General features: G+C 41.5%; 10 protein-coding genes and 1 non-coding gene across 26 annotated transcripts in view; 6 read left to right on the top strand and 5 right to left on the bottom strand.

The window, feature by feature from the left end:
* Positions 1–7,324: 7,324 nt before the first annotated feature.
* On the top strand, positions 7,325–29,440 carry nr4a3 (nuclear receptor subfamily 4, group A, member 3). Of its 3 annotated transcripts, none has more exons than XM_042424310.1 (8): positions 7,325–7,511; positions 10,751–10,921; positions 15,365–16,197; positions 21,000–21,129; positions 21,865–22,028; positions 22,142–22,341; positions 25,507–25,685; positions 27,500–29,440. In XM_042424310.1, the coding sequence occupies exons 3-8, from the start codon at positions 15,367–15,369 to the stop codon at positions 27,760–27,762; spliced, it is 1,767 nt and encodes a 588-aa protein (XP_042280244.1). In that variant the 5' UTR covers positions 7,325–7,511; positions 10,751–10,921; positions 15,365–15,366; the 3' UTR covers positions 27,763–29,440. The 3 variants fall into 3 exon arrangements, with proteins under 3 accessions (XP_042280244.1, XP_042280243.1, XP_042280245.1); XM_042424309.1 differs by lacking the exon at positions 7,325–7,511 and adding an exon at positions 9,764–10,027; XM_042424311.1 differs by lacking the exon at positions 7,325–7,511 and adding an exon at positions 11,911–11,992 and having other exon boundaries at positions 10,827–10,921.
* A 5,178-nt stretch (positions 29,441–34,618) lies between these two features.
* stx17 (syntaxin 17) lies at positions 34,619–48,135 on the top strand. The gene is made up of 7 exons (XM_042423377.1): positions 34,619–34,800; positions 36,232–36,440; positions 36,545–36,610; positions 39,162–39,488; positions 42,072–42,122; positions 44,337–44,423; positions 47,112–48,135. The coding sequence occupies exons 2-7, from the start codon at positions 36,318–36,320 to the stop codon at positions 47,364–47,366; spliced, it is 909 nt and encodes a 302-aa protein (XP_042279311.1). The 5' UTR covers positions 34,619–34,800; positions 36,232–36,317; the 3' UTR covers positions 47,367–48,135.
* A 64-nt stretch (positions 48,136–48,199) lies between these two features.
* erp44 (endoplasmic reticulum protein 44) lies at positions 48,200–59,966 on the bottom strand. Its single transcript, XM_042423376.1, has 11 exons — positions 59,822–59,966; positions 55,367–55,439; positions 54,684–54,723; positions 54,285–54,400; positions 53,235–53,419; positions 53,025–53,140; positions 52,734–52,908; positions 52,404–52,515; positions 52,141–52,282; positions 50,913–51,015; positions 48,200–50,450 (listed from the first exon to the last, which is right to left on the bottom strand). Exons 1-11 carry the CDS (start codon positions 59,879–59,881, stop codon positions 50,343–50,345), a joined length of 1,230 nt encoding a protein of 409 aa, XP_042279310.1. The 5' UTR covers positions 59,882–59,966; the 3' UTR covers positions 48,200–50,342.
* Positions 59,967–60,112: 146 nt separating this feature from the next.
* invs (inversin) lies at positions 60,113–81,901 on the top strand. Of its 3 annotated transcripts, none has more exons than XM_042423375.1 (19): positions 60,113–60,214; positions 60,789–60,898; positions 68,712–68,811; positions 69,647–69,810; positions 71,194–71,367; positions 71,999–72,166; positions 72,292–72,472; positions 72,947–73,056; positions 73,501–73,672; positions 74,457–74,612; positions 74,737–74,858; positions 75,507–75,614; positions 75,715–75,821; positions 75,902–76,111; positions 76,883–77,094; positions 77,298–77,865; positions 78,475–78,626; positions 81,134–81,220; positions 81,295–81,901. In XM_042423375.1, exons 2-19 carry the CDS (start codon positions 60,896–60,898, stop codon positions 81,408–81,410), a joined length of 2,910 nt encoding a protein of 969 aa, XP_042279309.1. In that variant the 5' UTR covers positions 60,113–60,214; positions 60,789–60,895; the 3' UTR covers positions 81,411–81,901. The 3 variants fall into 3 exon arrangements, with proteins under 3 accessions (XP_042279309.1, XP_042279307.1, XP_042279308.1); XM_042423373.1 differs by having other exon boundaries at positions 69,644–69,810; XM_042423374.1 differs by lacking the exon at positions 60,113–60,214 and adding an exon at positions 60,264–60,489 and having other exon boundaries at positions 69,644–69,810.
* On the bottom strand, positions 80,853–80,925 carry trnat-ugu. The gene has a single exon. It is a non-coding gene; the product is annotated as a tRNA-Thr (tRNA).
* A 93-nt stretch (positions 81,902–81,994) lies between the features above and the next one.
* tex10 (testis expressed 10) lies at positions 81,995–95,735 on the bottom strand. 4 transcript variants are annotated; one of them, XM_042423129.1, is made up of 17 exons: positions 95,633–95,735; positions 95,320–95,379; positions 94,784–94,993; positions 94,488–94,675; positions 94,059–94,385; positions 93,769–93,981; positions 93,395–93,647; positions 93,189–93,301; positions 92,649–92,896; positions 92,269–92,404; positions 88,189–88,358; positions 86,782–86,959; positions 84,973–85,195; positions 83,331–83,411; positions 83,016–83,200; positions 82,652–82,862; positions 81,995–82,509 (listed from the first exon to the last, which is right to left on the bottom strand). In XM_042423129.1, exons 3-17 carry the CDS (start codon positions 94,964–94,966, stop codon positions 82,387–82,389), a joined length of 2,832 nt encoding a protein of 943 aa, XP_042279063.1. In that variant the 5' UTR covers positions 94,967–94,993; positions 95,320–95,379; positions 95,633–95,735; the 3' UTR covers positions 81,995–82,386. The 4 variants fall into 4 exon arrangements, with proteins under 4 accessions (XP_042279063.1, XP_042279065.1, XP_042279061.1 ...); XM_042423131.1 differs by having other exon boundaries at positions 94,784–94,988; XM_042423127.1 differs by having other exon boundaries at positions 95,320–95,402; positions 95,633–95,730.
* Positions 95,736–95,860: 125 nt separating this feature from the next.
* Positions 95,861–102,944, top strand: si:ch211-197h24.6. Of its 2 annotated transcripts, XM_042423133.1 has the most exons (12): positions 95,861–96,009; positions 96,263–96,368; positions 98,558–98,588; positions 99,745–99,822; positions 99,912–100,051; positions 100,589–100,714; positions 101,019–101,064; positions 101,155–101,220; positions 101,321–101,721; positions 101,832–101,936; positions 102,357–102,468; positions 102,588–102,944. In XM_042423133.1, the coding sequence occupies exons 2-12, from the start codon at positions 96,270–96,272 to the stop codon at positions 102,629–102,631; spliced, it is 1,248 nt and encodes a 415-aa protein (XP_042279067.1). In that variant the 5' UTR covers positions 95,861–96,009; positions 96,263–96,269; the 3' UTR covers positions 102,632–102,944. The 2 variants fall into 2 exon arrangements, with proteins under 2 accessions (XP_042279067.1, XP_042279068.1); XM_042423134.1 differs by lacking the exons at positions 95,861–96,009; positions 98,558–98,588 and having other exon boundaries at positions 96,284–96,368.
* A 1,719-nt stretch (positions 102,945–104,663) lies between these two features.
* LOC121905132 (RNA-binding protein 12B-like) lies at positions 104,664–107,784 on the bottom strand. Its single transcript, XM_042423132.1, has 2 exons — positions 107,630–107,784; positions 104,664–107,440 (listed from the first exon to the last, which is right to left on the bottom strand). Exon 2 carries the CDS (start codon positions 107,413–107,415, stop codon positions 105,604–105,606), a length of 1,812 nt encoding a protein of 603 aa, XP_042279066.1. The 5' UTR covers positions 107,416–107,440; positions 107,630–107,784; the 3' UTR covers positions 104,664–105,603.
* Positions 107,785–119,556: 11,772 nt separating this feature from the next.
* rbm12ba (RNA binding motif protein 12Ba) lies at positions 119,557–129,659 on the bottom strand. 7 transcript variants are annotated; one of them, XM_042424686.1, is made up of 2 exons: positions 129,358–129,659; positions 119,557–122,216 (listed from the first exon to the last, which is right to left on the bottom strand). In XM_042424686.1, exon 2 carries the CDS (start codon positions 122,189–122,191, stop codon positions 120,443–120,445), a length of 1,749 nt encoding a protein of 582 aa, XP_042280620.1. In that variant the 5' UTR covers positions 122,192–122,216; positions 129,358–129,659; the 3' UTR covers positions 119,557–120,442. The 7 variants fall into 7 exon arrangements, with proteins under 7 accessions (XP_042280620.1, XP_042280621.1, XP_042280617.1 ...); XM_042424687.1 differs by lacking the exon at positions 129,358–129,659 and adding an exon at positions 125,678–125,810; XM_042424683.1 differs by lacking the exon at positions 129,358–129,659 and adding an exon at positions 125,705–125,810.
* Positions 126,872–138,027, top strand: tmem67 (transmembrane protein 67). Its single transcript, XM_042424682.1, has 28 exons — positions 126,872–127,114; positions 130,380–130,468; positions 130,559–130,649; positions 130,799–130,898; positions 131,557–131,620; positions 131,730–131,801; positions 131,894–131,956; positions 132,378–132,532; positions 132,674–132,782; positions 132,961–133,047; positions 133,261–133,326; positions 133,422–133,575; positions 134,236–134,356; positions 134,443–134,548; positions 134,753–134,809; positions 134,947–135,045; positions 135,152–135,250; positions 135,553–135,639; positions 135,758–135,857; positions 135,941–136,077; positions 136,188–136,328; positions 136,447–136,527; positions 136,623–136,739; positions 136,848–136,964; positions 137,081–137,188; positions 137,365–137,467; positions 137,561–137,703; positions 137,794–138,027. Exons 1-28 carry the CDS (start codon positions 126,910–126,912, stop codon positions 137,872–137,874), a joined length of 2,952 nt encoding a protein of 983 aa, XP_042280616.1. The 5' UTR covers positions 126,872–126,909; the 3' UTR covers positions 137,875–138,027.
* Positions 138,028–139,134: 1,107 nt separating this feature from the next.
* The window catches only part of pdp1 (pyruvate dehydrogenase phosphatase catalytic subunit 1), a 7,639-nt gene continuing 5,213 nt past the window's right edge, over positions 139,135–141,560 (top strand). Inside the window, exons 1-3 of one of the 2 annotated variants that reach the window (XM_042424889.1) lie at positions 139,135–139,233; positions 141,129–141,393; positions 141,504–141,560. The exon at positions 141,504–141,560 is cut by the window's right edge and continues 111 nt beyond it. In XM_042424889.1, coding sequence (XP_042280823.1) covers positions 141,142–141,393; positions 141,504–141,560 — 309 coding nt within the window. In that variant the 5' untranslated portion in view covers positions 139,135–139,233; positions 141,129–141,141. Of the gene's footprint in view, positions 139,234–139,271; positions 139,454–141,128; positions 141,394–141,503 lie in introns of those variants that run through there. The other variant, XM_042424888.1, reaches the window with a different exon arrangement.

The following is a 141,560-nucleotide window of genomic DNA, read 5'->3' as shown; positions in this document are numbered from 1 at the left end:
AAAATATTGTCTGTGTGTCCAAAGCCTGATGTATGTTATTTCTCTGTGCCGTAGACCTCCATTATTGCCCAAAAACTGTTAAAAACACGTCAATGAACCACACTGTTGCAATTGGTGACACGTTCCTTTGTACCTGAAGTTTGTTTGGAAACGGCTCCACATGATACTTATAAGTAGGATCAGTTCATTAGGAAAAGAGATGACTGGTTGCTCTATATAATCAAACATAGATCAAAAATGTGTGGGGTACTCTTGGAAAATGGGGAAAAACGGGATGCTTCAAACAAGTAGGCAAGCCAGGCAGTCCAAATATTAGAAAATGTAACAGTGAGGAAGGAAGTGTTAAAAATTTATTGTTGTGGCTAAATCATTATAAAACATGTTTCGACCACCATAGTCGTGAGGCAGTCACATGACCCAGAGAATAACATGACAGGTGAAAGAAATTGAAAATAATGACAAATCGAAAAAAAAAAAGAGATGAGATTACATAGAAATATATACATGTACATCATAAATGGAAAATAGGTATCCATATATAGGTTTTACGTGGGCTGTGAGGAAAAAATGAGAGCCTATACAGAAACATTTCTTTACAGAAAACATGTGACGTCTATATCCTCATTGAGACCAGGATACTTTAACGCATCCAGTCGATAGATCCAGCCCCCAACCCCCCCTGAACAAAGGTTTAATGTTTAATGTTTAATGTGGAATAATGTTATCGCGATTCCTAATTCTAATGACATATTTATGCTCAGCAAGAAAAAGCCTTTCACACATGGACAAGACAGATGGTATGTAACAAAAGTAGTGTTACAGTTGATGAAATTGCTTTGTTTATAAGATCTGTTTGTGTTAACATCAACAAAACATTTAGTTTGCACATCATTATCACAGCGAGGGCAATGCATACATTTGAAAATGCCAAACAGTAAAGTACTTTTTTTACCTACTGGAAGATGTGAACGAATGAGCCTGTCACTAAGAGAGGGGGCTAAAACAAATAAAAGGGGGGCGAGGGGGGTCAGGGAAACTTCACTCAAGAGGGAGTCACTCTCAAGAATGACCCAGTTTTAATGTTTTCTTTTAACATTCTTGAGAGTGACAGTGAACTGAAGAAGCTCTACAGTGGTCAAAACACGTTGGGTTTTTTTTAATGATTTAGGTGTTTTTTTTAATACTTCCTTCCTCGCTGTTACATCTTATATTTGGAGTGTCTGGCCTTCTTGTTTGAAGTATCAGTTCATTGTTGGTTTGCCTCTGCACCTGATTTGTCGACAATAAGAAAAATACAGAAAATCAATACAGCCTTAAACTTGAAACTTCTTGACCTGTGCACATACATAAATATGTTCACATATATAAACCCATGCAAAATGAAAGCAGATAACTGCAGACCCACAGACAAACAAAGGAAACAAACACATGACTGGCTTGTACTCTCGCTGTCATACACCCACCAAAAATGTACACAAAGTGGTGAATCACACTGTTAAATTTCATTGTAGGGTAATAATGAAAGAGGTGATAAATCTGCTACCAAGGCAGCGAGGGAAACTACAGAACATTACGCACAAGCTGCTCCACATTACGCTTCCCGCCCTCTATAGAGACACACAAACACCAAAAAAAAAAAAATAAAGTGTAAAAACACATCATGATAACATCGTATAACGGCCCAGAATCCCTGAGTGATGCACAGAATACCTCCTGTGCCGCTGTTCATGGAAACACTTCTCTACACTCCTCTCTCCTGTCTTTGAGCACTGGTGTGATAAGGCAGTGATGGGTTGTATTACTTCACTTGGGTACTCCCGGGGGAATCCCCCTGGTGTATGTGTGTGTGTGTATGTGTGTGTGTGTGTTTGTGTGTGTTGTCTGTGTTTGTGTGTCCCCACAGAAAAGGGAAGAATGCCACCATTGAGCACCCTGCCATTGCGCCAGCAATCCTCTGCCCCCGCACTGCCACCCCTTCCCGTCCTTGCTTGCACTCTGACGTACAGTTGGAGCAGATTTGGTGACACTGAGATAAAAGCCTTCCTCTGTTTCTCTCTTTCTCTGCTTTCCTCTCTCTCCAGTGTCACCAGAGCGCTGAGTGCCGGTGCCTTGGCCGTAGACATAGAGAGCTCATTCAAACTGACACAATCACTTTTCACTTCTGCTCTGTGATAAGCCAGAGTTCAGTGCATCTCGGTGCAATATGTCCACCATATAGTCGACAGCTTTGTGCAGAAGCCTGAAGATGCTGAACCACTGTATATATACTACAACTGTGCACTAACAACTGTGGCAGGCGGCGCCTCCAAAGCACTCTTTATGCAAAGTACCTAACTTCTTCTGTCGTAAATCAGACAACACTGGCAAGCGTGCACAGATTGAACAGTTCTATACAATGGCAGCAGACATTCAATCTGTCTTTACTGCCAGATTAGTTTTAGATGCAGGAAAAAGAAGAGCAAGAAGAATTGATTCGATTCATAAAATTAAAAAATATACTGCCCCAGTGGTGTTAAAATTCATTCACTTGTTTTTGCTGTTTGTCACAAATCAATCCTGCAATGTTCACTTCGCGCAGAGCTCCATCTGAATGAACTTCAACCAACGTCCATCAAATTTCAGACAGAAGATGGTACTGACCACGCCTTCAAAAAGTTATGATTGCTGTCTTCTCTTTTTTTGTATGACTACATGGTGGACACACAAGCAGCGGATTACAAAAAGTATGACATGAGAGGCAGTGAGTGCAAGGACAGACACGGATGGTAAAGACAACAAAGTGATAAATAGATGTGTCTTTTTTTTTAGCTAGCAAAACTGCACATCTGATGTCCTGCTCCACCTGCTTTCTGCCACAGCATATAATGAAAATATGGACTTTCAAACTCTGGTCTGACTGTAGCATGAGGCACAATGAAGTAAGGCAGTTTGTGATGCAGAGTTATCCACAACCTGAAGAGCTGAACTCCCATTTGGAGATAAAAAGCTGGTCACAAACATGTTTTGACAAATGTTTTTCTTGGTGTAATCATTCCTCCTGTTCACACTGGCCATTAAGAGATCCTTTCATGATGCACTTTCAATGTAACTGATGGGGGACAAAATCCACAGTCCTTGTTCCGTGCCAAAATGTATTTAAAAGTTTATCTGAAGCAAATATTAGGCTTCAGCTGTGCAAATTAGTCAAATCAATTCAATATCTTTCAAAGTTACTGTCGTTGTAGTGCCAAGTTCCCTCTTTTTGTTACTTTACTTCCACCAGTTGAACAGGAACACTGTCTGTCGAGACACAAAGAGGGAATTTATACAAAAAAGACTGTAACTGTGGAAGATATCCTCTTTATTTGACTAATTCAGACTGCTGAGGCCCCATATTAGCTTCAAATAAACTGTTAAATACACTTTTACTCAAAACGAGGACTGTAGATTTTGTCCCCCATTACTGACATTAAAAGCACATCAGGAATGGATCTTCTGATGGTCAGTATGAACAGGAGAAATGATTACAGCGAGCTAAACCTGGTTCCATGTTCTAATGAACTATACTATAATATACTATTGTTTTATGACAGACTTGGAAATTTGGGAACTTGTCCTTTAAGCATGTAAAGGTCATGGTTTTTGTGAGGGTGAGTTTCCAAGAATATTTATGCATATAAACGCAATGTCATCATAAGTGACAAAAACAAGGGTTTTTCTGTGTGCATATGTGTGTAACACTACGAGTATGTGAGTGAGTCACCTGTCACGCGACACCAGTGGACGTAGTTGATTAACCACACGTCCAATTCTATTAAAAGGACACGGTCATAATCTCTAATCACTTCCACGTCTGGCGGAATAAGAGAGCAGGTTAATCTGGATTACACGTCACCGCAGTGAGGTCACAGCCGAGGCAGCCGATACCCTGACCGGTCAGGGAGAGCGGGAGAGAGCGAGACCAGGTGAAACACAAAGACAAGGAGCAGAAAGGAGACAAACGATGATGATGATGATGATAAGCAATGAAGACAATTATAAATGGCTCATTTTAAAGATAAATGACCCACTTACCAAAGCTCACCCTACATGACCTAGACATGCCTGTAGATGCTGACAGAGAACATGAACAACAGAAGTATTGACGTGCAGTGGGACGTATGCTGATAAGCAATATTTCACAATAATAATGCAATGATGAAAGACCCTTTTATAAAAAAAAATAAATGATTCATTTATAAGAGTTTACCCTGGACGACCCAGAAGTTGCTTTACAATTCTGACAGGGGGGAGAACAGCACAGGACGCGCAGAAGAACTTGTGATCTATGCCTATAGGATATATTTTGTTCTAAAAACACAGGGATGAAATTAGGTCAAGTCATATTTTCTCTTGATAAGATGGCACATGAGAAACTGATGAGAAAGATATAAAAAAAAAAGATATGATGATCCATGATGCTCTGCAGTTTGTGCACCTGCATTGTCAAGACACTTGATCGTCCCCAGAAGATGGAAGACTGTGAGGCTGTGATTATTGTGCAACTGTTGAAACAAACAAATTTGTGTGAAGTTTTTTTTAAAAAGAGGGATTTTTTTTTAATTCTGCTACAAATGTATGCACTGTAAATCCTGGAGTTTACTGAGCCCTGGTAGTCTGAGGCCTGGTGGCATGTGATCTGCATGCCTTGCAGCTGATCCTGGCACTTGTGGGACAGACCGCAGTGCCCCCCTCCCACCCTAGTATTAATCACCATTCACACATCAAGCATGTTACAAACAAACTTGGCAAATGACTGGCAATCTGGGATTTCCTGCACATTTTACTGCATACTTGAACACTCCAGATTTAAACTGAGTGAACTGGGGGCATTGTGTGTCTACAGGCGCACACAAATAAGCACATGTGTGGTTCCCTTATCTTCCAATTCAGAGTGTGTCTGTTTCAAGGTGCAACACAGGAGGAGGGATTTCCCTCACATCCATTATTAGCCTACCAAGTGTGCACACTCATCTTATTAAAATCCCTTTAGCCCACAACTTTTTGCCCTGACAAAACTTTCCCTGCAGCAGCGGTGAAGCCTGACTACGGTGCTTTTTTTCCAGACCCGTCCTGTGCGCAGCTGGTGTGGAAGAAGAGCTACCGTGCGGAGCTGCAAGCGACCATATTCACAAACCTGTGTCTGTCTGTCGCACCGAAAAGCCTACTTATCTTCGGGTCTATACGGGTCTGAATGTAAAACTATCCCCCTCTCTACTAAAAAACAGGGAAACGCTGATTTTGGAGCTCACTTCAAACTGTATCCTGTATCGCCCAGGTCGCCTTTGCCGAAATGAAAACGGGAACACGCTTTACGGCTAAAAATACCTGTCTACGACTATATTTGGCTTGGCTGGATCACAATTGCAACGCTAAAATAGTCGGGCCCGCCCCGGTGCAATGAATGGGCTCACTGCTATCTCACTCACCCTCCGTCGGCCAGTTGCTAAAATTAGTAACAAAGCTTGCGTCAATCACGAGCCTCAGTGCGTCAAGGCTTTCCCCGCCCACCGGAGCTCATCATTGGTCAGAATTAGGACGTTGACTGAAAAATACGCGCCTCGTGATTGGCTGCCGTGAATTATTGTTCTCAGTGGCTCCGGAGGCAATTTTTAATTCTGTGGTTGCCGAGCGCTCCAGAGAAGCAGCTCCTCCTCATATCCTGTCAACTGTCAAAGTCTGCCTCACCCTTAACCAAATTTATTTACCGTCGTAAAAGATTAACCACAATTTTAAGCGAGTTATAATGTCGCCAAGTAGGTCAAATTAACTTTATGTTGTAGAACATTTGCTACAGACACGCCTGTATACATATATATATATATATATATTTTTTTTTTTTTACAAAAGCACTCATTTGAACAAGTGTGGTAGTTTCATTATCAGCCTTCAAGATGTATTTTCATAGATTAAAAATAATTCTGCTAATTGGACGAGATCATCTCATTTGTTCACTGCAATTAGCTTTGTTCCAGGACTCCACATAAGTGTCAATGTCTTGACACACAACAAGTCTGGTCACTGTAATCTGATTCTACATTATTTCAATAATTTGATTTGTATTGGAAAAACGGTGAAATAATCCAGTTGGATCATTTCACTTAACAAAATTCTGTTTTTATTATTGATTATAGACTGGATGACTTGAATGATGGTGATCTTTTTAATGGTTTGAGTTTAACTTTTAACTTAAAAGTTAACAGTTCAGCCTTCTAAGTTACATGGCCGATGCTGCTCAATGGTTTGTGTCATGACAAGATAATACGACACAGACTTATTGTGGCCTTAAGGCAGAGAGCATATATGGAACATTATCATACATCACAACGGCAGACTTGTGTCTTCCAGGAAGCCAGAGTTGATTGAGGGTAGCAGTCTGTTCAGGACACCGACTGACATCATGCAGACGATTACATTCTCCCCTGTTGACCCCTCAGAAAGCACACAAGGCAGGACAAAATATTGAGTCACATGGACAGGTCGGTAGGTCAGAGAAGAGTCAGCAGTCTCTGCTCTTTCACTCTGAGTTATATGAATAATATAATGTGATATTATTGAATCTGTAAAGTAGTGACTATAGTGTCCAGTTGTGGAATAGTTTTCTCTGAAACTATGTGCAGTTCTTGGGTAGATGTACCTACATTCCATCACTGACACTTATTGATTGGCCATTTATTTATCTGTTTGGTTTAATTTAAAATTTTTATTTTTTTCTTTTTTTTTTAATTTACCACCAATTATTAGACTCAAACTTGAAGCCTGACAAATGCACATAAATGTAGGCCAATCTGCCACACTATGTGCAAGCTCGCCCGCCGGATCCCCCCCCGCTTCCTCACCCGCAAACATCAGACCAATCCGTTCTCTTTCTCGCTCTCTCTGGTTCCCTCTGTCTCTCTCTCTGTCTCTGGCACGGCGCTCGGAGCTTATGTGTCTGGTAGTACTGTACGGAGGGAGAGAGAGAGAGAGAGAGAGAGAAAGACGGAGAGAGAGAAAGAGAGAGAGAGAGAGCGAGAGAGCTCTACTTTGAGTGACGTCACCTCTCCCATGGCGTCACATTGACGTAGCGCATACCAGCCGCTCTATGTGGAGGCAGAGCCCACATAAATGCACTATTTGACTTTCTCCCCTCAGACGGCGCACATAAACAAACCCGCATTACAACTCCACACTTTGCAAAGCACCCATCACCACTGACACAAGTCAGCTCACGGGAACGGACGCAGACGCACTCCTTGGGAGTTTTTCAATTTTTTTTTTAATTTTCTATTTCATTTTTTTATACTTTGTGTACTTTAGATAAAAAGTAAGAAGGAAGCAAGAAACTTTTTTTCTTTGCCTCTGCCTCTACAATAATACTAAGAGGTTGTTTTTTTTATATATATATTTTTTCTTTTCATTACCTCGACTATTGGTGATTATTCTGGATGGAACTAGGATACTTCATACGAGGTTATTATCACATGTAAAGACGGAACCGCTACAGCAAACCAGTAAGTAAATTGTGAATGAATGAGTCTGCCATTCGGTCATATACCGCGCTTGTTAGATTGACAGACTAAGACCAAACACAGACTAGTAACGCACAGCTGTATGCATACTTTATCGTATATTACCTAAAATCCAATGTCATGTTGATTTCATACTCTAACACCATCATCCGTGTCTAGTCCGTCGAACTTTGTGCGGGTAACCTGTTGATATATCAAGCTTCCTCTACGCTTACAGTTGGTCATATTGTCTCTGTGTGTCTGTGGTGTCTCCAGGAACAAATGAAGCTGAATTCGGCTTTAATTTGCGCCGGGAAAGGTATCATGTCCTTTCTGTGGTTGTCATGGAAATTGGATGCCTCTCACTCACACAATGTATAGTGGAGTTAGACGCACTAATGGTCTGAGTGGAGAATAGTCTAACCTACATTCAGGCAGGAGCTGAGAGAAGAGAGTTAAAGCTCTTTGATTTCATGCCATGTGGGGTTTTTTTCTTTTAATGCTTCATGTTATGAGGAGGTTGTCCTGCTATTGAGTGATTTATAAGTGAGACACGGTGTGTGTGTGTGTGTGTGTGTGTGTGTATGTGTGTGTGTGTGTGTGTGTGTGTGTGTGTGTGTGTGTGTGTGTGTGTGTGTGTATTTGTATAAGTCTATGACAGTAAACTATATTGTTTGACAAGTCCACCCCATGCAACAATAGCCAGGATTGTTTCCCCTATAAGTTTAAATCCACACACACACACACACACACACACACACACACACACACACACACACACACACACACACACACACACACACACAAAAAGGTGATAGTTGTTTCCGAACAGTTTTAATTCATAGACTGTCACCCGACTGGTAGTCAAATCACAAATGTCAGCAGTTACACTGTCTACTGTCTCCGTGAGGACACGGCCTCTCCTCCCATTGATTGCTGGAAAACACCCTTAGCCATTCACCATAAAGCCACATCAAATTTGAGAAGCCCTCTGTGAAATGTTTCCTAGAGACATCTGATAACAACACAGGCCCTGTATTCTATAGCAGCTGCCAAGGCTGTAGGCTATAGATTAACCACGATATTAAACTATCACTGCTGACTCAAGGCATTTCGCTGATTTTACCTTTTCTTTCTTCCACACACTCAGGTTTACGCACGCAGCCGCGCACACAGGCACTACTGACAGACTCCCCCTCAGGGCTGATTTACAGTACTCACATATTTCTCTGGTCTCTCCTTTATGTCTTCTCTTTTCTCTGTCTCTGTTTGCTGGAAGCCTCGCGCTGTCCGGGGTTATTGGTGCGAGGGGCTACCGGGGGCTACCGGCGCTCCGGGGCGCGTGCTTTGCAGCTCTTATGTCGTTCTCTTGGTTACCGGTGTGCCCAGGGCCAGAGCCCCACCGACCGGCTCGGCCTGGGAAGAAAGCAAAGGGGGGGTGGGGTGTGGGGGGGACTCGTTTACTCATTAAAAAACAGACTGAATGTCTCACTTTGCAGATATAGTATGTTTGTTTTTTTGTGTTTACAACAAGGCACTTTATTTCCACTCTTAACCCTAAACAGAAGTTGTAACAAGAGCGCATTTACGCACAGTTACGCTCTTAACTTCATAGTTTTGCGTAAGAATTTGGCTATTTTGACTCCAAAGAATAACTTATTTCTTCTGGTGCAATAACCAACTGTTTTTTTAGGCACCAAAGTTTTTTTTTCTGCACTCCAATGGCTCCACACAGAATAGAAGAATGTCTTTACTGTTCCAAATCAGCCCTAATCAAATAAATGTTTTACAGACTCACTTGTTTGTTTACGCTGGTTTGTCTTTTTTTTCTTTATTCAGCATATTTGAAGTTTCTGTGAGAGATTAAATGTGAGTTAACGCCATATATTGACCGAATAACCATCAAGGGAGTTCAAAGAGGCTCAGTTTTCTCTCGTGATTGGTCTGCAAGTTGAGCATTTGGAGAAAAGTGGCCAGTCTGTCAAACACTAAGTGGTGGACGAGTTTCATCTGTTGACACAAAGACAGCCGGCTGCAGGTGCCATGGTGCCTGGAGAGTCGGTTATGAGGGTTGTGGCTTGTCAGCAGACAGTATTGAGATGCATATTGGGAGATCGAGTGGTCTCTCTCAACTTGACCGTATCTCTCCGTAGGGAGAGAGAGAGAGAGAGAGAGAGAGAGAGAGAGAGAGAGAGAGAGAGAGAGAGAGAGAGAGAGAGAGAGAGAGAGAGAGAGAGAGAGAGAGTCTATATAAGGGAGTGTGTGACAGAAAGGGGGCGCTCTGGGCCTTGAAATCCGCCGTCCACCGTGCGCCTTGCTGCAGTAAGAGAGAGTTGGAGGCGCACGGCGCACAGGAGTCCGCTGGTTTGGTTTCGGGTCCGACTCTCCACATTTCAAGATTTCTTTCTCCCTCTGGATGAACCCTGAGCAGACAAATACGGTGGTGATTAGAGGCAAGCAAAGGGATGGCCTGGAGGCACTGGCACAGACTGCTTTTATAAAAGTTGTCACTTTTCTAGGTCTGTATTTGTGGAAGTTTCTATAGTTTTTAGCCCGATCGAAATCGACATTTGCAGCGCAAAATTAAAATTGTAATTACGGAGCAAAGCTTAAGTGTTAGAATGAAACTTGTCGCCCACGTAAGTGTCTTGAAATGAGCTCAGTTGTGGTTCTTATTTTTCTCTTTGTAGCATGAATTCAGTGACATATTTATTGCCAAAATTGGGCTATGTTTGATTTAAATGTGTGACTTCTGTGGATTTGCATTGATAGTTGCAATGATTTATATACTGTTTCGGCCACTGGCACATTGCTCTGATTTGCGCACAGTAGTTTGCATGCCTCTTGCTGCTTCTTTCAATCCGATTTACTGACTTTATCGGTCAGATTAGACTTTTTGCAAATGAATATCTGTTTTTGGTGTAAAATTTGATCGTTGCTCGTTACCTTGAAATTGTGGCATCATCATTTCTGCGGGCAAAAATGTTTAGGTTGTAAAAAAGGGTGTAGTAAAGTCGAACCTCACCTAGAATTTGCTAAGTAAAGTTTGGGAAAGCAATGTAAAGATGTGGTTTCATATCGGAAAAATAGTAAAACATGAATACATGCTTATCTGTAAGTCTCTGAGTTTTATATTGCTGGATTAAAATGCTCGCTGACTGGAAGCGACGGTACCCAGAACCATCTCTTTTATTCAGCCTGCCGGTCCATCACTGGCTCTAACCCAGACACCTCTCCTCCAGACACAGGTTCGGAAGAGCGCGCCCAGCCGAGCTCGGAGCCCCGGCGATTGGACACTTCCTCCGTGACGCCCGCCGAATCCTCCCCGCTCCAAGAGCCCTGTCCCGGCCGCAGCCACGCCACCCCTCAATCCCGGACACCCAGCACCATTCAGCGCGAAGCTCTTTCACCAGGTACAGACCGAGACCCGAGTGCTCACTTTCATACTTTCTTTTACTTTCAATTCTGTACTTTCCATCATGCTCTCTTTCTTTCTTTCTTTCTACACTTTAATCTCCTTTCTCAGCTGATGCTTAGGAGCGACTGTTGTGGCGCAGGCCTCTTTTTGTGCATTTACTGTGGTGTGATAGGTGTTGGTCATGTTTTCTTGCAGGAAAAACACGCATAATATATATTATATATAAGACAAGTTTGTGTGAAATGGGCAGGGTGGCTTGCCTAAAATAATTTGCCAGCTATTAAGATTAAAAACACAATTTAACTTATAATATATTTTGTCTCATTTCTCCTGTTTATTCCAATAAAAATTTCTATGATTAAGTTTCATGAAGATCCTGGTGAGCTTTTACTGTGCGCGTGAATTTCAGCTCATGTGTCTGTGTGTTTGTGTCGGCTGGTGACTGCGGACTGAGTTGACATTTCAATCATTAGACAAACTGGCAGAAATAAGAGACTTCTGAGACCAGGCACACCTAAATCCAGAAGCTGGGGGCGAATAGGTCATAGAGATCGATCCTCCTATGACTCAACAAGCTCTTCAAAAGCTTTTATGACTAAAATAGACCAAATTGTCGCAGTAATTTTGTATTTTCCCAGTGTTTTTTTTTTTTTTTTTTTTAATATTTGTTATTTTAGCTTGATCTCAAATGAAGGATCCACTTAATTTAATTTCTCTTTATTAAATTAAGCAGATTATAAATTCCTCAAATAACAGGCTTAAGAAGATTTTTAAACATTGTCACTAGTAGTGTAATTATGTGTATGTGCTTTGTGTGTGTGTGTGTGTATGTGTGTGTGTGTGTTCATATGTGTGAAAATCAGCTTATACCCATTGTGTAAAAGGCCATTGAATTCAAACATATTTATCTCATAATTCACTAACAGAAAATACCAGAATGTGTTTTTGTATTTATGTCTGCAACTTCATGTTTTTATTTGTTAGATCTATGGCATTCTGACAATGAACAAGCGCGCTCAATTATTGGAACAGCTGCAGTTTGTCCAGTTGAAATGCACACCTCGAGGTTAGAGACTGTTTCCCTTCACCTCACTATGCTGCACCACCTGTGTCTGACTCTGCTTGGGTTGTCTGTCCTCTTGCTTGCACACATAAACACACACATACAATTACAGACACACACACACTCACATACACACACACACCTGCTTGCATGCAAGTGTTTAAAAGCAATCTGATGGTGGTGTTGGAGTGTAGAAGGTTTTCCTACAGATTTGCTTCAGTGACATAAAAAAGATTCAGCTAATACAACAATATTTGTGGTGGTGAGTGAGGTTGCACGCTTGTGAGCATGGGCGTGTGTGTGTGTGTGTATTAGTGTTGTGTGAGTGAAGACAAGACACACCGCCAAATGTAAAGCACCGAAGAGGATGAGGTGTTTGCAAACACAAGTGGTTTTACAGGTTCTTCTCAGGATACGGGCGCATGTTATTGGCAGAATGAGCGTACACAGGTTCATGTTTACATCTTGAACATCATTAGTGTGGGAAATGTGTGTGTGTGTGTGTGTGTGTGTGTGTGTGTGTGTGTGTGTGTGTGTGTGTGTGTGTGTGTGGTTACTTATATGTGTGTATGAAAAAACAACTGATCAAAAGCTTCTTTCCTCATCTGACACACAGACAAAAATAATAATCCTACATGTAATTCTCAGCTGTCAGGGGTATTTTTTTTTAACATTTCTTTGCCCCTTTAATTCTTTCAGCTCTTCTCAGACATATGAATCATCTCAAAACCTATTGTATGTAGTAAGCTTTCTGTGCATACAGCTGCGGTAAGACACTGTATATGACAGGTGCAATAAGTCCTAAACATACATATATATATATACACACACACATACACACACACACACTCATGCTCAACGCTTACCTAAAGCTTGACCTACTGACACAACACAGAAAGCCACAAAGTTCACCACTGTGCTCTCCTCCTTTCACAGTTCATTTTTTCTCTCGTGTCTCTCTCTCTTTTTCTTCTGATGCCTAATCAGTAGTACACACGCGCGCGCGCGCGCGCGCACACACACTCACACACACACACACACACACACACACACACACACACACACACACACACACACAAAAGTCCTGGTATAGCCCAGAAAGGCCCCATGACGCCCATAATGCTGCATGTGTGTTTTTCCACGTGGGCTGAAGTAGCTGGTCACTTGCAGAAGAAGAAAAAAAACCTTGATGACGTCAAGCCCACGTAGTCCTACAGCTTGACTCACATCCTCAATTTAAAAAAAAAAAAAAAAAAAGCAGCACAATATTACAACTGAGACATAAATCTGTGTCTGATATTCTTAGTGGAGAATTTTGAGGGGGAAAAAAGATCAAACATAAAAGTATTTTAAATTTACTCATGGAAATTTTAGTTCTAAGATGGGATTCTTCTAAAAATTAATTGTAGGATTATTTTTTTGGTTTTTTTTTCCTACCAGGTCCAGAGGTCAGCTCTCTTCTGATCTTTTGTCTCTCACCAAACAGCTACAGGAATATTATAAATAAATAAATGATGTAGCCAGATGAGTGTCCGTCATTTTGATTTTCTTTTTCACTTAATTAACGCTTTGAGTCACCCTTTTGTTTTTTCGAGTCCTCGCGGCCACGCCGCGTGCTGCGCCTCAGGTAGAATTTAATTGTGTTAGAGCAACATAAATTAATGTGTCACTCCGCCTGCTTTCGCCATGACTGACATTCATGTAGTATTAAACATATTTGACCGCAAACTAAAATGTGCAGGCTATTTTCAAAATGTATTGTTATTTGCCTATTAGCTGAAGTTAATATTTTAAAAAAACGAAAAAAGGTGACGTTATGAAGTTATAAGATTTTTCTTTTGCTGAAAAACGATTGGTGCCGCTATTTCTGAATGTTTTTTTTAAAATAACAAATAAGAGCCTTTGATTCCATGGCTGAGCTCGAGCGAGTCAGTTTGGATGGAGGTATTTGTGTGTTTTACCAAGAGCAGGACCGATATGTCTCGTATTTGACTAGACAAACATGACGCGCGGGGAACGGGGGCGATTACGGCAGAGAGCGCGCATGCTGGGCGTCAATGGGAGCAGCGCTGTGTTGACAGTTCCCTGCTCGGGAGCGGCGAGCAAACACCACAAACCCTGGCTGTGCTGACACTCACGACTGATTAAGCCCGCACACACTCATTGTGCGCGCGCGCACACACACACACACACACACATCGTGCACACACACGCGTACACGTGCACGCTCAAACGCAGGTGGAGTATATTACGTCAGGAGTTTGATAAGGCAAGACCATATAGTCCACACACACACACACACACACACACACACACACACACACACACACACACACACACACATATGATGATGAGGTGGCCTGCTGCTTTGACTGTCAGAATCAAATCAGGGAGAAAACTCAAGACATCCGACTGGCGTCTGCAGCACTTAAAGGAAATATCTGTGTCTGTGTGTGCGTGTGTGTTGCATTTGTCAGTGTGTGTGTGTGTGTGTGTGTGTGTGTGTGTGTGTGTGTGTGTGTGTGTGTGTGTGTGTGTGTGTGTGTGTGTGTGTGTGGTTTGTTCAGTAAACATCTAGCACCACCATGGGGTTCCATTATTATTTAATGCTATCTCATCTGCTTTGCCATCTGACTAACCGGAGTGCACACACACACACACACACACACACACACACACACACACACACACACACACACACACACACACACACGCACACATACATGCACACACACAGACACACATACTAGTCACACATACTTGGTTGTTGCTTTGACTGCTTTGCCTCCAAATTGTGCACCTTCTTTAACTGAACTAACTGTGGGAGAATCAGCAGTGTTTGAGGCTGTGTGTGTAGGCTCCAAATATCTCTACTACGCCTCCTTGATGAAGCGCAAGAAGTGAAAAAGATTTATTCAAATCTTCACATTTCTTACTCAATGTAAACAGAAAGGTGCGTTCAGAAAAGTTTCAGAACATCGCAAAAATCTCTGACACCTCAAGAGCTGAATCAACTGCCTGTTCCAATAGAGCTGTGCAGAGTTTTTTTTACATCATCACTGTTTAATTGTTGAGCCTGTTCAGCACTGCCCTTGTGTGCATGCGCCTCCATTAGTCCCTTTATCCCATAGATTCATCGTAGGGTCGGACCTGTACTGTGCTTCTGTGGCCAATCTCCTTCTTGAAGTCCTGCTTCTCTGTTCAAATCAGGGATTAACTTCTATGTCAAGTTTCCTTTACTGACTAATGATTGCTGGTGTACAGCTGTACTCTACTAACATTAAAAATGCTTTTTGAGTGAAAGGTTTTTGGAACAGATGTGGTCTGATGTGCCACGCGGCTCTAACCTACGTGTGTGCTCTGTTTCCCTGGCAGACATGCCCTGTGTGCAGGCTCAGTACGGGCCCGCCCCACCAGGCTCAGCCTACTCCGGCCAGTCCTTCAGTTACCAGGGCGACAGCTACAGCTCTGATCTCATGACCCCTGACTACACCAAGTTGGACCTGGGCGGCGGTGAGATCTCCGCTGCCGCCACCACCTCCCTACCCAGTTTCAACGTCTTTGTGGAGGGGAGCTACGAGCCCAAGTCCTCCTGCCTCTACCAGATGCCCGCACACAGGCCCACCATCAAAAAAGAGGAGGAGAGCTACCCGACTGCTCCGCCGCTGGAGGCCATGTCCTCCTCCACTATGTACTTTAAACAGTCTCCCCCCTCCACCCCCACAACCCCATCCCTGCCGCCCCAGCCTGGCACCTCCTTCCTGTGGGAGGAGCACTCCCTGGCCCCTCCGTCACACCCCCACTCTCTGGGCTCCAGCCTGGAGACGGGCCTCAAGTCGCCCCGCTTTCCACACTTCTACCAGCACTCACCGCCCCACAGCGGCGGCAGCGGCGGTGGCTATGAGAGTCTGGGAGGAGGACTGGTTCGCACCTCATCCTCTTCCTCATCCTCATCCTCCACTGTCTCCCATCCTCATGGTCCACCTCTGGAGCAGCCAATGTACCAGCTGCACTGCGGGGCCGGCAGCAGCAGCCTCGCCTTCCGCTCCCTGGCTCTCAGGCCCTGTGGCCCCCTACTAGGGGACAGCCTGCCCTCGCCTCCCCCTCGTGGCCCCCAAGGAGAGGGCACCTGCGCAGTGTGTGGGGACAACGCGGCCTGCCAGCACTACGGCGTACGCACTTGTGAGGGCTGCAAGGGCTTCTTCAAGGTAAGAAACCCTTAAACCAATAAGTGACAGTCAACCCCTCAACCTCCTCTTCTTTATATTCCTAAAAGTCTCTTAATGTCTCCTGTTGTTTCTGAACTAAATCCCACCAACAGACGCACTCAATCACGTTCATAACTGATATTCCACCTTAACATATCACTCCATTAGCTGTGAACAAGCAGAAAACTGACTGACGTATTTCATTTGAAACAATTTTCTTGCATTTGTCTCGCTCCCACTCTGCACCCCACTCTGCATGCTCTAAATCGTCTTTAGAGTCATTATGAAAGCACAACACACCCACAGGGGTCGTCTCTCCCAGCAACCAAGTGGCCAAAGTGTGCGTATGAACGGTCTGTGTGTATGTGTGTAGACTGCTTGTGTTACGTGAGAACACAGGATGATAAAAAAAAAAAAATACTTTCTCTGAAACATCCAGGGAAAATTGCCCTCCACGCTTGATGCTCAGCCACTCAGAAATAAAGTGCCATGAGAGAGCAGTGGAAAAGGAATCCACCTTGAAATCAAAGTTTCCTTTGAGCGTGTTTCTTGTGAATCAGCGGCCACGAAATTGACCACAATTCTCTGACATAATACTTGGGACGATATGAGTCAGTTTGAGATTTGGTCCGTCAGATGATTCAATCTATCACTTCTCAACCCATTGTCTCACATCCCATGTTACCACACACGTGCTCACACACACTAATTCATAGTTAAATATCACCAAAAGCCAGTTTTTAGTCAGACAGATTTTCATTTTCCTTGTATAAGTCAAAACATAATATATAGTGGTTATATCAAACCAATTTCTCTGAAATATGTGAGCTATTTGAAGCTTTTTTTCTTTTTTTTTTTTTTACATTCGGTGACATCGGAGTAGTTTTTGTGCAAAGTTTTTTTGGATTACAACATTTCCTTGTATACTTGTTAAGCATTCTATTGGTTGCACGAGACAAGAGAGAGAAATTAAGAGACAGAGCAAGAAGGAGGGTGCAAACACAGAGGTAATTGAATAATGCCTCTGGTAGGTGGAAATGAATTATCCTTCTTTTCAATTAGTTTCACGATTTGTTTTTATTTAGTAATTAATGAAAGCAGCGTCTGGTGGCAGGAGGCCGCGGGCTGTCTGCCTGCTGCAGCTACACAGCTTGTCAAACCTCACTATGTTTCCTTTGCACAAACATGCAGATGCAACCAACCATATGCACACACACACACACACACACACACACACATATACAAATGTGCACACAAAGACACACACAGAAAAACATATTTTTTCAGACAGTAGCATGTACATATTTTTCAGTCTGCTACACGCAGGAATCCAGGATGCAACCGCAAAAACTAAAACATGCATTTCACACAGCTGCTCTTTTTCATATTCATATTATCAGGCACACTTCCCTCCATTATCCTGATGGTTTTATTGTCCCCTAAAAATACTTTCCTGATTATATTTAATTATACCTGAATAGTTATTACACATTAAACCACAGCAGAGGCTTGCTGTAAATTATTGTTATTTCATTAGTGCAATTTGAAACACATTTTCACTATTAATTAATTTTAGCTCTTAAGCAAGTTGTTATTTTCCCGTGTGTTTATTATTTTGGCAGAATAATGTGGTCCATTCACTGGTTTCCATTAATTCAGTGAATCTATTCAGAATTTTAAAATTAAATACTAGATCTCAGCTGTTAGTATAATACAAGCATTATGCGAGAAACAAAAACAAATATTTAAAATTTATCTGTTTTTATGGAGCCAGAGTCCTAACCAGTGTGTTACTTTAGCTGTGATTTTATCAGCGAAGATACACGTTCAGCTCAGTTTAATGCACGCGTTTTTTATTTTCCATGCTTGCATTCCATGTCAGTCATAAAGAGATTGAGGTGGCATTTCAGTGGTGAAAGAAGACTGGAAAAAAAGGCAGGTTGGCAGCATAAAGATGTCCTTATCACTTAAATGCAAACATGATACATATAAGTTAATTAAATTAGCCCATTTGAGGGGGAAAAAAAGACAACTAGATCAATACACTCATGCACATACTGTACACAAACATATGTTAAAGCTCCATGAGGACTTCACATGACAAAAGTTATTTCTGTATTAGAAACAATAACCTCAGCTCACAGATACCAACATAAGTCCACTTTTATTATAAAACCTTTCTTGCACATTCATGCAGAGAAATACCAGCGCAGAGGCAGTCATATAAACTTGACAGGCAGAGAGAAGAGAGGTCTGATTGCCCCTGATTAAGAAGCAGAGGAGAGGAGGGGATAGAGGAGACAGAGGGAGGAGGAGGGGGAACAAAGTCCCTAAAGGGTTTTAATTTAAGCCAAGGCTATTAGCACATGTTACATGTCAGGAATCTGCCTCTGCATGCCTCCATCAAGCCCCCACAACACCTACAGCGCGTGGGCTTCAGTATGCTCTTCATTTGTGAATGCTCTTTTAGTGCCTATAACTCATTCCTTAACATTTATAGCGACTTTTTTCCACTTAAATCAAGTCTTTTCCCATAAAAACTGTCACCCAAAAATTTCAGTTAATAATAGTGATCAGATTCAGAACAAATTTAAAACTTGTCTTTTTATATACTGACACACACACTTAGCCTGGCCTCAAATAGGCAGGCAATGCACAGAGCACAAGAGGGATCTACAGATTTGATAATCACATTGAGATAATTTGATCTGTGTGTGTGTGTGTGTGTGTGTGTGTGTGTGTGTGTGTGTGTGTGTGTGTGTGTGTGTATGTATGTATGTGTGTCCACCTGCATACATATGGAGGTATCCCATTGATGAGTATCAGAGACTAGTTAGTTACACAGTATTAGCTCTGATATGTAGTGTCTCTGCTGAGACGCAAAGTCACAAGAGTCCCAATCTCTCTCTCTCTCTCTCTCACACACACACACACACACACACACACACACACACACAGAGCAGGAGTAGGAGAAACAGGAGACAGTAGGAGACAGCGGCACTCACTCATGAGAGCTTAATTTATCAGACCTTTAACTGATTTCAAACTCAGGCTTTTCTTGGAAGCCGCTATCTTATAAATTAGACCCTGAGGTCACTGAAGGGAAGAACTTCCCCCTCAGCCAACCACCAGGGTCAGCTCAGCTTACACCCGTTTAACCTCCACTTCCAATATACTGCAGGAAAACATGAACTCATCCTGCAAACGATTTAGTTTGAAGAAAATGAATCACAGATATCCTTAACTCCATAATAAAGCATTAACAAATCAATTTTCCAAAGCTGACAGACCTGTTGTACAACATAGACGTGCTTATTAAAACATGGTTAACATGTGTGTAAACTTTATGCTGGTCTTGCTGCAGTGTTGTTGAGTCTAAATGTTGACATGTAGAGGTTTGATTTGAGCGTCGTTTCAGCCTCTCATGCAGTTTTATGTTCAGGTCGGACTCCCACTAAACGGATGCTATTTTCCCTCAACTACATTAATGACCATAACTAACTTATCCCCGCGCGCACGGGTCACTGACCATTGAAAGGATGAGAGGGAGACATTCACAGCGATCTGCGGTGCCATGGCAACGACTCTCATCCTGCGCTGGCACCCATTACGCGCCAGTTCCGCACTCGCGCCGGAGCATATGGAATAATTGGTGTGTTATTGGTCTCCCGGGGGCACGGGCATGTGTGGCGCGAGGGGTTCCTAATTGGAGTTATTTGTTTTGATGTGTTTTAGAGGCGTTAAAGAAGAGGGGAAGCCGCGACACTTTCTCTGTGTTCCGTTTGTTTTAATTTACAGTTTGTTCTTGTGCTGTCTTACTGGAGTCACGGCTTGACAGCTTATAAAACGCTTGACATTTATTATAGCGTCGCTGTAATTTTTTGCAAATGTAATAGTTTTGGTGTACCAGATTTGCACCCCAGGCAAGGGCTTTCCCAAGAGTTTTAATGACGCCTGGAAAGATTGGCAACAGGCCCCACTCAGTTACACAAAAGTAATAATATAGATCTGTGGTTTGTTTATTTTGAGAATAATAACTGCTTACTTTAAGTAGACATATCTGCATTCTCACAAAGACTGCACTATATTGAATGAATAAACTGCAGCTAATGTCTAACTGTGGGAATTTCTCTAATTCTGCTTTCATTGAATCATTGGATCACTTTTCCATCTAGAGAGCAATTGACTTTATACACAACTTTACATAGATCCAAACGTGCAAGATTGGCCCTTTGTTGCGCGCGCGCGCGCACGCGAAGGGGGATAGGCATTTGCTACCATTTCTGTTATTATTGTCTTTCATCCGCGCGGGGAGCGCACCCGGCCCCCACGTGGCCCGTTCCTGATTTCATTTTAATAAGGTCAGTAATAATCGCGCGAGCCAGCCGAGGAGAAAACAGCTCCCGCGGGGCCCATTGAGAGAGGCGCGATGCGCGAGGCCCCGGAGGTGCCACGAGCTGACCCGCGAGCTTCACAAACAATCTGATCACGCAGCTCTTGCGGCCGCTGTCCCCAGCTGTCTCGCGGGACCCTCCTCAGCACGCCACGCGCTCGGTCTCCATTGTCAGCTCCGGCGCTAATAAAATTGTCCCTCCTGCAGGCGAGGCTTGTTGGAAAATTAATTTTATCTAATTATACTGATGTCACCGCCGCCTTTCAGCGCGTAATTAAAATCTGACCGGCGAGCTTCTGCTTTCATTCTTTGATGGGGAAGAAAAAAATTGAATTAAACAAATCAAATATTAGGTGGTTGATTGTGTTTGGAGGCTGATTATCGGTATGCTTGTTTCTTCTCTCTGCAGCGCACCGTGCAGAAAAACGCCAAGTATGTGTGTCTGGCCAGTAAGAACTGTCCTGTGGACAAGAGGAGACGCAACCGCTGCCAGTACTGCCGCTTCCAGAAGTGTCTGAGCGTCGGGATGGTAAAGGAAGGTAAGACTCAAGCACCCAAGAACATACACACGGTCACACATCTGACCTACAGCCCATAATGGTAAAGTTTGTCTCCGCAATCAGGGGTTTAATTGGCCGGTAATGACCTGGCCTGTGGCAGCATCACACACATCTACAAAACAGTGACTCTTCTCTCAGGTGGAGGAAGAAATGTAGAAAGTACAGCTCGCCAGTTAGTAGCCTTCAGCTTTTAAACCTCTAAAACTGGGATGGTTTGAAAGAGACTCAAAGGTGATCGTCCTCTTCTCATTTTCTCACACTTTGCATCTCTCCGTTTGTGTCATCAGGTGTGACAGCAATGACGTTTTGCTGATGTGTAGAATCAAGCGTGGTACTCATACTGCCCTAATTTCCTTGTGGTTTCTCACCTGTCTCACTAGTGTCATGTAATATCCCCACCCACACTAAATGCAAACAACCCCCCACACCACACACACACAGACACACACACAATTACGCTTCAATATCCCCGTTAACACTTCTACAGCTCCTAGAACAACTCCACTGCCATCTGCTGGCTAGTGGCCTCCTGTGTAAGGGATTGTGGGATTGTTCCTGTGCAAAATGCCTCCTTTCAGTCTTATTCCCACCGCTGTAAAATACTGATAACAAGCTTATCAGTTAGAGAATAGAAGTTCTTTATGCATGCTGCGTAAATACTACCAGATTCGGCTGAACAACCTCTTCATTATTGTCTCTTTCTCTGGTTTACAGTGGTGCGTACTGATAGCTTGAAGGGGCGCCGAGGACGTCTGCCTTCCAAACCAAAGAGCCCCCTGCAGACAGAGGCGTCTCCTCCTTCTCCACCCCTCAGCCTGCTCTCTGCTCTGCTCAGGGCTTATTCCCACTGCACGCCCCGTGACCTCGACTACAGCCAGGTAAACCCCCCCACGCCCCCTCCCCACACACACACCCCAACTAATTGTATTTTAGTCCAGTGAGAAACATGAGTTTAATCTCTCTTTCTGCGCCTTTCTCTCTGACGCCACAGTTCAGCGCTGCCGACCCTCCCACCTCCTCTTCGGATGCCGAGCACATCCAGCTCTTCTACAGGCTGCTCACTGTCTCGATGGAGACCACGCGGTGCTGGGCTGACCGGCTGCCTGGGTTCTCCGAGCTCCAGCGCGATGATCAGAACCTGCTCATAGACTCTGCCTTCCTGGAGCTGTTTGTCTTGCGATTGGCTCACAGGTGAGAAGGAGATGCAGATCAAACTAATGGCGAAGGAAAAGTTTGATTAATAATTGGCATGCAGGATAAGAACTTTAACACTTTTAATTTAAAAAGTCTCCACCTCTAAAATGTTATGGATTTCTTCTTCCACACCTTTGACTTTATCAGCAGCGTAACTTAATTTGGCATCATAGCAACAGTACAGTACAGCGTGTAACTGTGCTGGCAAAGCTGTGTGCTGCTGTGTTGGTGTATCTCCAGAGTAGGAGGAGTGGAGCTGAGTAATCGCCATACGAACCAAATTATGAATGGAGTCTGTAGCTATGACAGCAGCTACACCCACAGAGTTCCGCTCCGTTCGCCTGATATCTGACGCACAGAGAGCTCTGTGTGTGTTCTGCGGGGCTAAAACTGTGCTAACATTGTGAACTGTGTGATTTGACAGGATCAATTCCATCTGAAAGCTCAGCTGAGAAACTGAAAAAAGGGCTGTTAGGGAAAGGAATACATATTTAATTCAGTCGACTGAAATAAAAAGGGAATTGACTTTATTTACCTCTCATGCGCCCACGCCCAGTGTATGTGTGTGTGTGTGTGAGCATGTGTGTGTGTGTGCCTCGCTCGTGGATACCTGTGGTGCCATTATGACTGCCCCGGCCCATCTTTGCCTCAGAATTGCCCTGGGTTACCGGCCTGCTCTTGTAAGGCATGTGGCTGGTTAAATTTATGGGGAAAGGGGGGGGAGGAGGGCTACAAGCTCATCCTTTTGTCTGGGCTGTCGTCTAGGGCAGAAAACCAACACAGTCACACACACACACACACACAAGCGCACTTACTCACCCAAACACACACACACACTGATGATGTAGAATCCCAACTTTCTCTCCTCCGCCCAATGTAAGTCCAGGTGCAGGGTGGGTAGAGGATGGGTGGTGGCATCACAGTCCCAGCAGGAGAGGGATCAGGATGGGACTCTGACTCACGCTAAACAGTGGACTCATAGGGCCCTCTATCAAACACACACACATGCTCACGCACACTGCTCATCCTCCCATCAGCCAAACTCCCACGGCACAGAGGAAAACACACACAAACACAGCACTGTCTTACTTTCTCTTCTCTTCCGTGAGAGCGAGGGATGCGGTCCACGCTTCCATCTCATTGTCGACGCGGCCCTGCATTGACCCGGTGTTGAACTCAGATGCCTTGCAGACCCCTGTGCAAGCGTACGTCTGTATGCTTATGAGTGTGTGTGTGTGTGTGTTGTGTTTGTGTGTGCTCAGTGTGTGTAGAGTAAATTTGCTCTGCTCTTCTGGGCCGGCATTGCTGTAAGCACCCGCGTTACCAAACAGTTTCTGTGGTTATTGGTTGATTACCGTGGTGACAGTGTAGTCAGGGGTGAGTGGAATGTGTGGCAGACATCCAGCTGTGTATAACTGTGTGTATGTGTGTGTGGATCTGCCTGGCTGCTTGTCTGCCAGCCTGTCTGTGTAGTTTCGCTCATGTCTTACTATCCGACATAGATCAAATAGTATTTTGAAATAACTCTTAGCATTGATTTTAACCTGCTTATTGTACCAGATGGATATGATTAACCTAATCTGGACAACGCAGACCCTGTCAGCTAAGAATCACAGACATTGCATTACACTCATGGTTTAATTTTTTATTCTATAACAAGGTTTGCGGTACTTAATATATTCTACTTTTTTGACAACTCCAGAATTTTGTTTAGAAGATTAAATCTATTCTACCTTCCTGCATTAACCTGTCACATCATCTTACCAAGCAAAACTTCGTTTGTTTTTTTAGAAATTTCAAATATACTGAATATTTAATACTAGATTTCATAGAAATTTATAAAAGATGCAAGAGACATTAAGGCTTTTTACACTGATAAAGACTAATGCAGCCATAAAAACAATGGCACTAGAGTAACAGGCAGATCAAGAATATATGTAGTAGTATACAACCTTTAAGAGTTTCAGGGTTTAAATCATTACTGTAAAAAACTATATGAGAAGTCAAGGAATCAGGTTTCTAAAGGTGTCCGAAGTGAGCAAGAAATTCAGTCTCCTTCCTCACCAACAGGTGATGACCCCCTCCACCCTCCCCCAACACCTGCGTCTCTTCCCGCCCCTACTCCTGCATCTTTGTCCCTTCTCTCCAGCTCATGGTTGACCGTTCTGGAGAGGTGGAAGGTGTTTTTTATGTATGATTGATGATGTGCAAGCATCTGTGTGCATGTGTTCTGCTGAGAGTGGGTGGAGCACTTCTTTTAAACTGCAGCGAGGATAATTAGACACAAATGGTATTTCATCTTCTCCTCATAACTGCTAAACCAATGTTTGTGCAGGGTGTAATTTGAGGCTTCCCATTTTTTCCCTCATCCCCCACCCTCAACCCCCCCCCCCTCTCTGTTTCTATAGGCTACTCACCATCAGCTGTTTTCCCAGCACTTACTGCTCTTGTCCTGCTTTGCCCATCTTTGTCTTGGCTTCCTTTGTTGTCTTCTTGAGATCTTCCCACCAGCACTGAACCAGCTCTCTGTTTCAGGATTTACTTACAAAGGCACTTAATATGAAGGAAGCCATGCTCTTCTGTCAGGCACTAATAAAGACCAGTCATAGCTCTCCCTCATTCACTGCTCTGTCTCTCCCACTCTGCTTGATGGTAAAGGAGTGGGATGGTTTATGTGTCGTGAGTAACTGATGGTTAAATACATCTGAGAAGCCTTTTCATTTCCTCATTAAGGCTTTGTGTTTCCACTGCACACCGCAGCCTGGGCACATTAAAGCTATAACAGTTTACCCATCTGCAAATGCACACAACACACAGCAGCCCTCTGCCCTAACCCTTCACCCCACCCTGCCAAAAGGAAATGCAGGAATGTTTTAAAATGCTATAATTTGGAAAACACAACCTTAATCAGCTGCATGCCTGTGTTTGATGTGTGTCCTGTTTGTGTGTGAGCGCACATACAGTACTGCCAGGTTTTCTCATTGTTTTTATTGTAATTGTTTCCTTACCCCAGTATCCCAAGCCATATTTACAATACATGAGGGAAAATGCAGCATTTCATTGCAAGAGAGATCTAAATGAAAATAGAGATTTCAAAGAGATTCATAAAACTAACCCTTCTCTTTTCCCCCCTCTCTCTGTCTCTCTCGCTGTCTCTCTCAGGTCGATGCTGTCAGAGGATAAACTAGTGTTCTGCAACGGTTTGGTGCTGCACAGGTTCCAGTGCCTTCGTGGGTTTGGAGAGTGGCTGGACTCCATTCGGGACTTCTCCACCCACCTCCAGAGCCTAAACCTGGATGCCTCTGCTTTCGCCTGCCTGGCTGCCCTGGTGTTGCTCACAGGTAAAAACACAAGCAAATAACATCAGATTTAAGATATCAAAATTACTGTAATGAGAAAATAAACTTAGAAGATGTTAATGTATTTTATGAACAAAACTAGCAGCTGGTTTTCATAGTCTTCATACTGTCTTTCGACACACAGCTGCCCCTCTCTGCTACACACAAACATTGTCTATCATGCAAGCGGCTTTTACGTAAATATAAGAATACAAATCCTCCTTTCACCACCTCCTCCTCTTTGTCCAGAGATTTGCCTGCTGGTAATTCAGTGTGACAGTGATCAGGTGGATACATCCACTAACGTCACATATACGCTCAAAGACACACATGTGCACGCCTGCTCTCACACATCTCTGCCTGAAAGAAGAACCCAATACCCAGAAGCACCTGCTGCACCTGCCACACACCTGGCCCTCTAATCAGTGTGCATGTGTGAAAAATGGAGGAGAGTCACAGCTTTCTCTGTGCGCACACGTCCAAGACACATCAGAAGAGACAGGGAATTAGCTGTCTGTACATTGTCAAGTACATTGGAAATGCATTAGAAGTAGTAAATTACAAATGTGGCCTAAGCTAACAGAGGACGTCCGTGCAATTAAGTGTTCACATTTCATTTTATTAATACCTTCACGTCAGAGTCTGAATCTGTACATAAATGTGTAGCGGATAAAACACCCCTCCCCCTACACTTAGCTTCCTTACCTCACCCTGCCCCCGCCACCAACTCCTCCTCCTCTTCCTCCACCTCCTCTTCCTCTGTCTAAGCCCTCCAACCCCATCCTCACTCTCTGGGGGAGCACTTAACTCTGTGCCTGATCGACCAACCCACCATGGAGCACAGCTCTGGAATGGCGTCTGCGCTGTTCTCAGTGGCGCTCTGCCACCTCGGCAAAGCACACAGCACACTGCCACGACAGAGCTGCCAGAGCCACCAGGCGATCGACCACTTCAGAGTGGCCTGTGTAGAAAGGCAGCCATCGATCCCTCCCCAGGAGCTCGCGCACATAGAGAAAGTAGGGACAGGGAGAGCGGGGAGAGAGGGAGGCAAGAGTGTGTAAGAGGTCTGAAAGCCGCGGTGAAAGGAGGGCTGGAGTGACTGCAGCAGTCTGCAGCAGCAAACACAGAACAAACAAAAGAGTCACATAAACAAACAATAAATAAGCTTCAGATAATGGATACCTCAAAGTGAGACTGGTCTTTGTGACAGCTTCCCTGCAGCACGGACTGGCTTGTGTGCGTGTGTGTGTGTGTGTGTGTGTGTGTTTGAGGGGGGGGGGGGGGGGGGGGTGGACACCCTGTTCTCTGCAGAATGAGTTAGTGTCACATTAAGCCTAGTACGGGTGCCACTGGAGTTGCTATGGGCAGCAGTGTGTGTGTGTGTGTGCATGTGCGTGTGTGTTTCTAATTTCATTTGGCTGCTCACAGGGCCGAATAATCAGCTAATTGTTGAGCACTTTTGTTTCTGTCAATGTCTTAAATTGTAGGGAGTGTGTGTGTCCGTGTGTGTGTGTGCTCTCAAATGTTTATATGTATACATTGTGTGTGTGTGTGTTTGTACACAGTGTGCAGCGGGCTTATTAGGTTAGACTGTGTATTGATCTGTAGTGAGTGAGACAGGTTAAGGCCTGTTAAGAACATGAGCCATACAGGCTAATGAGGTGGAATTCAATATAAAAGAAGATGTAGCTAATGCTCTTTCAGCTGAATGAGCTCTGATGTATGTGTGTGTGTGTATTTCTTTTTTTCCACTGACTTAATTTTTGCCGTTTAATGAATTATTCTCCTAACGTCTCTGTCTGTCTGTCTATCTACAGAGCAAGTCCCAGGTCTGAAGGACTCAAAGCGGGTGGAAGAGCTGCAGAATAAAGTGATTTGTTGTCTCAGAGACCACCTGGGCTGCGGCCCTTCTTCCTCCTCGTCCAAGGCTGCGCCCCCTCTGAGTCGTATTCTGGGTTTAAGGGCAGAACTCCGTTCCCAGAGGACCCAGGGCCTTCAACGAATCTTCTACCTGAAGCTGGAGGACCTGGTACCACCCCCACCGTTGATTGATAGGTTCCTGGACACTCTGCCCTACTGATGGCCCGGGCTGACCGCACTGAGAGAAACCCGCGTCACGTCCTGTTCAGGCCTCCCCCCCCCATCCCAGGAGCATGCACACACATTCAGAAGAGAGACTCACTCCCTTCTGACTGATGCAGAGCAGAGAGAGCCAATCAAATGCTTTTCACTCAATGGGACAACCAATTGAAAAACGCCTTTCACTCAAACGGACAACCAACTAAACGCTTTTCACCAGTATAAAAGACAATTACTCAAACGCTTTACCACTTTTTATTTGATCCTCCTGTTTTTCTCCTGTAGGGGGAGGATGATGAGGCTGAGATGGACGACGGGGAAAAAAATGACTTTTTTACTGTCCTCTCTCCGTCTGGGTGGCATCTCATCCAGCAAAAAAAAGATTTATGATACTGTTTATCTGTGTTTTGGCCTGACTCATCCAGTGTGAGGACTTCTTTTTAGTAAGAGGGAAGGGGAGGTGTCAGTGTAGGCGAATGTTTTCAAAAAACCCGATGATGTCCCACTGAAACACAAGTGGCTGTGTATTCTAGTTCCTCCTACCGAAAGGAGGAAGGGGGCATTTTCATACTGAAATGTCAGAGGTCAGACAGCTTGCGCACATGTAAGCATTGATGCGCAGAAACGTCACAAAGCAGATATTTCATAAACACATGGAAGTGGCTGTTGAGTTGGGCTCTTGATTCCAAGTGCAATTTCTTAAGTGCTATCTCATCACAAAAGGACGAGACGGAGAAGGAACAGTTTAATTTCAAACTCTAAATTATTTTAATACAAAGACTTGATCTGTACTGTCAGTAGTTAAAAGAGAGAAAGAGGCAGTCTCCGTCTGGTTTTAGACAGCAGAGGAGATACTGTGCACTAACGATTGATGACTGAGTCACCCAGACTTGAACTTTTCTCTAGAATGTTTGTTTTTTTAGTAACTCCTTTTGAAATTATAGGTCGAGTAGGAGTATGGAGGAATGAACATTGGGCAGAATTTGGCTTTTGAAGCACTTACACCCTGAGAAGGGCTAGAAGCACAGACACACACCCTACCTGCTCCCCCCCGGGGGATGGCGGGGAGTCAGGGGAGAGGAGGGTGCTCGACAGATAGCTGTACGTCCAGGGGTGAAACATTCCGCAGTCATGCTCTTTTTTCTATTTGTTTCTTTTATGGAGGCTGCGTGATACTGGGCTGGTGAGAGTGTGACGGATAACGGTTGCATACTGTTTTTGTGTGTACGCTTAGAGAAGCCAGGATCATATGCATGGTGTGTTATAAGCTGTCAAGAGCTGCCATAGCCTGTCAAAACAGCTCGACCTGTGTTTGTGTCTCAGACTGCGGCTCTACGGGGATCTCCCTGGGCCTCCACCACCCACTCACACACTCATGGCAGCAGTTTGAAATATGAAAAAAGCAAATTATATAGATATAAATATAAATATAAATATATATATATATATATATATACAAAACTAATATTTTGAAGTGTTTTTAGCTTTTTCAAATATTGTGGTACAAGTTGTGCATTGTTTTTTGAAGAAGAGAAACAAAAAAGAAAAAAAGTTGCTGTTTTTTCAATGTTCTTCTTTGGTTTGAGTTTCCTGTTCGATTATTTTTTTTCTTCCTCTTTGGTTCACTGGATTTTTCTGTTCAGCACTTTGAAATCATAAACTAGTTCTGATTATTCTGACTGACTGTGTCCTGTGTTTTAATTGTTGTAGGAATTTGTGCACTCAAATAGTTTTATTATTTTATGGGGGAATTATGAATTATTATTGTACATGACTCAAATATGAAATTATTTGTCCGGTGACATAACCCATATGAGAGTAGGTATAATAATAGGGAAATAGTCCTCTTTGTTGGCCACACAATAGAGGTCAATTAGAATTATGATTGTTATTCATCTTAATCATGATTTTGAAAGGGTATAAGTTCTTTTAAGGTTAAGTGACTGAGATGCAACACAAGAAAACACCAAGTTCAGTTTTAGTACACATTTATTATTATTATGACAACTGCAATTACTGAACACTACAACATATAACCAACGAGACACAAGAGTGAAAGAGGAAACTGGTACACAAGGGTATGGTTAGTGAATGATTCGAGTGCATAATGCAGTTATCTATTGTGTCGCTGGTATGAGAGCCCTGATAAACAGATGAGATGACTGTTACCTTAGAAGGAACAAATCAAATCAACGGTACAACAGCTTAGCTCTGAAGTGCCAATTGAAGCTACAAATTATGAAAGCACCAGGGTTTAAGCAAGTTGATGAAGGTTTTGTAGAAATACTTGCTTGTTCCCTGGGGTGGCTTCTCTTTGAGAATGGAGTTTGATGTGCTGGGTTGAGAAGTTGGAGTCTGGATCTTGTAATGATGAGTAAGTCAGCCAGTCCGGATTTGAAAAGCTCCCAGTGAAAGAGAGCTCCTGGTTTATGCTCTCCTAGTTTAGATTCTTAACTCATGACTCTAGATTTTGAGGTTTCACCTCCTATTGCTCTGAATCACATCTTTGATGAGCAAAAAGCAAGCATTCAACCGGCATGGCAAAAAGCAAGGGCAAGAAGCAAGGGCAAGAAAACTGATTTCTCAGACAAGAAATTATTTCAAAGTTTCAGTTTGCCCGCCCAGAAGATGCATCCTGGCCAATCACAGGGGTTGCAGAGTTCTGGGGGGGCAGAGTCAGTCCCCTCCTGTCCATAGACAGGCGGGTTCAACTCCTGAATGCTGAATCATTTAATCAAAATTGTTACAATTTAACTATTGCATGATTTCTAATTTTGCATTTTTGATAGTAGCTTTAGCATGTGAGAGAGTGGTACTAAACATGTTATTAGTGTTATCAAAGGTGATGGAATAAATGTTAGTGGTACACTTCTTAGCTTAAAGGCAGTGGCATAAAAGTCTAACTAAAGCAAACACCTATTGTTATATACACACACATACTAATACACTATATTAATTATCTTTATACAAAATACAGTGATCAGTTCTTTGGTTATTCAAGTCCTGAAAATCAGAGTTCACTGTGGGATTCAAGTTGATGCCAGTTAGTCTCTGTGGGTGACTGTCTCTTAGAGGTGAATTATAATAGCCAGTGGTGGGGGATGTTTATCCAAGTTGTGCTAACACCTCACATTGAGGTGTGAATTGGTCTTGCCATCTTGCTGGTTCTTGCAGACCTTGAAGGATCAAAGGTGGTTTGGGTCAGTGGTCTGGTTTAGTGGTTATGTTGGAAAGAAGGGGTCTTCTTATCTCGATCGCTGCAGTTTGCAGGATGTTGTAAATCTCACTGCTGTCGCATTGGCCAGCATTCCTGGGGGTTGAAAAAATAGTTGGTCCTGTTGTTTGAGGGTTGTACTATCTGCATTCGAAACTTGCAGGGACTTTCCCCTACACTGTTTCAATTAATCTACTCTTTCACACATAATGCAAAAAAACATCTCAGTGTTTTCAAGACTTCTGAAAGTAAACAGACCAAATTTGAGCTGATATACAGAATGTATGCACTCTCTGTCCACACATGTGTGTGTGTTTAGTCAGACACATAAGCCTCTTGACAGGTAAAAGGCTTCGTCTTCCTCCCGAGGGACCCTAGGGCTCTCACAGAGAGTAAAGGGGGATTAGGAGAGTGAGGAGGGGAGGAAGAGGGAGGAGAGGAGAGCTTCATGTTAGCATGAGGTCCAGATCAGCCTCCAGCCTCGTTAAACACCATCGATCGCCGCAGTGACATTTCACAGCACATGCCGTCTATACTGTCACTGCCATCACTCACACACTCACACACACATACACTCTCTCTCTCTCTCTCTCTCTCTCTCAGACAGCCAGGTGATTGATAGTAACTGTGGTAGTGAAATTGTGAACAGCTCTCTCTTTCTGTTTGAGAAGGACCACAGTAAAGTTTTTATACAAGTTTCAAATACACAATTCTGTATATACTCCATAAAAGATCTGAATAGACCTTTTTAACAACAGACTTTCTGACACGTCAAAGCAGGAAAAGCACAGGTGCAACTGATAACAATAATGATGGAAGAGTCCCATTTAGTTTTTCCAAATTCATGACTTTGTTGTAGTGCATGATGGTTCAGCAGTATGGCTTCCTAGGATACTTGGATGGAATTGAATCATTAATGTTATCAGTATCACCTGTGCTTTTCCTGCTATGACAATTCAAAATGCTGTGGAAAAGGTCTAATGTGAAAACACAAAATGTTCTATCCCAAGATATTTACATTTGGCCCTTTCTAATGAGACAGAAATTTGAAGGAACTGAAACAAAAAAAAGTCTCATTGAAATTAAAATCTCTTTCACGAGAGACCTGGCCAACCGAACACCATAAAAACACTGTTTTCGTCTGCATGTAAGTCTGTGTGTGCATGACGGGGGGGGGGGGGGGGGGTATTATGTGCATGTGATGACAGACAAAAATCTGTCTAACACCTTCTCTTCTGCTCCTGTCAGGGATTGTGATGTCTCTTTGTTTGATCAGCATGCAGGAAAAGAGCATTCAAACCATTTTTGTAGCAGTTGTGAGTGTGTGTGTGTGTGTGTGTGCGTGCGCGCGCATGTGTGTGCAAATGAATATGTGATAATCCTTGTTCTACGACAGCAACATTTCTGAGTGACAGGAAAATTAACATGACCACGACGCAGATAGCTCAGCTTGAAGACTTAAACACACGCGCACACACACACACACACGCACACACACAGTGAGCTGTCAGTCTCCCGGCCAATCGATCAGTGCTGACAGATAGATACCCACAGAGTCTTAATTAGAGGTCCCATTAGAAGAAACACACACACACACACACACTCATATATATGCACACACACACATTCAAAGCAGCTATTTTCCTATCTGGGGATTCATAATTTATCCTAATCCAATCAGAATTGTAAAATGGCCACTTTAAGGCTCCAAATATATTCTTTAAAAACAAAATATATAGTAAATAATGTGAGATAAACTCTTGCTGACAGTATATAGTCATCATTATTGACTTGTGACATGACAAAGTGTTTGGCACAGAGACCAGTAGGCTCACAACAACATACAGAAGGCTATGATTTGAATGGGCCTTTTTTACAGAAGACATTTTGACATTTCACAGTAGGAAAAGCACAGATGTAAATTAATGTTAGCTAATTTACATTTAGCTGCTTCACTTTCAGAGTCCTGTTATTGTGCACACTGCCCTGGCTTACTGGGACACTTAAATAGAACTGAGCTATTGTTCATGTTATTAGTAACACCTGTTCCCACTTTGACAAGTCAAGATGTCTGTAATGAAAATGTCTTATCCACTGAGCCATCAGGATGTGCTGATCACACCTGCTTTAAAAACAGTAAGATGCAGGAGGTAAGAAGTGAACGGAGCTCCCTGCTGGCTTCCTCTCCTGCTGACAAACTTCCTGGATTAGACTGAAACGGATGGCACCTGAGTCATGCGCCTGACGCACACACACACTCACACACACACACACACACAAACCCAAACATTTTTGATGATTTGCTGTTCAGACTTTCACTGTCAGCTTTGTTCTTCCTCCTCCGTCTGTAACTCTGGGAGTCCCCTAGAAGTGGACAGACAGACAAACAGACACATACACAAACAGAAGCATACATACACTCACACGCACAACATGTGTACAGCACCAGGGGAAATCCCCTGTTGCTGGGGACTGTGTGTTTCACTGTGGCCCCTCGGTTGGAGCATCCGCTGAGGGAAGAGTGTGTGGGGGGTTGGTCTAAATGTCAAAGGTAAAAGGTGCCAAAGAAGAGAAGTGGAAACATGCAATAGACCCACTCACACAGACTGATCTCAGAGTAGAGGAGGGGGAACCCCGATTTTCTCTCCCTCTTACATCCAAACTCAACACAGGCAAAGATGTAATATCACACATAATGTTTCTTTCCACAGGTTTGATGCTGTTTATACTTGCTGCAATCACTCAACTCTTTGCAGCAACCTTTATTGGGTAATAATAACCATTAATGAGCTGCTCTGTGTTATTTATTGACACTGAGTTTTCAGTTCCCCTTGTGAAAAACTGTGAGTAACAGATCCTGTAATCTGATAAAGAAGTTCAGATGTTTTGCAACTGCATTTAATTTAGCAAGTACTTGTGTACTGTGGTTATCACAAATCATGACTCCAAAGAATTTTGAAAGGCCATACATTTTGAGAGATGTCACCACAAATGATAAAAAAAATACCCCGACAGTATTCATCAAGAGTCACACATGCCTGTTATGGAAAATTATGACCCCATGCAGGGCTGTAGACAGGATTTTGGAAATATTGAGGTTTTAAAAGTCCAAACATCCTTGACAGTATATTCTTGAGTGTTAAAAAAACACAACAATTCCCAGTGTTTATTTGTGTAACTGTTCAATTATGTTTTCTGTAACCTTTATCTCCTTTCATGATGCAGAATGGTAAATCCCCCTTATTACAATTTTGTTTGGTTTCATTGTTTTGCCTAAAAAGGTCAGATTTTAAGATTTCGGTGTGAAAAAAAATCCCTCTCAACTCTAAACAAACATGAATAGAATGTCAACACCTCGTGTGATTAAATTTCCATATGATGTAAACATAATTTTTAATGATATAAAATTAAATGTTGATAACTGTGATAGCAGAGACTGGTGACCAGCGGTAAGTCTGCTTTGTTTTGTATGATCCACTTTTCTGGGTATAATACACACGATTAAATAGAGTCAATACGGGAAATGAACACCTTGAATACGTGTAAGATTATTTCAGGAATATCACAGTGACTTTTCCCGTAAGATACTATGCTTGGGACACATAATGAGGAACAGAAAGTGGTTCGAGTCGCTGGTTGAGGTCGGAGACTTTTCGCGGACGCACTCGGAAGAGAAATGTTTACAAACAACAAACTGTCAGAAACAACCCGAAAGCGTTGCTGCAAATTAGCAAATATATGTCATGGTTGATTTTCTCAACAGTATGGACGCTCACACCAGGTTTTAGCGGATATAAATTAAATCCTTGAATTGTATTTTAACTGGTAAGTGTCGCCAAATGTCCATTAAGTTTGGTTTACTTGAGCGGTGATCGACAGACTGCTGTTTGTTTCACTGTTTTCTGGCTCCATGAACAAGTTAGCTGACGTCGTCTAACGAGTTAGCAACAAGCTGTTAGCTATCGTGGCTAAAAACATACCAGTCGATTCATTTAGCGACTAATATAACCAGCAGCTGTATGTCACTTAACATTCAAGTGTCAAAAGGCAGCACAGGAGTTGTGAACACGACTCTGCTAAAACTGGACCGAAAATCAAATATAAGTTTTTCTTTCAGGATTCATAACTAGTTTTAGTTTTAGTTAACATAAAATCAGTTTACCTGTTTCCTGTCATAGGTTAGAGCTGTTCATAAGGGACCTCATTCTGTCTAATATCGCCCAGGTTTACTTCACTGGTAATATTGGCTTTAAAGGGATAACATTGGTAAAATATTACATATGCTGCAAGTATTTGTCCACATTATTGAACTGGCATTATGTTATCCTTTTCATTTATACAACTGTGAAATCACGAAAACATAAAAGTATAATGGTCTTTAAAAAACCCTTGGCTTGTCTGGAAAGCGTTACCTATTTTGTATTCAGTAAATATTTGTATTGGCTCCATATAACCATTTAAATGTATCATATCGCACTTGTGCTGAAATGTAATGGTTTTAGAGCTACAGCTAACGATTATTTTCCATCATTGATTAGTCTGCTGATAACTTTCTTGACTAATCCATTAATCTTTTGGTTCTCTCTTTCTCTTTCTCTATAAGATGTTAAAAATGGTGTTCACAATTTCTCAGAGACCACAGTGATGTCTTCAAATTGCTTGCTTTGTTTAACAGTCTGAAATGTTAAGATATTAAATTAACTGTCATATATTAAAAGAAAAGACATTAAATCCTCACATTTGAGAAGAGGGAAACATCAAATGTTTGGCATTTTTCTGACGATCAACTAATAGATTAATCGACTAATCGTTTCAGCTCTAGACAGTTTATTGAGTAGTTGGCCAACAAAAAATGATTCCTGAACTATTTTCATAATTGATTACTCATTTTAAGCAAAATTACCAAAGTGTTCACTAATTTTCGCCTAATTTGCAGCTTTTCTCTATTTTATATCAGTGTTAATGGAATACCTGTGGGTTTTAAACTGTTGGTCAGACAATACTAGACAAGACAACCCTCGTCTTATAAAAATAACCCCACTTTTCTAAACAACTTCTTGTTACACTCTTGCATACTGTCAGTATATAATACTTAAGCTACTCTTTTCACAGAGAGGAAGGATTTTGGCAAGAAAAAATATTTGTTCATGTTATGGAGATGCCAATTTTAGATGTGTGGGCAGACTCCAATGTGTCACAGAGTTTATTAATTTGATTTATGTATTTAACAAAATCATACTCTGCTGATATTTACAGTGTCTGTGGGGGCAGAGAGATAAGGCTGAGCAGGTGCGGTGTCTAAGTTACACAGAGGTGTTGGCTGTTGGCAGTCAGCAGGACACATGGCAGAGGAAGGCCACAAGCTGACACTGAGGCGCCTGGAGGCACCGATCCACAAGTTCATTAAAGTGGCTCTACCCACGGACCTGGAGAGACTGCAGAAACACCACGATAACATACTGAAGGTGACGGCTGAAATCTGGCCGAACACATGATCACACCCTCGCGTCCACGCTCTTACTTCCAGTCCGCAGATAGATATCTGATGCTTTTTCCTTCATGTTTGCAGTACCAACATAACCAGCAATGGGACCGCCTTCATCAGGAGCATATCAATGCCAGCCGAACTGTTCAGGTATAACATGATACTCTATACACTTCATCTATGAGTGTGTGTCAGTATGACAGAGATATCAATACAATATAGTAGGCCAGTAACTGATATTCTCCTCTAATTTTGGAAAACATGACGTGAGCCACAATGTCATGTTGCTATACGATGAATTCCAGTTTCTTCATAACACTAAATTTCACATCCATAACAATCAGCCTTTATGTCATCACAGAGGCATTTGGTATACTATTCAAGTTTGAGCTTGGCGGATATGTGAATGTGAGGATTGTTTAGATGAGTATGTGACTCATCAGCCCCTAAAAATTCCTGAACCAGCATGACTCTGCAACTGCGTAGCATATTTTTCATCCAGATTCTTAGGAACTCAGTTTAGAAGGAACTTGATGTGGTGACCAAGTTGTTTCCAGTTTGAAAATCAAAAGTGAAGACCTGTGATGTCTCTCAAAAAGGAAAACAGCCACTTGACAAAGAAATTCTCAACAGAAGGTCCAACTTACTTGTTGTTCCAACATCTAGTGGCCAACATTAGAGACCATTCTTGGTACAAGGGGTTACAATATGAACACACACTGTTGTCACATATCCATAATTTCATGCTTATTTCACATGATAGCAACTAAACCATCTCCATGACAACTAAGCGACTCCATCCACTGAGAAAGACCACGAGATGTAATTGAATAAATGTGTCTAATCCATTAAGTTAGTATCCACTTCCTGTATAGATATTCACTGTCCTTCAAAAAATCAGGGCAAGAAAAGAGCTGCTGCCAAACCTCAAATGGTCCATCTCCTCTGTGTGTGTGTGTGTGTGTGTAAGCACTCGCATACTTGTTCACATGGTGGGTGTGAAATGCCTCAGGGGATGTTGTTGCCTGGAAGCCACCATGTCTCTAAAGGTGAAATAGCTCCAAACAGGCACACACCTATCCTCTCACCATTACCCTACAAACCCCAGAGACACACACAGAGTGCTTTCTCATGTCTGCAAGGTGTTAATCCTGAGTAGGGGTTAGTCTGCTACTCTGCTGTAGATGTGTGTGTGTGTGTGTGTGTGTGTGTGTGTGTGTGTGTGTGTGTGTGTGTGTGTGTGTATAGTAGGGCTTAACAATTAATCGAAATATTATTGAAATCACAATATGGCCAAGTGCAGTATCCAAATCGCAGGAGCTGCAATTTTTTTTTGATAAAGGTAAAATGTGTCACAACATACTGCATTGTGGTGCTACAGTGATGCCCCGACCCAAAAATCATATTCTCCAGATGTGAGGGAACATGCTTGCTCGGTACAGACCCCAACAAAAATCACATCATCATCATTTTTATATTTTTTTCAGTGAAAGTTAAATGCAAAAACTACCATTTCCACAAAAATCGTGACTCAAAATATCTGTCAAAATAAAAGCAATATGATTTTTTTTGTGTTATCATTTGCCCTAATGTATAGATAGATGTGGCCTATGTCCTGCATTTCCCTCTTTCAGAAACAGACTGCAGTCTCTCCTACTTGGTGATTTGCATGTACTCCCACTAGCCTAGCACCATGCTTACCCCCAAGAGAAAGGCACAGACAGACTCTGTATCCCCACCTTTACCACAGAAGCCATAGTAAACACTGTGAGACAGGGGAGCGGAGTCAATACTGTTTTATCATGAATATCTGCTATTGAGTATGTGGATCTGTTGGTCTGTGTGTGTGTGTGTGTGTGTGTGTGTGTGTGTGTGTGTGTGTGTGTGTGTGTGTGTGTGTGTGTGTGTGTGTGTATGTGTGTGTGTGTGCGTTTGAGCTACTTACGGTTAATTTGCAGGCTGACAGGTGCCTGACCTGACCGTCTCGGTGTTAATCAGTGTGTTTTTCAGTTTTATGTACAAGCGTGAGGACAAGCGTATGCATATATGTTTATTCATGCTGTGTAATTAGCAAAATGTGTTATCGGCAGCGCACTGACCCTCTGAGCCCCGGTCGTTCTGTGGCCTGGAGGGCTGATGGCTGGGATGTAATCCTCCTGTCACCCTCAGGGCACAGCGGGATGAGGGGGGCTCGTGTTACCCAGCCTCATATTTGAACCTTATTAAGGCCCTCCAACCCCCCCACTCCACACACACACACACACACCCCGCTCAACTTACGCACACACATTTCCATCATCAGAACAGTTCACTGGGATGCTGAGCCTGTCAGCTTTCCCACTGGCACAACAGTCAAACTTAACAAAAATTATTACTTTTAAAGGGATTTAAAGGAGTTATTTGTAGAGTTGTTTGTTAAAATTATAGTTCTGGATCATTTTGTGCCCTGTGTTGATATGTTACCAGGTAACAGCAGTACAGATTTATTTAATTTTTATGCTGTGTATCTTGTCTCATCTTCATTTGTATCTTGTATATTTTTGCTGTGACGGTTTGATTTAACAACAGGTTTGTCTGCTTGTCCTTCTGTCTGTCTTTGTGTACATTAATCAAGCGTCTCAGTCATTGTTAGTCTCTCAGCCCTCTGAAGTGTTTCATACATGACACTCAAACTCACTGCTTCTCGTCCATCTCCCTGCAGCAGTTGAGAGCTAACATAAGAGAGATGGAGAAGCTGTGCACCCGGGTCCGTGCCGAAGACGCTGCCGCTTTAGAGGCGCTTGTCAAGCCAGTTAGAGACCGGGCGTCAGCCGCCACACAAGGCTTCCTGCATTTGCACTCTAACCCCGGCCTTCAGCCTGCGCCATCGTCGCCACCTGCTGCTCAGCCGTCCAGCTGTGTGTCCAGCAGTTACCACGCTGATGACGATGTGGGTGAGGAGCTGGTGTCTGGCAGGCAAATTCAGCTCCACCTTCCAGAAATCCCTGCTGATCAGAGTGCGGCCGAGTCCTGGGACAACCTGGAAGAGGTATGAATGTTGTTTCCTCCACACAAACTTTTGAACATGAAGCCTGGCAATCATAATCTATTTTATACTTATTTTATATTATTGTTTTATTGTTGTAAGAAATACTACGTCTTGGTATTTAAGTTCAAGGTGTACTGTATATGCATGACATTAGTTAGAGGGTTTACAAGTTGCTTTGGTTTTATGAAGCTTCCCTTTCTTTTTCAAATTGCGAAATCAAAAACAGGACCAAACCTCATATTTAACTTGGACAGGCACTGCTCAGATCTCAGCTCTTGTGGTGTAGCATCATCCTACACATTTAGATTTTTCTTTCCATCTAACATCCATTTGATCATGAACAAAGGAGGTGAATATGTTGTTTTTAGTGCACCGCTATTAAACCTGCTTAAACCACAATCAACAACAAATCTATACCTCAATCTGTGCTGAATAAATAAATCTCAACTCTTATTATCTTTGTTAAGATAAATATAATAATGTTAAATGTTATAATAATGTTTTTTTGCTATCCATAGTTGTCCCTATCAAATTAAAACCATATCCATTCTAACTAATAGCTGCCAATGTTGTAGTGTATTTGAAATGAGTGAGCCCCTTATCATTTTTCTCTGTAGTCAGCATGGGAAATTGTGTTCAGGTTAAGAGGTGAGTCAAAAAGAAAATGAAGAAGAAGAACGAAGGGTTTCTTAAAACCTGAGAAATGTACAGAGAGATTTACATAGCAGACATTTGACTTGTCATAGTAGGAAAAGCACATGTGTTACAATGACATTAAAGGGGACCTCATTTCCAGCTCTATATTTTTATATAAGTTCAGAAAAAGTTCAAAAATCTCCTTATTTATCTTATACTGGCCCTTTATGCAGCCCCTCAGTTCAGCCTCTGTCTCTAACAGGCAGTCTTAGCTCCTGTCTCTTTAAGGGGCCCCTCCAATGAGCCCACTCTGTTCAGATTGTCCAGCTTTCTGGAAGCCTGCCAAGGCGCAGCCGTATCAGTCGCGTTAAGTTACCGTCAATGCAAACCCAACATTTTATGCTTTACTGCTTCATATAATAAGCTTTTAAATAACTAAATAACAGGAGACTTTTATTGAGAAGAATTTACAGGAAATTAAACGTGTTCCTCACAGAATTAGCAGAGCTTCATTAGGCGTTTAAAAACAGACCAACACAACAACATACGGAGAAATTTGGAGTTATTTGTTGAGCGGATCAGTTAGAAATAATACAGGGAGGAATAGTACAAGCAGAAATAGCCACAGTGATGATGATGTTTGATGAAGAGCTGCAGACAACCAGTACACCTCCAACAGATAAACTACTTTGCTCTGGTGTGTAATGGAAAAACAGCTTGCCAGCTCGACTCGAGTCATTTCTCGGCATTGACTACCCCCAAAACAATGGAAAAATGCCATAATGTTAGTAAAGCAGAGCAGTGAACTCGTGCGCTGTGCACGGAGCAGATGACCATATAAAGAAATTCATCACAAGTTGACATTGGCTTGGGCTGAAAGTAGAAAAAAACGTTGGAAACTTAGCAATTGGAGCAGTCTGAAGCCGGTGCTTTTTGCTCACCGATTACTTCTACATAATTTTACCCCATTATTTGTCACTTTGGCCACATTAATGTGAACATCCGACATTGTGACATCATATATATATATATATGTAGAAGGAAAACATAATAGTTCCCCTTTAAAGGACCAGTGTGTAGGGTTTAGTGGCATCTAGTGGCGAAGTTGCAGATTGCAACCAACTGAATACCCCTCCCCTTCCAAGTTTGTAGGAGAAACTACAGTATCCATGAAACATGCGAAAAATGTGAAAAGCCCTCTCTAGAGCAAGTGTTTGGTTTGTCCGTTCTGGGCTACTGTAGAAACATGGCGATGCAACATGGCGGGCTTCGTGGAAGAAGATGCGCTCCCTCTGTAGATATAAAGGGCTCATTTTGAGGTAATGAAAATACTATTCTTATTTTCAGGTGATTAAACACTAATTTTATGAATATTATATTCCGTTTCTGCCAAGTCTGTTCTGCTAGATGCCAATAAATTCTACACACTGGACCTTTAACGATGGCTCTGTTCTGTTCTGTTAAGTGTCCCAGTAAGGCATGGCAGTGTGACAGTGGTCACAATACCAGCATGCACAATACCAGGAACCAGAAAGTGAAGCATTTGAATGGAATTCAGCCATCATCAGTGTTCTTATTTACACCTGCACTTTTCCTATCTTGACATCTCAAAATTTCTTGTGAAAAAGACCCACGTTGACTGAAACTTAAAGCACTAAACACAAAGTATAGATAGGAAAGTATTTTCCATCTTTTATCTGTACTAAATGTTGCTATGGTTACATGCATTATTCATAGCTATAGCAAGATCATCTAATGCAATTGACCCCCCCTTCCTCTTACCTGTTCTTGCAGACGCACTTGTCTCACTCTGCTCTACTGTAATACATACAACACATATTAATATTCACTCTCATTAGTTCATGTGATTGTCAGTCGTAGACACTGGCTGTATGGATGGACTGTGGCTGTAGACAATTAAGTAAATACAGTATTTTTTCTTCTCAGGATCTGAAGGAGCTGAGTGGTTTGGTGACGGAGTTCTCACTGCTTGTCCATGTAAGTACGAACACTCAACTTGGCTTTGTGCTTCCTGGCGGCTGCATTCACGTTTCCACAATATATGCATTTCTCTGTCTATCTACATGTGTGCACAGCTACCCCTGTGAGCAAAAACAACGTGAGAGCCTATAGTGTTTCCAGGAAGTGGTGTGTATTTGACCATGTGTGCTCGTGTTGCCGGGTAAGGCTCCTCTGAGAGGAGGTTACGCAGATCGGTTCAGGACTACTGCGGGGGCCCCAGAGGCCCTTCACCGAGGCAAGAGGAGAGATTGAGGAGTAGACGAGGGAGGATTTGTGGAAGGACGGGAGGGTGCCCACAGGGGGGGGGAGAGGTGGGGGAACAAGGGATAAATCGGAGCAGGTGGAGAACAGACGGCTCAGATTATCACTCTATCCTCAGGGATGGAGGGAGAGAGGCAGGGAGGACGAGTGAAGGAGAGATTAACAGTGAAAGAGAAAGAAAGAGAGAGTGAAGATGTAGTTAGGGTTGAAAACAGACTGAGGCAAGAGGAGGGGGGTGGGGGGTGCAGAAAGAGCATAGACATGTTGTTGTGGTGTCTCTAGGGTGAGAGACGCCGTTAGAGGAGTAATATTCCAGCGCTCAGCCACAGTGGAAATACTGACTGAGTGTGTGGTTGTGTCTGTACATGCGTCATGTTAGTGGCTGTTCCGGCTGTTTGTCTGTGTTCCTATCTGTGTTTTTCTTTATTCAAGGGCTACAAATTCATATAAGCATATATGTGATTAACACTGACAATGACAGTATTTTCATTATTCATTACTTTATTCATTCACGTTTAAAAGTATTCCCTCTAGTCTATTATTCAGTTTGACTAAATGCTACAAATTTCAATTTTTCATTATTTGAGACAAGAGCTGCAACGATTTATCAATTAATCAGCAACTATTTTGATAAACGGGTAATCGTATGAGTCATTTCTTAAGAAAGAAAAGCTCAATTCTATGATATCATCTTAAGGAAACTGTATATCTTTAGGATGTAGACTGTTGGTCTGGACAAAAGAAGACATTTGAGGACGTCACTCTGGGCTTTAGGAAACATTTTTCACAATTACTGACATTTCATAGACCAAACGGCCAATCAATCAATCGAGAAAATAATCTTCAGATTAATTGATAATGAAAATAATCATTATTTGCAGCCCTACAACTGCTCTGTATCTCAGCATTTTTTTCTTTTATTTTTACATGATAAATGACTAAAACGGTTTATTTTTTCCCCAAAGTGAAATTCTTTGTAGATGCACTAATTGATTAATCTATTCAACAGATTTTCATTTTAGTGCAAGCTTCCACATTAAATAATAATAGAAAATTAGAGTTTCTCACTGGCCAGCTGTTGCAAACAGTCATGAGGATCATATTCAATAAAAAACAATTTAACAAATTTGACAAAACAGTCTCATTATAATGTCCATTTAGCAGCTGTTCTGGAGCTTTAAATCGTATCACACAATCTTCCTCAGCAGATGGAGTTTGCCCAGTTTTTCAGGATTGGATCCCGAATAGTGCAGCTTTGTTCGTCTGGGTCTTGATGAAACTGTTTGCTTTTGCAGGAGAGAAAACAGCACAGAAAATAAGAGAGGTGATGTTTTTCTGATCTAAGAAGACGTGATCCGTGAATGTGAGTGGCGAGATTCATCTGTGATCTGTCAGAGCAGGTTTTAAAAACTTTGAAACCATCACAAAATAACAGGAAGCTTTTACACTGGTATGTGTGAGAGAAGTGCAAAAACAGGGCTGAATCTGTGAAATAGCTGAGAGTGAGAGGGAACAACAGGGAGAGGCAACACAGGTGAGGAGAGGGAGAAGAAAAAAAGTGCTCTGGTTGTTGTTTGGTCACTGTGTCCATCTAGCCCTCATGTGGAGAGAGACAGCTGCCACTCTGAATATTTCATGAGATCTACACAATGCCACACGCACACACACACACACACACACACACACACACACACACACAATCTGACCCCACGCCCAGTGTAATCTCCCTTTGAATATACCTATAGCCTCCACACACACTCATGCACACCCTTATCATGTCAACTTGTGGCATGGAGCAGAATTTGGAGGGGACGTAGTACATGACAGGTGGTTGCTCTTTCACACATGTGTGTATGCATCTGTGAATATTCTTGCTTGAATGTGTGTGTGTGTGTTTATGTTTGTGTGTGTCTAACCCCTATGCATCAGTCCCAGCAGGAGAAGATTGACAGCATAGAGGACAACGTCAACACAGCCGCTGCCAACGTGGAGGAGGGGACCAAGAGCCTGGGGAAGGTGTGTATGTGCTTGTGTGCCCTGACGATCTGATCCGTGCCTGTGTATGTGTGTGTGTGTATGTGTGTGTGTGTGTGTGTGTGTGTGTGGTGTTTGGGAGCTGGGGAGATCGATGGCACTTTGCCTCCCAGCCATTCCACAGCGTTTGTTCCTATTGATCCGTTCGAATACGGAGGAAAGCTGCAATTAAGGAAATAGAGAGAGGAGAGGGATAGAGAGGAGTGGAGGGGTGGAAGAGTGATAGAGAGGTAGGATGAGAGCGGCGACAAGATGTGTGTATATGTGTGTGTGTGTGTAGTATTAAGGAGAGGTTTGAATGACTGTTTAATAGTTTTTCAGGCGCAGCATTCAGGCTTCCATCATCAATTCAACACACTCTTACACTGATCTGCACCGAGTGTAACTCAGAGGGACAACTCAGTACCCTTCACACATATTACACAATTGAAGTGTTGAACTTCTTGTCTATAATACACAGAATGAATCACCCATTAATCCCACGCACGCACACATCGCAGCAGACACAATTTTCCACCTTTAAAAAAAAAAAACATTTTTACAACTTTAATTTCAGTTTTTAACTTTTGGATTACATTAAAGGAAAAAAATACTCATCTTTCAGGTGAAGAGGTCTGTTTTGATCTTTGTTTTGCTCACACTGTAAAGAACATAATGAAAGTGTGAAGACTGTATTAGACTGTAATTACAAACACTCAGGCGGTGAAGACACAGAGTCGTGATTCCTGTGTGCTGATGAAAACCTGTGAATGCGAACGCTGGTGTGTAAATAAGCTGAGATGAAAAACAGCATTTTTATGTTTAAACTATTTTTCTGCAAGGCCTATTAATCCTCAGAGAAACAAACAAACAAACATATTTTGTCACTTACCGCTAGTGGTATCTACACATGCAGATACTGATTTGTCCCGGTTACTGAGATTTCTGCCACCAGTCCAGTACAATGGAGGTGAGTTAAATTTTTTTTGTGATGCTCAAAGCATTAAAAAAAGACATTTTACCAATTAAACAGCAACATGTCTTTGTAGAAAACCGTAGAAACAGTGTTCCCATTACTCTGGATAATCTGCACACTTGTAAACAGTTTTCATAGGGACTGGTTTTTTTTTGTCAGAAAGTAGTTCCAATGAAAACCGTCCACATTGAAAGTCAGAGCATTCAGAACATCTCTGGAAATAGACGTTACTCCATTTAATTTCAGTACTGTTGAAATAATTATTAACAATTATGATCTTTTTTTTTTTTTAATCTTTGAAATGTTTTATTGAGACGCAACCTTGTACCAGTATCTTTATAAAACAATCACATGATGCTTTGAGTATGTCTATGTTTTGAGTAAAACATACAGACATACACACTTCACAACTTAAATTGAGGACAAGTACAGAAAAATCATAACACAACCCCTCAAAATCACCCATATGAAGCTTAAAAAAACAAACAACAAAAAATATGATGAATTCTTCTTATTATTAATATATAATAATATATACTATATAATAATTGTAGGGTTAGTAGTCCAATCCTAGGTTTCTCCTGTAGTTTAGATAGACACTGATGCCCATATTGCTCCCAATTTGTGTCTACGCATGAAAAAAAACTCAATTTGGATTAAAGCGTCTGTAATTTAATTAAATGATCTTGATTGTTATTTGATGCTGTGAGCACCACAAACAAAAATGGTCTCGGGATGGCAGCAGGAATCTCAGAATCTCACTAATATATCAAAATCTCGGCAAATAAAACACAAACTATTTGCACGGCAAGATACCAGTAAAAGTAAGTGAGAACATTTTTATTATGTAACGTACGTGTACCAACCTTATAACAATTTGAACTTTAAGTCCTTGCATTTATAAAATAAATTCCTCAAATAATGAAATCGTCTTTTTAAATTGTTCATTTAAATTAAATTCGCCCCAAATGGGAACACAAACAAAGGTCGACCTCCCCGTAAGGTTGCTAGTAGATGTAGTGGGCTGCACATTAGACGGAGGCGGGGTGTGAAGAGATAACGCAGATGAGAGGGATGTCAGATGTTTTAACTTGTTTTGAAAGCTTGTAATCTGTCATCAGGTCAAACAGCATTACACACACACACACATTTCCTCCATCCTCTACAACCTGTACCCAGAGTCCTTTTAACTCTGCTCAGATGAAATTAAAATTCCCTCAACTGCCACAGGGGTGGGGACAAGGAAAGCTAGCTTTTGAACTAGATTAATTTAATAGTGAAGTGTTAATCAAGTGTGTGTCCCTGTGCGTGTGTGTTTCTCAGGACGGTCAGAGAATCAGTCATTAATTGCCATCAGCAAAGCGCACCTTCCACTCTGATGATAACGGCCGTAATAACACACAGGCCGCATCTCTCTGATTTCTCCTAAATGAAGATAATGAAAAGGCTTTGATGCCGCTATGGAAGTGTCGGTTTACATTTACCCAGGCTGGCTTGTTTGTGTCGGGGTTTTTTTTTTCTGTGGGCCGATGTGTGATCATGAAAGGATAGACACATCCGAACTCTATCACAGAGTGTCTTGAAGCCACAAAGTAGTCACGCCTCTAAAGGTGTGTGTGTGTGTGTGTGTTTGTGTGTGTGTGTGTGTGTGTGTGTGTGTGTGTGTGTGTGTGTTAAATTAAACTGCAACATATCTGTTCTTCCTGTCTCTCTAGGCGGTGGGCTACAAGTTGATGGTGCTGCCGGTTGCTGGGGCGTTGCTGGGTGGAGTATTAGGAGGTCCGCTGGGCCTGCTGGCTGGGTTTAAAGCTGCAGGGGTGGCTGCTGCTCTGGGAGGGGGCGCCCTGGGATTTGCGGGGGGCAACATGGTCCAAAAACACCGCCGTGCCCGAGTGGATCTACAGATGAAACAACTGACAGCACCGCCGTCGGAAGAATCAGCCGAACCAGAGTCAAGCAAGGACAAATGACCCAACACCTCCGGTCAGTCCTCGCTGAGCTCAGGTGGTCTGATCACTAACTGAGGCTCCTGGTGTTTGGACGCAGTACAAACTAGACCTCCAGTGCTGCTCAGACTGCCTCACAGAGACTCAACATTAGTCGCCAAGCACTGCTGTAAAACTATTATGTAACAACAGCCTAACAATGCAAGAGTCAAATACTTTGATGTTTGGGTGTGAATGGTGTTTCTGTGGGGACGTTAATCTTATTTTGTACAATTTTTAAAAAAATTCTCAACAGTTATTTACACTACAGCTTTTGGTTTGCGGTTGGATCAGCCTCACGTGGCTGCGAAATTAAGTCAATTTCATGGAGCCGTCCATTCTGTCAAATGGTACCACTAACAAGAACATTGTTTGTGTTCCTCAAGCTACCATCTTTTTTTCAGATCCTTTTTTTATCATGTTTTGCAAGTTTCTCAATTTCTTTTTATGCAGGAATTACTGTCCCATTGTGAACAGCTGTAGTAGTGAGACTACTATAAGAATAATGTATGGAAAATGTCCTGTGCTGTTAGATTGTTTACTTAATGTAAATTTAAGTGGCACACAATGTTTATATTAATAATGTTGTATATAGGGACTTGTTTTTGTGAAGTATGGAAGCAAAATTGCACAAAACCCGCCCAAAGTGCCACTTTCCAGATCACTTCAGGGACTGGAGTGTAAAAAACCTGCCATGTACTCTTTACACTGCTGCTGGTTTTCTGCCAAATAAAATGTTTCTTGTCAACAGGAACGCCGTTCAGTGCACAGAGTGAACACTAAATGACAGCAGAGACAAAGCATCAGACAACACAACATCCTGTAAAATGGTTTTTAATTTACTTTTTTCATTTTTTTACTCTTCTTCCCCTCTGAGATGACTGGTTTAGAAATGGCATCACACCCCCCCTCCCCTCCTGTTGCTCTCCTGTATGTGTAGCTGATATGTCACTATGCAGGCATCTGTTGGCCTCTATGGAAGGGCAGGACAGTACAAACTTAGCAATGGATCCCCATACCCTTATTTAAATCCCACTTTTGGATTCATTCAAACTCAGCGGATCTCAGGAATCTAGACTTGTACCAAAACCTCAAAGACATATAAAGAGACAAAACCATTTTTTAAGAGAACTCGTATAAAGTGGCAGACTGTAAATTTCCACCGTTCATCACATGGGGGGGGTTCCCCTCTTGTCTCTCAGCTTTTGAAAACACTGGGAAGGACGCAGTCTTTCTCCCCCAGCATTGGTGACACATTTGACAACAGGTGACAGCCAAAAAAAAAAAACAACAACAGCCATTTTGTTAATTCGTGTTAACGTACACCATTTCAAAACTTTTTTTCCCCCTCAATTTGATTACCAGGAACACAACTCAGAGGTGTTACAGGAAATATTGTACCTATATAAAGAGCATCCAGCGCCTTAGACTTTTCATGTTTTACAACAGTGGAAGTGATCAATCAGCCTTTTAGACGCTGACCAGAAAACTAATTCCAACAGATTGGTCTTGAGTACAAAATTAACAATTCCTGATTGCATAAGTATTCATGTCCGTCAAGACAATACTTAATGGAGGCACCTTTGGCAACAGTTACAGCCTGACGTCAATAGGTCTGTAAGAGCTTTACACATGGGGACACTGATTCTTTCCCATTTTTCAGTCACTCATAGTCTGAGTGAACAACTATTATCCTGACACAAATTCTGGATTGGATTTAAGTCTGAACACCTTAGCCAACACATTTGACTTAATGTTTATCTTGCTGTAAAATACACAATCATAGCTGCATATTTTCTCCAGGATTTCTCTGCATTTTGCTGCATTCGCTCCACCTTGTACCGTCACAAGCCATCCAGGGCTTGCTACAGAGAAGCCTCCACACAGCAGGATGCTGCCACCAGTAGGCTTCACGGTGGGGGTGGTGTGTTTTTGGTGATGTTCTACATGGTGTTTAGTATGATGGGCAAAAAGCTCATTCATTTTGATATTACTGTATTTTCTGTTGAGTTGTGTTCAATGTTGTAAAACAAAAAAAAGGTCCAAGACGGGAATTTCTTTTTATAGACACTGTAAGTGACATCATAACCTAATAACCATTTAGTACCAGGGAGAGAAGGGGGTGCATCTCAATAGGCTGGAGTAGCTCTGTCTCTTTATCTTCTGTTTCAAGTCATGATTTGAAATTATGTTGCCCTTACCCAGTATTTCAAAATATTTTTCTATTCCTTCAGAACTTTGTGTGTGTGTGTATGTGTGTGTGTGGAGAAGATGTGGAGATAAAGCTACTTCAAACAGGCATGTCGTTACAACTTGTGCTATACAAATGAGTTAGAGTAGAGTTGGTCATATTGAGATGCAGCCATGAGGTCAGTGAGACTAAACAAGCGTCTCCTATCAGGCTGAACTGGACTACCCACAGATAAGAACCATACGACTGGAGTGAGGGAACTGTTCTGGTTTGTTTCTCTACAAAAAAAAAAAAATCAGGGTGATGAAAAAGAAAAGGAATAAAATAAAGAAAACTCTGCATTTAATTTAGACCAACAATGAGACTCCCATGTAGCACAAACATATATACAAGCTCCAAAAAAATCAAAGTAAAAACACTTCTCATGATGTCCTAATGCCCCTAACCCCTACCACACATTTCCTTCTTTAACCCTCTTCCTTTTAATCCAAAATAAAAATTGTACGTGAAAGAGTTATGAAAATATAGGTTATTCCAACATGGTTGTGTCATGGACTGCGCTCCTCTGCTCTCCTCCTCCCGTTCTTCTTTTTCTCCTTCTTCTTCATTCTCTTCTTCCTCCTCCTCCTCCTCCTCAACATCTATCTTTCTCTCTTCAGTAAGGGTGTTGGGTGTTGCTGTTCTGTCCCGCTGGCCTGTCCCAACCCTAACCCCCTCCCTGACCCCGGGGCGTGGCATTGAGTCACAGGATCACTGGAAGGCCGTTGAGGTCACAGCTCGTCACGGTCCCTGAGGATGGTGTAGCGAGTCTCGCTGGGTGCCAGTTTCTGGAACGAGCTCTCTGGAGGGCTGCTGGCTGCTTCTCCTACTATCTCCTCCTGAGAGTGAAAGTCAAAATTCAGAAAATCAAATGTCACATGACATAGAAAAATCCAACTTTAAAGGAACTATTAGACCTTACCGAGAGTTACATGAGAAGAATAAAACCACTCTCAGGTGTGTAGCTGGCTTGATTCTATCTGAATTCAAAATCTGCCCACTAGCACCTTTTTACACTTTGGTTTTTGTATGGACTAAACAAACAAGATATAATGTGTTACTCAATGAGATTTAGAGGTTCTGGTAGGTGAGTTTTGTTACCTCTGGACAAAGCCAGGCTAGCAGTTTCGCCCCATTTCCAGTTTTTGTGCTAAGCTAAGCTAAGCGGCAGCTGCCTCCAGCTCTCTATGTAGCATACAGACATAAGAGTGGTATCAATTTCTCATCTGACTCTTGGCAAGAAAGCAAAAAAGGTATTTCCCAAAATGTCAAACTATTCCATAGCGTGTGCTGATGCTAACCTGTCCGGGCGTGCTCTCTGTGGGGTCGGGACCATGGTGAAACTCTCGGTGTAGCTTTCCAGAGTGAAGGTCCAACACAAACTGTTTCAGCCTGCCAGGGATGCTGTAAGAAGCACACACAAAAATGTAAATTAACTGCGTCTTTGACAAATGTGTCCACGAGGCATTCCTACACACCACGTTCCGCAATAATGACAGACCTGCTCGAACTACAGAGAAGGTCAGAATTAACCGCTGATATGAGACAAAACAGCTCTGGGCAGCAACAGAGGACATTAGTTCCTGCAGACGCGTCATGAAGCAGCATTAATCCATATCAACGCTGTCCTGTGAAGTGTGCTTATTAACGACAGGTCATGAACTCTTTGTCATATCACACAGGCGGAGCTGGTCCCCATGTCACAGCTAACCCCGTGTGTCAGAACAGCATGTAGGCAGACGCAGACGCACGCGCACACACACATACATATAACATACACTGTGCTAATGTAATTACAAGCTGTGTGCCACATGCAGTGGTGATGTGATGCAATTAGGTTGTGGAGGGCTGGTCAGTCCTCGGGGCTTCTGTCTATCTGATCAGACTCTGATTGGGGATGGGAGGGGCGGGGGAGGCAGAGTGGTGGGGGGCAGAATAAATAAGATTAAATTAGATTAGACTGGATTAGTTTAGCACTTATTGCACGTGCCAAATCATGTCACATTAGCTCCGGTGTCCTGGCCCATTCATAAAGGACAGATTTTAGGAGGTGTGACATTTTTCTGGTGTTCAGTGCACCGAGGATTATGGCGTGTGTGTGTGTGTGTGTAATAAAATTGACTTTTATTTAGGAAGATCAGATCTTGTAATGAACAATTTCTCATAGCTGTGAATGATATCATTTAGCTTAATTGTCCAAAAATGTCCAAAAGAATGCCAAATATGTCACACCGATCTGACATGTGGATGATTCATTTGATAATTACAGGTGCATTTGTGGTCAGTTTTCATTTATATTTGGTTAATTCTTTCTGCAAGATACAATTATCAGCTCATATTTTTATCCCTAAAAACTTTCATTAATGTTTCAAGGGAGGTGCACACACATAGTGGTATTGCAAATGAAATAACCTATATATGGTAATATTGCGGCTCCCTAATTTTAAAGATTAAATTGCTGCACATATACACAGTGTATCTATGTGAAAAACTACATTTTATATAGAGAAACTGAAAGGCAGTACTTACGCGAGGTCTTTAAAGTCAGGAAACACATACATGTGCCTGAATGAGTCTATAGCGATAACGGGACAGTCAGCTGGAGTTTTCTGGATGTGGAGCAGAGGATGGCGGAACTTATCACAGTCCGCATGCAGGAAGTTTATGGACCCTGAACAAGAGAAAGAAACGATCCCATGACATACATACCAGCTCTCTACACAGGGCTGTAATAAGTCAAGTATAGATAAACTTGGCAACACTGCCACAAACACAGACACACACACACTTACCTTTCTCACTGATGAGCTGGCGAGCCACTTCATGTTGGAACTTCTCTAAGCTCTCTGTGTCTTCTTTAATATGGAACAAGATGAGGAATGGGATCCCTTCTTCAGTCAGCTCCTGGGAAACACACACACCAACACAGTATTAGAGACAGATGGAGTCACGGTCTTTTTGTGGCTCAGCAGATGTACGACCCGCAGACTCAATGAAAACCCTCAAGGCTGGTTTCAGTGTATTTCCGTCTTTATACATCTATCTTCAGACGAAAGCAGCCACAAAGCAAAAGTTTATAATCATGCTGACAATGTTACGTGTGCAAAAATCAGGTAACATACCTCTCCATTTTCAAAGGTGATCTCCCTGACCAGAGGCACACACTTGTCCTGGGCCCAAGCATAGGTCAGGTCGAAGTTGGTAAGTGAGCCGAGGTAGACCATGTCAGGGACGCTCTCCCCCACAGGTTTGTAGATCACGTTGTCTCCACTGAAGCGCTCGGCCTCAGACACAGCACTAGAGGAGGGAAACGGTTAAGAGGAGTTCAAGAGGGAAACACCTAATATATCCACTACATATGGGCTTCATTTGAATGGTTGAAGGAGAAGAATCAAAAACATAGTGCGTCTCACCCGAAAGCAGCCATGAACATGCAGTCGTCCCGAAGGATGTTGGCAACTTTTTCATATGTGTGGTAGTTGTCTGAGTCCTTTTTATCAAAGTAACCTATGATGTTCCTCTTGCTCCTCTGTTGAATAATAAAGAGACAGAAAGTGTTGGGACAAGAATGATAACTGTGTGTGTGTTAGTGTTTTTACAGACAGGGTGTGTTTGCCACTCACATCCACAGCTTTAACTTCCTCCATTGATTGGATCTCTTTCACGGGGTCAACCTGCTGCTGGCGGATAAAGTCAGCGATGGCCGCCACCGACCTCTGACCCCTGTACTCCCTCTTCATCATCATCCCGTTGCGGAACAGCTTCAACGTAGGATACTTAGTGATGCGGTACCGCTGGGCGATATCCGCTGCACAGAGGTGGAGGAGAAGTTAAGTAAAGAAGGACAAATCAATTGATGAAGAGGAAGGAGCAGAGTAAAAACACATGGGGATGGGTGGATGAGGAGCAGCGCAGTGACAGAGACGGCGGTTAAACCTCAGTCTGAAAACACTGCCTTCAGTCAGCTCGGAGCTCTGATCTCCCACATGAAAGCTGCCCCCCACCAAGAGTAAATATTCTCTCTGCACACAGTGAATGAGTGTGTGTATGTGTGTGTGTATGTGTGTGCACGCACATGTGGCAGGTGTCAATCTCCCTGCGGGGTGTCTCTAAGCCTCCAGTCTTCACAGGAAGCAGCAGTTTTGTCATTAGTCTTCAAACAGTTTGCAGGTCATCAATAATTCTCTTTAATTTGCTTTATCTCAAAAGGCTGAGGCTGGCGGTTTGTGTCTCAGTGCTTTGGTGTGGCGGGCATCTATGTGTGCATACGTATGTGCATCAAATGTAGTGAGGGAGTGTGTGCGGGCCTTTTTTACTCCTTGTATATGAATAGGGGTGAGGGTGTTTTAGGGCATTAGATAACCATAAACAGCAGTCACCACATATAACACAACTAAATACTAACAACAACAATCATTTGGTTAATAGATTCATAATTTATGTCAGTTAAATGTTAAAATACCAAACATTTTCCGGTTTCCGCTTCAATATTATTAAGATTAGTGTGTCAATATGAAATAAATACTTTGGCTGCTGAACAAATTAATAAATGGCTCTACTGTCTTGTGATGGGAATTTCTCAGGTTAAACAAACAAAAAGAGATCACTTCTATCTGTATGTTGTTTGGTATTGTCCTTGACCATGTTAGAAAGAAAACAAAAGTAACACTTACAATGTTGGTCACAGTCGACGCGCGCAAACACCACCTGCTTGGTATCAGGGAACTCCTCTCTCACTATGTTAGATGCCTCCTCAAAAATTGGATGGAGCATCTGGCTGAACCTACACCTGTAAGGCGGGTGAGGAAGCGGGTGTAAAGTCAAAGGGTTTTCCATGATTTGTAAGTAAATTAAATAGATTTTTAAAAATCCACTAGACTAAATTTTGCTGTCATCTCATTTCACATATATCAGTTCCATCCGTTAATTAGAACAGCTCAGAAATCTATGAGATTAAATCTCCACAGCGGATGACAGTAATCAAATTATATTTATGGCACCATGTGGTATTCACAGCATCCTTGACATAATATACAGATTCAATGAATGAGGAAGAGAAGCGACACACTTACCAGTCTGCGTAAAAATTCACTAATGCCACCCCAGCATTATCTGCAAGAAAACACACACAAACAAGAAATAAATACAAGCCTCTACACATTACTGAATTTTCTCTTGAATGTATATTTGGTAGTAAAATTAATTAATTTGGCTCATTAATCTTAAACCCTTCAGTTTTCTGTCAATAGAGGAATGAAATAATACCGGGAAGACTGGAGAGCACTTGCAGGGCATTTTATTAACAGAAATTTATGACCAGTGACTCATGGCCATATACATTTATCTATCAAACCACCTGTCATTAAATGTCTAATTGGTGAAAGGTGAAAGCAAAGAGGCCACACCTACAACAACGTGGAGAACAATTATACGAAAACAGTAAGTAACATCAAAAACAACTGAAAACTTTGTTGTATTTTTTACAAAAACAATAGGTTGTATAATGCTATCCACACACAGTGGGCCAAGTTCTTCCTTGGCCACTAAATAACTGAAATCTGTCAATTAGTTTTTGAGATGCCCCTTTAATAAAGACACAAGCAAACAGTCAGACAGACTAAAAACGTTTCCTCTCTGGCAGAGATCACAAAAATGGAGAAATGAATATGCAGCCTTAAAGACAACCAAGCAGGAATGGTGGACAAAGAAGAAATGAGCAATTGTTACTTCCAAAGATTTAAGTGTGACGCCTTACTTAGGACATCGTCAATGTTGCCTGAGTCCAGACTGGTGATTTCTGCTTGTCCAGGAGTTGAGAGGCCCATCACCTACAGACACACAGGGAAGAGGCAGGTTAGCAATTAAAACATAAAAACACAGAAATGCTAGTAAAGAAAATTATTTGGGGAGGAGGACAAAACATAATACTAGTTAAGACAGAGTGAACCGACAAGCCTGTCAGCATACTGATTGTGTTTAGCATACTTCTGGCTCTATCTGTGTCAGCTGAGCACCAGCTTTCAGTGCAAATTATAAACCAGAGTACTAGATCCATGCCTTTGTGAGACCCTTCTGTGCTCCCTGGCAAACTAGTGGTGGTGTAATCCCTGCAGTGTTTCCTGGATCTGGTCCAGGCTCTTCTGCCAGTCAGTTGTTCATGGTGTTGAGCTTAATATACAGTAAACAATGTCACCTTATACTTGTTAATGACTGCACAGCGACAGGCAAATTACGCTCTCATGATTTCCAGCGTAACTTCCTTTTTCACATCAATATGGTTTCTTGTGTGCATGTAAAGGTGGAATGGAGTTACATACAGGTCTGGGTTCACATACCATAGTAGCAAATGTTTCAACTATTGAGTTTGTCCCCTCTTAACCAATCAGCAAATGTTATATTCATGGACTGATAAGAATTATTTATGATTGTGACTTCCACCTCTGAGGATATATGACATTTTCCTATATAAGGTAAAGAATGTAAGCATTATACAAACATATACAAACACATATTTTAAACATTTATACGTGTGGCGTATAACCAAAGTGTCAAATCTAAGTGAAGCAGTAGGGTTGACAGTGAGCTCCTCCTGATCATTCAACTCTTATCCTCATGTATTTGCATTCTTACTCTTATTTTATCAGTTACTCTCTACTCAAATAATGTGGCCGTTACACATGATGATATAGCACAATTTTTTACAAACATCCTCTTTCCGTCAGGCGTTTTCTCTGACATCTCATCTGTTAGCAGACATGGTCGGTCTGATGCTACATTCCGAAGAAATACCAAGTTGCACATTGAGCAAGGGGAGTTTTCTGAGATACAATTATTTTCCGTCGTGTCATAAAAATTACACTAAGGTTTAATTTTGAGCATTACGGGTTATTACAGGTACCGACATCATAGTTAGTTAAAGTCTCCTTGCACTCAAAGTGTGTTTCGCTTCTTGTTCTTTCAGTCGTATGTTTGAGCTTCACTGTGCAGACTGATGTATGTGCAGTTTGACACTAGAAAGCCGTTTTCACATTAATCTGCCGGAAGTAGTTTCTTAGTGCTCATAAAAAATCTGAGTTCAAGGTGCGTCCCTTCAAGCACGATTTGTGACATCACAACTAGTTTTTGAATCTAAAAATACTAGTTTTTGAATCTAAAAATCCCTCATTTATGAATGTATTTTTTGAATCTAAAAATACATTCACAAATGAGAGAGAAGAGGGAAAAGGAACAATTTTAACTAGTTAACTGAATCTTTTTGTGGAAAAACCATTTCAGACACAAATTATTGTTCCAATCTGAGTATTCTGATATGTTTTAAAACATGTGTGGAGGAGACCTTCAATTACAAATATCACTGACATTAAATGAGCTTTTGCAGGGGGAACAGTATTTAGTGTTAGGAAAATAAAAATCTTGCAGGCATCCATTTTTCTTTCCTGCATCTTCCTCTCTGGACCACTGAAACAAGATTAAACTTGTAATTATGATGTACCAACTGGGGATTTCTGAATTCCAACTCTGATTGAAGCACTGCACAAAAGAATGCTGCATGAGAGGGATCGGCACAGAGAAAATTTAAGGGCTACGATGGCATCCACTGCAGGGTGAAATGGGGAAGAGAACATGTTGGAGATGTGCTTACTGCCAACTCAAAACATAGAGACACCAATTAAAAAAAAAAAAGATAGCAATGGCCTAAATTAACTCTTTTAATAACAGAGCCTAAGTTTGACAATGCAGATATGATGACAAGCTGACCGAAGAAGACTACATTATCAAAACTTTGACTCCTTTACTAAACTATTTCATCAAGAATGCTGTCGCAAGTTTTATATCAGCCACTGAAACCAATACTTCTACAAAATTGCAACACTTTTAAATTATGCTTGCAGGAAGTGTTTATCTACTGTGATCTGTGCTGACACAAGAAGCACCCTTTCTATGTGAATACAGAAATGTCAATATATATTATCTAAAGAAGATTGCACATTTTCAGTGAAACTGTGAAACAGCCAGAGACAACATAAAGATGTGACTCAATAAACCACAAAAGTTTCTACTCAAATAGAGCTGCAATAATTAGTCAATTAATTGATTAGTTGCCAGCTATTAAATTAATTGGCAACTAATTCTCTGATTCCAGCTTCTCAAATGTGAATATTTTCTGGTTTCTTTAGTCTTCTGTGACTGTAAACTGAATATTTTAGGTTGTGAACTTTTGGTTGGGACAAAACAAGACATTTGAGGGGATGAGCTTGAGCTTTGGGGAACAGTGATCAACATTTTTCCCTATTTTATGGACCAAACAACTAATCGATTAATCAAGAAAATAGTCGACAGATTAATCAATAATCGCAAGTTACAGCCCTATACTCAAGCATACTTTCACTCACGCACAAACCAACAGTCAAAGTTTAATTAGGGCTGCAATTGACGATTATTTTCATTACTCATTAGTCATTAATCTCCCAGCTATGGTTTTGGATTAATCATTTAATCTATGAACTGCCTGAAGAGTGAATAAATGTCCATTACAATTTCTCAGAATCCAGGAAGACATCCTCAAATTTCTTTTTTGTGAAAACAAAAGTCCAAAATAGACCCAAAGATATTCAATTTACACCAAATAGAAAGAAAAGAAAAATAGCAAGAGCAGCCGGAACCAGCGAATTTAAAGCATTTAGGCTTAAAAAATGACTTAAATGGCTTATTAATTATCAAAATAGTTACTGGTTACTTTTCTATCAATCAATTTATCATTTCAGCTCTATATTTTTGTATAGAAACAAATCATGTTTCTCCTCTGCTAGTTGAAAAACCATTGTAAAATCTTGTACAAATCCACCTGTATCTCTGTGCACTGCGCTTCATCACCAGTGATACATTCCTCATTTACTATTGCATCTTATACAAAAAGGTGGGATGGTCCTCCTTAACAAACAGAAGGGAGCAGCACTGTATGTTGTTTATTTATAAGGCTCTACTGTAAAAACTGCCAAGTTACCTCTGCTCTCTGCTCAGATTTAAATACAAAACTTTCAATGTCAGGTCACAGGACATTTTAACATTAGCTGAACCTCTTGTCACACTGAACACACATAAGTGGGCTCAAATACTATGCTGTATACATAAAAAAGGAGAAGTTACACTCTCTAATTTCAGCTGAACACTTTAAAAAGGCTGTATTTATGTATTTACAATCACAATTTACTTTTCTTAAGGTGAAACTAATGTCTTGTCTAATGTCTGTATTCTTGTACACATTTCTCTTGAAAAAAAATTCCAATGAGACTATCTGTTTATATGAAGGATTAAACCAATATATAAATTATTTCCTGGATCCTTTTATCAAGTTGAAGCATCTTAACTTTGAAGAAGCAAACTGTCACTGTGCTCTTTTTTTTTTTTTTTTTTTTTTTAACCACATACAATTACACATCCTTCACACTGATATGAAATACCTCAACTGCTATGTGAAGATAACACCCTGCAACACTAAAGACAAGTTTTCATATCAGGCCCCAAACTCTCACAACAGCACACACTAGTTCCGGGTTGTCAGCCAATGAGAATGAGCCACAACAGAGGAATTCACCAACCGGCGAGCATCATTCAGAGACACATTACAGACACACGATAACTTTATATATCCGTGTTATAACAAATGTTTCGCCTGATTAAACACAGCAGATCAGCCCATTATTTAAACATTGACTGACCAGGCCAGCAGACAGCATTTATCTCCCTGCTGTCAGGATGTGGTAGCTAGATGCTTCACTGCTACTCAACAAAGTTAACAGGAGTCAAACTTTAGCTGATTAACTTAAAAGTTTGGATTAACAATGTGTGATAAAGGGCAACATCTCGCTTATATAAAGTGGATTAAGGCTAGTTATAACCCTCCAGCTAACGTTACTCAACACTACCGGCTAAGTTGACATTGCAGCTGGTTTGTTATTTGAGCCGCAGGGTTCAATCACATTCATACGGCCTCTTCAATAAACCTGATAAATAACTTCACTCACAACAGTGAACGAGAAAGTCAAATTAGCCACTTTTACAGCCACGTCTCATCGGTTAGCTGGCAGCTAACTATGCAACGGCTAACTAACGTTTACTCAGCTAACGTTAGCCCGCTGTGGTAACTGTTAGCTAAAAAAAGCAACTGACTCTTAGTACATATACCGAAGCTGAGATATAAAATGCTTACCAGCAGTAAAACCGTGACGGAGCAGACATCCAGAGATGGAGATATTGCTAACAATTTCATTGTACAGTGTAGTTTGTGGAGGTGGTGGTGTTGAGTCTTCCCTGTCTGTCTTTTCCTCACTGCAGCAGGAAACCAACGGCGAACCAATCTCACGGTGACCACGGAAACGTAGAGGGATTCGCTCGGCTTTATGGGAAACGTAGTCTTTCAACGTCGCCAAACGGCCAACCCTGGATGATCTGGAAAACTACAATCATGGCGTTATTATTGTTGCGTTATAATCAGGCAATGGGAGTTGTAGTTTTTTTGTTACTCAGACGGTGGCGATTCAACGGGACGCCTTGGAAGAAAACTTTCTAAAGACTTTAATCTGAGAGAAAAGCAAACAAAACGGTAAATATAACACCAACTAAGAGGTAGTGGAAACAACACTTAATGAGCATACAAGAGCATTAACTTGATTATTCGTTTATACATTGTCACACATTTGTTCCCAGGGCTTCTTTAGTACGCTTATGAATAACTGATTTCTCTTTTACAGGGGCGAGTTGCATCATTTTGCTTCACTTTTTGCAATACTAAGTTCGACCTGTTTTCACCAACAGATGTAGCAGTGCATTTCTATGTGGATCAGCAGAAAGATATCTTGCGGCAGAAAACTTGTCGAGGTTAAAACCTTCAGCTACTGTGATGCTCAACTCTCTCAAAATCTCTGCACATAGGTTCCTCAAAACAGAAATGGTGTAGTGTAGCTGCTGCTTATTTGAACACCACCTCCAAAACTTCAAACCAAAGATTGTAACTCAAAACAAAAAATTGTTGCACCTCATCAGATTAGACGAATCTGTCACTCTGAAGCATCCACCCACTGTCTATAAACAGCACAGTAGCAGTGTTATGCTGGCAGTTAATTGTGTGAACAGGTGGGCTGTTCTCAGGATGTGATTGATCCTCTTTCTCTTCCCAGGCAGGAGCCAGGATCAGGGCAGGTAGGGGACCTGGACGTGCACCCTCACCCATCAAGGATGCACTAAACTGGGGAACATCTGCTGGAGTGTCCCCCTTAACGCAGCTATGGTAAGAATCCAACACACAAAGAGCAGCTATGCAGATTTAATGTCTGTTTATCTGAGTATGCTGTCATAGTCAGTGGTTACTCTAGTGTTTGACCTCTACTGCCGGTTTATATTTCTCTTCGAGGAGTCAAAACCATTTGAGACTACATGTAACAAGCCTAATTGTGTGCCTAATTGTTAAGGAGATTAAGGTGTAATGTTGAATTGAATCCCAGCATTAATATTTTATGGGCTAAAGCTGTCCATAGGGGGTTCACAGTGTGAGAGCAACTCACAGATGGAGACAGAGGAAGATTTCTCTCACTCCCTCCATCTGATATCAGTGGTAAAGTTCTTAGTGCTTGGCATTATAGAACAAAATAAATAACCAAAAAAGTCTTCTTCCAGTATTAATATATATATATATCACTATATCTGCTAAGGTATAAAAAATCACTGGTTGAATTGTCTTATGTGTTTAGTGCATCAGATCGTTTGGTAATGTGAATTCAAACTGGAACAATTTTTTTCTGGTACAATTCTCAAATATTTCAGAAATCTATGTTATTCGTTGGACATCAAACTTGTATATCACAAGTACGAAAAACAATTATGATATGATTATAATGGTTGATGATGACAAATATTAATATATTACTCAGCACTACAGTATATGTTACTACTATAAGTTTACTGGTGTCAAGATCTAAGATTTAAAATTTATTCTGACAGAAATGGTTGATTTATGTGATCATCGCTATGTGTCTCTAAAAAGACAGCAGGACCAAAACTTCAAAACTGTATAAGTTAAAAGAGAATAGACTAGACAGGTGTGATATTTATTGACAAAGTATTTTTTCTCTATACTGGATGTAAAGTAAGAAGTAATCGATGGATATGGCTCTAAGCGTCTGTTTGTTCTGGTTCCTGTTTGCAAAATCCTCATGTAGTCGCCTGCATTCTTAGTGGGCATTGTTTGGGGGTTATTTTCTTTTCTGAAGTGTTTTTTTTGGGGGGGCATTTTTAAAGCCTTCATCAAAGACAGTGGAGAATCGACAGGAAATGAGGGAGAGAGAGATGCAACAAAGGTCCCCAGCTGGACTTGCAGTGGGTACAGTGCAGTTAATGGTCAGCATCTTAGCCCTTAAACTACGAATGGGGATTGTATAATTTTTACAGAAGCTCAGTAGTGTTGAAAATCAAGAGTGAGATATATGAGGCCAAAAGCTAATCTAATCTAATCTATTTGGACTTATTTTCATTACTGATTAATAACTGTTTTTTCTCTTGATTAATTGATTGTTTAGTTTATGAAATATCCGTAAAGATAATGACAGATGCCTATTATAGTTACAAGACCCAAATATCATCAAAATGTGTGCATCATCTGAAAGTCAAAAGACACAAAGGTGTTCAATTTACAACGATATGATAGCAATTCACCACACTTGAGAAGCCTTAACCAGCATATATTGGTGCTTGACTAATAATGATTTTATTGATTAACTGATAATCGAAATTGTTTATATTTTTCTTTGGGGATTGAAGTGCAGTATAATAATGTCTTCTTGCTGTCAGATTCAGCCTTTTGTTACTTTTGTTCTGTCACATGAAATTCAGAAACTTTGTCAGTAGCCTGTGTTGTCTTGTATTCAGCTTCAAGGCAAATCAAGTGATGTATTAGTAGTTATTTTCTTCAGTGTCATACAGGTGTATTCTCTGAAGTAAGCTAACCTTGTCTAAAGATGGGATGCACAGTGTCCTATCACACTATCACTCTATCCTCTCCTCGTTTCACCCTCTCCTCCCTTTTCTGATTTTCTCCATCTTTTTCCATTTCGCATTGCTCCCATTGATTTTTTTGTTTGTTTTTCCAGCTGATTATGTCCCTGTACTCTGATTCGCCGGTGGGCACATTGCTCTCTGCACTTTAATTGGACATTTAATTAGATCACAGTTTTAGTCCAATTAGACTCAGAGGTGTGGGGAAGAGGGGGATGGAGGGCAGAAGAGGAAAAAGTCCCTAAGCTGGTCTCCGTCTCCCTTCTTCGTCTGTCTTTTTCTGTCCGCTTTGCTGTCTCTCTCTCCCCTCCCTCCTGAGGGCTGCTCATTAGTGATATAATGGGATGACACAAAACACACAGCTCCCCTAACTCTCAGAGTGTCTCGAACAGCGCCTTAACCACACAGACAAGGTGAGAAGGGCTGTATCAGCTCGCCGTTGCAGACATTGTGTGCTTGTTTTTCTTTATAAAGTCTTGCGCTCTTCCTCCCTTTTAGTACTGAAGCGATGCAGAGGGTAAGCGAAAGTGTTTTGAGACAGAGCCGGGGCGTTATTAGTGCCTCTGATTAATATCCAGCACCTTCTGACAGTCTGCCAGTCACAGCAACATCGACCAGCCCACACACACACACACATACACACACACACACCACAAACATTAACAACATGCTGGGCAGAACCCTATCGACTTGGTGGAGCGCTCTGGTATGATATCACTACACCTAATGAGACTAAGATAAGCCTCATTACCAGCAGCGCTCGCTCACATGCCAGTCAAATGCAGGGTCGTTCTACACCAGTTTTAGCTCCCCTATGGTTACGCCCTCTTCCCCCTTTTGTTGGCATAGTCCTCACACACAGAGCACCAACTCTGAGTATAAACAACACTGTGCCCCAGCGGACGAAAAACACATGGGTAAATGTAAACACACACGAACACACGCCCAGATGTATGCAGATATGCACACACTTACGCTCAGGTGTAAGTTCTCAGAGGACACAAGTCAATCTCTGTGTCCCCCGAGCATTCACACACACCACCTCCCTCTCTGACTCCCTCCTACCCTCCACCCTCAGGAGAAAGATAGAGAACCAGCCTCTACTGTGTCCCTCACACACACACACACACACACACACACTCATAAATCTCTTCATATCTGCACCGCTGCTTCTTGTCTTCCCTCTCTGTATGTCTGTATATGTGTGTGTGCATGTATAGATGGTGTGTGTGTGTGTGAACGACAGACAGTGGGCTGGGGTGTTTTAGCCACAGGCGTCACTACCTGACCCCCATGGCTGTGAGATTGACAGCTGTGGTCCCGCCTAATTGCATTACTCTCCCAGGTGATTGGCTCACACCCTGGGGGCTCATTTGTCGGGATGCATTGTGGTAATGATGTAAATTAGCAGATCTGCGTGTCACTCAGCCTTCTCCCCCCCTGCTGATTGGCCCCGCTGTGCTCCAGGGCTCGGCCCCCAGCTGAGGGAGCCAGCTCATTGGTCCTTGGGGAACCAGGAAGTCCCCCAGAAATAGGGCTTTACAGATTGGGCATCCCTGTGGGCTGATATTATCCATCCTCCCACCTCTTTACCTGTCAGTCAAAACTCAGGGACTGATCCCTGAAGCCTCTATCTCCTATCAGACACACACACACACACACACACACACACACACACACACACACTCTCACACAGAGACATGTAGGTGGTATAGGCACCTGTAATAGCCCCATGTTGGCTAAGACCCTGAATGCACTCTATTCTAACTGTATAAACTGTTTGAAAATACACTAAAAAGTGTGTGTGTGTGTGTGTGTGTGTGTGTGTGTGTGTGTGTGCTCGTCCAGGATAGAAATAAAGGCCACAGGCTCCGGCTCAGTTCCCCACTGCTTACCCAGCATGCCCTAGCTATGTCCTCTATCAAAACCAGACACCATCACAGTGACAGACAGCTAGAGAAACATATAGACAAACACACTTGTGCACACACATGTGCACACACACTTTGACTCCCTGGTTTCTGTGCCTGTCTGTCTCAATAACATCAATTGAAGTGTTAGTTACAGTAAATGTCTGGTGTGTGTGTGTGTATCAGGTGGCAGCAGTGTGTATGTGCACAGCACTCCTGTAGTGTTGCTGAAAGGTTTCGTGGAAGTGTCTAGATTCTTTGTTAAACTCGCTGTGGTTATATGAGGCAGAATATGAATAAAGACTAAATAATGTCAGCATCAGCATGAATCAATACTTATACAGATGCACAATCACTTGGTCTGGACCTCAGCCCATGATCAATAGTTTACTCTGAGTTATTGTCTTCATATTAACAAGTAGAGTGCTCCCTGAGGAATACGTATGAATGGCTAAATGAGACCACTCCAAACCTCTCAACAGGACCTGGCGTTGTTTTTACAGCCTCCTTTGTTTGAGTTCAGACACTGCATCTCAAAAGCCTTTTTAGCCAAATTTGGATGCACTGTAGGTGTTTCCAAAACACTCAGGCCCTCATGAAACTCTAATTGCCTGCTCTCTGCAATCTGAATGTCCCTCACATCAATTCATGTATTGACGTGTGTCCCTCTTGTCAGTGTTTGGCAAAATTATGATTTTTTTTCCTGCATCTAAGATTATTCATAAATCAATTCATATTTTTTTATTGTAGCAGGTGGGGGACTTTCATATTGACTCCAAAAATGCAAAAAAAAAAGATCAAAATAAGTCAACAAAAGTCAAGGAAAAGTTTTTAATGAGCTCCTGTCATGATTGAAAAGAAGCAGAGTCAATATCATATTGCTTCATTTTTCTCTGTGTAGCAGGATGTTAACATCAGAATCATGATTTTACTTTGTTTGTGGTGCAGCTATGGCATCTTAGTTATTTCTGCATGTGTTAGATATTAGTATTTGCACCACACTTGTGGAACAGCCCTCCTAACCATCTGAGGGCAGCACAGAACCTAGTCTCTTTTTTAAAAAAAAGGCCTTCTATTCAGGAGGGTTTTTTCATATTAAACCTGCAGTGCAGGACTTTTACATATAAATGAACGTCCATTACATTCAAGCCCTTGCCAAACAAGTTCACACAATGCTGATTAAGCCTATCACGGCCAGTTAAATCTCTCTGTATTTCACAGCATATGGAGTTTTTAAATCTCATGTCAGGGGCGACATTCCCATGCTGGCTGTTTGGCCGTTAATTGTGTGGCTCTTCTAGAGTTTCCAAATGTTATCTGACCAAATGGACCAAATTCTGATAGTGAAACGAGTCATTTTGCAGTGGTTGTGTGACACTCAAAACAATTTATCCACCGTTTTACAGCCGCAACAGTAGATTATGGCCAGTGGTGTACTGGCTATAGGGCATACTGTTTTGGGAAAAATCCCGGTGTGCCAGTGGGCCGTCAAAAATATGTTTTTGGGCCTGCGGACCGTCTAACTATGTCAGATTTTACCGGCCATCTCTGTGTGCCTGTCATTCAGGGTGCACATGAGAGCGTGCTGCATGCCTGTGTCAGGCAATCACAGCCATGCGCCACCCTGTACTCTCACTGCCAGAAGGGGGAGACAAAAGTCCCACACTCCAGTTTTAACTATTATCACTATTTATGCCTCTGCGCTGGTGACAGCTGTGGCAGGAGGCAATATGTTTTCGGGTTCTCCGTCTGTCCTTCTGCCTGTACCTCCGTCCCATTCTCGTGAACACAATATCTCAGGAACGCCTTGAGGGAATTTCTTCAACTTTGGTACAAACATCCACCTTGGACTCAAGGATGAACTGATTAGATTTTGGTGGTCAAAGGACAAGGTCACTGTGACCTCATGCCCATCCCATTCTCATGAACGCGATATCTCAGGAACGCATAGAGGGAATTTCATTACATCTTGCACAAATGTCCACTTGGACCTCACAAAACTTGTCTTTGGCCATAACTCAAGAATTCATATGCTAACTATGACAAAGTTTCACAGAAATGTCTAATACAATGAATTGATGACATTTTATATCCAAAAGGTCAAAGGTCAACTTCACTGTGACATCATAATGTTCTGCAAAAACACTTTTCTGCCCATTATTCAACACCATAACTCAGGAACAGAAGGGGAGATTGTGACTATATCTCACATTTGGTCAGATACTGAATTGGTGACACTAATCTTGGGTGCTGTGCTCGTAATTTTATAGATCTTCTGTGCTGCCGGGTTGAAGATGTGTGTGAAGCATCCACATTTTAGAATTTGTAGCTTCTTTGCAGCAACATCCATATCTGAAGCATCATAAACTGTCATGGCTACAACTCTGTGTTCTATCAGAATCAGCTTTATTAGCCGAGCATGTGAACACATAAAAGGAAAACACATGTAATACCTTTTATTAAATTCCTTCAAAGTCTTGACTACAAATATTATATGAGTCTGGACAGACATGGATATAAAATGCCACTTGAGTGGTTGGTGGAGGCATTCAACCACGAGGCAGTATTTCTTTATGTTGTGTGTTCTGTGTTATTAATACTGGAGCATTTTGAGTTTCACTATGAATGAAAAGTGTGGTACAAATTAAATGTATCATTATTATTATTACTATCACACTGTGTGTGTATGCGTGCATGCACGTGCATTACTGACTGAGTAATCGCTGTAAATTGGAGATGTTTAGAGATGCTTGTGGTTGATTCTGGCAAAGTCCCTGTAAAAACTCTCTCATGGAAAATCACTTCCCATGACGTGGCACATGTGCCAAACACACACATACACACACACCTTTAAGTGCTGCATCTACCATCTCTCCCTCTCACCCTCCTTTACCTACTTTGCAGTAAATGTAGTAACCTGTATTAAGTTGCCGCCACTACTTGGCAGAGCGTGAGAAAGCAGCGAGCATGATGGGTAATTGCCATGCTGCACGCAGTGTCTACAGGAGCACTCTTTATGAGGTGACGGCGGGGAGCGAGAGGAGGATGAGAAGGAAGGATGGAGGACACCGGAGTATTCCCTCCTCCCTTCAGATCCCCTCACTTTTCTGACCAAGAGTTTAAAAGTTTTAAGGATTGTGTAATCAATCTGCCTCTATTTTATTGATGATTCCGATCAGATTTTCTCTATCAACAGTTTTTTATATCTCAGTTTTCATAAGTAATGCCTCGGATCTATTTGTGTGACAGTTAATGAAAATGTCTTGGAGAAATCTCAAGATTGTGGCATGGGTTTAGTTTGTGCCTCTAGCGTTTATGTGTTTAGGGGCAATAATTGATTTCTGTGTTGTGCCCCGCAGGGCTTGTCCCACATCTCTAAACACGCACATTCATGCACACACACACACGCACAGGAAAGCATGTTGCAATATTAATGAGACATGAATAAGACATGAAGAGAGACCCCCCTCTTATACGCTCACACCCTCCCCAGCTGCTTCCTGTCTGCAGATTACCCAGCTTTCACTGGGCTCTGGTTAAGTGGGGCCAGGAAGAGATTTAACCCCCTCAGCAGGAGCAGACACACACACACACACGGTGTGCACATACAACCACACACACTCCCTACTGCCAGCAAACATGGGCTTGCTTATTACGATATTGGAAACTATCTGTTTTATTGTGTGGTTGGCTGCTAACGGAGCTTCAGGTGTTTGTAATCTGGACAAAATATGATTGATGTTTAAGGATAATCATTTTATGTCTACTCCTCAATGGTGATCGATATTCACCAACTTAGGCTACAGCAGGAGCATTAACTAGCTGCTTCAGCTTGAGGTGTAATGTAAACTAAATTGACAAAATTTTACTGGTGTCTGTGGAAGTGGCAGTTACCTAATATTTATTTCAATTTTGGGTTTCTGAGAACAATTTTGAGATTCCCAGTAGCCACTTTAACAATCATACTATGCATTAACTCTTTAATTGTGACTGGGTCCATTTGTGAGGTGTACTTAGAGCTAAATAAATGGTATGGAAACCGTCTAGGCTCAGCTTAATGTCACCATATTAAACACTTGATAAGTAAAATGGATGTATGTTGCTGCAAATTGAGTTGTGACCTTCCATCTGTTTGTGTTGTAGGCCTCAGCGACATCTAGCCAGGGACCTGCTTCTCTGGGCTCCCAGGTTCATGCTGCAGCTGTCAACGGAGATAAGAGCGCCCTTCTCAAACTCATCACAGGTAAGAAACCCTAAAAATGATTACAAATTCATTCACTACCACTACCTCAGCTGCATCACACAGGTGAAGCAGACACACAGGAGCGCGTTCAGTTCACATTAATATGTAATACTGTAATGCTTTATTGATTTCTATAAGGACATTTTCTTTGCATCTTCACCATCTGCAGAGAGGTCAGAGCGCAGGGTCAGCTGCAGCAGAGCACCCATGCAGCTGGTAGGATATTAGGGTTTTGCATAGGCAAACTACAGCAGAGCAGGTGCTCGCCAGCATGCAAGCTGGAACCTTGTTCCTGCTGCTAAAGCATAGTCCTCCTTACGCACAGAGGCACCCTTCTTCCAAAGCGCTGGCATTAGCTAAACAATTAACTATGTTGATATTTAAACAGGAATATGCAGAAAATGGAGTCTTACTCAGGCTGTAGAATAGAAATGTGGCAGAAAAATATAGAAGAGCATCAAATTAATTTTGCAAATTAAGCTACTCTTCATAAGGAGGAAACAGGGTCTTTCAGTTTATTAGTGGTACAGTATTTCCTTATGGCCCCCAGCTGCTCCAAATAAATTGATTTATTTATAAAAGTGGAAGTGGAAATTCCCATAAAAGTGAAGCAATGAAAGGTTAAAAGTATAAGGAGTTGCCTTTCAAAAACTGTTTCTAATGTACATCACAAGCCACCTAATTCTACTTTGTTAAAAAAATCAATGCATTTCGACCAAAATCTTATTCTCTGTTTAAGCGCATCCTCAGACTTAAACCCTCAACCTCCCCTTCTACTTGGTTTGTATGTGTTTGTGTGTCTGCCTGTGCATGTGTGCCTGTGTGTATGTAGCAGAGCCTTCACTGCGGGACCGTGAAGACCAGTTTGGCCGGACCCCTTTGATGTACTGTGTGCTGGCTGACCGCCTGGATTGCGCAGAGATTCTGCTGAAGGCCGGAGCCTCGGTCAACAAGACCGACCACAGCCAGCGCACAGCTCTGCACCTCGCTGCACAGAAGGTACGGACTCCACACATACACAGGTGCACACACAAATGCTGATGTGTGGCAGCCCTTCTTTGTGATGAAGGGTATGGTAGAGTATATATTGAATAAAGTTGACCACGTTAATCCACAAAACTGCATAAAAGGATGGATTCAAAAAAGAGGATGGATCTAGTAAAGGTTTGGTGGCAAAAAGAGGGAATTTATGACAGTCCATAAGCTCCAGTGGGAAGCCAGTGCCCCCTAGTGGCTGCAGTTATGGCCTAAGGGCTTCTGGAGAGGAATCTTAACTCAGTTATAATCCTGCCACACAAACATTGACGCTATGAGCATTACTTGCACACATACATACACATTATCAATTATTCTGCATGGAGAAAGTCCCGTTTCACAGCCACTGAAACCTGTGAAAGAAGATAGAAAATTGTTCCAACATTTAGAGGCTTGATGTTCTTTTCACTTCAGTTCAGACTCAGGAACAGTCAGAAGAGACAATGTTAATAGGAACACTTCTTGACAGGGTGGTCTGTTCTCTCTAGAGGGATGGAGCAGGAAAACAGTGGGATGTGCTGCTAATAATATCTCTTTACAACTCACTGGTAGCTTTTTTACAGGAGTATACTGATGCAGGATCATCATATCATTGAAGAAAGAGGGGAGGTAATAGGCTATTGGGGTCCGTGTGTATGTGTGTGTGTGTGTTTGTATGTGTGTGTGTTGGGGGATGATAGTGATGGGAAGCCCTGTCTCTTTGACATCTGATCAATAAGTGGCTGAGACAGGGAGAGAGGCCAGGGATTACCGATCTAATTGGACTGAGAATAGGGAGGATGGGAACACACACACACACACACACACACACACACACACACACACACACACGCTCACAGTCTAGATGCATGCTCACACACGAGATAGATCCGTCAGACTGTGGCGTTGTGGTCACAGGATGGCAAATATACAAAACACACATGTACGCCGTCTCACTCACATAGACATACAACCTGCCGTCCCGCGACAGCTGTTGCGCAATGCATCACCTAGAGGCCCGGTGGTGAGAGGCTTAGACCAAAACTGAGGATGATGATGAAGATGATGATGATGATGATGTGGAGGGGGGCGACAGGCAGAGAGCAGCTGCTCTGCCAGGCCACAGAGCCGCTGTTTACTGTTTAACAGCTCATCACACACGCTGAGCAGAGAGGCAGGAGGAGTGAACGAAGATGGATGACCTGCGGATTGAACCAGACACCGCTAAAAGCCTGGGGAGTCTGTGTGTGTGGGAGTGTGTGTGTCACTGCTGCTGGTCCATGACTAATTTTGAGGTGAATTGCTGATTTCTGAGCTACTTTGTATAGGATACTATCTTACAGGGATCTCTGTGTCTGTGTGTTGCAGGGGAACGTGCGTTTCCTGAAGCTGCTGCTGTCCAGGCGTGCTAACTGGCTGCAGAAAGATTTAGAAGAGATGACCCCGCTCCACCTGGCCACCCGACACCCCTCTCCAAAAGCCCTCGCCCTGCTGCTCAAACACATCGGACCCGGAGAGGTTGACACACAGGACAAGAACAAGGTATTACAGTACAGATACAGACACACAAAAAAGGAGTCAGAAGCTTGTTTGTCTTTACAACTGCTCATAGTTTGTCCTCAATCAGAAACCAGCCAGTCTGGGCGTCTAACCAATAACCTGCAAAGAGATAACTGACTGACTGAAGATAGTTTGTTACAAGCAGCAGGAATTTGAGGTCATACACACATAAACACACTCACATAGCAGTGAACGATTTTAACAATCTGCGGCTTTGTCCTGTGTTCTGCTGATAAGACCACAAACACACAGTCTCCTCTGTCTGCTGGAGCTGATGTGTATCTGACATCAGTAGTTAGTTTTGTAATAATCCAATATGCATCATCGTGTCAGATGACAGTGGTTTCAGCAAATCTCAGAATAGCTCAGTAGCCGTCATGAAGGCAGTATCTGGGTTACAATCACAGCTTCCCGCTGGATCTTCAATATGAGCTTTGTGTAGCACGCAGCCCTCATATTTCCTGGCCATGTCATAGTGGAGTAATTTTTTTAACGTTAATGGAAACCTCAAATCTGGTGCTACAACAGCCTCCTCTGTTTTCGACTCCATTCATCATCTTGGTCTCTCTTTTCATATCCCTCTCTCTCTCGGGCATGCTTTCTCTTTTTACAGCAAACTGCTCTTCACTGGTCAGCGTTTTATAACCGACCAGAACATGTGCGCCTTCTGATCAAGCACGATTCCAACATCGGCATCCCCGACAGCGAGGGCAAGATCCCTCTGCACTGGGCCGCACACAGTCAGGAGCCCAGCGCCACACAGACTGTCCGCTGTATACTGGTACACACCAGCGTTCACACACACAAGTGATCTGTCATTATCATCCTCCATCATTACCCTTCAGTCTACATCTTTTTCTTTAATCTGTCTTGTGTGTGTGTGTGTGTGTGTGTGTGTGTGTGTAGGAGGCAGCTCCCACAGAGTCCCTCTTGAACTGGCAGGACTATGAGGGTCGGACACCCCTGCACTTCGCCGTTGCCGACGGTAACGAGGCAGTGGTGGAGGTGCTGACGTCTTACGAGGGCTGTAATGTGACAGCTTATGATAACCTCTTCAGGACGCCGCTACACTGGGCTGCTCTGCTCGGTGAGTGGACACACCTCCCGCATGTGACATGTTGCTGTCTGACTGACTGCTATACATTGAAAATAAAAGATTTCCATGTGCAAATTATGTCCACTTCCCCCAAAAACAATATTCTTATGAAAAAATGTTTTACACTGGCTAGCTGTTTATAGTCTGTGTCGTAATCAAGTTAAAGCCAAATAGTATCAGTTATTACCCACATGATAAGAAGATGTTTTATGTATTTTCTTTAGGTTTATGGCTTTCACAAGTTGTTTTTATCACACCATACAAAGACAAGTTCTATAGTGACACTTGAATTATGTCAACTTGGAGAACTGGACTCCTGATCTGTTAACAGTTTGTAAAGCAAACTGAAAAAGCATAAAAGTGCCTTTGAAGGACAGTATGGACAGTATAGTTTGAGCAGTTGTCCCAGCTGCTTACATCCTTTTCATTCATCTGTCACCCAACACATCTACGTGTGTTTTTCAGGCCACGCCAGAATCGTCCACCTGCTGTTGGAGAGAAATACGTCGGGCACAATTCCCTCCGATAGCCAAGGAGCGACACCTCTGCACTATGGAGCTCAAAGCAACAATGCTGTGAGTCATAAAGTTGGAAAACCTGATGAGTCAGCACCATGCAACTCCACCCAAAATACAATATTGTTGACAATGAAATAAAGCTGTTTGTTTCTATATGTTTTGATACTTAAACTGAAGTTCAAAGTTCATTCTTGACCTTGGAAAAAGCAAGATATTTTAAGATTTTATAGCTTGATTGTTCAGTATGTGGGATCCAAAGCTTCTAATAGCCTTTGAAAGAAGGTTAAATTATGGTTAATTAGAAATTTGGGACTGTAATGTTATTGTTCTACTTACATCATTTGACTTGAAGTTGTTTTACTGATGATGATATTGGTTTGCTGGAATTACAATGTTGCCTTGTTAAATAGACTTGCACATCTTTAGTGTCTTTCTATCTCTAAAACCAAACAAAACTTAAAGTAATTGTTTGTCTGTGTATATGTGTGTGTGTGTGTGTAGGAGACAGTGGGTGTGTTTCTGTCCCACCCGTCGGTGAAGGATGAACCCGATCTGGAGGGGAGGACGGCCTTCATGTGGGCCGCTGGGAAGGGCAGTGATGATGTCATCCGCACGATGCTGGCCCTCACGCCTCACATTGACATCAACATGGCGGACAAGTACGGAGGCACCGGTGAGCGCCTGTGAAACAAGAGGAGGAACCAAGGCTCCTCTAAACTGCTTCGACCCATATCCATCCCCACCTGTGATGACATAAATGCCCTGGACACCTTTACACTTGTTCTGTTGGTTTTTTCTGCTGCTTGTTTTAGGCTAGGGATGATGATGTCACAGGGGATTCCCCCTAAGGTGCTAGAGAGACTGCGAGACTGAGGGAGAGAGGGAAGTGATACTGTCAGCAAAATTAGTGTGCGCTCGCTGAATAGACTCCCACCACTGCCAGCACTGTCCTCTGACACACACACATGCGGACACACATGACTTACTGCCACACTCTGACCCCCCAGGGCTGTTAGGACATATGATCTCCATGGCGATAGCCCTTCTGCTCAGTTGGGTGGCCATTGTTTATGCATGCATAACATGCGACGGTTGACTCATGCTAATGAGACGGTGTGAAGGGCAGTGCAGCTGACTGGTGCCCAGATCCCTTCCATGCACTTGACTCTAGTCTGTACTGTCTGGGGACTGGAGAGAGACAAGGAGGGGGGGGGGGGGTAGCCACGACAAGGCTTAAGTGTGTTGCTCCTCATTAAATTTCTCTATCTGTTTAACCCTCCACTGACCAGGCTTTAGCCAGAGCCCAGAGAGGAGCAGCAGTTGAGGGGGATGAATGAACAAAGACAAGGCAGGCGAGGGAGGAGCAATTGTCCTGAGGGTGTTTATTGCCCAGTTAGACATCTTGTATTCTTATCTGGGATAATTTTCTTTGTGTGTGTGTGTGTGTGTTCAAACAGCACTGCATGCGGCCTCCCTGTCAGGCCATGTGAGCACAGTGAAGCTGCTGTTGGAGAGAGGAGCCATGGTCGATTCTCTGGATGTGATGAAACACACGCCACTGTTTCGCGCCTGTGAGATGGGACACAGGGATGTTATACTCACACTCATCAAAGGTGGGTGTCAGTGGTACTATATACATTATGGTCCATGGTCTAGGTAGGAGAGGATTTGACTGTTGCACACTGTAAGTCTTGTAACTTAAATGCTTCAACTGAAGTCTAAATGTATTGAATAAAGGTTCTGCACGTGTGGACCTGGTAGACGTGGATGGTCACACTGCTTTGCACTGGGCAGCTCTGGGAGGGAATGCTGAAGTCTGCCAGATACTAATGGAGAATGGGATTAGTCCCAATGTACAGGTACATACAGCATAAACACACGTCATGGTGGTGCAACACTAAAGGAGTAGTTCAGAAATTTTCAGTGGCTTGTTGTAGTCATACTCCTCTATCAAATACCCAGGTTTCTTTTTCTGAGTCATCTATCCCTTTATATTTTACTGGACATGCAACTACAGCTGTCAAGCCACAATCTTCATTCAGCACACAAAAAGCACTTAAAGGATAGGTTCATCATTTTTCAAGTCTGTCTTAAAACAACAGTCAGGTGCCCCTTTGAACACTGAAAGAGGATTTCCTCACTGTAATCATTCTTCCTGTTCATACTGACTATGCGAAGATCCAATCCAAATACACTTACAATAGTGTAAGTGCTGTTGGAGGTTCTTCTATACCTTAGTTCTTCATCTGTATATTCATCGTGACAATAAATACAACTGCATTTAAAAAAATAAACACAAGAACATCTAATTTGTAATGATAGACTGCTGTAGTATCATGTTAGCTTTGACTACACTATTGAGGAATGTAGATTTTGTCCCTAATTAATTGCTTAAGAAATAGTTGGAAAGCTGGAGCTGCAAGTCCACGATGTATCAAAGGACAGATGACTTTAGAAATGAAACCTTCTTGTGTACTTCATGATAATATTTGACTACTGTTGTGCAGGACCAGGCAGGACGCACTCCTCTGCAGTGTGCTGCTTATGGAGGCTACATCACCTGCATGGCTGTGCTCATGGAGAACAATGCTGATCCAAACATACAGGACAAGGAGGTAAGAATCCTCTCATGTGTCCACACATGTCTCCATATTATTTGAGCTTTCCAAACACAATTGCAGCGTGATTAGGTGCTCTTTCTTTATTGGTGCACAGGGGCGGACTGCTCTCCACTGGTCATGCAACAATGGCTATCTGGATGCTGTGAAGCTGCTTCTCGGCTACAACGCCTTTCCTAACCACATGGAGCACACTGAGGAGAGGTGAGGATAGAGCTAGTAATGACTGGGGGATCGACAGTAAAGTGAATCTATGAATGACACTTTGTGTTTGTGTCGTGCAGGTACACACCGCTTGACTATGCTCTGCTAGGGGGGCACAGTGAGGTGACTCAGTTCATGCTGGAACACGGCGCTCTGTCCATAGCAGCCATCCAGGACATCGCCGCTGCCTCCATCCAGGCTGTCTACAAGGGCTACACCGTCCGCAAGGCCTTCAGGGAGAGAAAGCAGCTCCTCATGAGACACGAGCAACTGCGCAAGGATGCAGCCAAGTGAGAGATGAGCTCATACACTCAAACAGTTCAGACACATGCGCATATTTACATATTTGTGTGCCTAGACTTACACAGAGCCACACAATCCTTCATTCCTGTTTCTGTCTTCATTATCAGTCTCTGTCGTCTTCTTCTTCTCGCCCATATAGAAACAGTCACACTCGCTCCATATCTATCTTTCTTTCTGTCATCCCTGCACACATATACATCTTCTTCCTGTCTTTTTCTTTGGGCTTGTTCTCCTTTTGTCATTTGCTTACCAGTCTCACCTCTCACTCTCTTATATGACAAGAGTTTGAGAAGCTAATTTGTTTTAAACGGGCACATTGACTTCAACTTTTGTTTTTACTTTGAATTTCAAGCAGGCAGTTTCATTGAGATAAAGGTTTTGTGTTTTTCCACAGTAACCTATGTGAATATTAATCTGTTGAATAACAAAGCTGTGCCCAGATGCACAACACTTTTAAACACACCACAACTAAAAACAACAGGGGTCACCAGATACCTGTAGTGTAGTATCTTGATATGAATAAAATAGTGCCCCAGTTTAAAAATGTTATAATAAATACTAAATACTAAAAGCAGATTAGATGTTATGAGTAGATGGCTCATTTCTGCAGTAATCCACCATCAAATTTCCTTCAAAACATGTCTGTACATCTAAAACAAGTGTTCATACTTGAGTTTCTCCATCTGGGCCTCGGCTGTTCATGTGTTTTTCAGACAAACCTGTCACGTTATGGTTCTACTGCTTTTCTTTGTGTTCAGGAAGCGAGAGGAAGAACAGCGGAGAAGAGAGGCCGTGCAGCGAGTCTCTGTGGCCACTGCAGAGAAACGAAAGGTCTCTGTGGCGAGAGCAGAGCAGGAGAAACTCTCCTTAGTGAACATTATAGAGGACTTATCCATGAATGACTCAGTGGTGGAAACAAAGAAATCATCCAAACCTGAACGCACCAAGAGCAAAGAGGAGAGACACAAAGGTACAAACAGACGGAAACCCTTGAAGATGTAATGATCCACTTCCAGCTGGAATTGTGAACAATAATGTGTTGACAGTTATGACATTGTGTTAGTTTTCGATTTAGATTTGAACACTATCATAAAAGACCAAGTGGACAACATAATGTCTTTTCTATATCAAGTATCTCATGTATTAAATTGTCTTTTAACTTCACGCCGCCAGGCCACAAGAGCAGATCCTCCAGAAGAAGTAAAGCATCTGAACCACATGAGGTTCCTGATGCTCCAAACCGCCACTGTCATGTGCCCTGTGACACTACACCCTGTGCTCCCCAGACCACCAGGCTGAAGGAACTACTCTCTCCCACCAGCTGCAACCAACCACCCACCCTCAAACCCAGACCCCCCTCCACACCCAAAGTCAGGGAACAACCTTCCACAAGCATCTCCAGCATGGACCAAACTGACACAATTACCAGAGAATGCATCCCTCTAAAAAAGAGAGACGCTCACACGACTGTGCAGACTGCCCCCGGCAAGACTGATGCCCTCACCTCTGCACAAAAGCACAGAAACCACAAGGAGCAGACTTCAGAAAAGGCCGCTACCAAAGATCAAACTCACACTCCCTCATTAAGAAGGAGTTCATCCTCGGACCGCAGAAGCCCTTCACGAAAAACTCAGGCTGCCGCACACGCACCAATCCCAAAGCGCACACACAGAGGACAGGACAAAGAGCAGCGCAGGAGAAGAAACGAGGCTGCACGGATCATCCAGAGAGCTTGGCGAAGGCGAGTTTATGTTTTTGTTCTTGATTGTGCTTGTGTTTGTACCTGGAGGGGTGTTCAGTAGCCGAAGCTTCTCGGTCTACGGGACATTAGCAGTGCCATGTGGTGCCCACATGTGCCCTCTCTCACATACATGCCATCTCTCCGGTAACACCACCCCACCCCCCCTCCCCAATCTATGGTCTGGATGCCATCAACACTTTAGCAGTGGGGGGGAGAGCGTGGGAGATGAGTGGGACAAGGAGTCAGGGGATAGACGGGCTATAATCTAGAGCTTTCATACTGGTTTAACAAGAGGCTAAAAGTTCAGCCGTGCTGCTGTAATAGCTACCAGGAGCTTCTCTTTACTTTCCTCTGCCTCTTACACACTGTGTTTCTCTTAGAGCCTGCCAGTCCGCCGCAGGAGGCCCTCTGTTTCCATTCAGCTTCACAATTATATTCTGAATGTGCTGCCTATTAACTGCCTTGAATAAAGTCTGTTTACTTTGTTTATGCTTAGTGAGTATTAGTGTGAGGAGTTGCCAGCTTTTAGACCTTTGAACGCTGTCTGAGATTTTTTTTTATTGAACAGTATGCGTGTGTATGCGCTTGCATGGGGACGTGTGTCTGCAGGTTCCACGCACGCAGACGGAGAGAAGCCAAGGCCTGCGAAGAGGTGGAGTCAAGCGATTTAAACCTCACCCCTAATAGGAAGAAGATGGAAATACGAGCGCCCCCCGCCAAACCAGCAGCGAGTAAGAGCTCTGTGCTACAAAGCATCTATGGTGAGATAATTCACATACTGCCCAAAACATGCTTTTTTTTGTTTTCCTGATCACATTTTTTCATATTTATGTATAAAACGACGACAAACCAGAAAACAAAGGTATGGTCACATTTGATTTCAGTCCAAAAAACTGCCCTGCAACTAAAAAAGGATATGATTTCACAGCAATGAGGACATAAATTAACATTGAGCTAAGCAATAACACACACTGTAAACAGTTTTTAAGAGCGATGCTGCAGTTTGTTGTATGGTAGTGTAATATCGTACTAATCAGGGAGATGACACACTGCTAGAATAAAGAAAAACAGTACATCCCTGTGTCCACTGGCCGACCGTGCACATTCACAGGTCAGTCACAGGTCATGAGTCTACCAGAGCCGACTGGAGTTCACAACAAAAGAGGAAACACATTCTTGAATTCACAAGTTGCGTAGGGAGACTGATCAAATATTTGTAGATACCGATGCTAATGGAAACCCACTTTAACGGTAAACCAACAGTAAATCACTTATTTCAGGGTGATTTTCATGCCTTTATTAATGATTTGACAGTAGAGAGATGGCGGGAAATGAGGGGAGAGAGAGATAGGGAATGACGTACAGAAAGGTTCCCAGCCGGACTCAAACCAGTGATGTTGCTGTTCATGGTCTGCGCTTTAAACCACTACACCACCGGGGCACCCCAATCAATAACTTATGGTTGAAAACAGCTGCACTGTTCTCCAAAAGCTGAGACTTTGACGCATATTGCATGTCTGGTCAAACCCAAATCAAAGATGAAAGTAGCTGCTGACCTCTCTGATTATGACCAGAGGTGCAGCATGCTTTAAAGCTGCAACCAACTTTAAAGCATGCTGAACTTTAAGAGCAGTGCAGCATCATCATCAGTAGCTGTGGCAGTTTTCTGCCCTGCATGATTCAGTGTTGTTTACTGTTTGAGATGGGCGTCTTTCCATTTTAATTGAAACCGTAGCTCTTGAATTACATGAAAACCCTGACATTGGAAACAGAGATTTTTTAGGATCAAAGCGAGAAGCTGGAAATCAAAATGCTTGTCATGTTGGTGTAGAACACGCTGTAAGTGACTAATGCTGGGAACAGGAAGCCGTGTAAATGTCCGGGTGATGCTTCAATCCACATACCAGGACAGTATCAGCCTGGTTGCCTGTTTGGACCCTCTGGTAGGGTTTCACCCCCACAGACAGGCCTGACCTTCATCACACATCACCAGGTGATGATGGGAAAACGGGCAGAAACCTTGCCGCGCCAAAACATACAAGCGTGTACGCCGTCTCCGCTAACAGACAGATAGACACCCCCCGCCCTCTTCGCTCTGACCCAACCTTCTGACGTGGTATTCCCCTCCCCCATCTCACCTCTCTCTCTCTCCCTCTCTCTCTCCTTCTCTCTCTCTGACAGTCCTGGCACTGTGAAAAGTTCAGAGCTGTCAGGGGGAATGTCAGACAACTGCGTAGAGCTATCTGCTCAACACACACACACACACACACACAAACCCCCCACACGGTGCCACACACACACACATTCACGAGACTCATTCTTTCACTCCCTCACCTTTTTTTTTTTTTTTTCAAGAAGTAGACACACATTTGACACACAACTCTGAACTGGGTCACGCACTGCTCTGTTAATCATTGTAAACCTTTATTTAATGTCTGTGAATTATTTTATCTCAAATGTATCTCTAATATCTGTTTTCATCTCTGCAGCGACAACGTGGAAAGAGATTAATCTATTTGTGCATCACTGATAACAAAACTAAGTGTCAAAGAACTGTTGTATGCAAGTTTGATTTGCTGACTAAAAAAAACCCCACAGCGCTGGAGTAGTTATAATTCATAAAAACACAAAAAAATCTAATTATTTATTCACATTGTAACACCTGACAATCACACACACTGTACATGCAAAGGCAGAGGGGTGAAACCTAAATGTTCCAGTCTCTCTTCATAACATAAAACAGGAAAATTATTCCAAAACCACCTTTTCAACCATTTTGAAATTGCACTCTGATGTGATAAACTTAAAACTTGCAGGAATATTGTAGGACGATCCATCAAACTCTTAAAACAAAACAGTAAAAACCATCTTTAACTACTTCTTGTGGAATAGATCTGAGTGTCTTTAATCAACAGAAAGTAGTTCCTTAAGAAACTTTTTAAAAATAATTCAAGTTTGAATATTTAGAATAATGAGAAACAATTGGTAGGCCCCAGCGAGGATTGAACTCGCGACCCCTGGTTTACAAGACCAGTGCTCTAACCACTGAGCTATAGGGCCTTTGTTGATTACATTGTCATCAGATAGCTATTTGATGACTACACCCTGGACAATCATGGGTGTGGAACCTATCAACCAGTTAAAGGAGCATCCTGCACTTTGTAACGTAGCACCAGCTGGTTGACTTAAGAAACTGTTTACGTGTTCTCATTGACTGTTAATCTAAATAGAGATATCATCATAACGTTTTGTTTTTACCGTCATTCAGGCAACTCTATGGCCAGACGCGGGCGTTCACTCCGGGGCTCTCAGTCTCAGCTGCTCCTGGACATGCCTTTACGCACCCAGAGCCAGTGTAAGTTCATGCACACACACACTTTTTACTGTGTGTAAGTATTTTTAGGATAAATGTATGTGCTTATTTTACAGTGAGCGGTATCGACTGCGTGCACCTGACTGAAGCCATGAATCAAGCCAAGCAGTACTCTTACCACCTGAGACCACATAGCGCTGGACAGGGGACCAGAGGCCGAGGAAAACATTGAAGCTACACATACACACACATACACCTTATGTTCTTTGATGTTTTCTCAGCTGGCTGGCAGCCTTACCTCTATAGAATTACTATACACATTGTTCGCTCAATGTGCCAAGCTTTCTAAAATTAAGCCATATGACATCAGAGCCGTGACCTCACAGGGTGGGGTTAAGTCTACAGAGATGGTGTGTGTAAAAGATAACCTTTCATCCATTGTGGAAGGAACACATACACACTCCATCTCCCTCGTTCTCCGTAGCCTCTCGCACACACACTGAGATAACCTTTCCTCCTGTTGTGGAGAATGAGGCAGTCTATCAACAGCCGGTCATACCGATAGCCCACCTGCAGCCACGGACACACACACACACACACACACACATACAGTTACTCTCTACACATCAGTTTGGTCTCTAAGTGCTTTCCCTCTCAAGAGAAAAATGTATTTCTAAACTATGCTCTGTTTTTACTTTTAATATGCATTTGCACAACAATCATTATTGTGTAATTTTAGAATTACACCTCAATGTTTATTGCTTTTTAATTGTATTATAAGAAAATAAAATAAATTGACACAAAAGTCAGTGCACGTGATTTAACTTTATTTTGCCTTTATTCTGTTTTTTTCTGTTTAGTTTTTTTTTTATTAAAAGACACCAGGTACCCCAATTTGTAACAACAATATTCAAAGGGGGCAAAAGGAGGACAAACAATTTACGGCTAAGGCTGAAGAAAACAAGAGGCAGGTTAAGACCCAGAAAAAAAGGTGAAACTCCTAAAATGAGGATGTTGAGTATTCATTGTCACTCACAATAAAAAACACATTTCCACTGTATTTCTGTCTGAAAATTTTGTTGTGAGCACAATACAGAGTCGCTATTGAGCTCTGCGAGTATTTTGTTTGTCTTAAGTAACTGTGGGATGTATGTTGGAGAGGGTGGACTAAGCAACACACCAGGTTCTTGTTTTGGTGGGTGAGTCGATCAGTACATGTCTCGAAGGCCCAGGTTTCCACGATGAGAAGAAGAGCCGTGAGCTACTGTGACGCTGTAACAGTAGAGCAAGTCTGTCAACCACTGCTCCCTGGTCGCACCCCGGGAGTACCTCTGAAACACACACACACACAGACACAGTGAGATCAGGTCAACAGCTGGAGGTAATGCAGTTTGCTTTTTCAAATTTTTGAAAAGCTCTTCTGAAAATGTAATTTTTTTTCTTCCAAGAGAGTTAAACGTGTGCCGTGTTTACCGTCAGGTGTTGTATAATTTCTTGCAGCAGAGCAGCGTTGGCCAGCAGCTGGTTGTGGATCGGCGTATGCTGCAGCAGCATTGACAGGATCTGTCCCAGCTGTGGCAGCTCTTCCTCACTCAGATCTCCAACACGCAACGACTGCAAGACCATCCTCAGCAGGCGGGGGACGGAGCTCAACGCTGACACACAAGCTCCCCAAATTGCCTCCCTGTCATTGTGGCAAAAAAGTGTGATTTACATACTTATCATCTGACAACAGTAGTGACCAGTTGATGTGCTATCGTTAAACTGGTGTTATAAAGGACTAGATTTTATATCAACAGGGATCATCAGTTAAGAACTGCAGTCTTTCAGTACACACCTTTTGTGGTTGGTATCGGCAGGTGCCTCCTGCTGCAGGTTGATGAGCAGAGCCAGCAGGCTGAGGCAGCACTGAGACAAGAAGCGCAGCACAGGCTCAATGGGCAGGACGGACAGGTCCAGTAATCTGGAAACAGCTCTCAGCAGTCCGGCCGCCATACTGTCAGGCACCACCCCCAACTTGATCTAAGACACACACACACAACATACGATAGATGCTTATTTATTTTCCTTTAAAAGGCTCAAAAGCAGTTCAAGGAATAAAACATAGAAAACAGTATTACATGTGTACAAATCAATGAAACCAGTTTCTTACCAGGTATTTACAAATGCCATTTTGCAAGATGTCAAAGCACTGGGACTTTGAACCCAAAGTTTCCAGACAGTGGCAGATTTCCTGTGAATGAAACAGTTAAATTATTAACAAAAATGGTCTCATAGTGCCATCAAACATGTGTGCCATTTCCAAGATCTTAATTGATATATTATAGATTATCTCTGTTTAAGCTTTATCCATTGATGTACTGCTTACCATTGAAGCATGACAGAGAATTTTAGCAATGCAACATAATGTTAAAGAAACAAATTTTGTGCTCCATTGGAAGATGTGAAAGGTTTTCTTGTCAGAATTTTTGTTGAAATCTTTCAACATTTTTTTTACAATCACTTCATGCAGAATCTAGTCAAAGACTAGCATAAACATATGTCAATTGTGAAAATTCATCTTCATATACTGTAACTGAGTTATAGACACTTATTGTTCTCTATTTCCCAAAGACCTTCATTCCCCAGTGTCAAAGTTTCCGAAGCCATGTTGGGTAATGAAAGGTGACAGATATGAAAATTGGAAAATCTTATTAAAGTTTCAGTCATGATATTGTTAGAGGCAGAATTCAGGACCAAATGAATAAAAAAAACCTTTCTGTCTAAATCTGCTTCAACCTGCATTTATCAGACAAACCACATTAAATTATCATGGTACACACAAGAAACCAAACTAGAGTGTTTCTATGGTATGTTCCTTTCTGAAATTGTGGCCTTCACTGCTCATTGTGAAGCACTTCCTTTATCAAGAACAAAAGTTTGAGCCTGAATTTAAGTTTTGCTGGGATGTAGACGAGATGTGTTTCCGGCTTAAAAAGCTGTCACGCCACCAACTTTTTACAAATGAAAAATAAGGCTCAGCTTTTCCTCATTAACTTCAAATCCAAATCAAATTTCTCATTAGCTTTTATCAAATTGAGGTGTGCGTGAGTGCCGAAGTGCAGGAGTGAGTGCGAGCCAGCGTGTGTCAGACCGGTGCACCTGTTGGCATTCTCCCCGTCATTAAAAACAATCCCGTCTCATTAGTCGAACCAGAGTTGACACAGTCCGTCCCTTAATGCCACCCCCTCCTCGCCACCACGTGTCCCCTCCCTCCTCCTTACCGCCACTTGCCTGTGATTGACTCAGACAGGGAGATGAGAGAGGCAGGATCTGAGGCCTTAATTGAGGAGCTGAATTAGTGATTATAAGCCCCCCACTTGCTCACACACTCACACACACTTGCCCCAAGGCATAGTTACGTTAACGGTAATTTCTGTGCAGAAATGTCACACTCCCATCATGCCATGGGCTCTCATTAGCATTTGTGCATATCCGCTATGCCCGATAACCACGCATCTCCAACCTGCGCAGCGCGATAAAGCTTCCCCTCTCAGCCGGAGCGCCACGATAAAGCTTCCACCCTCTGAGCTCTATATGAGAGACATAGAGAGACCAGGGGGGACTGAAAGACCACAGCTGTGTCCAGAATATCAACACTTTTCAATTTTCAAAACAATGTTTTCCTTCACCTCCTGGTCCCTGTCCCTAAATTCACTTTTTACGTCACGTCTAAGTATTTCTGTGGCAGCGGTTCTTTAAACAGGAATGTGAAGTTACGGGTACTTGTAGTTGCGAGTGTGCAGTGAACACACCTCGACAACGTCCCAGTGGTGTGTGAACTGCTCCAGCGGGGTGGGGTAGAGGCTGAGGGGTGAGAGAGGGGAGGGAGGCAGGGCGCTGTCGTCGCCGGCCTCCTGCAGGGAGGCGAGCTTGTCGGACGAGAAGCCTGTCAGGGTGGAGAACAGGAAGCTGATGTAGTCCACGTCCTGCAGAGCTGCTTCCTGGCTCCCGACCGACCAGCCGCTCAGAGACGACCTGGAGAACGTAATCAGTGAACACGTTACACAATTATTGACACAAAATCTGTTTTTGGACACAACACCTACATTCATTTCCCAAATAATGTTCTATTCATGTATTCCTTATTACATCTCTGAGGTTTATTCATGATGCTGTGTTTTCTAAGAGCATAATAGCATGTTGTGCACAGAAATACTGTTATGAAAAATTCTTCCTTGGCCCGAGGGGCAGATCGATCTGTAACAGTTGGAAATGTGTGTAAATAACAGTATGTTTTGTGAAGCCCAGGAGGCACATGCAGACAGAACTGTCTTCTCAATACTCCATGACGACGCTGCATTCCTGCCTCCCAAAGAGCTCTTTGTATTAAACTCATTACACACACATCCCATCCCATATGAACTCAGCGCTCACTCTGCTCAAAATTTGTATAACACTGCCCCACTGACCACGGCTCCAGACTGCGACCAAAATGGTTTTTTGGGAGTGTGCGAGTTAAAATTTCACGTGGTTGCATTTGTGCGAGTGCATCTTAACAAGGAAGCGGCAGCGGTGGTCCGATAGGAACGAGGGGTGAGGAAAGCGATGACAGAGAGGGAGAAACGGAGGCACCAGTGGAGAACAAGTCACGATGCAGGTGCCTCCTCCTCTCCGCCCCACTGGTCACCTCAGAGAGAGAAAGAGACAGAGAGATAGACAGAGAGAGACAGACAGATAGAGACAGAGACAGAGACAGACAGAGAGAAACAGACAGACAGAGAGAGAGAGACAGACAGATAGAGAGAGACAGAGACAGACAGACAGAGAGAGAAAGAAACAGACGGACAGAGAGAGAGAGAGACAGAATGAGACAGACACACAGAGTGAGACAGAAAGTGAGACAGTTGTACACAGCAACACATTGGTGAGAACAGGGAAGCAGGCCGCGGCTTGGCGAAAGAAGCAGCAGTAGCAGCTTCAGCGCAAGCTGGACGCAGACCGACAAAACACTGGCAGCACAAGCAACACCGAGGCAGCCAGTGGGGCGGAGAGGTAAAGGAGGAAGCACCTGCACACCGTGACTCGTTCTCCCCCGCTGCAACCATGTGAAATTTTATAACAACTCCCACACTCTCAAAAAATGTGTACCAAAAAAAAAAGGGTGCGACCAACTGAGAAAGTTGGTAGCACCAGTGATACTGGTGGAAAAGTTAGTTTGGAGCCCTGCTGACACAAGCAACAGGTCTCTCACACACACACACACACAGGGAAACAAGGAAATCTGTTGTGTAATAAGACTTAAATAACTGCTTTTGTTATCACCATTAAGTTGAATATCAAATATACAGGGTGTCCACATCAGCACCTGTCAACAGACAGGTTACCAACTAGATAAAATGTAAAGGATTCCTCTGTGACAGCGCAATACTGCCATCAGATGGTGGCAAGCTAGAGTGCTTTAAAGGTCCAACACTATGGCCTGCTAAAATTAACGTTTTGATTCCAAAAGTAGGGGCATTCCTGTGATGTCCTTTCTAAACAGAAGTGTCTCCTTTACACATATGTGCCGGTAAAGACAGTTTATATACCTTCCACAGATGTACAGGGGTTTTCAAGCTCACCTAAGGTGCACAATACGAATCAGAGAGGCAGCGAGGCCAGCAGAGATTCGTCCAGCAGTGCAGCAGCAGCTCAGATTGGCCAGTAGAGACTTGGACATCTTGGGTAGGAAGTAGAGCAGCTGCACCATTCGTTGCTGGGACTCTGCTGGTAACAGCACCACAACTCCTTCTTGTGGATCTACACACACACACACACACACACACACACACACACACACACACACACACACACACACACACACACACACACACACACACACACACACACACACACACATGTAATTACGTAGAGACAGCAATGCACTACACCCTCTGGGGATATAACATGAAGCTCTATCAAGAAAAATTAGAGCGATACCAGGAAAACCAGACTATGTGCGGACTGGTAAGAAAGGGACAGACAGGCGTAGCCTCTACAGTGAGGGCTCAGATAATGTGTGTGTGTGTGCGTGGTGTTCTGTCTGTCTCTGACGCACATGCTGATGTCAGAAGCCCTCAGACAAAAGGAGTCTTGTGATGGTGAATTGCTGGCTCTGTGGCAGTTTCTATCAGAACGCTGGCCCCCCCCCCCCCTCCCCGTTCTCCTGACCCCCCTCTGTCACACACCAACCTAACTATCTGACCATCCCCAGCACTGTGGATGTGGACTCCCAGCGTTGTCTTATTACTGCTTTCTGCCTCTGGTTGCAGTTCTGTTTTGAAAAGTTGTCTGGGGTGGGAAACGTGGAGTTATACTGCCTCCTAGAGAAACTATGATGCAGTTTTGGTCTGTAGTTCATAATTTCCTAGGTTTAATAATATTTTTCTCTTTTGTAATCTGACCATTGTTCCTAAATTGTGTAATGCAATGTACTGTTTACATATTAAAATTATTTTTTTTCATACATATAAGTACATTTATATTTCATTCATTCAGTACTGGGAATGGGTAACATCTGAACAGTGTAGTTGCTCTTAGTGTCTCCCCCTCTGAATGAAATGTTCCTTAACTGGAAGTTGCAACCGAGCGAGCAGTAACTGTATTTGATAAGCCAAATAAAGAGCAAGTCAACACTGAATCACAAAGGAGAAAACTGTTGCTGCACTGCTCTGTAGGCTGAAACGTTCAAAGCATCTTCCACCTCTGACCACATCTAACCAGTGCTGCTGCATCAGATATTTGCTAGCAAATTAAAAGCACCTGATGTGCCATCAGTGTATGGGGTGTGATCAGAGGTGCAACATGCTTTGAGGTTCCAATCCACAGAAAGCAGTGTAGGTGTGGGTTTCTATCCTGTGTGAGTTGGTGATGATTTGCTCTTCATGCATGGTTGTGATATAAATCTGAAAGCCATGTTTCTGTGACAGGCTGCCTGACTCTCTATGATCAGTGTCTCTTTGTCTGTCTGTCTAATTGAGTGTGTGTACCGTAGAGTCTGCAGGCTTGAGTCTGTAGACTGTTGAGTAGGTCTTTGTTGCCTCGAGATGCAGCAGCCTGGATGGATTGGATAAGTCGTGCAGACAGAGCTGGGTTACGGTGGCCCAGCTGGGACAACTGCACAGGAAGAGATGCCAACCATCGACAGAGCACCTTACTCCTTCAGAGAGACAGAGGGATAATATACAGAGGTGGATGTAAGCTGAATGCAACCAGAGTTATTGTGAGAAATAACTCTACTAAAGTAGAGGACAAAATTCAAGTATGACCTGATGAGGAAAAGTTGGGAGATCACCAAGGTTATTACAAACCATCCCGAGGGAGTGAATGAATTTGTGTGCCATATTCTATGGCAATTCATCAAATAGTTGTTGAGACAAATGTCAACCTGCTGGTGGCAGGGTGACATTTGTGTTGACGTTTTTTGCCCTTTTAATGAAAATAAGAAAGGAACACAGCACAGTGCTTTTAAGCCCAGAGGGTGATTTAAGTATAATTTCTTTGCCCTTCACATTACTTACAAGAACAAATATGAATTATTAGTTTTCTGTGGGAGGCCACAGATGTTACAGGCTGACAAAGCCATCGCATAACTTTGCTCATTGTGTTGTGGCATCATCATAGACGAATTAGCTTGAACAAGACGTGATTTCATGTAGGCAGTATAACACACGATCGTCATAAACCTTTACCTGTTCTTGACTTGATGAACAAACCATTCCCTGAACTGTCACTGCTTTGTGCTACAAATTTCTCCAAACCTGCCCACCCAAAGGAACAAATAAATAATAGGTGACGAATATGGAGGGCAGTTACAGAATCACACTTTACATTTTATAACTACAATGTCTAGTTTTAGGTTTTTTGGAGTTTAGAGAGGCGGGGACTTATCATGTAAATATTCACGGATTCATCAAACATTTATCTGATCAGATCAATTTATTTCTTAAGTGATTCTTTACGGACTGAAATCGTTTAGTGAAAACTGAGCTCATGAGATCAGGCCTGACTCTGCCACAGCTGACAACTCCAACTACTCTGCAAGCACCTTAAAGTTTGCACTTCTCAATGTCAGATCCCTTACTAATAAAACCTTCATTATTAATGATCTCATAACATCACATAGGCTCCATTGTATTCTCCTTACTGAGATTTGGCTGGTAGCAAGGAACTGATTGAAGCTTCTCAATCTGATTTCCAGGTCAAACAAAAAGGGTGGTGGTGTTGCAGCCATTTTCAGATATTTTATCATGTAAAAGCGTCTTATTTGGTTCTTACTCTACTTTTGAGTATTTAGCCCTAGAAATGAAATCCGCAAATCCCTGTCTAGTACTCACAGTTTACTGCCCTCCAAGGCTTAAAAAAGGCTTCATACCTGAATTTGGTGAGCTTTCATCCAAAATAACTATTGAGTTTGACTCAATCCTTATTTCCGGCGATTTCAACATTCATACTGATAACACCACAGACCATTTCGCCAACCAGTTTGCTGACATGTTATCAACGTTTGATTTCACACAGCACACTGCCGGACCTACTCATAATCAGGGTCACACACTTGACCTGGTCATTTCCAAAGGCCTTGATATAACCCTAAACTGCACTCTAGATGTTGGGATTTCAGATCATTTTTGTATTTTTTTCAGTGTTGCTTGGGTAGCCAAACATGTACCTGGTCTAAAATCAGTTAAAAGGCCCTCCATCTGTGCGGATACATCTGGTAAGTTTATCACTAGATATACTAACTCTGCTAGGAGTACCTGGTCACATTCTGGTTTTAATTCTGATTTTACTGTTTTTAATTTGTCCTCATTGTCTTTGTATGACAGTTTAGTTAATAATTTTAATCTTTCAGTGACACACATTTTAGATGATATTGCACCTGTAAAAACCAAGATAATTTCTGGTAAATCTAAAGCACCTTGGAGGAATGTGGAAAGAGTGAAGGCACAAAAAAGAACCTGCCATAAATTTGAGCGCAAATGGCGTAAAACCAAATTACAGGCTGATTATATTCTCTATAGAGACCTGCTCAGTAAATATAACAAAGTAATAAAAACATCTAGCCAGTATTACTTCTCTCAAATTATTAGTGAAAATCTCAATAACTCTAAGTTTCTCTTCAGCACAATTGATAAACTGGTCAATCCCTTCAGACAAATACCTGCTGAACTCCACTCTTCACAAAAATGCAACAAATTTGCCTCATATTTTAAATCCAAGATTATTAACATTCGAAACAAAATCACCACTTACACTTACACCACTGTTAAAGAAGAGCAATCTTGATCCATTTGTCCTAGAGAACTATAGACCAATCTCAAACCTACCATTCCTGGGGAAAATTCTTGAAAAGGTTGTATATCAACAATTACACATGTATCTGTCATATAACAATTTCTTTGATGTTTACCAGTCTGGTTTTAGAGTTAACCACTGTACAGAAAGTGCCCTGGTCAGAGTTGTGAATGATCTTAAAATTAGCTCTGACAACTACAAAGTTACTGTCTTAGTTCTTCTCGACCTCAGTGCAGCCTTTGATACGGTTGACCATGTGATACTTCTTAAGCACCTTGAACACTGTTTAGGCCTTAGAGGCACTGTTCTTAACTGGCTTTCCTCTTACCTTACTGGTAGGTCTTTTTCTGTTGCTGTTGATAACTCTGAATCAGATGTAGTCAGCGTTCCATATGGAGTCCCTCAAGGATCAATTCTTGGCCCTCTACTGTTTAATTTGAATATGCTCATATGCTCCCACTTGGGTCCATCATTCAACAATACAACATATCATATCAGTCCGATGCTGACGACACACAGTTATACATATCTGTTTCTGCCAGCCACTTTAACCCAGTGAATGATCTCATCCAGTGCATTACTGAAGTTAAACATTGGATGGCCAAAAATTTCTTGCAGTTAAATGAAGACAAAATGGAGATTTTTTTAGCAGGTCCGAAGGCTTTGAGGCACCAGATAAACTCTTTGTTAACTCCCCTATCAGTAAAACCCTGTGATCATGTCAAAAACTTGGATGTGATCTTGGATGCTGATCTTAACTTTCAGAAGCACATTTCCAGTATCTCTAAGACTGCTTTTTATCATCTTAGAAACATATCCAAAGTTAGATCTTTCCTGTTACAGTCTGATTCTGAGAAGTTGGTTCACGCATTCATTTCCAGTCGACTAGACTAGTGTAATGGACTCTTTGCTGGACTGGCAAAGCAAACACTTAATAAACTCCAGCTTATTCAGAATGCTGCAGCTAGAGTATTAACCAAAACCAGAAGGTGTGAACACATCACTCTTGTTTTAATCTCTCTTCACTGGCTCCCAGTAAAGCAAAGAATTGATTTTAAAATACTTCTTATTGTTTTTAAAGTTATGAACGGCCTAGCTCCCACCTACGTTGTTGACATGCTCTCCGAATACACACCAGATAGACCCTTGAGATCATCAAATAAAGGTCTCACCATACCTAGAATAAATACTAAATCAGCTTATGGTGCCTTCAGCCATTATGGTCCTACTCTTTGGAATTCTCTACCACATGAACTCAGGTCTGTTACAACAGTGTCTTCCTTTAAAAGCAGACTAAAAACATATCTTTTTTCACAAGCTTTTAGTTAGGTTAATGGGTGAAACCTTCTTTTTAGAAACAGTATTATTATTGTTATTTCTTTTAACAATGATAATGATTTTTTTTATATACTGTCTTATGTTTTTACATGTTTTTATTTATGTAACATCTTATTTTATGTTTTATCTTATTTGTTTTATATATGTAATGTAATATATTTGTTATGTATGATCTTTACTTGTTTTTTAGCATGTTGAGTTTACGCTTGCCGTATGAAATGTGCTATATAAATAAATTTGACTTGACTTGACTTGACATGAGATGTTTGTCTGGCTATGCAATGCTACTATGCTATTGTGCATGTATATTATGGTTTCTCTTGCAATGTTGGTTTCCGGTATGCCAAAATATGGGCTACTGGTGTCGTTATGTTCACATCATGCAGATGTGTACATGAAAATCCCACATGTTGAAAAACAATGACTGAAGTTACCTAGCAATGTGTGTGTGTCCTTGCTCCTGCAGGTAGAGCTTGCTGTAGAAAGACAGCAGAAGAGATCTTGTCTGTAGAGTCAGGTGCCTTTGCTGATAGTAGAAATACACTGCTGCCAACAGGTCCTCTGTCACAGCTGCACAGATAATAAATACATAGGCACATAAGAGATTCATGTTAAAAATGTTACAACAATTCTTCAGAGTTGTTCACAAATCTGGATACCATCCATAATCTAGTCCATCTGACATAAACACTTTTATCCTTGGATTTGTGAATGTATGTTGGAGTCCATAATACATTTTTATGGACACTGAACTCTTCTCACAGCATTCATGCTTCTGTTTTTACTCAATCGGACATTCACCATGCATGCTTACTTTTACTCCTCTGCGTGAACACCATCTTCCACACAGTTCCAAGCAGCATGTGCAGCTGCCTGTAGCTCAGTTTCACTTCATTGCTCAGTGTGTCTCGGACAAACGTCCTCAGTGGTGTCAGCCAGTCTCCATCTGTCTCTCGGCCGAGTCCCTGCTTCTGGCTGAGGGAAACCATGACCTGGCAAAGTGTGATGTTTAGGGCCAGTGGCTCCACTGTCAGACCTGGGACAGCTGCGGTCTGCTTACTCCTGCAGGAACAACAGTGAGGTGAGGGTAATCACAACTAATGCATGTATTGATGATCCATGCATTCAAAGCTTGAAATTTGTATTTTTAATGTTTTGTTTATTATTATTTATCACATTGCATTTTGATAAAAACCTTTTCTAATACAGAAAGAGTTTCTTGTGAAATTAAAGAAGCCTAAGTTTGAATCTACAACCTTCAAATTAGTTGTATCATTTCTCACATAACAGAATGTCACTTCACATCAAAACAGAGAGGAAAGGAGGAATGTTTGCCTAGCGCATTAGTCCTTACCTTTTGAGATTAACCTTCTTTTTATGTTTGGGTGTGTCCCGAGTACCATAGGGAAAGTTTTTCATGAAGTGCTGCTTAAAGTCTCCCAGGTATTCTTTACGGAACCATGCATCCTACACAAAAAAAACAATGCAGTCTCTCATTTTTTAACAAACATTTTCCTTGTACAAGAAAACACTGAGATATTAGTGCATTCTTCATCTCACCAGTGCATCCTGGTGCTCCCGCTGTGGCGCCAGTTTTCTCAGCAGCTGCAGAATAGACAAGACCTGGAACATTACTGACATGGCATCCGGGGTAAGCAGGTGAGCACCCTCAGTGCTGTTCCCTGGACTGTCACTGGTACTGGCCTCTACCCACACCTCCAGCAGAAGAGGCACCAGTGTAGCTGCAAAGCTCTGAACAGCCTCAGCTGAGTCCAAACTCTCACCCACTGCAGCCCCAGTGTCCACCTCAGGCCTACACAGTAAGAGAATAAAAGAAACAAACAATTAAATACTGTGTTTAACAGGAAATATAAGTTATAAGGAAGTCTGTGATTTCTATTACTTGATGGTTACAGGGGTTTGTGGTATTGTACCTGAGACTAAAGGTGGAATGTGGAGTTGGTTTGACCCCAGAATGTTCATACACCTTAACTCCAACCTTGCTGTAAGTGAGCTCTTCCCAGATGAGATTCAGAGGTGTGAGTCGGCCCTCTCCACTGGAACCAAACACTCCATCAGTTGGGACAGACATGTCACCTTCCTCCACTGGTCTTTCTTCAACTACTGCCTGCAGAAAGCGCCCAAGCCTGAAACACAAGTGGCACAAAGGTTAGCAGCGAGGATTGTGATTTTACAAATATCCTCATAATCTGTGTCCATGTACCTGAGGAGCACAGAAAGCCGCCACTGCTGGCTTGTCACAGCCCTGCTGGGGTTGACCGACAGCGCCCAGGTCCGTCCCTTGGCATCCTGAGCCTTTTTAGATCCTACGCTGCTTTGTTTGTGAGAGATCAACTCCAGGAAGTTGGTGAGGAGCACAGCAGGCCGTGCCGCGAGCAGAGCAGGGTAGTGTTCCAGCAACACATCGAGGACCTTCATGGCATCCTCCTGGATGCCTGTCTCAATGTGAGTCATGGCACAAGAGAGGTGGGCACTAAGGAGGGGGAAAAATGGAGCCACTCGTTCTGCAGGCACAGATTGTGCAATGAACCTGGAAGTAGTTTTAGACAAGATGTTATTTGAGAAAGAAAGAAAAGATAAGTGATCATTTTATTACGCTGTGGTGTTTCAGCATTACTGCTGCTTCTCTAACCTGAGCAAACGTGTGGCTGCCACACGGACGTTGCCATCCTTGTCAGTGAAAACAGCTGCCACTTCAGAGAGCAAGCGAGACAGATGCTGCTCTAACAGAGAGGGATTGAGGGACAACAACTCTCGCAAACCCAACAAGGCACTATGTTTCACATTAGCATTGTAATGGTGAAGCTGAGACAGGAGGTCCTAGAGAAGGCGAAGGAAAGACAGAAAATTTAGCATTCAAAAAATGAAGTTTAAATTAAATAAAGCTTGTATGTTTGTTTCCATCTGAAACAGAGATAGAGAGCTTACATTGATACCGAGCTGTCTGTGTGTGGTAGGGCCACTTGTGTCTCTCTTCAGCTGTTCAGTTAGATGGATTCCCTTTGTGCGAAAGTTGGTGTTGGTGGCATTATCAGCTTTGGGCTTCTTCTTTCCCACCTTTAACTTGACCTTTTGGAAGTCATCCTGTCTCTTCTTCTTCTTGGCCTTCATCTCAAGCAGTCTATGCTGCTATCTGTACTACCAGACATGAAGGTGGGATTATGGCATTGAATGATTTCATATATTTCAATAAACAAACACACATGGCATAGAATGAGTTCACTGATCCCAATAAACACACTGAGGGCTAGTATATGTCCAAATAGTGGTGGTGGTGGTTTAACGCATTTTAAAAATAAATATCATCTTACTACACAAACTATACACATTTTCAACTTTTGCTCTGAATAATCAGATGTGTGTGTACATCGTAACAGTTACAGGACAGCTGCACTTATACTAGCGTCTGATACAGCAGCTAACACCTAATAGCATCATGCACGACAGTTCAGGATTTTACTTACTTCAGTTAACAGTCTGGCTACTCCTGTGAGAGGTTTGCAGCATCAAATATTCATTGGTGTCTGGAGATAGAGAAAAAGGCGCCCTGCTAACAATTATCAATACAACAAAAATATATAAATATTCAGTCTCGTGTTAGTTCATTGGGTCCGCTGACTCTGTGTGTGCATGTTTATTACGCCGCGAGCTCTGCGGGCTTACGATATAATACCTCCTATGATTAGAATAACTTTAATAGTGCGCACATGTGTAATTAAAGTGAATGAAATACAAATGTTGTCCCTATGTGTCTCGAAAATATTAAAATGTTTATACCTTGTTCAATTTTGCTCCAGCAAATAATTACGGCAAGCCCTGGTTTCTAAGGAGCGTAATGCATAGTTGTCAGCACAAGTGCCTGAAGAGAAAGATTACTTTGTTTCTTTCTTATGTGCGAACAGGTGCGATTGAGTGTATCAGTTAGCATATTTTCATTTCAGTTTTATAGTGCGAGTGTATTCTGGGGTTTTTTGTAAAGGTTAAATTTAGGGTGTTGTTTTTTTTTTTTCATTTTAAACTGGCCGAAGCACTGGTCTCCATTCTTCAGTCAGTTGGCATTGTTCTTTTTCACTTTAGCTAGTTAGTCTATTCTTCGACATTGAATGGTTGCCTGACGCCCTGAGGGACTTGCAGTTTGTATTAAAATATCTCGGGTAAGCTCAGTAATATTGTCCTCCTGTTCACCTACAGATACATATGATATTTGGCCCTGGGATATGCTTAGATATAGTTCATAGCTGGTCTGCCGTTAGCCTCAGCAAGGCCTGAGATGAAACGAAACAACGAAAGTAAAACGGAAATCTGTCGATTCACATACACCACAATACGGCAACAGCTAATGAGAGCGGATATCTATCTTTCACCTGAAGTACTTGGCATGTGAATTATTTCCCTTTTGTCCCACAGTGGAGAAATGGAGGAAATTGAGGCTCAGGCTTCAGTCAACCAGATTCCCAACGACAAACCAAGAAATGGGCCGCAGAACTTCCAAAATAGGGGTAAAAATGTCAGGGTAAGTATCGCACTGTAAGCTGACACATTTCGACAAAATATACACACATTAACATCACAATTTAAGAAATTACACTCGTATCGATTCGCCTCATATTTATGAACTGCGCATGAAGGAAAACACACTTTCCTTCCTGATATTTTTCCTAATTAATGATGTTAACTGGTTATTGTGATGCCTGATGGGGAGCTGTGCTGCAGCAGTCCTTTGCAGGTGGACTTGGTGCCAGCTGACGTGCTCTCAGGCCTGGTTGTATTTGTTATTTTGCACTCTGGCCCCCGCTCGGTGGTTTAAAGGAATAGCTCTGAACCAGAGTTGCAAACTTCAAGTCTTCAAAGTGCAAGCATTTCATGTTCTGAAACTGCTTAACCACTTCTCTTGACATTGGACTTTTATGTGTTTTGTGAACTGGGTTCTCTGAACCAATATCTCATGGCAGGCTGCTCATTTTTTACTTCTGAGTGCAGTCACTTTCAGGACCATAGCCAGGCCAAAATTCAACTGAGGACAAAGAGGCCTAATGCTCTGCAGGGTTCTGGGGGGGAGTAGGAGTAGGTAAAAATGTGCATCTCCTGAAACTAAAACTCAATCTCATGGGTCAAAACTATGCATACAGCACAGCTAGTATTTAGATGCATGTCCCTTTTCTCCTTTACAATCAGCCACTTTTGATAGCCACAAACAAGCTTCTGGCATAATTCTGGTTGGGTTTTCTCTCAGATCTTGGCAAAGAGACCACTGTTCCCAGTTGTACTTTGTACTTACAAACAATTGTTTGAACTTATGATTTTGGGAACTGAAGTTGCTTTGCAGCCCCAAATGGGCTGACTTGTGTTAATCTATCATGCACTTTCTCAAATATGCACTGAGCTCTCTGGACTTTCCAATTGTGATGTTTGTGGTTCGTTCTAATGTGTGCAGTCAAAAAAGCTTGATTTATAGATACACAGAGAAGCTGTAGTCAGTAACAGGAACAGGAAGTTAGGAGGCAATCTCATTAAGTCAAATGACATTTTAAAACTCTCCTTTCTGCGCCTCCAGAATTTATAAAAATGCTGTGAACTGCTGTATGTATATTCTTGACCCACCAGATTTTGTGGGTGTTTCATATTTGCAGACAACCCACAACAAATTCATGAATGATACCAAACTTTTTTATTTTTTTGACAAAGAAGCAGGTATCCACAATCATGCAGTTACAGAAATCATTGAAATTCCTAGTGTATGTAAACCTTTAGGCTAACCTCTACTGTAGACTATCACTGCAGTGATTACTACAAATCATATTATCCAAGAAAGTCAACGTAAGAAATTCCATGCTATGAAACTTCCTAAATGCTTCCCAAAGGCAGTTTTAATTTATATTCAGATGGTTACTGTTACCATCATCACAACGTCTCAACATTTTTGAAAAATTGTACTGAAGTCAAAATCCCCCATCATTGCTTGTTTCTGTCTACTGTCTGCCTTTGCTTGTCTTTTACAAGGCTTAAAGAAAGAGTCTGTTTGGGAGCCTGATTGACAGGTGTGTTCAGCCTGATAGTTTTCCACTTCATCGTCTTTGCCCAAATTTTGATTTTCAGCCTCCCATTTGTTCTCCCTGAAAAGCAGGAGATCTAGTCATCATCACTTTGTATGTGTTTGCAGCCATCATCTGTCAAAACTAGATTTAGGGCTCCCAAACACACCACATGAGGTGTTGAGGTGACAGTATGGTAGAAATGGAATGAAGAGCAGTAACTTGGACCACTTTTGCAACATTTCTGTTTCACTCTTATGGGAAACTAACTGAGGTCTTGACCTCAGTGTTTTGTTGTGGTCACAGCCCTGGCTACTGTAGACATGTGTGCATATTGTTTATATTTCAGCATTTATTCAGTGTACCAGCTTCTTTCTCTTACTACGGTATTTAAAAGAGAATTTTGTTTTGCTATCCCACATTCTCATTTAATGAGAATTCAGACTAAACCCCGACAACATGATTTAGACGCTGTTTATACACTTGTCTCTGTGACATGCCGCTGCTGATGCAGACGTCATGGAGACTGAGGAAAATACTGGCTCTATGGCATACGTATGTGGTGTGGCGGACATGGACGAGGAGTTCAGTCCACCGCTGAGTGTCATCCTGTCACTAATGCCTCTATGTGTCTCTCTTCTTCATGTGGGTTTATTCCCTCCACTGACAGAGAAAGCGGCTGCAGCATTCTGCTGATATAGGTAAGTCCTTTTATACATGGTGCCACTGTCAGTGCTGAGAGTTGAAGCTTGAGACTGTGATTTTCCTGCTTCATGTCCTTGGTGGTGGCTTGTTCACCACTCTTTGAGACTCACACTGTCAGAGATGGGGGCTGTTGTGGTGCCATCCATGATTTTGCTCGTTGGAGATCAGTTTCCACTACAGAAGTAAAAATGCAAAACATTTCCAGTATGTTGCCAAATATTTATTTAGAAAATCCAATATTTATATGGTTTATACAAAACTGAACAATTGTAGAAGTCTCAACCCACTCTCCTAAGATGTTGCTACATTGAAGACCAGCACCACCAGCTCCTTAAACCACTAGCGAGAAATACAGTAATCCATCCATGCATCTGTGATGGTTGCTGATGAAGTTTTAATGCACTTTTTGTGCTCTGATGGTTGTATAAACAGTTTTTCTCCATTAAAAATATTTTTACCACTGCTTAATGCAGTATTCCTTTTTCGTTCAGTTGCCTGTGCTACACTGGCTTACCTTACCGTACCTGGTTACCAGAGTATATTGGGCGATGCAGGGCTCTTATTTTTCGTCCACAGTTGGACTGCTTCATTGGTGTCGACACAGAAGTGATACTTGTGTGGTTGGACACAGTGAGAGGCAATGCATCACAGGAGCTGGTGTCCTGCAGCTCAGTGCAGGCCTAAATGGAGGTTAGCCGAGAGCTGCCGTTCTCGTTCTACCCCCAGGCTTCAAAAGCGCATGAGGAGTTTGGGTTAATAATAGTTGTTCAGTTGATACAGACAGAACAGGCTTTTATTTATGACTCTTAACCAGCCACCAGACACTGCAGGTTGCACAGGAACACAACACACTTTCTTACTTTGTTATGATGACAGGGCTCTCCCCAGAAATTCTGTTCTGTATTAATAGAGTAGATGTTTTGGTAAGGACTGCTGTTAACCAGATACAGATTTGTATGATGTTTAAATATGTTCAGATGCACAGTATTTCTAAACGCCATCTACTGCTTCCACTTCTGCTGTTTAAATTTATTCATTTTAGTTTTCCTTTTTGGGGGAACCTTGAGTTTGTTAGACATTGAACCTTGTTGTCTCACTTGTTTATCACTATAAAGCGTTTGCTTTGTACTTACCACTGTTGTGTTTTCTCAGTGTACACCAAAGGGACATCTATCCACTCCATGCCCTCTCTCAGCAAACAGTTGAAGGGGGTCACTGACTGTGTCATCGGTAAGCAGAAGGGCTAGCTCCTTATGCTGGTACAACTCTCTCCCATCCTACGTTGAAATGCATAACCAGTGACCATCACCTGTCTGCAGGTCTTCAGTATGTGTGGGAGTACCGCAGCCCCAGTAAATCTGTCCCACCACACTACCAGTGCAAACTGTGTGCTGTGTCCCGCTTGCAACATGATATGCTTGCTCATGTGAAAGGCTGGAAGCACAGCTTCAGATACTTGGTGAGTATGTCAGTCTACCCATAAAGTTCCTCAAATACATAAGTATTGCAAAAAAGGGGATTTTGAGCCTAACTTATTTCACTTGTCAGTACAAATTATTTTGCAAAGAATATGGGTCTTTCATTTCTAAGGTTGGGAAATATATTACCCTTGTGAGGGGGTCTTGAAAGGGTTCATCTAAATCCTTAAAAACAGACTATCTGCATAGCTAGATAAAGCTGAGTATACATGCAGAAAATTGTGACTTGGGTGAATTGACCCTTTTAGTTGATATGAAGTAGGGAATTTGTGGAGCAGGGAAATGTCTTCAAACTTCTACGGCTTTGACATAGATAAAAAAATTCGAAAAAGGCTTATTCAAATGTTATCTTGTATTTTATAATGGCTGTTAAAAATGTCAGGGTACCTTATCATTTTATAAGGCTGTTCTGTATGGAAGTCAAAACCTGGACAAGCTTAACAGTTATAATTGAAATGTTTTTTGTCAATGACCTCGAACATGTTCCATATGTGTATATTTATCTGCCTTGCTCATAGAAAAAGGCTCACCCTGACAAGGTCACCTATGATGAGGGAGAGGCCAACAAAGACCCTGCTGTAAGGAAGACAATTAAAGAAATTGCAGCTGAGGTGGAGAAGACAGAAGGGAGGGGACAACTCAAGGTGAGTGTCTTGTTTTGATCCTCTTGGGTCAAAAAAGATTGACCCAAGAGGATCACACAATATACCTAGCAAAAAGTGTCAAAAGATATTAGTTAGACTGACAACTTGGATGTACATACTCATAAAGGCACACATTTTTGCCTTGTTGATCCCGGACATCCAGACAGAAAATAGCACTTTCTTTTTTTTTTAAAAAGCAACGGGTTGTGTAAAAAATGTCCCATATTTATATTTGAGAAGTGCATTATGTTATACATCATGAATGCAGATTTGATATGTTTATTGGTCCTGTTGTAACTTTTAGGTAATCCTGAAAGAGCCCTGTGATGTAGCTGCTTTCGAAGGACTCCGTAAGTTACGCTGCTATGAACTGCATCAATATTAAAATATTTCCAGTTGGGTTTACTTGTCTGAGTTGTGTATCTTCTTCTCTATCACAGGTTCTGCTGCTCCTAAGGTTTTGCTTCCACCACCACCAGGGATGGGACCAAAGGGGCCGCCATTTGGTGAGTCATTGTATTATTTGAAGCAGTGTGGCTGTACACCCCGTTTTCTATTGAATCACTGTATGTGTATTGAATTGTAATGAACGTGTTTCTATCACAGGTCCCAGGTTCTCTGAACCGAGGTTTCCAGGGGAGTTTCCTCCTCCTCCTCCTTTTTCTGACTATTCACTGGGTGACTATGGGGAGCCTGGCTTTGGAGGCTATTCAAACAGGCAAGATTTCCCTGACCCTGATATGAGTTGCAGACCTTTTCCAGATGGTATGGGCCATCATCCAGCCGCTGGTGGAGATGGTTTTGGATCAGGTGGTGGAATTGATGGCTATGGAAGGAGTGGACTAATGGAGGACAGCCCACGCAGAAGATATCCTGACGAGTATCGGGGCAGCCAAATGGGGAGTGGCTTAATGGACAGACCAGTGAACAAGCCGCTTGACACACCAGGCTCGATGGGAGCAGCTCCAGACAATGACAACAATCGTGGTACACTGCTCACTTACCTGGTAGGTGTCTCATTTCACACAATATACCTAGCAAAAAGTGTCAACACTATGTTGTTAAATTACTCACATTTCCGAATACTTTTCATGTTCATGGTTTCATGTATTTGTAGGATACCTTCCGGATAGAGAACGAGAGTGATGCACAGCTGGTGCTGAAGGTGACACAGAAACTAACAGATGTGCTGATGGAGTACAGACTGAGGAGTGTATCATCGGTATGGAGCTTATGTATCCTATCCTAAAAAATGTAAAACTAAATGTCGAAGATAAACCATTAAATCTTATCTAGCCTACAGTGTGTATGTATATTATATAATTAACATCTTTCTGACCCTCCTATAAATTGTTACTTTTATTGGTTTGTGATGTTTGGTGACCTCACGTAATCCAGCATAGCTCAGCCTAACTTCAACCTGATAATTCTATATAAAGTATATTACTATTATATGTATAATAAACTAGAAAAACTACGAGTGTGCAGGACCTTTAAGTATCTGCTTTTGAAGATTTGGCAGCAGTATGAGTAAAACCAGATTTTCATCTGTCCAGATTTTTCAGTTATCTTATTAATTGAATGAAACAAGTGTATTTGTGCATCATCTCTCCCTAAATTTCTGTCTTCATTTCCTCCTCAGGGCTCTAGTCTGAACAGCTTGTCAATGAGCTCCTCAAGCTTTTCCTCTCCACCCTCAAGATTGCCAAGTAGCGGCGACCGATACTTCAGTAGTCCCTTAAATAGTCTCTCAGGTACGCAAGCATCCTTTCACTCTTCCCATTTAATGCATTTGTTAAATGGAGCACACTAAAGGGGTTCCTGTCTTTGTTCTACCCTTTTAATGTTTTTCTGTCCTGTTGTCTTTCTGCAGGTCCATCCAGGTACTCAGATGGACCACCCAGGTACTACAAATGAAAATCAGATCATGTGACACCTCGATCTTCTCACTTCTCTGGTCTATCTGTGCATCACCTGTGACTGTCCATGAGTCAAAAACTTGGATATTGTGTAAATTTATATGCTTTTAGGCATAGTTTTTTGTTGCTACCCAGTAGTTGTTTTTTTTTTAATGTTTTTGATTTCTTTAGAATATGGGAAAATTTATAACTTGGAACGTTTTACATAAAATGACTTTTCAGCAGTTTTAACTGAGTGTCAGTGTATGACTATTGTTAATTTCCCAGGGTTCTATGCTATTAAAATAAAAGAAACTGCGTGTGTTTTTAAATGTGCAGTCAATTGGGTCCTAAAGCGACTGCATTTTGACTAGTTCCTTAGTTCCTGTGCCACATAGACAAGAAAGCAATTGGGGATGCTCCTGTAACTTTTTTGTATTCTCAGACATGTTTGAGACTAACAACAAGCCTTTCCTTCTGTGGATGCATTTAACTTGAAAACTTGAAGGTGCAATGTGTAGGATTTGGTGGCATCTAGCAGAACAGACTTGGCAGAAATAGAATATAATATTCCTAAGTATGTTTTAATTTATACATAATCACCTGACAATAAGAATCGTTTTCATTACCTTAGGATGAGACTTTTTTATATCTACATAGGGAGCGGGTCCTCTTTCATGGAGGCTGCCATGTTTCTATCCAGAATGGGTAGAATGGACAAATCAAACGCTGGCTCTAGAGAGGGCCTTTCGCGAGTTTCGCGGCCACTGTAGTTTCTCCTACATGCTTGGATGGGGAGGGGTATTCAGTTGATTGCAATCTGCAACCTCACTGCTAAATGCCACTAAATCCTACACACTGGACCTTTAAGGCATTCCAAGATGTTACTCTGAAATATGTTTATATTTCCACTTGGTTGTGTAGTTGTGGTTCATTACTTCCAATCATCTTACATTTATGCAGCATAAAAGGTCCTTGCAGTTTCAGAGTGCTGTCCTAACACTGCAACGATAACCACAACATCTGTGGGATTCTTCACTGGAAAGTTCCCTTGGGTTAAGAAACAGGCCATAAAACAGTGCTCAACCATTTTAAAATCTATTGGAGGTTGACAGAGGCAATGAATTCCTGAACATGATAAACATTTAATGACAAGTAAAAAACTCAGTAGGTGATGTAATCAAATAGAATTAGTAGGAAGACAAACTTGATGGGTACGTGAAGATCCCTGACAATCACTCTTTGGCCATTGAGTCTTAATGAAAATGTTTTTTTTCTCAATTGCTTTGGAACATTTCTTAAAACAAGTTCTCAGCACTGGACGCATTTCCCTTATATATGCAGCAAAACACTACAGTTAACCTGCAAAAGGCTGTAACTCACCCAAAACCTTTAATTCATGTTGCAAACTTAAGTTATTGTCTCAGCGAACAAGTCATTGCCTCCAAAATGACCTTTTATATTGTGTAAAACCAGGGGGGTCAAAGTATTTTTGTCAGAATGACAGTGGATTCTCAGTGTTTTCCTCATCTAAATTCCAGTCTTGTTCCACATATTTTCAGACCCTGAATGCCTTCTGTACCAGACTGTTATTTTTCTGAAGATGACTGCTATTGTGTATCAAAGAAAACACTCCTCAGAAACTGATTTTAGCAGTACAAGGTTTCACATTCCACTTTGTAAAGCTAAAAAGCACTCAGATTTGCATGTAACATGCAGAAAGACAATTTTATTTTCCTGCAATGGTCACACAGTACAATACAGTAAACAGAAAACAAATGAAAATTGAAAAAAACAGATGCAGTAGTGTAGTGACAAAATAAAGTTACAGTGCTGGGAATCACGAGACATCCTGTCACTCCTGTCTGTTTGGCCACAGATTCTCATTGACTTCACACCTTATGCTTTGCCTTGTAATGCAACAGGGGAAGAATACTCTTGTATGCTGCAACCATCCTTTGCACGCTTCTGCTGTTATGTTATCACAAGGCAGCATCCATTGCAGCAAGCTGTAGTGGTAATTTCTATTAAATAAGAGACTCACAAAGAGAGAATGTCTTTGTTTTTTATTCGAAACACTTGCAAAGAGGCTTCATCCTGTAACACGGTATGTCTCAGGCTGAGAGCAACAGCCTGTGTTTGGCCTAGTTTTCTACAGCAGTCTGCACAGGAACACACAGGAAAACATGTCTCTTATGTTGACGTCTCCCACCTTACATGGTTCTGGGCCCAGATTTCAGACAAAGGAAGAAGACTCAAGACAATAATAACCACCTTACATAGTAATTATAGCCCAGGCACATATAACTGTGAAGAAAGCTTTCATTTAAGGTGTTAACATAGTCATTAAGAGTGTACTGTATTTTCCATGACACAAGCAGACATATGATTTTGTGGTGGATGATCATATATTTAACTCCTCTGTCATGCCTGTCCAAATTATAACTCTGTTGCCCTCAAGCTTTGTGTTTTACAGTACAATACCTATACTTAAGACTTACACCTGTAAGCTATCCAGACAGCACATGCCATTGGTTGATCTAAGATGTGAGAAACTTCCCATTTGTCAGTGAAGTTCAAGTTTCACCTGACAACAAAGTTACTTTATGACCAGTCCATATCAATTTAATTTATGAAACCTGGGCTCGGCTGATTTGGATTAGATGGGACTATTCTGCGTGTGATGACTTACAAAATGAAAGAATTTAACATTTAAGAGTGAAACTATTCAACGGAAAACATAATGTATTTTGTTAACAAAACATGTAACCAATAATTGTTCAATTTGTATAAAATTGTATTAAGTAATTTGCCTAAATGTGCTAAGACATTTGCAAATGGTAACAAAGGAGAAATACTCTGTTGTGCACAAATAAAATGTTGAGAAGAATTTCACATTTTGACAGATTTGCTTTTGACTCAAGAATTGAGCCAAAGCAACTGAGACAAACTGTAATAAAAGTGTTAATGTTCAACTGCCAGCCAACTTCTTCAAACATCTCTTGCCAAGATGTCCTCCTTCTGCTTCACATTTATAGGAGTCAAAAGTACTTTTGCCCCCAGGAAGTCCTGACTGTGGAGCTCCTGAGCCATTGCAGCAATTTTTGGTGATTTAAACTGAACCACAGCCTCACCAATACCTTTGCCATCACTGTCATACAATAAGATGATATTATCAGTCCTCAGTTTGTATTTGTGGAAAAGCATTTTTATATGACTTTTGTGTACATCTGCGGGCAAGTTTCGAACAAACAGGCATGTCTGAGCTGCTGGGTCCAGGTTTGTGCTTGGCGTTCCTCCTGGTTTCTCAACTGAATTGGATTTCCTCTTTCCAATTGGTTTCCCCTTTGCGTCCATCTTCAGACACTGGTTAAGATTCCTGGGATGGGTTTTCACCATCATGTCCTTCATCTTCTCCCTGGTGATTGATGAGACCTTAATGGCATCAGGGCCCACATGGCAGCCATTGAGATTCAGTGCATAGTCATAATCCTCAGTCTGGTTGAAAGTGAGAAATGCTGTGTCTGTTCTGGTGCCTTCTTTGTCGAGCAAATGTAGTACGTTTTTGTGTGCAATGTTTGGACATCCAAACAATTCTTTTATTTCAGTCTTGGTCATGTTTTTAGGTACGTTACTGACCATGACAATGTACTCTGTGGTCGCTGATCGGGCAGTTGATGAGTCACAATCGGTTCTTGGCTTTTTCTGTGATTTAGATGGCATTGGCAACCAGTTGACAGATCTTCTCTTGATTTGCAATGTAGAAATTAATTTCTGTTTGTGCTTTGCAGTTTCACTAAGAGGACTTTGCTTGGGTTTCACACCATTTTCACATTCTTGTAGCGCACTGGTCCACATCTTCTCAGTTGCTCCACGTACCTCTACACAGATGGAGCCCAGTAACTGTTTGTTGAAGCGAAGAGCATCACGTGCGTCCTGCATGTTTGCAAACTTTACAAGGCAGCCATGGCTCAGTCCCAACATCACATTCATTATGGCTTCTTGTACTTTCAACCCTCTGAAAAATTGGCAAATGTCATCTTTTGTAGCTGAGGCTGGCAGACCAAAGAGCCTGACGTAGCCTGGCCTTGATGCCTGAGTTTGCTCTGGTTTCCTCACTTCACTAGACGCAACAACTGTGCTGGCAGCCTGGGTAAAATCAACCCTTGGCACCACCTCATTGTTTTCTCCTTCATGGATAGACTGGAGACTTTTGAGGACAGTACAAACCCCAAGAAGAAAGGCAGTGTTGGAATCAAGTGACTGTACATTTGAAGTTTGTAGATTTACAATACTGGGGCCATGTGACCCTACAGTAGAAGGTGGTGGAGTTGCAGTGGAGGAAGGTAAATTTGCGGAATTGGGATCACGAGGCCATCCATTCAAAGGTAGTAGATTAGCATCTGGAGATAGCTGAGGTCTCTTGACAATACACCTGGTGGGGGAGGGTTTCTTCTCATTTAAATTTGCCTTGATCTTGTGCTCTGGAGATGGCTGAGGTCTTTTGACAGTAAGCCTGGTGGGGGAGGGTTTCTTCCCCTTCAACAATGATTTCAACTTCTCCTCCAGCTCTGCCATGCTGCTTAAGTGTAAAGTCACTTTAGACCCTTTGAGGAAATTCCCAGTGTGCCGCATGGCAAGCTGGGCATCTCGTTCAGTGGTGAAAGCAATAAATGCCTCTCTGAGATTTCCTCCCACTATGTACACTCCACCATCTGGTATATAAAGATATTCAAAGAATTTCCGTATATCTTCAATACCTGCCTTCACATCTAGACCTTGCAGTCGCAGGACTATGGCCATTTTTTCATACCAGGGGAGGTGATGTCTGAAAAAGAAGAAAACAGCGGTGAAAAAAGAAAGAATGCAACAACAGCAGTCATGACGCCATTCCCACATAGAAGTCAGGAGAAAAAAATCACGTGCGTCACACAGGAGCACTGGGAGGGAAAAGAGGAAAAATGCGGTTACAGGAAGAAGAATCACTGTCTTGTGTCGACAAAACCCCAAAACTTACCTCAGATGTGGACCACAGATATTTTGATATCAGGTGTGTTTTGAGAGCGTTGTTGCTGCTGTTATCCTGCCTCTACCAAGCTGTAATTACATACTGAAAAATCTGGCCGCGCTCCGCCTCCCCGCTCAGCTCCAGAGTGCGCTGTTTTCCCTCCCTTCGTGCTCATTGGCTATGAAATGTGATGACGGCGCTTTACCGCCACGTACTGGACCGGAGTCTGAACTACCGGCAGAGCAATGTACACTGGAAAAAAAAAAGGTTTTCTCTTGTGGACCAGGCTTGGCCACACACCAGGTTTTTTACAGGAAACCACGGGAAAGTGAATATGCTGTCAAAAATGTACTTCATATGAAATGCAATTAAACATGCAGTCTTGTTGTAAAAATGATATATGTAAAATTTAGATTCCCTGTCAGAGACATACCACAATCTTCAGCATTTGAGGTTAAATATCAAAAACTTTTGGTAAACAACATTAATGTCTTGTCCTCTGAGTTGTTGTTTATGAGATTCAGAAAGAGCACACTGTCACAGCCCATTGATAAAAAAAAAGAACAAGACCACCTTCCACATATTCCTTCCTCAGCTTACTTAAAGATTTTTTTCAGGTTTTACTTATTTAATCTCATTACGTTATGTGTCTCTTTCTCCCTTGATGATCATGCAAACATATCATTATACTTTGTCACAAGGAAGTGAATAAAGTGCAGCTGCAAGGTGGCACATTTCCTGCCAAAAGTCCCCTATGAGTCACAGGCTATGACTCACACATTCTGGGAAGATTACTTAGAAGTCATAAAATAAAAACAATTATATATTCTGTAATCTGTAATCTTTTTGAACAATATGGTAAACCTTTGCATCTTCTGCTCCAGCTTTGCGACATGAAGTGAGATATTTTATCAATCCAAAACTCTATCCTACCCTTAGATATATTATATATATATATACACACATATGTGACCTAATTGTCTCTGGTATTGGTTGCACACTGATATAAATTTCAACTTCAAAAAACTCTTTGTAAATTTTTGACTCACTTTTACTCAATAAGTCAACATTTTGACTTACCATAAATGTTTTTATTTTTAACATTCCATCATCAAATTAAAGCTGCAAGCAGCGATGATCGGGCCCTTGCACCCTTGCATACGTCACCGTTAATAACTTTTGATCACAAACTAGTCTAGATGACACACGCTGATTTTGAAGTCGTTATGCTGAATTCTGTAGGAGGAGTTCATTAAAATACCAGACATGTGAAACCGCCAAAATTGACCACTAAATTCAAAATGGCCGACTTCCTGTTGGGTTTCAGCTATGGGTCCCAGACTTTTTTGTGTGCCCTGGCATGATACATGTGTGTACCAATTTTCATAAATGTAGGTTTAACGTGGCGTGGGGGCTGCTTCATTGAAATATTGTAGGGGGGCGCTGTAGAGCCATTCTGCCATACTTATGCCAGCCACCAATACGATATTATAGACTGTAAGACCTGCCATGTGTGTGCAAAGTTTTGAGTTTTCAAGCATGTCTTGGCCCTTAAAAACAGCTTAGTATTTTGTGGTGAACAATGTGTTGCCATAGCAACAGCTTTTGATGAGAACTCAAAAGTTTCAGGAGTTATCATCATCAAGGTCTTACACCTTAGCTTACCAAATTTTATGTGTTTCTGACTAACCTGCTAGTAGTTTGCAAAAGAGTGGCGCTTAATACTTCCTGTTGCCAGTAGGTGGCGCTATGACTGTCACTAAATATGGGCCTTTACATGTCTTCAGATCAGGACTCTTAACAAGCATATGAAATTTGGAAAAGATCAGACCATGTGGAGTCAAGTTATAAGGCTTTGAAATTTCATGGCGAGACAACGAAATTCACTGCGTCGTCATGGCAACACCTTTCGACGAAAAGTCACCAACTTCATAACATACGATCTCCAAGGTCTTGAGGTTATTCTGAGTAAATTTGAAGTGGAACCAGTCACCGTGCTACCCACAGGGCGTCAAAGTGTAAAACATGTAAATTCCTTTGCCAGTAGGTGGCGCTATGACTCAGATCCAATATTGACACATGGATGTGTTCAGGGCGGGACTCTTTCCAAGCACAAAAACTTTGGGTCTCTTAGGATCATGTATGCCGGAGTTATGGCCGTTTCAATTTTCATGGCGAAGGATCAAAATTCACTATCCGGCCACGCCCCCTTGGCAATGTCGAAAACTCACCGTTTTGATAACTTTTCATCTCCAAGGTCTGTAGATGATACTGACTGAATTTGAAGTCGCTGGGGTCAAATCTCTAGGAGGAGTTCGTTAAAGTATGAGGGCTGGAAATGGCAAAATCAGTGTCAAAATCGCAACTTTGATCCAAAACGGCCAACTTCCTGTTGTACTTAGGGTATGTCTCCAAGAGACTTTTTGGTGCGTCTGGTCATCATACATAAGCATATCGAATTTCATTCTTCTACGACAATCTGTATCGAGGGGCTCAATTTTCCTAATTTTCTAGGGGGCGCTGTCGAGTCATTTTGCCCCGCCTTTTTGCAAGACCCATAAAATATCAAATTTTTCACCACTTCTGATGTCTGTGCAAAGTTTAACAACTTTTCATGCACGTTTAGGTCAAAAATGCATTTGTTTCGGAAGAAAAATAATAGAGGAAAATTCCTTGAGTTACAATAGGGCCTTCGCACTCAGTGCTCGGGCCCTAAATAGTTATGGATTATTTCTCTATCAATCAACTAATCAATTAATGGGCTAATCATTCCAGATCCGAAAACTTCAAGAACAAACTTTATCACTTGAATTACAACTTGCTCACAAGAGAAATTTATTAGCATTTATGAGCATCTGTATCATTTGTAGAATAACATGATGAGATCATATCATCACAATGTGATTTCCCTAAAAGGTAATAAATGATAATATAAATGTTGATCAGCCCTAGACACTCTCTCCCTAAAACTGAAATCAAAGTATCAAGACTTAAGTGTACTGTATGTTTTTATCAGGTGATGTGGTTTTGAAAGTAGTCCATGAAACAGGAATAGAAACGGAAACAGAAACAGTGTCTATTTGACTACACAACTGTATCCTCCATCTGATACCAGCGTATCTGAGATTGGCATACAGCTGTGAAAATATTTAAATCACCATGACTGCTTTCAGTATCCTAGAAGCTGTTCAATCATTCATTTAGGCAGGTGCAAGATGTGTCTCAGTGGCATTAATGCACAGAAATAATATTAAATTTAATTAAATATCAAAAAAAAAGAAAAAGAAAAGAAAGAGAAAAAGAAACTTAACAAAAATGTTAATGTGTAACTGCCAGCCAACTTCTTCAAACATCTCTTGTCAAGATGTCCTCCATCTGCTTCACATTTATGCGAGTCAAAAGTACTTTTTCCCCCAGAAAGTCCTGACTGTGGAGCTCCTGAGCCATTGCAGCAAGCTTCCGTGATTTACACTGAACCACAGCCTCACCGATACCTTTGCCATCACTGTCATGCAATAAGCCGAAATTATCATTCCTGTCTGTATTTGTGGAAAAGCATTTTTATATGACTTTTGTGTACATCTGCGGGCAAGTTTCAAACAAACAGGCATGTCTGAGCTGCTGGGTCCAGGTTTGTGCTCGGCATCCCTCCTGGTTTCTCAACTGAATTGGATTTCCTCTTTCCAATTGGTTTCCCCTTTGCACCCATCTTCAGACACTGGTTAAGATTCCTGGGATGAGTTTTCACCATCATGTCCTTCATCTTCTCCCTGGTGATTGATGAGATCTTAATGGCATCAGGGCCCACATGGCAGCCATTGAGATTCATTGCATAGTCATAATCCTCAGTCTGGTTAAAAATGAGAAATGTTGTGTTGCCTTCCTTGTTGAACAGGTGTAGTATGTTTTTGTGTGCAATGTTTGGACATCCAAACAATTCTTTTATTTCAGTGTTGGTCATGTTTTTGGGTATATTACTGACCATGACAATGTACTCCATAGTCACTGACCAGGCAGTTGATGAGTCACAATCAGTACTTGTTTTTTTTTTGGTGATTTAGATGGCGTTGGCAACTGGTTGACAGATCTCTTGATTTGCAATGTAGAAATTAATTTAAATTTGTGCTTTGCAGTTTCACTAAGAGGACTTTGCTTGGGTTTCACTCTATTTTCACATTCTTGTAGCGCACTGGTCTACATCTCCTCAGTTGCTCCATGTACCTCCACACAGATGGAGACAAGTGATTGTTGGTTGAAGTGAAGAGCATCACATGCGTCCTGCATGTTTGCAAACTTTACATGGCAGCCATGGCTCAGTCCCAACATCACATTCTTTATGGCTTCTTGTACTTTCAACTCTCTTTTGTAGCTGAGGCTGGCAGACCAAAGAGCCTGACATAGCCTGGCTTTGATGCCTGTGTTTTCTCTGGTTTCCTCACCTCATTAGACGCAACAACTGTGCTGTCAGCCTGGGTAAAATCAACCCTTGGCACCACCTCATTGTTTTCTCCTTCATGGATAGACTGGAGACTTTTGGGGACAGTACAAACCCCAAGAAGAAAGGCAGTGTTGGAATCAAGTGAGTGTACATTTGAAGTTTGTAGAATTGCAGTACTGGGGCCATGTGAACCTGCAGTAGAAGGTGGTGGAGTTGCAGTAGAGGAAGGTAGATTTGCAGAATTGGGATCAAGAGGCCATCCATTCAAAGATAGTAGATTAGCCTCTAGAGATGTCTGAGGTCTCTTGACAATAAGCCTGGTAGGAAAGGGTTTCTTCTTATTTTACAATGACTTCAACTTGTGCTCCAGCTCTGCCATGCTGCTTAAGTGTAAAGTCACTTTAGACCCTTTGAGGAAATTCCCAGTGTGCCGCATGGCAAGCTGGGCATCTCATTCAGTGGTGAAGGCAATAAATGCCTTTGAGGCTTCTTCCCACTATGTCCACCCCACCATCTGGTATGTGAAGGTATTCAAAGAATTTCTGTATATCTTCAATACCTGCCATGGCATTATAATCACAGAACTATGGCCATTTTTTCACACAAGGCCAGGTGGTGTCTGAAAAAGAAGAAAACGGCAGTGAAAAAAGACAAAGGCAGCGACAACAGCAGTCATTGCTATCACAATTCACATCCAATGTGATGACATTGCAGTCAATTCATGTGTGCATTGCAAAAAAAAAACAAAAAAACAAAAACTAAACAAAATTTCAGCATTCTTGAAAGGAAAGATATATTCTGTTTATTTAAGACTGTATTCTTTTTTATCTATCTGAATGTACTTTTGGTTTAGCCTTAGCTTTTCTGCAAAAAGTGAGGTATTTTAACACTTTATCACACTATTTATCTGTCTTCCTCCTATAAACTCTCAAACGTGTCTGTTTAAAACTACTGGATGACCTTTATACATATATTTACACACACACACCAACAACACAACACGACACAAGATAAAGATCTTCTACTCTGCTACAGAAGACTCTTGACATCTTATCATGAGTGTTTTCATTTTTAATATTGACATCTTAATGTCCATTTTTTTTCCTGGCAGAAATGAGCTTCCATAGTGTCCTGAAAAGGTCATCCAGTAGTTTTAAACACATATACAGTAGGCAAGACATTTGAGAGCTTATAGGAGGAAGAGAAGATAGATAAACAATGTGATAAAGTGTTTGATTGATAAAATGCCTCACTTTTCTGCTGCAAAGCTAAGGTTCAACCTGCAAAAGTACATTCTCATATAGTTATAAAAGAATACACATTGTCTTAATTAAACAGAATATATCTTATATATTTTTATCTTACCCGTCAACAATGCTGAAACTTTTTTTTGTTTTGTTTTGTAACACACGCATGAATAGGCTGCAACGTCATCATACTGGATGTGGATTGGGGGTAAAGAGGAAGACCATTATTTACCATAGCGACGGGGACACTACCGTTTGTTATTCACAGATACAGAGTGTCTCTAACCTCTGATCTGTTTCACTGCCAGCATTTTATTGTCCTGTTTAAGGCTTCTGCAGACTGTGTTGTGGAATTCTTCAATATCTCGAGTCTGTCGTGTGTGAGGTCTAAATCAGCGATGAAGCACAACAGGTCAGTTACCACAAGTGTTTAGCGTTTGCTGCTCAGCAGGGTCTTTCCTAGACTCCCACTTGTAGAAGGCCTCTTCTTTGATCACATCCTCGTTGTAAAGTGTATCAAAGAGCATTCGCAGCAGATCTGATGGCGATAACAGAGACAGGAAATATTCACATCTGTAGTGTGAAGTCACTTTAGACTGACACAATAAGGGTGACCAGAGGTTTCTAAGATATTTCATGACAATTTAAACAAAATTAAAACCTGTTCAAAGAAAGCTTACCAAGAATAACTGGTCAGATTCAGATTCACACACACACACACACACACACACACACACACACACAACTCCACTAAAGTTCATTCAAGAATTAAAGAATAAAGAACAAAATTATTCAAAATTAGATGTGAAAACTAGGAAACATGGCAGCACCACACCAGCATATGGAAAATGACTTTTTTTGGTTAACCACAGTAGTTTATATGTTTCTATATTTCAGCAACTGCTTAAAATGATCACTTTTACACAGAATCATTCACAAGTTAACACTGAAATTTGCCAGCATTTCCCCTGTTGTATTAAATTGTGCTGTTATAAACTTAATATTAATCAATATTAATCTGGTCCGACTACATTTGCTCTTGCCTTCATATATTTACTTACTAGGTATACTCTTATGTTCAAAGACATTTTACACACAACATATTGCTTTGTTACCATGAACTAGATGACCACTGGGGCTCCATACTGACCCTTTATAGTATTGCTGTGTTGGGAGGATGCCGGTCTTAATGAGCCGGTGCAGCAGCAGGCCCATGTGCTCTCTGGTGATGGTACTGCGCTCCAGTGTCGACTCCAGCCTGTTTCGTACAAAGACAAACAGCAGCTGAGTGCTGTTCACCTCCTGCACACACTGCAGAGCCTCCTGTTGGGACAGAAAGACATCCAGACAGTAGTGAGTGTTATGGGTGTTACATGACTCTAAAGGCTGTCAGTGTGTGCAGACAGATTTCTCTATGGGCTTTAAAATTGTGTGCTGTGTGTCTTACACAATTCCTTTTCCTTCAAAAAGCGTAGCAGCAAAAGGAAAAACACCACAGAGAAAGGAGAATGTGTGTCTGTATGCATTTAGTTTTAACCTGTAAATATTTCTTAAAGATGTCTTATCGTTGACATTATTGATAACAAGATTGATTTTGTAATGTGCACCCTGAAGTAATTGCCCTTTAGTGTTTGATTTGGATTTAATTGGATTTAATTAATAACCGTCCCAGTGTGAATTAGGGAAAAAAGTTTGTTTTGGTTTTGTTCTCATATTTGTGTGTATTATGATATGGCGAATGTATGGAAAATCACATAAAATAATCAAACAAATTTTCAAAGCAATGAACTGAGTTCCACAACATCAGCCCAGACTCTTAATGTGTTTAAAACAAAAACTTCTAGGACTGCACTTAATGATTATTTTCATTATCAACATATTTGCACATTATTTTCTTGATAAATCAATCAATCATTTGGTCTATAAAATGTCAGAAAATAGTGAAAAATGCCCGTCACAATTTCCTAAAGCTTAAAGTGATCAAATTGCTTGTTTTGTCCAAAACCCAAAAATATTCCATTTATTATCATGTAAGCCAAAGAAAAGCAGAAAGTCCTCACATCCTCACAGCTCAGAAGCTGGAACCAGGCAATATTTGGCTTTTTTGCTGGAAAAAAAATGACTTAAATAATTAGTCGATCATCTAAATAGTTGCAGATAATTTTTCTATTAATCAACTAATAAATTAATGGACTTGCACAATCTGCTGATACTGACACCAAAGCATGGCTATAGAAAATATAACTCTTCCATGGTTCGTGGCAATAGACCGTTTACATGGTCAGACTAGTCCCCTGTGGCAACATCTATTCCTACGGGTTTTGGCCATCATGTCCCTCATCTTCTCCCTGGTGATTGATGAGACCTTATGGCATCAGGGCCCAAATAGCAGCCATTGAGATTCATTGCATAGTCATAACCCACAGTTTAGTTAAAAATGTTAAACACTGTGTCCATTCTGTTGCCTTTCTTGTTGAGCAGATGTAGTATGTTTTTGTGTGCAATGTTTGGACATCCAAACAATTCTTTTATTTCAGTCTTGGTCATGTTTTTAGGTACATTACTGACCATGACAATGTACTCTGTAGTCACTGACCAGGCAGTTGATGAGTCACAATCAGTTCTTGGCTTTTTTGGTGATTTAGATGGCATTGGCAACCGGTTGACAAATCTTCTCTTGATTTGCAATGTAGAAATTAATTTCTGTCTGTGCTTTGCAGTCTCACTAAGAGGACTTTGTTTGGGTTTCACTTCCTCTTCAACATGAAAAGCATTTTCACATTCTTGTAGCGCACTGGTCCACATCTTCTCAGTTGCTCCACGTACCTCCACACAGATGGAGCCCAGTGATTGTTTGTTGAAGTGAAGAGCATCACATGCGTCCTGAGTCCGAGGAGTCCGTGTGCATATGCTTCAGTGATTTATTAAAGGCAGTTGGACTGGTATTTAGATGCCTTTCTCACCTAACTAAACATTGCACAAAAAGTAAGGAAATTTGTGTTTGGTAGATTATTTCTTTAATTCTTCAAGAATGGGATGCTATCCCACAGAAGTGTGTAACCAGGCTGGTGACCAGCATGAGGAGGAGGTGCCAGGCTGTTGTGGCTGTGTATGGTTCTTCCACATGCTACTGAGGCTCCTGTTTGTTCAATGAATAAATTGTTTAATTGCCAATATGTCTGGTTTCTTCAAACTTCAATCATCCAATCCACCAAACACCAAACAAGAGTCAATGGCAGAATAAGCTGTTTGGCATTGTTAGAGAAGATTTGGCATATTTTTCATGGGCGCAACCCACATACTCAGCTCTGCTGTTCATCCCACAAATGCATGTTCCTTACAAATGTGGCACCATTTAAAAGGGAAATAAACAGGCTTTCCAACAGTGTAAGATTTATTGTCAAGAAGCATTGTTACAACAAAGAAATAATCTACCAAACACAAATTTCCTTACTTTTTGTGCTATGTTTAGACAAGCTGCAGATATTTCAGCTGCAATGAAACCCCTTATATTAAAAATGCAAGGTGTGACACACACCACATTCGCTCTGTTGGCATATCTGGACTTCTACTACTTATGCATACAGTTATTTGTGACTAGTGGCAAAAGGTGAGAGAGGGGTCAAAATTTATTGGGTCACATTTCACATCTAACAATCTCTAATCTCTGTTGCCACTAGTTACAAATGATGTATACATAAGTGGCCGAGGTCCAGATATGCCAAGAGTCATTGTGGTGTGTGTAGTAAACTGAAGATAATAATAAGATAATAAGATAATAAGACTGTTTCCAGTAAACATATTTAAACAGAAGTGGAGATGGCTAGTAGTATGAAGTGTGTGCGTTCATGCAAAGGGGAGTCGGAAAATTCTGCAAACATCAGCCACAGGCCAGCCCTATAACCACGGTTGTCCTTGAGTGAGTAACTGAGTGAGTGATGAAGTTGCACCAGTGGTTCGCCGGCCAAGTGTTGAAGTTTCCCCATTGGCCGTTTGTTCTTCCAAAAAAACCATAGACTGTATAAAAAGAAAAAAACACGTGCGTCACGCAGGAGCACTAAGAGGGAAAAGAGAAAAACGCGGTGACTCTCTCCTTTGTTTTCCCTCCTTTCGCACTCTTTGGCTATGAAATGTGATGACGGCGCTTTACCGCCACCTACTGGACCGGAGTCTGAACTACCGGCAGGACAATGCACACTATATCCACTATAATTTAACTCTTGTTTGTTTTTCTGACTTAAACAGAAAAAACACTCAAAACTTTAACATGTATTGATTAGGTATACATTATCTAAGAAATGTTAGTGGCTTTTTGTTACCTAGATCTATACAGAAAAGGCCTGCATTGTTATGGAATTTTCCATCTTTAGAGGTTACAAATTGGGTTACATTGGGTCAAGCTTGGCACACTGTAATTCTTAATCAGGAAGAAGATATCTTCTCCTTGAAACTTCAGCTGTCTGTGTTTTGAGGAAGGCAGAAACCTCTCTGATAGAGGGTATATCAGCATTGCCATGGTTACCAAGGTCAGAGGAGGCTTTCCTAAACAACACAGATAGGTGGATGACACAGTCAGACATTCAAACCAAAACTGCTGAAATTACATGCAACGTGACTGTCACGGGTAAAGTGCAGTTCCTTGTTTAGAAACTAGTGAACCAATCAGACTAATTTTTCATATTGTAGGCTGATAAAGACTAGGACTCGGACGTTCAGAGGGCAGAACGGAAATAGACAGCATCAGAGCAGAACACTCTGGTGTTTTCTGTTATGGTTCTCCACTTGGCCAAGTGCTTTCAATAAACAATTTCAGCTTTAAGACATCAAAGTCTTGTGTGCGCCTTTCTCCACTGCTGACCATTGCTCAAAATATCCACAACATGCATATTATATCACTAAAATTAGACACAAATAAAGCCCATTGTATAGTTATTTAATGTTCCAAACTCATGCTAGTGTTGTCTACAAGTATTATACAATTCTTCAAATTCTACCCAATTTCTAGTAAATAAGAAGAAAAAAAAAAAGGTTTTCTCTGTGGACCAGGCCTGGCCGCACACCACCTGTGACTTCTGTGTGTACAAGAACAATGTGGTTTCCTTACAATGGAGGAATGAAAGTTATTACCACACAGTAGTAATTTTAGCATCTATTTATGTGGAAGAGGGAACTTGAACAGTTCTGAACTGGTTGGACATATAACCACTTTGGTGGTTTCTTACAGGAAACCGCAGAAACCCCAAATTATTATTATTATTATTATAGTCACTCTGCTCCAATTTTCTTCCTTGTAAAGTAAAGCGTATTTGTTTTCTCAGTTGAAAATTTAAATCCCCATTGCAAAGATCACTGTTCCACTCTTTTAATTGTTTCCTGCAACTGTTTCACAACATATTCAACATTCCTACCTCTTCTCCACAGAGCCCCATCATCTGCGAACAAAGATCTCCCAATACCTTGTCCATTATATCATACACATCATCAATCATTATTGAAAACAACAAAGGATTTATAACACTTCCTTGTGGTGTTCCATTATCCACAACATAGCTCGCTGAAAAAGTTATTCCCACTCTCATCTCTATAAAGTGAACATCTGAGCATTTTACCTGATATTCCTAATCTTTTGAATTTGATTAATAATCCCTCTTTCCACAATGAATTATACACTTTTTCCACATCCAAAATACTGCTAACACTACCTCCTTATTCACTTGTCCCTCCCTCACCTTTTAGTCTTTTTGTGAACATATGTTCCATAATTTTACCCATGTGGGATGTCATTGCAAGTGGTGTATAGTTAGATGGATTGGTGGGATCTTTCCCTGGTTTCCTGATGGGTACTATAACTGCTTGTTTTCAACTTTGTGGTAATTTTCCTTCCTGCCGAATCTTGTCATATAAATGTAATATGACTCTGATGCTACATCAGAGAGATGGCTCAACATGGTATAGCAGATTTGATCTTGAAATGACGTAAACAGTTGGTCTATTGTCTAAATAGTTTTTCTGTTAAGCAACTAATCAATTGATGGACTAATTTGGACCCCCAAACTGTCATGGCAATTTTGCAATTCCATGCTCACATAGCGGAACACTACAAAAATTTCTTACAGAGTAAGATATCTTTAGTCATACACATTCTATGAACCCTTCTGTTACATTGATAGTACTTTAGTATATAATCATGCTAAAGTTCTCTCAGTTGAGGGTTACATGGTAAGATACAGAATGATCAAACATAGTTGAAATTAAACATGTGCAATAACTTTATTCAAACGTGCAATAAAGATATTCAAACTTGATTATACATGTAGTGTGTGTAATTTCCCTCACAACACCAAAGGAATTCCTGTCTTCTTTATTCTACCCTTTTTAATGTTTTTCTGTCATGTTGTCTTTCTGTAGGTCCATCCAGGTATTCCAATGGACTGCCCATGTACTACAAATGAAAATCGGATCATGTGACACCATGATCTTTTCACTTCTCTGTCCTATCTGTGCATCACTTGTGACTGTCCAGGAGTCAAAAACTTCACTATTGTGTAAATTTATATGCCTCTAGGCATAGTTTTTTGTTGCTAACTAGTAGCTTTTTTATGTTTTTGATTTCTTTAGAATATGGGAAAATTTATAACTTGGAACATTTTACATAAAATAACTTGTTATAGCAGTTTTAACTTATTGTCAGAGTATGACTTTTGTTAATTTCCCAGGGTTCAGTGCTAAGATAAACAACGTCTGTGTGTTTTTAAATGTGCAATGAATTTGCTCCTAAAGACTACATTAAAACTAGTTCCTTAGTCCCCATGCCAAGTAGACAAGAAACAAATTGGGGATAGTTTTTGTGTATTCTCAGACATTTTTGAGACAAACAACAAGCCTTCATTCTTCACTGGAAAGTTAAGAAACAGGCCATAAAACAGTGCTCAAACATTTTAAAATGTATAAAAGGGTCACAGAGAGAATGAAATTATTGAACATGATAAACATTTAATAAAACAATGACTCAGTAGGTTGATGTATCAAGTAGAATTAGTTGGAAGACAAACTAGATGGGAATGTGAAGATCTCAGAGTCAGCTTTGGCCATGGAGTCTTAACAAAAGTTTTAATGTTCAACTGCCAGCCAACTTCTTCAAACATCTCTTGCCAGGATGTCCTCCTTCTGCTTCACATTTATAGGAGTCAAAAGTACTTTTGCCCCCAGGAAGTCCTGACTGTGGAGCTCCTGAGCCATTGCAGCAATTGTTGGTGATTTAAACTGAACCACAGCCTCACCAATACCTTTGCCATCACTGTCATACAATAAGATGATATTATCAGTCCTCAGTTTGTATTTGTGGAAAAGCATTTTTATATGACTTTTGTGTACATCTGCGGGCAAGTTTCGAACAAACAGGCATGTCTGAGCTGCTGGGTCCAGGTTTGTGCTTGGCGTCCCTCCCAGTTTATCAACTGAATTGGATTTCCTTTTTCCAATTGGTTTCCTCTTTGAGTCCATCTTCAGACACTGGTTAAGATTCCTGGGATGGGTTTTAGCCATCATGTCCTTCATCTTCTCTCTGGTGATTGATGAGACCTCAATGGCATCAGGGCCCACATGGCAGCCATTAAGATTCATTGCATAGTCATAATCCTCAGTCTGGTTAAAAATAAGAAATGCTGTGTCTGTTCTGTTGCCTTCTTTGTTGAGCAGATGTAGTACGTTTTTGTGTGCAATGTTTGGACATCCAAACAATTCTTTTATTTCAGTCTTGGTCATGTTTTTGGGTATATTACTGACCATGACAATGTACTCCATAGTCGCTGACTGGGCAGTTGATGAGTCACAATCAGTTCTTGGCTTTTTTGGTGATTTAGATGGTGTTGGCAACTGGTTGACAGATCTTCTCTTGATTCGCAATGTAGAAATGAATTTATGTCTGTGTTTTGCAGTTTTCCTCGGAGGGTTTTGCTTGGGTCCCACTCTCTGCTCAACATCAAAACCATTTCCACATTCTTGTAGCGCACTGGTCCACATCCTCTCAGTTGCTCCACGTACCTCCACACAGATGGAGCCCAGTGATTGTTTGTTGAAGTGAAGAGCATCACATGCGTCCTGCATGTTTGCAAACTTTACAAGGCAGCCATGGCTCAGTCCCAACATCACATTCACTATGGCTTCCTGTACTTTCAACCCTCTGAAAAAATGACAGATGTCATCTTTTGTAGTTGAGGCTGGCAGACCAAAGAGCCTGACGTAGCCTGGCGTTGACACCTGAGTTTGCTCTGGTGTCCTCACCTCATTGGGCGCAACAACTGTGCTGTCAGCCTGGAGAAAATCAACCTTTGGCACCACCTCATTGTTTTCTACTTGATGCGAAGACTGGAGACTTTTGAGGACAGTACAAATCCCAAGAAGAAAGGCAGCATTGGAATCAATTGACTGTACATTTGAAGTTTGTAGATTTGCAGTACTGGGGCCATGTGACCCTGCAGTAGAAGGTGGTGGAGTTGCAGTAGAGGAAGGTAGATTTGCAGAATTGGGATCAAGAGGCCATCCATTCAAAGGTAGCTGATTAGCCTCTAGAGATGGCTGAGGTCTCTTGACAATAAGCCTGGTGGGGGAGGGTTTCTTCCCCTTTAACAAGGACTTCAACTTGTGTTCCAGCTCTGCCATGCTGCTTATGTGTAGAGTCACTTTAGATCCTTTGAGGAAATTCCCAGTGTGCCGCATGGCAAGCTGAGCATCTTGTTCAGTGGTGAAGGCAATAAATGCCTCTCTGAGATGTCCTCCCACTATGTACACTCCGCCATCAGGTATGTGAAGGTATTCAAAGAACTGCCGTATATCTTCAATTCCTGCCTTCACATCTAGACCTTGCAGACGCAGGACTATGGTCATTTTTGCGTACCAGGCCAGGTGGTGTCTGAAAAAGAAGAAAACAGCGATGAAAAAAGACAAAGAATGTGACAACAGCAGTCATTACACTATTACCAAATGATATTCAGCCAGAAAAAAAAACATGCGTCTTGCAGGAGCACTGAGAGGGAAAAGAGAAAAACGTGGTGACCTGAAGAAGAATCTCCTCTTCTGTGTCTATAAAATCCAAAAACTCCCCTCAGCTGGGTACCATAGGTAACTGATATCAGGTGTGTTTTGTGAGCGTTGTTGCTGCTGTTGTTCTCTCTCAAACTAGCTGAGGTCTCTTTCACACATAGTTGCTGTTAAATTGCTGGGATAACCTTTCAGGCACCGTTAGTGATTTTCACTATTCACACATGCAGCTACATTCAGGAACATTTCCATATTGTGCCTTTTCACACATACCATGGCAATGCATGAATAGATGGGGCAAGGGACAGTCCAGCAGATGGTGGTCATGCAACACTTATGGATGCCAACCGCCATAAAACTCAACAGAAGAAGAAGAAGATGGGGCAAGTTCGGATGCGAGAGATTAAATGCCCTTGTGGCCCGATGAAGATACCCGAGGGTCGATTAATTAGGTTTAGGAATGGGGAGGGAGGTAGTTAGGGTTGGGGTAAAAATATCAGGGTCAGAGCCAATCAGAGGCCCAACGAGGGCATTTAGTCTGTCATGTACACGGCTGAAGACGTCTCTTATTATTGTCTGGAACAGGGCAGACAAGGAGCTATTTTTGTCCGGTGAAAATGTTCTTGTAACGTATATAATATTCAGCAAGTTTGCAAGACAAACTGCAAAAGCATTGGCAAGGCAACCATGAACAAGTCGTGGATTCAAATACATCATAGGTGGACCCAGCCAGCTTCCTAGTACAAAGTCTGTGTAATGTCTGATTGAGCCCATGTGTGAATACAGCAGGTCATTCTCCGGAGAATTCACATCGAGAGAGTGGGAGTGTTGATGATGTTTCTATCATGCGGCTGGTGCTGGATAAACACAGCAAACCAGCTAAGCTGCATTGTTTTGACTGGGCCTGAACACTCCACTGTGAATGTAGTGCTAATGGGAGAGAGGACTGTGATTTCTTGTAAAATAAAAGCCATTTTATTTCTGGTGAAAAGCATACATGTATAAACAGAACTGGATACAGCGTCGGAGGCGGGGCCCCATTCAGTCCTATGAAAGTTGCTCAGTGGCACATGAATCCAAAAAAGACACTTCCTGAAAACATACTGCGCATGTTCTATGGGCCCAATGCGCCCATGGAGCATGCTTAGTAGAGACTTCCACCGGATGAGACCGCTAACTTCCGGTTTAGCCCTCTGGTTAACTTGAATGGAAATAAAACAATTCAATCAACTAGACTTTTGAAATGTGATCGGACCAAATGGATCAAATTCTGATAGTGAAATGAATCATTTCATGGGGGTTGTGATGCTCAAAAAAATGTATTCACTGATTTACAGATATCTCTTTCACAATGTAAGTCTATGGAAAAAAGTATATTTGAGCCCAATAGTGTGACATGACATGGTAATTATGTAGTTTGGCCACTATGTCAAATTGTCTTCAAAGCCCAACGCTGTTCCTGGGGGCTTGGTGAAACGCTTAAAAATGCTGAATTACACCTGCAGCCTACTTTTTGTGTCATGCCCTACCTCCTGCACGCTAAACCCAGGCACCACCCCTCGCCTAAACCAAACAGAGTATTTCCAGTAGGTGAGAACGTGTCTGACAAGGACAATCTCCTGATGTGTGCTACATGTGTGAAAGGGCAACTCTCAGCAATGTCCAGACCTGATTCTCCGGATTCTCCATTGTCCGCTGTCATATGGTAAAACAGCTTAGGTCTTGGGGTGGGAAATTGGCAGTACAGATTTCCCTGAATATCAATCCTTGCTGCCATTCACACATCACCCCATGCAGGAAATGTTCCTGAACATTTCAGGGATAAACTACATGTTTGAGAGGGGCTTTTGATTACATGCTGAAAGATCTGGCCACCCTGCATCCCCGCTCAGCCCCAGAGTTCTTCTTGCCTAACACACACCTGCTACATCCCAAAATGACTCAGCCTCTACTGACAGTGGTACACCACACTCCCTTCATCTTTGGTTCTGATCCAAGTGGGGAACAAGTCACACTGCCATAATCTTCAAATGCATGAATCTTAAGGGCTCTATCTCTCTGGTGCTTTGAGACATAAACATCCCACTTCTAGTTATCCTGACTGATCGCACAACTTAAAATTTTTCCCCTACAATCTTTCCAATCACATGTGGGTCCTTGAAAATCCTTAATGACATAACTCCTGTTTGTTTTTCTGACTTAAACAGAAAAAACATTCAAAACTTTACCATGTATTGATTAGGTATATGTTATCTAAGAAATTTTAGTGGCGTTTTGTACTATTAATTACCTAGATCTATAAAGAAAAGGCCTGGATATTATATCACAGAATTAGACACAAACTAAGCCTACTGTATATTTAATATCTGAAAGTTTTATACAATTCTTCAAATACTACCCAATTTCTAGATGCTTTTTAGTGTAAATAAGAAGAAAAAAAAGGTTTTCTCTTGTGGACCAGGCTTGGCTACACACCACCTGTGACTTATGTGTGTACAAGAGAGCAACGTGGTTTCCTCACAATGGAGAAATGAAAGTTATTATCATAGAGTAGTCATTACAGCATCTATTGATGTGGAAGAGGGAACTTGAAGAGTTCTGCACTGGTTGGACATATAACCATTTCTGTGGTTTCTTACAGGAAACCACTGAAAAGTGAATATGTTGTCAAAAATGTACTTAATATGAAATGCAATCAATCAATCAGTCTTGTTATAAAAATGATATCTGCAAAATTGAAATTTCCTATCAAAGACAGACCACAATCTTCAGCTTTTGAGGTTAAATATCCAAAACCTTTGGTAAACAACATTAACGTCCTCTGAGTTATGTTTATCAGATTCAGAAAGAGCTCCCCACACTGTCACAGCCAAACAAGACCACCTTCCACATATTCCTCCCTCAGCTTACTTAAACTTTTAAATTTTTAGATTTTACTTACTTAATCTCTTAACGTTATGTGTCTCTTTCTCCCTTGAAGATAATGCAAAAATATTGCTGTACATATCGCTGTACGCTGTACAAGGAAGTGAATAAAGTGCAGCTGCAAGGCTGTTGCACATTTCCTGCCAAACGTCCTCTATGAAAGATTACTTAAAAATCTTAAAATAACCCAAGAGAAAACAAGCAGTGATTTCATCACAAATAATAATGTATAGTCAGCATAGTTTCAAATTATCCCTCTTCCAAACGGTTATTTACTCACCTCAATAAATATTATATATTCTGTAATCTGTAATCTTTTGTAACAATATGCGATTAAACCTTTGCAGCTTTTGCCTTAGCTTTGTAACAAAAAGTTAGGCATTTTATCAATCCAACAGTCTATCCTACCCTTAGATTCAATAAATCTTCCGATACCTTCTGTCGAAAACCCCTCAGACTTTCCAGAGGAGACAGCAACTGTGACATGCTTTTACTGTTATAACTCCAACGCTGTGGAGCAAACTCCCCCTCAGTTTCAGATCAGCTGAGTCAGTGCCTCAGTTTAAGAAGCTTTTAAAAACCCACATTTACAGATATTTTAATGTCTACTGAAATGTTTTAATGTTGTTCTTTTATATTTTGTTATCTCTCAATGTTTGACCACTCCTTGAAATCCCTGTTTTTTCATTTGTATGTTCAATGTATGTTATTCTTTTCTTTTTTCTTTTTTTTGTTTCTCTATGTTCACTATCTTTGCACCCATATTTTATGGTATTGTATTTTATTAAGCACCTTGTAACTCTGGTTTTGAAAGGTGCTATGGAAACAATGTTTATTATTATTATTATTATTATTACTATTATTTGTCTCCCGAAGATGACTACTTAGGGTGTTACAGCATTGAGCCACAGACTTAAATATTTATTTTCAAGTACCCATTAATTGTATCATAATGGAATTCTTAACAAGTGCTATCTATGGGAGCCCATTTCTGCCAGAAAAAGAAAAAAAATAATGAAATACAAAGTCAAAACTTTTAATCAAAGATAACATTATGAGAAAATGTTGACCTCTGTAGTGTCCTGAAGAGGTCATCCAGTAATTTTAAACACATACACAGTAGGCAAGGCATTTTAGAGCTTATCGGAGGAAGAGAAGAGAGATAAATAGTGTGATAAAGTGTATGATTGATAAAATGCCTCTCTTTTTATGATGAAATACAAAGTCGAAACTTTTAATCAAAGATAACATTATGAGAAAATGTTGACTTCTATAGTGTCCTGAAGAAGTCATCCAGTAATTTTAAACACATACACAGTAGGCAAGGCATTTGAGAGCTTATCGGAGGAAGAGAAGAGAGATAAATAGTGTGATAAAGTGTATGATTGATAAAATGCCTCTCTTTTTTGCTGCAAAGCTAAGGCTAAACCTGCAAAGGTACATTCTCATATAGTTATAAAAGAATAGTATTGTCAGACACAGAATAACAGAATATATCTTTCTCTTCTTTTTTTCAGCTCTCATTGTACATCCATGTTTCAACAACGCTAAACTTTTTTTTTTCGACGCACACATATATTGGCCGTTACGTCATCACGCAGGATGTGGATTGTGGGTAAAGAGGAAGACCGCTGTTTACCATGGCGACGGGGACGCTACCGTTTGTTATTCTCAGATACAGGGTGCCTCTAACGTTGTTTCTTTTGATATACATTGATCTGTTTCACTGCCTGCAGTTTATCGTCCCGTTTAAGGCTCCTTCAGACTGTGGAGTGGAAGAATTCTTCGATATCTCGAGTCTGTCGTGTGTGAGGTGCGGTCCAAATCAGCGACGAAGCACAACAGGTCGGTTACAGCCCACGTTTAGCGTTATATCATACTGTAACTAGCGGTTTACTGATGCTATTGTGCCGGCAGAAAATTTCGTTAGTTTTAATTTTTTTAAAAAATTACTTTAACTGTGAGGTGGTCAGCCACAAGAAACCACTATGAGCCGGGTAAAAGTTAGCTAAGCTAGGTGCAAATGGCTAAAATAATTTCACTTAGTTGAAGATCGCCTCCAGACATGTATTAAGACATATAAAAATACTCTGCTTGGAACAATAATGTGTGTCTGATATGTTTTGTTTTTTTTAACAAAAACTCCTTAAAATTACATCTCCTCCTTCTCCCTCATTAAAAATCCAGAATATATAAATCTGTCAATATTGTTTTTTGTTTTCCTGCTAAGATGTCTCCTACTTCACTGTAAAGTTCAATTCTCAGTGTTTTATGCACTGGAGGCTTCAAGTTTCCACATCACACTTGTGTTGAATATTGGACCAGGATTGACTTTCAAACTATTTGTGATATCACAAATCATGCTCGTAGGCCCACCAGGTCGGGAAATCAGCACCATCCACCAGCCAAATGCTGGTAAAATAGGAAAGTGGCTGGTAGATTTCAGACACAAAATAATGATTCACTATTGAGTTGCTGATGAATTTGAACATTTATCTGTCACTGGCTGGTAGATGTTCACATTTTAAAAAGTTAATTTGCCACCCTGAGGTCCATATTACCTGCAGGCATAAGTTAGACAATAGTTGAGCTGTACAATATGGCTAAGTTCAGTACAAAAATGACGAATGTATGTAAAATCACATATAAATTAATCAAACTAATCTTCAAAGTAATGAACTGAGTTCCACAACATGAGCCCAGAGTCTTAATATGTTTAAAACAAAAATTTCTAGGACTGCACTTTGGTCTATAAAATGTCAGAAAATAGTGAAAAATCTCTGTTTTGTCCAAAACCCAAAGATATTCAATTTACTATCATGTAAGCAAAAGAAAAGCAGGAAATCCTCACAGCTCAGAAGCTGGAACCAAGGAATATTTGGCATTTTTTTTCTTGGAAAAAAATGACTTAAACAGTTAGTCAATTATCTATATAGTTGCATATTATTTTTCTGTTAATCAACTAATCAATTAATGGACTAATCATTTCAGATCCAAAAACTTCAACAACAAACTTTGTTACTTTTGAATTACAACTTGCCCACAATAGAAATGTATTAGCATTTACGATTATATCACTTTATCATTTGTAGAATAATATGATATGATCATATCATCACAATGTGATTTCACTAAAAGGTAATAAATGATAATATAAATATTGATCAGCCCTAGACAACAATCTCCATAAAATTAAAAGTAGTATCAAAACTTTATTGTACTGTATGTTTTTATCGGGTGATGTGGTTTTGAAAGTAGCCCATAAAACAGGAATAGAAACATAAACGGAAACAGTGTCTATTTGACTACACAGCTGTATCCTCCATCTGATACCAGTGTATCTGAGACTGGCATACTGGCAGCTGTGAAAATATTTAAATCACCATGACTGCTGTCAGTATCCTAGAAGCTGTTCAATCATCCATTTAGGCAGGTGCAAGATTTGTCTCCAGGGGCCTAAATTCACAAAAATAATATTAAATGTAATGTCAATTGTATTTTACAGTGTTTTTTCCATTTAACTTAATGTGTTAAATTGCTTGCGCAGTCTGCTGATACTGACACCAAAGCATGGCCATGGAAAATATAATACTTCCATGGTTCGTGGCAGTAGACTGTTTACAATGCCAGACTAGTCCTCTATAGCAACATCTATCCCACCTACCGTCTTAACAAGACTCTAGTGATTTTAGTGCACTCATTCTATAAATTGCTGAGGGAATATTTTTCATCTCTGAAGAGAGGTGCTTTATCCTTAGACAACAGACACTAGAGAAAATGTCCTCTAAAGAAAACGTTAAATGTTTCCCACTCAATATACCTTCTAACTGCTTTTTGAGAGTAACTTTGGCTGTAACATACATTGAAATGGCCTTCAATGAGTGAAGCCAGAAATCAGTTAAAAGGCAGTGAAAAGGCAGCAGACACAAATGTCGCTAACTGCTGTCAAATGTCATATAAAAAGGACATTCATAACTAATGATAATTTAGTAATTTAATTACTTATTAGGTCAATCAAACTGCCTTCTTTTCTCAAGAAAATAATATGGAGAGAGCAAGAAATGTTTTCTGACTCACTCAAAACTGACCTGTAAGGCTTCAGCAGGATTAAAATCAAATTAAGATCGGAAGCAATCACAGTGTTTCAGTCTTGAACAAAGATTCCTCTTCTTCAGGTGTCAAAGGTTAAGGTCAGCCCAGGTCCCGCCACTTCTTCTTCTTCTTCTTCACATCTTATCACTCAGAATCAACCAATAATCCAAATGTCATACAGCAGAATCAAAGTAACGCCAATTAAAGTTAATACATCTCGACAGACGGCCTGTCTTTGGCGCAAATGGATTACATGAGAGGTAAAGGAAGTTGAGCGGTAAAGGGAGAAGTCTTTTGCATGGAGGCAAAGTGTTTCCATTTCACTCTGCTCTTAATGACATATGTTTTGTAGACTTTGATTACTTGGTGTCACCTACTTTTAAAGTGAATTGTAGCAACTAATTATCAGCACATTTACAGCACAATAAGAGGATGATGATCATAAAATAATCCCAACAATTTCAACCTTATTATGGTAAAATATCTCTCTATACTTGTTATACTTTGTTAACAATTGTATATACTCATTTAGCAGTGCTAGCATTGCTCTTATCAAATGAATCACTCTTGTAGGATCTCTTTTACTCCACGTAATCTTGCCTGGTATCCTCACTCTCACACTGCTTTTTACTCTGCTATGGGTGATTAATTTTTGAATGTAGGGGTCAGTTGTTCTTTCATTGGTGGATAAGAGGCCATTTGTGTATGTTTGATATCCACATCCAGCATATACACACCCAGGAAGTGTGATTTTTGCAACAAACTCATACTGATATCCTTTGATAATCTTCTGTCTTACTTTTTGTGCAGTAATGTTGCCAGATAGACGTCTAAATTCATCTGCTGCACAAATTGCAGTTCTTTACTGTCTTAAGTAGGACTGAATCCCCATGAATTCTGGGTATATTAAGAAACATACAGTTGAGATTTTATTTTAACTAACTAACATCTCAGAACTCACCATTGTACAACATCTCGTGTGCCTGCTAACTGTGAGCTGATTTACTTTCTTTTCCAGGACAGAGTTGCATTTGCAAAACTGGGTACAAGGCTCTCACCACTGATAAGGCATCCATTACTTGTCAGCAATGTCCCACTGACAAGCCTGTAAGTACAGTTAACCGTACATATCTTCATGTGCTGTTTATCTTGCATCATATTTCAGATACTGCATATCTTTCTGTACTTTCTTAACAGGCAGTAACTAATGACGGGTTTGGGTGTATTCGCTGTCCAGCCAGTCTCAATGATGAGGGGAAGTGCCGATGCCCAACAGGCAGTGTCCTCGGTGAGTCACTCGAGAGACTAATTGGGGAATTATATGAATAGCATATGCAGTGCATTTATAAAACACAGTCCTTAACGTTGATTGTGCTTGCTGCATAGATTTAATTACATATTTTATGTACATAACTGAATGTGATCTGTTTTTTCCAGTGGAGAGGGATGTTAATGGAAACCTTTTGGATGAGGCCACATGTGAGACGTGTACTGGAAATGGCCCTGCTTTCTCAGTACCAAACAGCAGTGGAGACAGGTATCAACAACAAACAGCGGAAACACAGATCAACTCAGCTTTTTCATGCAGATATATGACCGTGTGTTCAGTGGCGGTGAAACAATCAAGTTTCTTTTAGAAATTATTTAATCCGGACCAGTAAATTCATGAAAAACATTTTGGTGGCTGACACAGTTGCACTGCTCACCAATGAATGATTAATTTAATACTTGATAGACTCAACAGAAGATATAATGTCAGTCTTAAGGATATAATTGATAAAGCTAATCAGAATATATACAACACAAATCCAGTTGCAGTACTGTCCTGTTAAATGTGTAACATTCAAACATTAAATTGCACATACATAAACTGTACAGCGAAATATTAATTGCACTTCTCATAATCTTTAGTTGTTTTTTCCACCTGGCAATATCCATTGTGTATCTTTCCTGTCTTCAATCCTCCGTACCCCTCATTAGCCCATCACTCTCACCATTGCAAGGACAGTTTTTCATCCTTCCTTGACATGTTTTCTCCTTTTGTTCGATCTGACAAATGCTGATAAATGGCCTTCGCCCGCCTGCTCTCTTAGCACCACTGACATACTGCTGACAGCATTTGGAGGAAGGTTGACTTGATTCCAGGTTTGATTTGTGAAGCATGTGAGGGAACCGTCTCCAAAATTGTCTTTCAGGTGTGAGAGATGTCAGGCTTCCTTCATTAACACCTCCTGTGTGTGTAACCCTCCTAATGTCCTGGTGAGTTTGGCCCTCTCCCCTCACTCTCTCTTAAACGTCTAATACAAACACCTCTCAGTAAAAAAAACCCAGATTACCTTTGTCATGAAGGGTCAATGTGATTTTTCAGGCCGGAGGATTATGTTTCGCTCCAGGCAGCCTCCCCACCAATGTGAATCCCAGTGTCAACTTTGCTCAGTTGGTGAGTCTCCTCATCCTCTTTGTCTTACTCTGTTTATTGATTTTTTCACTCTGATGTGTTCTGATTTGTCTTCTCTTCTTTAACCTTTGCAGAAGTTCAGTGTGCAGTCTGCATGGTTCGTCAAAAACCTGTACTCCTCTTCAGCAGCCTGCCTTGTAATTCCACGTTTGTTTGTTTTTTCTTTGAAAAATAATAACATTCTTTATCTTACACCCTATGAACTAGTCGTAGTTCTGGTCACAGCTACAAACTGCCACAAGTGACGTGCTCATTATGACACAAGAAGATATTTGGGATTATAGGATGTTACGTTGTAGCTGTTTCATCAGTCATATTTGTAATCCTGGTAGTTGTTGGTGTTGACATATTCATAATAGACATAGAAATGTTAACTATAATTGATGTGAACATGTATCTAAAAAATAGGCACATGTAATTTAAGTATGCAAAGTATTTTGTCACTTAAACAGGTGTACGGCAGTGAGACTGTAGCTCATAATGAGAGTTGGATTAGGATTTTTCTGAGCCAGTTTGTGTGTTTTAGCTGCTGTGTGTAAACAAGTCAGGTGTCTGCAGGTCTTCTCCAACCTGACGGCGTGTCAGGCTCTCGGGAACATGTGTGTGATGAACATGCACTCCTTCAGCAGTGTGAGCACCGATGCCTGCGGCCTTTTTAACACCATCTTCAGATCCAGGGCTGCTCTGAGCTCAACTCAAGACATTTCCTACTGGTAATCAACATTATTGTGGCACATATGTATATATTGTGCTATCTTCACACATTATGGATGCAACAAGCAGAGTTTCATTCCTGTTTCATTTAAGTATACGGCCACAGTTGACAGTAAGCACTTTGATTATTCTGTCTCCAGGAGAGTTAATCTGCCGTGGCTTTACTACGGGGACGAACCAGGACTGGCCAGTCGAGTACTTCAGACTGATCCAGTTCCGATTGGGTTCAGTTTCAGAGGAAAAAACAAGGTAAGTGATGAACTTCAAATACACGTGAAAAAAATAATTATTAAAATGACTCCTAAGGAAAAGAATAACACTATAAAACAGTACTGTGTTCATTTCTTAACAGCTCTGTTAAGCAGTAAACATGAGATAGTACAGAAAGTGATCATTGATCACTGAGTGATCATTCTTTGTTTGACAGAACACTGATATTAAGCTGATTGCTGCTGTCTATAATGCCAGAGGAGAGTTTCTCAGATGGGAAAACATAGGAGGGGATAATCTGCAGGTAAGATGTCAAATGAATGATAATAAAATTGCCCACCAAACTGTTGCATGTTAATACCACAAATATATCTGTTGTTACTTTTTTACTTCTTTACAAAAAGCATAATAGTTATCATAGATAATATATTGACAGCCTAATTACATTTATATGTGATTCATATAAAATATAAAAGTATAGGAGGCTAGTAATTATTGTAAACATCCTCTGTTTCAGCTTTGTCCAGAAACAACCACCAAACAGGCGGCAGCCTTCAGCTTTGGAACTGCTTACCAAGAAAGTGTAAGTGTGTCTCTTCATTCATTTACTTCAGATAAAGTGTGCACATTCTTTCACAATGCATAATAGTAATCTAAGCTGTGTGTGTATGTGTGCAGTGTGATCTCTCAGTATTAGAGCTGGTGCAAACTTATCCTGAGCCATTGTTCTATGATGTGTTTATGGACCTTGGTGGAGGAGAGAACAGAAAACTCCTTCCCCTGCCCACACTAGTTTATAACCAGCAATACAGTGGACGATTCATCAACCAAGGTGGGTGCATTGCTGCGCATTGCTGTCGAGGCAATTTTGCAATTCCACTCTGACAAAGAGGAACGAGACAAAAAACTGAGTAGTGTATTGTCACGCTTTATTGTGACAATACATCACATGTGCACACAGACTCAGTGTCTGTGTTAGACAAAGAGCAAAAAGGCAAAGTCAAACACACAGATAACACACCTATTATGAAAGCTCCAAAGCATTGTGTCCCCCACAGAAGCAGTTAATTGGTACAACAGTTAGCCCTTTGTTATTTATTGGTGTTTCTTTCCTGGAGGAGCTTCTGCCTCCACCTCCATCTGCTGAGAACTGGAAGTTGAAGGTCGAATCTCACAGCTTCGCTTTTGATACATTTCTATATCTGCTAGGAGCCCTGGCCTTTGTACACAGTCTTTTGGAGTTTGAGAACTCCCAAGTTATCTCTGGTCACACACATTCCATGAACCCTTCTTTTACCTTGATAGTACTTTAGTATATAATCAGGCTGCAGTTCTCTCAGTTAAGGTTATATGCTGAGATTCAGAATAATAAAATATAGTGGAAATTAAATATGATAACATGTGCAATAACTGTATTCAAACATGTATAATAAAGATATTTAAACTGGATTATACGTGTAGTATGTGTAATTTCCCTTTTGTCTCCACACAGAGAGCATGAAGAACTGGTACCTGTCTCGACGTATGTTTCTTGTCGACACACTGAGTGGAAGAGAAAAAAGCGTGAATTCCCAACCTAAAGTCATCCGTGTGGCCACCAGCATCAAAATAAGGTGGGATCCTAACTTGCACACCGCCATGAGAAAAAAATGTATTTAATATTTGTAACTGTTTGCTCAAATGTGTGTGTGTTTGACAGGTTCCAGCTGGTTCCACGAACCCTGGAAGGACAGGTATACCCCCCTCTAATGACTGTGACCTACAGAGATGTTCTCATCACGGATATCAATACACAAACTGTGTCTGTGAGTTGGTTGCACACACATGCACACACCTCTCAATACATTTTTTATCTCAAAAATTGTTAAGCTGCAGTAAGCTGATGACAAAAGATTGTTTCTCTTAGTAGACTCATATAAAGAGAAAAAAATGCTGTTAAATGAGTTTCTGTGTCTTCATTTATCTCATAAACACACTAAAAAGTGTTTAACTCGTTCATACATTTCCAGACGACATTTTCTGTGGAGTACGAGATGGATCAGAATGAGGCTCGCATGAAGACAGATGTGAGTAGAAGTATGAACAAAATGATGATTGTTAAACGGTTCAAGGACAGGAGAAGGAGAATTGTTGTGGATGTCTGTGCTTTTGAGTGTTAGTGTCACAGCACGTAGTGATACAGTATATGTTTGTGTGTGCAAAGACTGCTCTGGGTGTAATGGGCGGTGTGGCCGTGCTGTACTCGCTGCTGAAGACAGTCAGCTGGAAGAGGAGGATTGCCTCGCCGCTCATTGACGTGGAGGTAGAGCATCTTTAACAGGTCATCATTTAAACCCCTTTAATCAATGTTCGTGTAAAAGATGGAAGTAATGTTAGTCTCTCTCTTCTTCTCGCTCCTCATGCTCCAGACAATGTTGAAGTTTTTGTTGTTTTACGCTGGAGATCTGGCCAACGTTTTCTTCGCTGTCACCGTGGGAACTGGACTCTACTGGCTCATCTTTTACAAGGTCAGCCTCATTCCACTTAAACAGGACTTTTCATACTTGATTAGTTTTGAATGTTTCTACCAGTGTCTCCTTCCTGTAGCGTTTTTTTCCCTTTTAGCCCCTTTTTTCTTTCTTCTTCTTTTCAGCACTGTTTTTTTTTTTGTTGCATGAGCTTTTAACTCTTTATTTTTCTCTCTGCACTCATTAGACGTTAAAGGCAAGTTTTTTTCTTACCTTCTTTGCCTGAGCAAAATTTTGAATTCATACACATCTGAGTATTATTGGCTGTTTTGTGTGACTTATTTGTGTATGTTTGTGTTTAGGCCCAACAGTTTGTATCTGTGTTGTTGCCACTGCCTGATCAGGAGGAGCAGTTTGTGACGTACATCGGCTGTGCCTTCGCTCTCAAGGTGAGACACCCCCACTGAACAGATGTGAAAATGAGCATTTTTGGTTTTGAAAGCTAGGTGGTGTGCTTCTATAAGAAATACTGTGGGGAAACAAATCGATCTGTGTGTTTGTATCCAGGCGGTCCAGTTTCTCCACAAGCTGTTCCTGCAGTTGTCCGTCGATGTGTTCTTTATTGATTGGGAGAGGCCGCGAAGCAAAGCCAGCAGGACTGTGCAAGGTACAGACATATTTACTTTGTTCTCAGAAACGTCTGACAGCAATTATTCAGTAAATATTCACCATATTCATTGCTTTTACCAGCGACCGGTGAGAAACGTGACTCCTCTCCAGTCAGCATCTGGAGGACCTACTTTGTGGCCAATGAGTGGAACGAGATCCAGTCCATCCGCAAGATTAGTCCCACCTTTCAGATCATGGCTGTGCTCTTCTTCCTTGAAGTACATCTTACACTGACACATAACACTCTGTTCTTTTTTGCGGCTTTTGTTACAGCCCTTTTCCTCATTCCCGATTTCTCACTGCTGACATGTCACCCTGTATTGTTCAGGTGCTGGGTTTCTCAAACCTAGCTCTGAGGGACCCCTGGCCAACTTTACAGCGCTCCCCACAGGCGTACACCCCTTCATACAGCCTGACACTGCGCTATGGTCTGTCAGCCACACTCTGGCTCTGCATCGGACTTCTGCAGGTAAAACTGCCGCCTTTCGCTTTTGTCTCTCACCTCATTGTGTCTGTCTTAACAAATGGGGGAAATGTACAGAACGAGTGCAGAGAGCTCCTTAGAAGATAATTATTTATCTCTACAGGTGATTTTCTTCACTGTGTTTCATGAGCACTTTGTGGAGGACAAAATCCGCCAGTTTGTGGATCTCTGCTCCATCAGTAATGTAAGTAGCAGTACACGAACTGTATTTCATATTGTGAACAATTTATCTGGTTGTAGTGTTTTACACATGTGTATTTTGTCCATGTTTCTATGTAGATTTCTGTGTTGCTGTTATCTCACCGGTGTTTTGGCTACTACATTCATGGGCGATCAGTGCATGGCCATGCTGATACAAACATGGAGGAAATGAATAACAATCTGAAGAGAGAATCTGTATGTACATCGACACACTGCATCTTGTTTTAGATATTACAACATATTTATTACATTATCAACTTCACATTATAAGCATCCTCTTTATTTCTTCCTGTCTGTCTCAAGGAGTCACTATGCAGTCAAAGAGGTCTACTTCCCAACACAGAAACCCAGACATTTCAGGTCTCCATTACCAACCGTCTGCGGGTGCAGTATGACCGGATACGGGAGCCAATCAGCAGGGTTTGTGCTTGTCTCTGTTACGTTTGTTATAACTGAGCTATAATCTTTCAAACAAAGAGAAAAGTTATCCCCTTTTTTTAACTTGAGTAGTTGATTGTCTGTCTTATGTGCTCCAGAGGAACAGGCCATCACGGCTGATGGACGCATCCTCAGCCAACCCGCTTGATCAAAGCATCAGGGCCTACCACACCATGAACCACTTCCTGGGATCTATTATAGACCATGTTAGTACAAATGCACATATATAAACTCAACATAAATACTACATGCATTAACTCGTTTGTTTGTTTTTATTTGACTGTATATGAATTTGTCAAATTACAGAGTACATGCCTTGTTTTTTGATATATTTGGTGCAGGCAAGCTTGTTTTTTCTCTCATGTTGCCTTATGTATCTTAGGCCCAACCTGACATGGACTATATAGTGAAGGACAAGCTGATGTTTGAGAGGGTCATAGGGATGGAGTTCCTTGAACCCAGTGACAAGAGCATCTTTTACAATGGTAATGACCTTTGGCCCAGACATACTGTACATTTCTGTTTGTTTATGTACGTATCTATGTGTACATAATGACTGTTTGCGTTTCTCTCTGCAGACGAGGCCCACTCTTTCAGTGATGTGCTGTTTTATGGAAACGAGGCCACGCTGCTGATGTTTGATACTTTGTTCTTCTGTGTCGTTGACCTTGGATCTCAGAGCTTCATACTTGCAGCTGTGCTTACTTACATACAGCAAACAGTCAGTATTTTCTGCATAGGCGTGTATACAGTTTAATGCAATTACTTTGTTATATAAAAGTTATATTAATTAACATTTTATTCCTTCCAGATATTTCGCATGATCCGCATCGCTCTCGGAAGGAAGAACCTTGTCAACAAGACTATGGTGGATGAGAGATTTCTGATATAAATTCCCTGCTGTAATACATAGTGTCAGTGTTGTTTAATAGCATTTCTCCTGAAGATGTTTACTGTTCACAGCTTGTGCAGCTTTTTTGTACTTTTCTTTACAGAAAAAAACTTTTTTCACTGCTGTTTTATGATGTAAATATCACATTTTTTGTAAAGAATTTTAATGTTTCTATTGATTAAAATGTTTTGTTATGAAGACAGTCTTTTCTCAGTTTTGTTTTTCGCAATTTTCACACAATTTTTTTTCATAGCTTTTTCATGTCACGTATTTAATTCACTGGATTAAGCAGAAACATCTGGTTATTTTATGCAGTAACAATTTCTTAATTGATATCCTTATAACATGATATATAGTAGTTGTAGTTTGTAGTTTATTATTGTTTTGGAAATTCCTTGTGTGTCCATGATAATTGTCAAACAAAACAAACAAAACAACAACTAAGGACAGTTAAACAGTTACAGTTAAATACAGTCTTCTGAAACAGCATAGTGCTCCATAATATCATGCAGTATAATACCCAGCCACAACATCACTGACAATAAAAACATAGAGCACTACAATAAAATGTGAATGACAAAACTCAAAGCTACAATATACCAATGATATATTAATATTGTTGTGTATCTAGGTCACAAGGACAGCTGTTGTCCTTGTGACCTGTGAGAGTTCAGAGTTGAGTCACTCTGAAACAAAAAAAAAGGGGGCTTGGCTTTTCGGTGCGAACAAGCTAAAGAACCACAACTTTTCTCTGCTTGCCTATTTACTGTTTCAGCTTAATGAACACTTAATGTAGTTTACAGAAAGATCTCTACCAAAAATGTATTTTTTAGATATTCTAAATATAAATATGATTATACCAGTATATAATTACTCATTGCTTATGTTCTTTCTGAGGTGTAAGGTTTTGAGAGTTTCCTATGTGTAGTTTGTTTGCACAGTCAAGTCAATCCATAGAATATTTAGAAAACATTCAGGCTTTTGTGTCTGTTCGGGAATTTATTTGTAGTTTGGAATAATTTTTTTAAACTGTTTTCATAGCTGTCTTGTCCTTTAAATGGAGAAGTTATGGGGGGAAAAAACATGCGAATTAGAAAGTATGAAATTACAGGTCCAGAATAAATACGTACCTTTAGTTTGTTGGAGATTATAGAGGTACAAAAATCTCAAATTAACCTCAGTACCAGTCTGTGAAGTTGAAGCGCACCTCTCAGGTTTTATAACAAGGGCTGCCGTGACGTCACAGCGGCTGTCAGGGGCTCCACCAATCAGCGTTCACTCCAGAAGGATACAGAGCAGACCGGAGGGGTCGGTGTGAAACCATGAACTTCAACAACTTCTCCACATCCTTCGGTTGAGGTCAGTCTGAGTTTTGCTCTTTGTTCACGCGTTTTGGTTTGTACACAGTTAGCTGTAGAGGGTTTTTTTTTCTGCGGGTGCGGTCGTATCTAATGTGAGCGATAGATAGTGGGTGTGAACCTCAGACTAGCTACCGTTAGCATGAAGCCGGTTTACGGACGCACGTCGTAGCCGTTGGAGAGCTCACGTTATCTGTAAATGTCATGTTGTGGCACCGCTTGTAAGTCATACAGCTCTGAAACGGTTTTTTTTAAGTGTTGCAGGTCCAGCTAACTGCTCTGAGGTTAGATAGACTTGCCTTGTTGCTAGCTAGGAAAAGCTAGTGATGATAACAAACATGGCAACTTTCTTGCATAGCTGGGACGGGCCCTCTGTGGTCTGTCTGACTCACTCTCACACACATACCGTGAGTTTGGGAGGATATTTTGGATGCTTTATTTAGGCCTTCAGGGCATTTTCACTTAAACGTTTAAGCAGCGCAGATTTTCAACTGAGCTGTCATGGCATGTGCCGCTGCTGCATCTCTGTCCAGAGCCAGACCGACAAAAAAAAGATCTGAGGAGCTGCAGATGTAATTATGCAATTGGGGGGCATATCAGATGTATAGACCAGTCAGTATCCAGTTCAATGGGCCATGACCTGAAATAACATTTCTCAAGATTCAAATGTCAATGCTGAAACTCTTGCCAGAGCTATTTTTAGTCTTGCTGACCTATTCTGAGCTGCAACTGAAGCCAACACATGCTTTGCTAGTGGTGCAATCTCCAATTCACATTTTAATGAAACCTTAGTACACAAAGTTTACTGTCTCAAAACTACTACCAAAAAAAATTAAATGTTGTCAGTCATGATGTTTCATTTCTGCAATAAGGCTCTAGAATTTCACAATCTGAAGTTATGCAAAAATGTCTCCTAGGTTTGACATTCCCGCACTGAATGCCTGTTGAGCAAGATGTTGCATGCAAGATATAAAGATTATTCAGAGGAATGTTGCTTCCTTTCTTAATCACTCATTTAAATGTTTAGAAATGCAGCTATAATGTTATGATGACAAAACATTGAAATTCAATATGAAGGTATCATCTTCAGACACCTTCTCCACTATGACCACCATGCTCTTCACGCCTGATCTCTTCCTTTTCCATTCTTCACCCCTCGCATCTAATGTCCGAAAGTTACCTTGAAGACTGACCTTTAAAGACAGTTAACAAATTCTACCTGCCAAAAACAAAGTTTTAATGGCCAACAAATATTCAGATACACATTTTAATTGCAGCCACTAATATTTACACTGATTTAATATCATGGATCTTTTCATCTTACAGTTAAATTTCCTGTTTAATGCCCTTATATCTAATATTTTCCTAATGTTTGGCTTGATTACCATCCAGGGAGTAGAGAAATGGGATGGAAGTTTCCAGAAGTTTTAGGTTTCTGCAGACAACAAGCAGTTAATCAGCAACTTGTTTGAACAATTGATCTGATTAAATCTGAATTGCTCACAGGAAAAATATGTGAATGGTCACCAGCTGGGATGAAATGGAAAAAAAAAGTCAAATGCCAAAGATTATACGGCATATTAAAGTATACAAAAGTTATGGTTTCTAAAGTTACTGGCCAATGTGGTGGGTTACTGTTGTTCAGTTAATCAGAATTTAGGATCCTGCAACTGTCTACCTGTCCCAACTTCAAGATCTAATCAGATGATCTGTTACTTTTTGCACATTGTTTGCTAAATAGTGCATAAAGAGAACAGTGTGTTCTTTGAAAATTAATTCATCTTGTGTGAAGGACATCCAGCTGTTACTTTTTGACTGCTGTACCTTTGAACTTTGTATGTCTGTGCATCTACCGTCGGTGTGTAAAGATCAATGCTTCTTTGTGTGTGTCTGCAGCGCACCGTCAGCCATGCCTGTAACATCACAGCTGCTCAGGGGTTTGCCTCGTGCCAAGGTCCTGGCCTCTGGTTTGTTACCATGCCAACAACACCAGTCCCACTTAGGACCCATCATTCACCGACCTGCCTCAAAGCGGCCGTCCCATATGTGGCAGAGTCACCAACACTCAAGATGTTACCAGACAACCTCAGTGCTCCACAGCTACATCCTCAGTCCGCCGCAGGTCAACTCCATTCTGAAAGCCAACGAGTACAGCTTCAAGGTTTGTGGGGTCGTTCACGCACACAGAAAACACTTACACTGCCCGTCAACCTCCAGTCGTTCTCCACATGAAAGCTTTCATCTTATTATTTTTACACATTGTGGTTCTAGGTGCCAGAGTTCGATGGGAAGAATGTGTCATCGGTGATGGGTTTTGAGAGTAATCAG

The sequence above is a fragment of the Thunnus maccoyii genome, chromosome 10 (genome assembly GCF_910596095.1).
Source record: "Thunnus maccoyii chromosome 10, fThuMac1.1, whole genome shotgun sequence".
Taxonomy (NCBI): Eukaryota; Metazoa; Chordata; class Actinopteri; order Scombriformes; family Scombridae; genus Thunnus; species Thunnus maccoyii.
This window is presented reverse-complemented; position numbering and strand designations above follow the sequence as displayed.

What these genes read in the sequence shown, in the direction of transcription:
- erp44 (XM_042423376.1), bottom strand. Translation starts at nt 59,881, where the DNA reads ATGAAATTGTTAGCAATATCTCCATCTCTGGATGTCTGCTCCGTCACG. An exon ending in GTGAATTTTTACGCAGACTG is followed by an intron (nt 54,401 to 54,683) that starts GTAAGTGTGTCG and finishes CCCGCCTTACAG; the next exon opens with GTGTAGGTTCAGCCAGATGC. An exon ending in CCTGACTTTAAAGACCTCGC is followed by an intron (nt 51,016 to 52,140) that starts GTAAGTACTGCC and finishes TGCTTCTTACAG; the next exon opens with CATCCCTGGCAGGCTGAAAC.
- tex10 (XM_042423129.1), bottom strand. Translation starts at nt 94,966, where the DNA reads ATGAAGGCCAAGAAGAAGAAGAGACAGGATGACTTCCAAAAGGTCAAG. An exon ending in GGACACACACACATTGCTAG is followed by an intron (nt 88,359 to 92,268) that starts GTAACTTCAGTC and finishes GTCTCTCTGAAG; the next exon opens with GAGTAAGGTGCTCTGTCGAT. An exon ending in ATGGCATTTGTAAATACCTG is followed by an intron (nt 83,201 to 83,330) that starts GTAAGAAACTGG and finishes TGTGTGTCTTAG; the next exon opens with ATCAAGTTGGGGGTGGTGCC.
- LOC121905132 (XM_042423132.1), bottom strand. Translation starts at nt 107,415, where the DNA reads ATGGCCATAGTCCTGCGACTGCAAGGTCTAGATGTGAAGGCAGGTATT.
- rbm12ba (XM_042424686.1), bottom strand. Translation starts at nt 122,191, where the DNA reads ATGACCATAGTCCTGCGTCTGCAAGGTCTAGATGTGAAGGCAGGAATT.
- tmem67 (XM_042424682.1), top strand. Translation starts at nt 126,910, where the DNA reads ATGGCGACGGGGACGCTACCGTTTGTTATTCTCAGATACAGGGTGCCT. An exon ending in GTGTCAACTTTGCTCAGTTG is followed by an intron (nt 131,802 to 131,893) that starts GTGAGTCTCCTC and finishes TAACCTTTGCAG; the next exon opens with AAGTTCAGTGTGCAGTCTGC. An exon ending in AGGCTCGCATGAAGACAGAT is followed by an intron (nt 134,810 to 134,946) that starts GTGAGTAGAAGT and finishes GTGTGTGCAAAG; the next exon opens with ACTGCTCTGGGTGTAATGGG.
- invs (XM_042423373.1), top strand. An exon ending in GGATTAGTCCCAATGTACAG is followed by an intron (nt 74,859 to 75,506) that starts GTACATACAGCA and finishes ACTGTTGTGCAG; the next exon opens with GACCAGGCAGGACGCACTCC. An exon ending in CTGCGCAAGGATGCAGCCAA is followed by an intron (nt 76,112 to 76,882) that starts GTGAGAGATGAG and finishes CTTTGTGTTCAG; the next exon opens with GAAGCGAGAGGAAGAACAGC.
- nr4a3 (XM_042424309.1), top strand. Translation starts at nt 9,925, where the DNA reads ATGAACCCTGAGCAGACAAATACGGTGGTGATTAGAGGCAAGCAAAGG. An exon ending in CGTCGGGATGGTAAAGGAAG is followed by an intron (nt 21,130 to 21,864) that starts GTAAGACTCAAG and finishes TCTGGTTTACAG; the next exon opens with TGGTGCGTACTGATAGCTTG. An exon ending in TGCCCTGGTGTTGCTCACAG is followed by an intron (nt 25,686 to 27,499) that starts GTAAAAACACAA and finishes GTCTATCTACAG; the next exon opens with AGCAAGTCCCAGGTCTGAAG.
- stx17 (XM_042423377.1), top strand. Translation starts at nt 36,318, where the DNA reads ATGGCAGAGGAAGGCCACAAGCTGACACTGAGGCGCCTGGAGGCACCG. An exon ending in ACCACGATAACATACTGAAG is followed by an intron (nt 36,441 to 36,544) that starts GTGACGGCTGAA and finishes TCATGTTTGCAG; the next exon opens with TACCAACATAACCAGCAATG. An exon ending in GGACCAAGAGCCTGGGGAAG is followed by an intron (nt 44,424 to 47,111) that starts GTGTGTATGTGC and finishes CTGTCTCTCTAG; the next exon opens with GCGGTGGGCTACAAGTTGAT.
- si:ch211-197h24.6 (XM_042423133.1), top strand. Translation starts at nt 96,270, where the DNA reads ATGGAGGAAATTGAGGCTCAGGCTTCAGTCAACCAGATTCCCAACGAC. An exon ending in GCAGCATTCTGCTGATATAG is followed by an intron (nt 98,589 to 99,744) that starts GTAAGTCCTTTT and finishes GTGTTTTCTCAG; the next exon opens with TGTACACCAAAGGGACATCT. An exon ending in AAGGGAGGGGACAACTCAAG is followed by an intron (nt 100,715 to 101,018) that starts GTGAGTGTCTTG and finishes TGTAACTTTTAG; the next exon opens with GTAATCCTGAAAGAGCCCTG.